Below are 144,179 nucleotides of genomic sequence, written 5' to 3' on the forward strand. Positions count from 1 at the left end.
GAATCCGGGCCGGAAATGTGAGTAATTCCCGAATTACTTCCTGGATTCTGTCAATGCAAGGCTTTCCTGTGGAGGTCCGATATGGTCAAAACAAGAAGAGTCCCCTCGCGCAAGGTCTGGCTGACTTGCATGATTGTGCCAGAGAAAACTGTCTCGAGGACGAAAGTCTAAAAATAAAGGACAACACGGAGGCATACCTTAATTCCCCACACAAAGTCTTTGAAGAGGACAAGTGTGAGGGAATGCCCACTGTCTATGTGGATGGATGCTCTTACCATGTTGACAACAACGGGGAGAAAGAACTGGTGGCTGGCGTAGGGAATGCATGGGTGAATGAGTCCCCAGAACCCTCCGCTGGATACAAAATTGGTCCCCGAAGTAGTCAGGTGGCAGAATTGATGGCTGTGCATCAGGCCATCCTCACTGCTGTCCAGCATCAACTCCACGAACTGGTCATAATCACAGATTCGGATTATGTACGGAACGGGTTCGTGGAGCACCTGGTTAATTGGAAAACCAGAGGCATGTTATGTGCTAACAACAAACCCTTGAAACATGGGAAGTTGATCCAAAACATTGATGATCTGGTCACCTCGAATGAGATGACCATCTATTGGAAGAAGATCAAGGGTCATTCCAAAGTAGAGGGACCAGACAAAACTGGAAATGACTTAGCTGATCAGCTGGCCAAAACCGGGGCCATCCAAGGGGATCTAATTGAGATTGAGTCCCTATTGGGGGAAATCCAGGTCACTGCTATCACTAGGTCCCAGACAAATGCTCACAACGACCTTTCCATTGCACAATGGAGTAAGGAGACCCCTGATGCTGATTTGATTACTGCTCAGAAGGGGGATCCAATTATTGGTAAATTTTACCAGCACCTTGAGGACCCTGAGAACTTTCCCCTGACGGATACCGATTACATTGGGAAAGAGGACCTAAGAGTGTTGATGAAATGTCCAAAAATGTTCCGAATCCAAGGCGGTTTGTTGGTAAGGAAATCCAAAGCTGGCCACGACCAGTGGGTGGTTCCTACCTCATTCCGAAGCCTGATGTTAAGTCACGCCCATGATGCGGCCACCGCCGGTCATAGGGGGTTTCACACAACATTGGAAATCTTAAGAGAGGTTGCATACTGGCCACACATGGGGCAGGACCTCGACCAATACTTGAAGGGGTGTCTTGTGTGTGCACAATTTCAGCCATCATCCCTTACGCACCGGGCGCCTTTACAAAAGAGGGGAATGACACTGCCATGGTCAGATTTACAAATCGACTTTGTAGGCCCTGTGATTCGCTCGGCTAGGGGGAATAAGTACATGTTGACTGTGACATGCTTGTTTACCAAGTGGGTGGAATGTCTCCCAGCCCCAAATTGCAAGGCAGAAACTGCAGCTGCCTTGATGATTAACCACATCTTTTCCCGTTTTGGTCTACCTCAAAGGATTGAGTCAGACAGAGGTAGCCACTTCACCAGTGAAGTAATGACAAAGATGTGGGAGATACTGGGGGTCAAGAGAAAGCTGCATATTGCTTATAGACCAGCTTCTTCTGGGGCAGTAGAGAGATATAACCGGACAATTGTGAGCATATTAAAGAAGTTTGTGGCAGATTCTGGGCCAAGTTGGGATATCCGATTACCTCTGGTCCTAATGGCTATCAGATCTACCCCTTCATCTGCAACCAAAATGTCACCATTTGAGTTGATGACTGGGCGCAAGATGGTGCTTCCTCAGCATTTGCTCTACAGGACCCAAGAGCAGACACTGATAAATGCCTCCACTACTCATGAGTATGTAGAGAATTTAAGGAAACACCTCCAACATGCTTTTGCTTATGCTCAGCGGAATCTAGAAAGATCAGCTGATAGCATGAAGACCCATTATGACCTGAAAACTTCCAGGAAGGAATATCAGGTGGGAGACCGGGTCTATCTATACAACTTCCAAAGGAACCAGGCCAAGCAGCGCAAATTTTTGCCTACATGGAAGGGACCCTTTGAGATCGTCGATAAGATCTCCCCTGTGGCCTACAAGATCCGCATCCCCAAAGGCGGTTCGGCAGAGGGGGAAGACAAGTGGGTCCACATAAACCAGTTGAAATGTTGCCATCCCAGGCACACTCTGCAACAACTGGAGGAATCCTCTGGAATCCTAGCGGGTACTGTCTCAGACTAATTCAGTTCCAATCATAAAACATACCACATCTAGTCTCTAAAATATTGTGATTTGCATGAAACTGTCTCTTAGTTATACTGTTTTTTTTTTATCAAAGTAAGAATGTAATGTTTCGTCATGATGAAATGCATATGCTGTCCCACCATCTCAACAGTGGTGGAAAAACGTCTATGAGTAGGTATTGCCGCTCTTCCTTTGTCGTCCTAGGAGAAAGAAAACCTGAAGACGGGCCAAGGAGGGCGATCCGGAGACCAGGAACGAAGATCCAATGGGCCCGGGGTACCGCCCAATCTTCCCATCAGGACCGGCGAGGAGAACCGATCGATCAGTACCGGATGGAGAAGAAGATGCTGAACTGTGCCATCTATTGGAAGAAGATGAGGAAACATCCCAGGTCTTGCGAGTCCCATTCGTGAAATAGAATGGCCATCGCAAGAGGGGGGCTTGTGGGATGTATTTACCCATGCCTCCGAGCCATACCTCAAAACTGTGCAGTACTGACATGAAAACATCATGATGGCCAGAGCTTCCCAGAAAATGCACAGGGAAATGCATGAAGAATAGGCTGCCATTCATTTTTGCCGATGTTATGGGCACAGAAGGAAACTGCCTAAAACCACCATTGGACTACCCACACAGTAGTCTGAAACCATTGGGAATGGCAATGCTGATTGCCAAATGCAACCTAGAATTGTGGGGAATTCATTTTCTTAAATCCCAAAAATGGGTGCAGTACCAGTGCTCACCACTATCCAAAAGCCGGCAGTTTAAAACCACCCTGTGTTTCTCTGAAGGCAAGCCAAAGTGCCTATTTCAAACATTGCAATATGTGCAAAATATTTACTGAACACCAGCAGACATTTGGCAGAATGGAGTGTTGTGTGCCTACAAAATCTGGGAAATGAAGAGCCCAAAACAATGCTTATAACAAAACTGCTATGGAGTCAGCAGTTTAAGTTGCACTGGATTTAAAGACACTAAAATCGAAAATGTTTAGATTAAATGAGTGACCTATGTTTGGTATCACATGCCTTTGTAACTGTTGAAATGTCATAGTTTTGCACTTAGACTCAGCATCCTAGCTGCATGTGTAAAATTGCAAGTTAAGTTAAAAAGCAACAAAAAACCTGCCAGTTAGCTGAAGGTCTGGCTTAAGGAACTTGATTTTGCTTGGCAGCTACCCCCATCAGGAGTGAAACTTGAGTCACCACTGTGTTCCCAGGCCAACCTTCCTTTTGCTGCCCACACTAAGGATATGCCATCTATCTGATAATTGAATTACCTGTGCTCTGCAGGAGAGTGAACAAAGCCCTCTTCACTCAGGCAAAGGTTTTTATTACCGCAGTCGTAAAATGTAGCTTCCTCTTGGCAAGAGCTGGGAGGGGCACTGCCTGTGAGAGCAAGCTGGCTTGGCAGAAACTGGAAAGACTGGTTTCTATACCATGTGACCTGGGAAACCACACCCCTTTGGAGCCAGAACATAACTTTAAAAAGATGAATAACTCATAGAGCGGACATGTGAAAATTTTATAAATGATACCATAATTCTTGTGATTTTTCTGCCCACATTTTAAGAGGTTTTTCGACCCGGTGGCATGTTCAGGGGGGTTTTAGCGGAAAAGTGGATATTACTCTAAATGTATGCATGTTAAAAATCTGAAACTTCATCAGTTAATGTCCCTACTCCCTGCACACATGTATGTAAAGTTGGGTCAATGTCAGAAATTGCAAAATCAGTTAAAAAGTGAAATATGTGCCATTTCTGAATGCAAGCTCCCAGGAAGAGCAGAGTTTGAACAGGGTATACATCCTGTAATGCATGATGGGTGCATATGATTTTAAAACAATATGTACCTCTGCAAATATGTATTTGTTTCAAATCTAGATTTGTGTGTAAGTTGACAGGAGGAGTGGACTTTCTGCAGGCTGTAAAATGACATCACTCTGACTCACAGTTCATTCCCCAATCAAATGATAAATGGAAGTTTGACCAATTAGAAGCTGAGAGAGAGGTAGGGTCAGTGATGCTAGAACACACCCACATTCTAAACACATAAAAGCAGACAGACAGGACAGATAGGGACCTTCCAAATCCATCTGCAGCGGGACGCTCTGCCGGAAAAATCCATACTTTACCTCCATCAAACCTCCAGAGAGCCAAACTAGAGACTTCAATCTATCCCGAACTAAGAGACCAGACCAGAGAGAAAGCAGTGCTGTACCCAGAGAAACCCAGACCAGCAGAGAGAGTGACCAGAGCCCAGTCTAAAACCCTGACCAGATCCGTGATGAGGCCCATTTAATTCAAGAATATAGTGTGAGTACCCAGCAGAACTGTGTAGAACCAATCTCTTAGTTTAAATTCATCTAATTCAATCTATTTAACCTAAGTAGAACTGCCTCCTAGCTGTCACCTGTCATTTCTAGTTGCAAGCTGCACTTGTCATTTTGAGCTTTTGAAATTTGCAAACCCAAAAACGACCTTTATTAAATCGCTCATATCTCCGCAACCGTTTGTGCTAGAGACTTGCAGTAACTTTCATTTGGAAGATGAGATCCTAGGCTTTCCTAGGACCCCAAAACGATAGAGATAGTCCTTGTGTTTCTCCTGTAATAGCGCTCGGCGCATCCGCGAATTTTACCGCGATTTGCAAATTTCTTCACATGTAAAAACTGCTGCTGCTTGCCTTCCATTTGCCAGAAATTTTTTTAACCTGCTAACTATCCCTGCATCATTGCTAGTGTGAGCTGAGCTAATATTAACTAGATACCACTCACCCTGAACCTCTGACAGGGAATTAAAAGCATTTTTAGCATATTTTTAATTCATTGCCAGCACATATCCAAGCAATTTGGGCCTGTGTTTTCAAACTTATGTAGTCTAAACTTGCTGGATTGAACTGAATTACCGTTGATTGCATTTCTGAGAACTGTGTGCTTCCTTCCATTTCCTTGCCTTGCATCAAGGGGGGGAGGGGATTGCCAGAGAAAAGTGATTACATTGTTTTGTTGAAATCATATTGAGTATTTCTATACTGCATTTCATTCATTCAACCTTGCATCCATTTGAACTCTATAAAGCAATTTGTACCACCTTCTTCTTTTGTTCCTATTCACCTGTGTGCTATCTTATCCATTTCATCTCAACTCCTTAGTAATTATAAAGAAGTGTGCTAGTGCCAGATTCTCTGTTGTTAATCTGTATCATATCAGATTAAGTGTGATATTCAATTATTAATTTATTATAAAGTGTCATATATATATCTGTTGTTTAAATTATCAAATAAACCTTTTAAACTTGCAAAACAGAACTACTTCTTGGCTCAGTGGGGTCAGGGGGATTCCAAGAGAGGGGTGTTATATAGGGGTAGTCATCCAGAACGCATGAACTGGACATAAAGATATATCCATAAGGGTTTTCATTCAGTATTCTAGACTAGGCGTTAACTTAGCTGTAGTGCTGAATTGAATCCTCTTACAGGGAGGACATCGGGGGACTCCTGCACTGCACGGGGACGGTCAAAACTGGCAATCGGCAAACTTCACTTTCAGGGCCGTTTTGCGTTTCAGCTCCTTGCGGTACAGCAAATAGCAACAAGCGTGGTTCCTGGCTGTCAGGGTGGACTTTCTTGGCTTCTGGGGTCCCGCACTCGGCTGAGGGGGGTCAGGCTCGGTCAGTCCTGCTTCTTGGGAGTCCGGAGGATCTTCCAAAAGCTTTAGGCAAGCTTAAAAGTAACGCACACAATCTGGTGTTCCTCTCCCTGGCAATTCGGTTTCCTGCAGCAACTCCGAGGAAAATCAACCAGCTCCGAGATGGATGACCAGGTGGCTTCGTTTGGAGTCGATTGGTCTCACAAACTCAAAAAGGAGAAATCGTCCTTGCAGGGGCTTCTCTGTCGATGCGAACTTGGTAATTCGTCACTGCAGCAGGCCTTCACCAGGCAAACCAACGTTGGGTCCAGTTGTTGCAGCAGGCGTCCTCTTCAAGCTCTTCGTACAGTGGTCGACTGCCTTCCAAGCCAAAAGACTGTCAGCCAGCCAGCCAATCACCAGAGAGTGCATGTGGGTCTCCTAGGAGACTAAGCACAGAGGGATGCGGGCACCTGCCTCACTTCTGCCTACCCCAGACACTCTGGACTTTCCACACATCTGGGGTCCAGCACTCGTGAGGTGGCTCAGGCTTGGTCAGTCCTGCTTCAGGAAGTCCAGAGGATCTTCCTGGCGCTTGGGTCCGACTTAAAAGCAACTCAAATCTGGTGTTCCTCTCCCTGGTACTTCGGTTACAGCAGCAGAAGTACAGCCAGCTCCGAGAGGATGTCCAGGCGGGCTTACTTTGGAGTGGATTGGTCCCACGAGCTCAAGGGGAGAAGTTGTCCTTGCAGGGCTTCCCTAGTCGAGGCAAATTTGGAGATTCAGTACAGCAGCAAGGCTTCACTGGGCAAACTGTTCAGGAGTTGCAGCAGGCGTCTGTTCCAAGTTCTTTTTCAGATTTTCGTCCAGTGGTCGACTGCCTTCCAAGCCAAAAAGCCTTTCCTTTTAAGCACATTTCTCCCATTCATTCCTGCCTAGCTGTCCATCACACAGCAGGGTGGCTGTCTTTGTCGGACTGCCAGCTGGCCAATCACCTTTGGGTTCATTCCTGTAACCAAGGGGATTAGGGCACAGGGAGTCGGGCAACTCCATCACTTCCTGCCACTGCCAGACATACTGGAGACAGAGGCAGACTTCACTTGTGAATCCCGCCAAAGACAAAAACAAACAAAAAGGACCAAACCTGGTTTGGCGCGCAGAGTAAATCTCAAGAAGGACCCGTCCAATAAGAAATGGTGAAAAAAGAAGACCAGGGCCATTTTGACAAAATGGGCACCCATGAGTGCCTTTCTGTGGCTTCAAACGCAGCCCGCGGTAAAAACACAAGGGTAATAAAAAATAAACTACTGCCGCCAGCATTTAATTGTAGAAAGGGTAAAATAAAAATGTTACAGGAGAAACTAGACAAAGGGGATGTTAAGTAACCCCTCCAGCATTATGGTAAGAGTGTGTGCTGGGTCTAGAAAGTTACATAATACAAGTAAAGTCAATTTCACTTCACTGCTCATGGAAACAGTAGTTTCACCAAGAGAATGTATTTAACCCTTTGGGAAATCTAAGACTTCCCTGTGCCACTGCACTGAAGGTGCTGTGTGTCAATGTAAAGATGATGCCTATGGAGTTTGTCAGACTCCAAAGTCAAAAGCAAGAGTATAAATCACACAAAAATACATAACATTTTTTAAAAAAGGGGTCACTCTCCAGGTTAGAAATTAAAAGTCCTGAAGTCCAGCAAAAGAGCTGGGAGGTCTTGAAGGTAGAATGGAATAGCACATTTCTGAGAATTCTCCCTAATGAGGTTCATCATGTGGCCGACGCTACAGCACTAGTGAAAGTCTACATAACTGATATGAACACTGCCATGCTGTTGCGTTGTGACACCGCCAAAGAACTAGACCTGGCCAAATTTGCATTTGCCATGCATGACATTGAAGATCAGGTGGATGAGTTGACATCTTTGAAGGGATCCAATGCTTTTGCTTGCATGAAATATGCCTCCACATCGATCCCACGGGTCAGCTGGTGGCGCTCAAATATCGCCAGGTCCCTTTTCACCCGAGACCAATGGTGGAAGAAGCACTGCACAACTTAATAGCAGCAGTTATCGAAAAGTCAGTCACACGCCATGGGTGTCTCACATTTTCGGGGCTTGTAAACCCAAGAGCCCACACAAAGTCTGCATTTGCATTGACCTGCGCCCCCCCAAAAAGGCTGTGTAGAGGCAAAGGCACCCCACCCATAACAATCTGCTGGCTGATATTCAAGGATCACAATACTTCTCCAAATTAGACCTACGAGTAGGCTACCATCCGCTCCTGCTCCATGAGGAGTTACATTAAATCATTGCATTTTCATCGTATGTGGGCCTGCACAGATACGAGTGGCTCAGTTTTGTAATTTCCTCGCTCTTCCAGATCACAATCAGAGGGGCTGTGGCCGGCATTCCGAGAGTCGTCAACATCTGCGAGGATATACTGATTTTCATGTCATAACTAACTGCAGACCTGCTGAAAATCTGTTGAAAGAAAGAAGTTGGAATTCCTGAAAGATCACCCATAATTCTTTAACTTCGTGTTACACAGAGACAGCATGTCGGTGGAACCACAGAAAGTTAAGGACATCAAAACAGTGGCTTCCGCAAAGACCAGTCGGCGATGCATAACTTCCTGGACCTAGTGAATTACTGCGGCCGGTTCACCCCTCACTTGGCCCTCCATCTCTGAACTGCTGAGGAGGTTGACAAAGGCTTCAGCGCCTTTGGCATGGAGTGGGGAACACCAGGCGGCACTCAAAGCGACGCAAGATGCTCTGGCAGACACTTTTTTCCTTCTTTTTATTGTTCATTTAGAACACGCTTAATACCAGCGAGGGGTTTCTAAGCGTGGGATTGGGGTTTGAACCTGTATTACGCTGCCTTGCTTCCAAGACAAACTTGTTGCCCCTGAGCTATCTTTCCTCCCCGAATGCCAACATGTACTACTTTGATCGCGCACTGCTAACCGAGCTGGTGGTTGACAAGCCCACACAGTCTAGGAGCCGTGCAGACTCAAAGGACACCAAAAGGGGAAATTCTGCTGATTGCATATGCCATCAGAGCTCAGACAACCTCAATCCAGGAACTCGAACTGAGAAAGGGGCAATTGTCGTTCTGTGGGGCTGTCATCACTGCCACCTTTACCTGTATGGATGTGCATTCAAGGTATTATCGGACCACAAGCCATTGATCCCATTTTTCTCAGGCACCTCTCCCATCCTCGGATTGAAAAATGGACTTTCGTCTCCAAGAATATGACTTTGTGATTTAACACCAGCCAGGGACAGGCAATCCGGATGATAATTTATTGCGTCACCTGAGGGCCACCAATAGAGAGTTCAAAACAGCAGATCGCCGGAGAAACAAGTGCTCCTGGTGGCATCAGATAACATGCCTATCGTCCCGACGCTTGTGGAAGTGCACAAGGCCTCCCGGCAGGATGAATGTTTTGGCATCAAAGAAGCACTCAAGTCGGGGCACTGGATTAAGTTCCTGCGTCAGCAGCATCATAGGACGGCGTCATCCTGTATTAGGCTGCAGAGCCTGTTCAGGAGGCAGGAAGATCTGTCACCTTTCCCGGATGGCTTGCTACTGCGAGATTCCAAATTGGTGATCCCTGCGGTATTGACAGACAAAATAGTGGGACTGGCACACGTTGGCCACCAAGGGGTATAGAAGACAAAGTCACGCCCAAGAGGGAAAAGTGTGGTTCCTGGGGTTAGCACCCGCTTTGTAGACATATATCCAGATGTATTCTATGCTAGTCAACAGGAGTTGCTCGGCCCGCATTCCATCAATGCCCAGAGGTGAACACCTATGGGAGCGGGTGAGTGCAGACTTTGGGTCTCTTCCGGCGGAAGGTACAGCCTGGTTTTCGTGCATGAATGCTTACACTACCGAGAGATGGAGGTTGTTGATTCAATGGCGGCATCAAAGATTTTCGCTATGCATGGCCTGCCAGCAGTCCTAAAGTCTGCCAATGGGCCCCGGTTCCAAGGCTCAAATTAAAGAATTCCTGGTGAGGCTTGGAATTTATCATAGGAGAATCACCCCCTGCTGGCCTCGGGGAACGCTATGAAGAACACAATCTCTAACTAGGGAAAGAAGTCCAGAGGAGATGCTACCATGTCAAACTAAAGGTCTGATGAACTGGCATGCTGCCTGGGGAAGAGTGGACCATAAAGAGAAGATGTGAGAGCATGTGTTCGCGCTCTAGTTCAACGTGGCTCTGAGAAAGCAACGAATGTCACGCACAGGCGTGCCCACCTGCAGACAGTCTGGTGGTGATGTGGGGGAAGCGTCACCACGCAAAAATAAAGACGGATCACTGCTCCTTTGCACCGGAGAGTCTCTGGTGCCTCTGAGCATGATCTGGTGGATCTGCCAAGGTCCTGATCAAGCAGCCGTGGGCACCATAGGTGGCACCCGAGGGGAGTGCTGCTCCCTGCTAGTATTGCTGGGTGCCAGGTCACCCAAGAACCACACAAGCAGCAGCACGGGCTATGTCGTGCACACTTATGCTCCGATTTAGCCAGACCAACAACAAACCCTACTTCCTCTAAAGGTTTCAGAAAACGAATCAGTCTTCATTCACCACATTCTGCTGAATTGGGGGAAAAGTGTTTTTTTTATTTTCTTCATAAAAAGAAAAACAGGAGTCAAGATCAGAATAAAAATATTTACTAATAATTTTAGACGCATAAGTTCACAAACTATACAAAAAGTATTAAAATGGCAGTTCAGATAGGCTGGATTATTCAGTGGTGAAATACTACATACCTGTCTGAAAGATACATATTTGCCCACAGAATATAAGGGTTCTAATCATCTGATCAATTTCTTTATTGTGTCAAAAAGAAAAAAGGAGAGTTCATAAATATTGCTGACCTGATAATGAGCCTTGTGGCCAAGAACGAAGCTAACTACAAGAAAGACTTCATGTATTTCAATCGCATTGGTTAAAGAGTCTATTGTGCAAAGTTTACAGGGTTGTTCTACGGGTCGAAGGAAATGTGGTTGAACTGCCAAAGGATGGGTAAACATGTACAAGTATACATTTGCTTTTCAATTACACTGGATCCCAAGTTAAAGGATTTCCCAGCGCAATATCATTAACCTGCTGAATTGCAGAGCAATTTCGGTTTAGACATGCACATTTGCTGCATCATTCCCTTGCGCTGCATCTTCCTTGTTATCATTTATGCTTCCTTGCAAATGTGCACATCCAACTGCCTGTTTCTAAGAACAGGCGTTTACCTAAAAGAAAAAATACAGAATGTTAATGTTACTACTGAATTGTCTTTACAGCTTCACAAAATGTTAAAATAAACCTAGGTTTTCTAGCACAAACTGTGTGGCCTTTAATAAAACTAAACAACTTAAGAAACGGACATATGTGAAAGTTACACAAATTAACATGTGTAATAGTTTTGCAGTCAATTGAGAACCCATATGCAAACCTACCGAGTGATTACAAAACTGTAGCCTTTGGCAGTCAAAGACCGTGCAAGTGTGATCTTGTTTGAAGCAATCCCTGGATCATGCAGTGCTCGAGAGTACCTTTCGAATGTAGGCTTTAACAGTTTGGTATGTTTCCTGTTCTTTAGTGACAGAAGGAGAATGAGGACTAATCTAAAACACCCAAGATATTGCAGAAGACTTCTATTCTCCCCAAACTGTACATCAATGAGGTGATGAGGCTCAGTATGTACTACGAAATGCTGGTGCGTGAGTGTTGGAACTCAAACAACACACACCATAATAAAACAGACGGTTTGCAACAGCATAAGACCTATGAACACTACGTAAATATTTGTGTTTGATTCAACAAAACAAAAAAAAGCAAAGCATTGACACACATACTCAAATGAATTTCATTAAATGCAATAATCACAATCTGGTCTATCAGCTATTGCTTGGGCTATATTACCACCAGCGGGGTTGGTCCATGTGCAAACTCCTTGTCTGTAAGACGTCCTCACCTTTCAGCCCGTTTAGAGCTGGAGACCCAGGACTAGGAACATTCGGTTTCACTTGTCACTACGTGATCAAAGGTCAATCACCATGGTGCACAACCAAAAGGTGTGGTTAACGTATTATTTGATGACCGTTTACATTTTGGGACAACTAAAGGAAGGGCTGCAGTTTACATTGAAAAATAGAATAAAAGAAATAAAGTATCAGAATGCTTCACCAAAAAGGGACGAGTAGCTCCCACCCACCTACCCCAACTTGGACTCCCTCATTCGAATGGCTGGCCAGCAAGTGTCTTTTGGAAAAGTGTCTCCATCCCTGGTGGCATGTCACAAGCACACAAGATTTAATCTGAAGTGTCCATTTAATTCCTTTCTGGATCTTCCTACGTTCATGACCTACTCCCTTTCTGGAACTTCCTTCTTTAAGGTTAACCAGATACAAGGTTGGAGGCTGTCCCGTTGTTAGGACAGTTTTTCTAAAGTACTAGGCAATACACAGCTCCAACTTCTAGTGCAAGTCTGTACCACTCAAGTTAATGGTGGTGTAGCAGAGCACCCAGGTTTATCATAGGAGGGAGAGAGGGCTGTAGGGAGGTACAAAGAACTTGTAGCATACATAGTCCCAAAGAAACACTTGCACTCATCAAGTTATGTAAAAATAATGGATTATCTATATACACACACAGGTAAAGAGAATTCTTTGCAAAGTTAAGTAATAGCATAATAAGCAAGCAATATAAAACCGATAAAATACTACTTGCAAGTCAACCACAATGTAAAAGACACATGGGATGGCAGTATGCAATTCTAGGTAAGTACAACCAGTTCTAGTAAACTTTGGGGGTTATACAGTTTCAGCAATAACATGCAGGTGGTTAGGGAGAATTCCCAAAAATGTGCCAATTCCCTCCACCTTAAAGACCCCCCCCCCCAATCAAATTTGCAGGATTTTGAAGACTTGATTTTTTTACCTGGAGAGAGCGAGGCCCTTTTTCCCCACTCATGTAATTATATGTGATTTTATACACGGTTTCTTTTTTGGTTATGGAGTATAACCAACTCCATAGGCATCATCTTTTACAATTGTGTCACAAAGCACCTTTAGTGCGGTGCCACAGGGAAGTCTTCCAGATTTCCCAAGGTTTAAATATCTTCTCTGGGATCAACTGTTTCCCAGAGCAGTAAAGTGAAATTGACTTTACTTAGCATTGTACTGCCTAGACCCAGAACACCCTATCTTACAATAGAGTGCTAGAATGGTTACTTAGTATCCCCTGTGTCTAAATGCTCATGTAACATTTTTTATGTTACCCTTTCCTCAATGGACTGGCTGGAGGCAGTGGTTTCGTTTTGAACTACCTTGGTTTGCATTTACCGCGACCGTTGACGACTCTGGTAAAGTAACCGCGGAAGCCATCTTTTTCAAAATGGCGTCCAGCCAACTTTGCTAAAATAGTGCCCGGTCTTTTTTCGCCAGGTCTTTGTAGGAAAGTGCTTCTAGAGAGTTTCTCTGCGCGCCAAACCAGGTTTGGTCTCTGTTAATTTTGCTTTTGGCAGGGTTTCTGAAGGAAACCCTCCTTTGGCGCCAGAGTGTCTGGAGTAGGCAGGAAGTGAGGGAGGTGCCCGAAACTCCCTGTGCTTAGTCTCCTAGGAGACCCAAATGCACTCTGTGGTGATTGGCTGGCTGACAGGCAAATGAGTGACAGCTAGGCTTGTTCTTCTCATAATTCACCTAATATCAACACCAGGTAAGTAACACGTTTACCTCAAACAGATAGAAACAACACAATCAATTATTGCTCTAAACACAGGACCTTGGATAGGTCTGACAAAAGCCAGGCTAGAGGGTGACCAAAGTGGATCCACCTGGTGTTGATATTAGGTGAATTATGAGAAGAACAAGAAATGTACTAAATACAAGAAAAATCTGCCTGTACATGGGTCTTCCTCAAAGAATGTCAGCATACGGCATATTCATGTATCCATTCATTCAGGTTCTGTTTAATGCATGCTGCATAAGTCTCCATGCATCATGTTTTTGAATATGCGGAACAATTGTACCAATGGATTAATGCAATTTCTGTTTTTCATATTGGACAATCCAATTTTTGTTTCCTTTTAAAAAAGTGATTTAATGACTGAGGAGAGAAAATAAAAACGACTCCCAGTTTTCATTTATACGAGCGCATGTGTATTATTACTCCTTTGTTTGTACACCTATCCTCTGGATATGCATAAATAAGGCTACAATAGAGGATCAGATACACCTCTAATTTCATTTGCATATAATCAAATTGCAATAAGCTTTGACTTTCATAGACAGGATACCCCCTCATGTTTTCCCATCCTTTACCCAGGACAGATGAGCTGGTGGACAAACTTGGTTTAGCCAAGTATCTCAGTACATTTGACCTAACCTTAGGCTATTGGTAAAAAGCCCCAACAGACCATGCCAAGGAGAAAACTGAATGTTCAACCCCTGGAGGCCTCTACCAGTTTAAAGTTATTCCTTTTGGATTAAAGAATGAACCTCCTACATTCCAGAGGATGGTGAATCATGTTCTGAATGGGATGAGGACTTCTGCATGGCATACTTGGATGGCATTGCAGTGTTCAGCCCTATTTGGAAAGAGCAGGTTGACCACCTAGGATATGTATTGCAGGCTCTTGAGCAGGCCAATCTGACCATAAAGGCAAGTAAATGTCTAGTTGGTCAGAGCAAAGTGGTCTACCTTGGACATGAGGTAGGAGGAGGTGAAATAAGGCCATTGCCTAGCAAAGTACAGGCTGTACAAGACTGGGCCACCCCTACTACTCAAACCCAAGTGAGAGCCTTTCTAGGTCTCACAGGTTACTATAGGAACTTCATTGAGAACCATGGGACCATAGCTTCTCCCTTAAATGTAATCTCACCCAAGAACGTCAGGTGAAATGAGGAGTGCACCAAGGCATTTGAAGGACTTAAGCAAGCCCTTTGTCAAGCTCCAGTCTTTAGAGCTCCGGACTACAGCCAATCCTTTATTGTACAGACAGATGCTTCCAATACAGGTATAGGTGCAGTTCTGAGTCAACTGGATGCGAAAGGCAGGGAACACCCCATCTGCTTCATCAGTAGGAAGCTGAAGGAACCTGCAACAAGGAGGGTAATCATAAAACGTGAATGTTTTGCCATTGCATGGTCTTTGAAAAAGTTTAGACCATACTTGTATGGATCTACTTTTGTGATTCAAACAGACCACCAAGAATCCTAAATTGTTAAAATGGTCAATCAGCCTACAGGGGTTTGATTTTACCATTGAACACAGGTCAGGGTGTAATCACCAAAATGATGTCTCTCCAGAAAGTATGACCAACTGGAGTAAGGAGATTCATCCAGGGGTGGATTAAATCCTCCTGGCCTTTATTCTGGGGGGTGGGGGGGGGGAGGAGACGAGTATTAGGGAATTCCCAAAATGTGCCAATTCCCTCCACCTTAGAAACCCCCAACAACTTGCTGGATTTTGAGGACTTGATTTTTTTTTACCTGGAGAGCGAGACCCCTTTTCCCCCCCACTCTCTTGTGTATTTTAATGTAATTTTATACACGGTCTCTTTTTTGGTTATGGAGTCTAACCAACTCCATAGGCATCATCTTTTACAATTGTGTCAAAAAGCACCTTTAGTGCAGTATCACAGCGAAGTCTTCCAGATTTTCCAAGGCTTAAGTACCTTCTCTGGGATCAACTACTGTTTCCCAGAGCAGTAAGTGAAAATGACTTTTCTTAGCATTGTACTTGGTAGACCCAGCACCCCCTATCTTACAATATAGTGCTGGAGGGGTTACTTGGTCTCCCCTGTGTCCAAATGCTCATGTAAAATGTTTGTTACCCTTTCCTCAATTTACTGGCTAGTGTCAGTGGTTTCGTTTTGTAGTAACCGTGGGAGCCATCTTTTTCAAAATGGCATCCAGCCATCTTTGCCAAAATGGTGCCCGGTTTTCTTTTTTCGGCCAGGTCTTTGTAGGAAGTTCCTTCTAGAGAGTTTCTCTGCATGCCAAACCAGGTTGGTCTCTTTGGTCATTTCACCTTTGGCGGGGTTTCTGAAAGAAACCCGCCTCTGGCGCCCAAGTGTCTTGGGTAGGCAGGAAGTGAGGGAGGTGCCTGAAACTCCCTGTGCTTAGTCTACTAGGAGTGCTCAGTCTCCTAGGAGACCCAAATGCGCTCTGTGGTGATTGGCTGACTGACTGGCAAGGTCAGCCACCCTGCTGGGTGAGTGACAGCTAGGCTGGAATGAATGGGAGAGAACTGAATAAAAGGCGAGTCTTTTGGCTTGGAAAGCAGTCGACCACTGGATGAAGGAACCGAAGAAGAGCTTGAGGAGGACGCCCGCTGCAACTCCTGGAGCGTTGGTTTGCCCGGTGAAGCCCCCCTGCTGTGCTGAAACTCTAAATTCGTATTGACAGAGAAGCCTCTGTAAGGACGACTTCTCCCCTTGAGTTGGTGCGACCAATCAACTCCAAAGTAAGCCACCTGGACATCCTCTCGGAGCTGGTTGAATTTCCAGAGTTGCTCCTGGAAAGCGAATAGCCAGGGAGAGGAACACCAGTTCGTGGGCATTGCTTTTAAGATGGCCAAGAGCTCCAGGACTCCCAGGAAGCAGGACTGACCGAGCCAGAGCCCCCTCAACAGAGTGCAGGACCCCAGATGCAAGGAAAGCCAGGAACCGCAGTGTTGCTATTTGCGGTAGACTGAAACACCGAACAGCCACTTGTTTGAAGTTTGCCGGTTGCGAGCAGTGACCGTCCCATTGCAGTGCAGGAGTCCCCAGAAGTCCTCCCTCTTGTCCCTACGACTGAGGCCCAGGAACAGCGAGATCTGCAGAGCTACACAGGAACAGAAGTCATCTGCTGCACTTTCTTTAAACTAAAAGGTACTGTAAAGTCTAAGAGAACTTACCTCTTGTTGTGTAATTACTGGTCCTCATTGGATACTTGCTTGGTTGCATGTGTAGAGTTGCTTGCTGCTTCTCTACTATCAGCTTGTGGCCCTACTTTGATTGCTTCTATTCTACCAAGACTTTTTAAACATTGGAAAACCTTTTCTACTTGCCTGCAAGACGAGCTTCAGTTCACCTTGACTTTTTTGCTAACTTAACATTGGCTGGCCTGGCTCCCTGAATGACTCTTCTGCTTATGTGTTTTGACTTCCTTACAGGATAGGGTTAACTACCTTTGCACTGGGGTTGTTTTGAAAGCACTTACCTACTCATTAACTGTATGAACTCTCTGTTCTTTGACATTACTCCCTAGAATATTCTAAATGCAACAGTGATATATTAATGCCAACAGCACCCTAGCTATTGAAGTCGCCCGAGGGTGTAGGTAGTGGCTGTGTGTCATCCCAAATGGGCATTTGCTGATTTAGATAACTAAGAGTGTGTATTTTTGAATTGTATTTGTGTGTGGTTTTATATTGCTCCCTTCTGAAGAAGGCTTTCTATAACTGACTGGTAAATAACTTAATAATCGTTTACTCAAGAAACCTTGTGAGTCAGAGTTTATTTGAATACTTGTCACTGAATCTATATGTAACTCCGCTACAGCTCACATTGACCCCTCTTGAGATAAGCATGGCTGCTCAACACGCTACCAACCTGCGTAGTACAAGCTTATACCAAAGGTTGGGTCCCTATTGCCAGAAGGTCAGGGTTGTTGTAGTGCACCCAAAGGGTACTGCATACAAATTCTGCCCAACAGTAATGAACAAGGGTTCCCATATACAGAGTAAAAGGAGTGAGTGGGTAAAAGGCTCCCCTCGCTCAGGAGACAGAATAAAAACAACAAAAAAAACAACAAAACACAGAAGTGCAGCAAAAAGTGCTGGGGGTCTCACAGGTGAGGAGATTTGCCATCTCCCCAACATCCTGCAGTAGTCGAGGTAGCCGCAATCTTGGTAAAACAGGGAAACTGGATCCTGGACGTGGCAATGCCAAGTCCCAAAGTTATCCCTGAGATTGGGGTGATGTTTGGGAAGACTGACATCCCGGGCTCTTTCCAACTCCCTCTTGCAGGTATCTGGGTCTTGCTTCCCCTGCTCCCCCCAGACCCCCCACTCAGTTTTACCATGTGCGTGTACTTTAGGGAACCTCTTCTCTGCCATCTTGCTTCTCACTGTTCTGGTGCTCCACTTCTCAAAAGCCCACACACGGACATGGGATCACTCTCCCCTTTTCTCTCTCAGATCTCTTCCTCCAACCTTATTCTAGTCTTTCTCCTCCTTTCAAACTCAGTTTTTTCTCTTCACTTTTCCTTCCCACTCTCCTTTTCACTGGTGGTCCCCCTTTTGACTTCACTCCTTACTAGGACAGCTTTCTGAAGTTCAACTAAGGGCTTTGTAAAACCATTCAACGGAGGCAGTACAAGACTCCACTCTTAGCATAAGGCTGTACCACGGAGTTCATGGTATCATAGACAGAGCAGCCAGGCTTATCTTAGGAGGGGAGAGCGGGCTGTAGAATCGGTACAAATGAATTTCTAATACAAATGGTCCAAAGAAACACTATGTATTGCAAAATAAATTGTTTATTTAAATACAAGTGGGCCCAGATAAATCTTGGGGGATATAAGTACCATCACATTATATACAAGCACAATTATAAAAGCACAACACTATGCATTAAAGTTCACAGACCAAAGCATAGACCTTATTTAGAAAACTAAGCGTAGTCTAGGAAAGTCAAACCATCTCATACACATTCAGCATAGGTCACACCCATCCTTGGCGAGTACCGTAAATTACTTTCAGATTACTTTACAGTAATTCAAGTGTAGTAGACCCTTTCAGTTGTACCGTGACACTCAGCAAGAAATCACATAGTAGGTCAACTGGCTAATATACTTCCCTGATCTAGTGAAACACAGATTCTAGAAACCTATAACTTTGATTCAGGATAAGACAGTTATTAGAGTTGGAGCTTGGGGTGTAATATTCAATTACAGTTGCTTTTCAGTTCACAGACTAATGGAAGCAATAACTGACTATTTTAGGCTAATACTGTTATACTCAAGGTAAGTAAAACCTAAACCCTAATGCAGACTTATTCTGAACAAACTAACAGTCAGGGGAAGCGAGACCCAGTTGGGGACACTCATACATTTATCTTAACAGGAATAGAAGTGAAACCAACAGGATTACTTTTGGAAGAAGCACAACCAAATCACAGGTGGGAAATAGAATCTTATATCTACTGTGTGTTAGAATGCCAAAACCATTTCTAAGGAAAGAAAGATGTTATATATACTTTTCAGAATGGCAGAACATGTCTAAGGTTAAGTAATAACTTTTGTAACTGTTCACTCTCAGAGTACAGTTACCAACGGTTAGGCAAGATTGTATGCAGTACCCTGTGGGAGACACCAGCCTTGTCCTCTTGGAAATAGTTAACCCAACCTTTGGTACAAGCATGTACTACACAAGTTGATGTACTTCACAAGTTGGTGGAGTGACTGAGCAGCCAGGCTTATCACAAGAGGGGTCAATGTGAGCTGTAAGGTTGCAACAGAGTTTCACAGTGACAGGTATCCAAACAAACACTTGCACTCAAGGTTTCTTGATTCAACAATTATTTATTATTTAACACTCAGTTGATCAGCCTTCCTTAGAAGGGAGCAAATAAAATTCTGAAATACACACTCAGTTTCAATAAATCAGTGGATACCCATTTGGGATGGCACACAGACTCTTTGTTAGAGAGCATTCTCAAAATGTGCCAATTCCCCTCTACCTTAGAGACCCCCAGCTCTTTTGATGTACTTTGGGACTTTGAACTTTTTAATTCTGTTTGTTTTCTGTGTTTATTTTCTTTGGTTATGGAGTTTTAAACAACTCCATAGGCATCATCTTTTGTATTTGTGTCACACAGCACCCTCAGTGCAGTGACACAGGGAAGCCTTTTAGACTGTCCCAAGGTTTAAATACCTTCTTTGGGATAAACTACTGCTTCCCAGAGAATGTAAGGTTAAATTGACTTTACTAGTCTTTTAAATTCCTAGACCCAGCACACACCATCTTCCTATAGAGTGCTGGAGGGGGTTACCTACAATCCCCGGTGTCTAGAAACTCATGTAGCAGCCAAATGGTACCCTTTCCTATTGAAATGATTTTTCCCGACCGCGAACACCGGTAGCTGAAAAATCGCTGGAGCCATGTTTTTCAAGATGGCACCTTAAGCCCCTTTGTTTAAACAGGTCCTGGTCTCCCCCACCCCCCAATTTCTTTTTGGAAAGGTCCTCCTAGAGTTAGTCTCTGCATGCCAAACCAGGTTTGGTCGCTTTGTTCTTATGCCTTTGGCGGGCTTCAGGACGGAAGACCTCCTCTGGCTCCTGAGTGTGTTGGGTGGGCAGGAAGTGAGGGAGGTGCCTGAAACTCCCTGTGCTTAGTCTCATAGGAGACCCAAATGCACTCTGGCGTGATTGGCTGGCTGACTGTCCGGCAAGGACAGCCTCCCTGCTGGGTGAGTGACAGCTAGGCTGGAATGAAAGGGAGAAAACTGTTTAAAAAAAGGTGATTCTTCTGGACTGAAAGGCAGAGTCGACCACTGGAACGAAAGAAATGAAGACGAGCTGGAAGAGGACGGCTGCTGCAACTCCCGGATCGTTGGTTTGCCCGGTGAAGCCCTGCTACAGGTCCGAATTGCCAAGTTCATCTCGACAGAGAAGCTCCTTCAAGGATGACTTCTTCCTTTGAGTTGGTGGGACCAATCAACTCGTAAGCCACCTGGATACCATTCTTGGAGCTGGTTAGGATTAACCAGTGGGAAGGACACCAGATTGTGTGCTTGACTACAGCTACTCAAACTGAAGATCTTCCATTTGCCAGCTTGTTTGACCTGTGCAGTGCAGGAGTCCCCCAACGTCCTCCCTCTTCTCCCCACGACTGAGGCTCACGAACAGTGAGATCTGCAGGAACTGCCAGGAACCAACGTGTTCAGCTGCATCTTTTCTTCATATTAAGGTTCTGTGCCAACCAGATTGAGCGAATTTACCTCTCGTGGTGAAAGTTTGTGGAACTTTCCCAACCTGCAGGCCCAATCAGATTCTGACCCAGCATATGATTCTTTTTCGTACAAACTACTTCTGAGAACTTTGGCAAAGACATTACTGTTTACTACAATAACTGCTCTTTCCTATCCAAGACACTAGTCCATTGACTTTGTCCTAGGCCTATTGAACTGAATCGAGTCCTCTATTGAACTAAAACTATTTGCACTGCCTAAGGAAGTATTTGTGATCTATTTTATTAACTTGTGCCTTTATACTACTATTTAAAGTGACTGAAATGCCATTTTGCTCCTATTTCAGGGGAGCCTAATTTACTCAAAAACTTATTGGTTTGGTATTGAAGTGTTTTTGTGTATGATATTAAGTTGCCACCTTCTAGTGAATGTTTTCTAAATGACTGTGTAATAAATTAATAAGTGTTTCACCAAGTAACCTTGAGTGTAAGTGTCTACTTGAACCACTGATTGTAAGACCTCTGTATAACATTTTACTGCTCACATTCCCCCTTGAGATAAGCCTGGCTGCTCAGCTCGCTACCAAAAACTGTGTAGTAAAGACTTATAACAAAGGTTGGTTTTGCTTACACCTGTAGTCCTAATTGTATGTGGTGGTCCCAGAGGGTACTGCATGCAATTCTGCCCAACACTCTTCCTACACCCTGAGTTGACTTAAATAACTAAGACACTGAACATTTATCTATCACTGGCACATTTAGATCAATACGGAGTTTGGTGTCGAAAGGAAAAAAGGTTAGGGAATAAAACAATGGTTAACAAATATTCTTAAGCAGGTAAGTACTTTTGAACCCCCCAATCAGTGTAGATTAACCCTTTCCCAGCTGCATAAGTTCTATAATGTGTGACATTTTGGAGGGCAGTTAAAGCACAAAATCAGAGGTTAGAAGAGTCTTTCAGGGAGCCAGGACAGACAGTCACTTGAGCAAAGTCTAGGGGAGCTGAAGCACTTCTTGAAGGTAAGAAAAACGTCTTGCACAATGTTTTCGAAATCTTTGTAGGAAATGAAATCACTGTTGGGCCACAAGGCTTGTTAAGGGCAGAGCTGCAAGCAACTCGGCAAAAGGTAACTAAGACAAGCCTCAACTGACAGCTAGCAATGCTACACCACAAGAGGCAAGTACCCCTTAGTTCACAGTATCTTAGGTCTAAAGAAATTGGTTCCAGCTGGCTTCTGTTCCTGTTCTAGGAACTGCAGATCCTGTTCTTGGGCCACAGTCGTGGGGACAAGAGGAAGGACGCCTGGGTACTCCTGCACTACGGTTTGAAAGTCGCTGCAGCAATGGGCAAACTTCAGATCAGCGGCACATCGAGGTTTCAGCTGCTCATCGATAGCACTGCCGCGGTTCTCGGATACCATATGGGCTTTCCTCGCATCTGGGGTCTAGCACTCTGTTGAGGTGGCTCAGGCTTGGTCAACGCTGCTTCATGGAAGTCCGGAGGATTTTCCTGGAGCTCCGGTCCGACTTAAAAACGACACACTCGATTCTGGTGTTCCCCTCCGTGGCAATCAGTTCCTGCAGCAGCAATGGTAGTACAGCCAGCTCCGAGAGTATTTCCAGAGGAGTACGCCTCTGGGTCAATTGGTTCCACCAACCCAAGGGTAGAAGTCGTCCTTTGCATGGCTTCTCTAGTCGAGGCAAATTCAGAGCTTCAGCACTGCAGCAGGGCTTTACCGGGCAAACCAGCGGTCCAGGAGTTGCAGCAAGCGTCTCTTCCAAGTTCTTCTTCTGATTCCTTCGTCCAGTGGTCGACTCTGCCTTCCAAGCAAACCACCTCTCCTTTTATACAGGATTGATTGATTCATTCATTCATTCGCAGCCTCACACAGCAGGCTGGCTGTCCTCCAATCACCTTTGGATGCATTCCTGTAACCAAGGATATTAAGCACAGGGAGTTTCGGGAACCTCCTTCACTTCCTGCCCTGCCAGACATGCTGGAGCCAGAGGCGGGCTTCACTGGTGAATCCAGCCAAAGACTGTTGGGCAAGATTGTACGTAGTACCCTTTGGGTGCACTACAATAACCCTGACCTCAGGGCAATAGGGACCCAACCTTTAAGTTGGAACTACACAGGTTGGTAGTGTGGCTGAGCAGCCAGGCTCATCTCAAGAGGGGTCAATGAGCAGTAAGGTTGCGATACAGAGTTTCACTGTAACAGTTATTTAAATAAAACCTTACACTCAAGGTTTCTTGATAAAATAATTTATTTCACAGCTAGTTGTATATGTAACACTTATAATACACCTGATAATACACTCCCGTTTCTCTAAATTAGATGACACCCACTGGGAATGGCACACAGACACTTCATGCACCCTCAGGTGACTTAAATAGCTAGGACACTGGACATTGCTTTATCACCAGTACATTTCACAGCATTTGTCAGAACTCCACATAAGACAGGGTTTGCTGGACCTACAAGTCAATTTCACTTTACTATTCTTGGTATTTAAACCTGAGAAATATAAACGATTTATCTGTGACACTACACTGAAGGTGCTGTTTGTCACCATACAAAAAGTAGATGCCTATGAAGTTTGTCAGACTGCAAAAACAAAGGAAATATAAAATCCAGATCAAAACACATCAGAGAAAAAAGGTTCACTCACTCCAGGGTTAAAATGAAAAAGTCCTTAAATCCAGCAAAAGACCTGGGGTCTCTAAGGCTGAAGGGAATTAGCACAGGAATGAAAATTCTCCCTAACAGTTACCCTCAGTACTTTAAATGGCTGGTGGCAGTGGTTTAATGTCCCTACCATTGTGCTTTTCTAGCATTGGCTGAATCCTCAGCTGCAGTATAGCATCCATGGGTGACCAAGAAGTTGCTGAATGATCCAACAAAAAAGTAACTAGCACACTAGGCCCGGCGGCAGCACTTACAAGAAGTGGCACGACTCCAATTTGACTGGCAGCTCAAACCCAATGAATGATCATTCCAATGCTGCTACAAGTGGCAGCTTATTGCTTTATTCTCATTTTGAAATAGGCATGTAATGGCTGCTGAGATCTGAAGAGGCGATCACAGTATTACAGTGAATAATGCAGCCTTTGCTATGCACTTATGATAAATAAAAGGGAGAAGACGCCATAACAGCTGGCAAAAGACGAATACAATTAATTCTGTCGGGAGACCCTTGAACTTAAACGCCATCAAATGAGCAATCTGTTTTGGGGATATGATGCCAGAAAGGTTACTGGAATTATAATTCTACCATTAGGACACCTAGAAAATATGGTCCAAAAAAAGCTAATTTGCTTGTCATTTAAGACACCAGAAGCAATTCCGAATATCACACACATTTTGCCTGGTTTTCTTCTCAAGCTTGTTCGAATTTCTAACTTTTGCCAAAACTGAACAAGAAATTGCAAAGAAGCAAAGAAAACACTTGTCATACAACTAAAGCTTGCGTCACTCGTTTCAGTCTTTGGAGTCTTCAAAAAGAATGTAGAGAAGCACTTCTGTTTAGGTATAAAATTAAACCAGTGAAATGAACAGCTCTAGTAAGGAACAAGTTATGTAACTGTTCTGCAGCATGGGTCTGGCATGGATTCACATGCTCCTGAATATTCCGCGTCGTCAGGCTGCCAAGCCACGACTGGATGGTTTGCACTGTGGCCTTCTTCATCGACAACAGCCACTGCACCTTCCCTTGAATGGCCGCTACCCTCACCTCAGAGGGTGACGCCAGGCAGGACCCCGTATTAAGTCTGCCTCCTAGGCACAGCACGTTCTGCGATGGTGTCAAGCAGGACTTCTGATAGACCATTTTTATTGATCCTTTACATAACGATCTACAAACTGCAATCAATGACATCTTACACATTAAATATATGACTACTACTCCCCCCCACCCATCCCTGGCCTTCATCGCACCCTTCCACCAAGCCTCAACTTTTACTCATCGTCTGCCCTCCTAGCTTCTATTTCGACCGGTCACAAGGTATCTTCCGAGTCCTGTGTACCCTGATCCGAGACTTCCAGATCAGCTATCAGTTGCCTCCATCCTTCCATCCCCTTGTTCCGTGTTTCTATCCATCACTTCCTGCCATACCACAGTGTTTGCGTTGGCCCATTTGACCAAATCTCTCCACCACACCTGCACCGCTGGCCTCATTCGTGCCTTCTATCCCATTGCAATTCTCCGTTTTGCCAGTATATACACCAAGTTCTTAAGTTTGCTCACGTTTAGAGCACGCTGTGGTCTTGGGAAGCCCTCCAACATACACACCTTGGTGCATCCCACCTCCAGGGTAATCTCTGTTTTTGCCAATGTTTGGGCCACCTCCCCCAAATCTGCCAATCTCTGCACACACCCAGAACATATGCACTAGGTCAGCATTTACCTACACGTATTTTGGGCAGGTCTGTGTATCCAATTGATAGAACTTGGGTAATTTACACGGGTCAGATACGCTCTGTGAGTCACATATAATTGAATCTGTTGTAGCCGCACATTCCTTAACACCTTTTTGTGATACCCCATAGCTCTGTTCCACATGTCATCTGATATTGGTTCCCCCAAGTCTTCTTCCCAATTCCGCCTGAACTGTTCTCCCTCACCACCTGCCGACATCAGTAGCTCATAAATAAGTGAGATCTCGTGTCCCCTTCCGATATATCATAAAATGTCTCTTATAGACTCATCTAGTTGTAAGGGTCTTTCTGTCTCTGGCCATCTCAGTCTTATGCTCCTCATGAGCCGGGAGAATGCAAGGTTTTGTTTATTTGTATGGCTCACCCAACCCGGGGGTATCTTGGCACCTTTTGCACAGTGATTTACAAGTATACTTTAGGCTTAGTTACAATAGATAAAATAGCTTCAATGAAACAGGAACACAGTAAATGATGCAAAGCAAACACATAAGGAGTGAATATACATATGTACAAGAGTAAGCGAGTTACTTAGTGGTCATTGAGAGATACTAGGTGGAGTCAGGGCAGTTGGAGTAGTCTATGTCATTGAATATGACAATGGATTACTTACCGTAAAAGCATTTCTGATGGTTGTATCTGTTTAGATTCACATGCTGTGCATAGGTCCGACATCCAGTGGTCACTACGGAGTATTGCATTTTGTTTTTCGTAGTCGAAAAAGGGGACGTCGACAAGGCGTGTCTGTAACACTATCCCTATAGTGACGTGCGGTGTACCCACAATCCCTCACGCATCGAGGTCCCTCTATTTTTTCTGCCCTGAGGGAGCCTTCTAGACGTGAGTGAGTACAGAAAAGAGAGAGATATAAAAGGATGTCTATGTTCCTTTCATCTGAGCGGGGAGGAAGGGTGGGCGCATGTGAATCTAAGCAGATACAACCATCAGAAATGCTTTTACGGTAAGCAATGCATTGTCTTCTGATGTTTGTTAATCTGCTTAGAATCACATGCTGTGCATAGACTAGCGAGCAGTACCCGGAGTTGGAGGTGGGTTGTAAGAAGGAACAGTAGAGAAAAGGTGTCTTAATACTGCTTGTCCCACCTTGGAATCAGCTCTAGAGTGGGTATGTAGACAGTAATGTTTTGTAAAGGTGTGTACAGAACTCCAGGTTGCCGCTTTGCAGATGGACTCAAGGGAACATTTGCAAAGAATGCTATGGATGCCCCAGTGCCACGAGTAGAGTGTGCTCTTGGCTTGAAAGGTAGTACTCTCTTAGCAAAAGTATAGCAGAGAGTGATGAATTGAACAATCCATCTAGATATAGTGGACTTTGATACTGCATCTCCTTCTCTTCCTGCTGCCACCGAGACAAAGAACTGATTAGTCTTTCTCAGTGGTCTAGTTCTTTCCATATAAAACATGACAGCTCTGCGCACATCAAGTGTATGCAGGCTCTTTTCTCCTAGATTTGAAGGATTTTGAAAGAACGTTGGTAGTTCTATTGACTGGTTGACATGGAATTTCGAGATGAATTTCAGTGCAAACCTTGGGTGTGTGCGTAGAACCACCTCATCTCTGTGAACCGTTACAAAGGGGTCTAGAACCGAAAGAGCCTGTACTTCACTTACTCTCCTAATGGAGGTGATAGCTATTAGAAAAGCAGTCTTAAGAGAGAGGTCTTTAAGAGTTGCCTTGTGCATGGGTTCAAAGGGTGAACCCATGAGCCTGGTGAGTACCACATTTAGGTCCCAGCCGGGAGCTGGTTTTTCTATTGGAGGGTGTATCCTTTTTACCCCTTCCATGAAGTCTTTGATAACTGGGACTTTCCACCATGACACTGAGTTGGGAAGTGGTGTATGTAGAAAGTGCCGCTAGGTGGACTTTAATAGAATTGAATACTAGACCCGAGTCCAGCAAATGGGTCAGGTACAGGAAAATTTGCGAAAACAGGGTTGATGCTTCTTCCACTACACCAGATGACAAATCTCTTCCATTTGCTAGAATAACAGTGACGAGTGTTAGGTTTTCTAGCTTCCCTGAGGATGTCCATGCACCTTTGTGGAAGTTGTAAATGTCCAAATTCTATGACCTCAGGAGCCAGGCTGCTAAGTTCAAGGTTTGAGGGCATGGATGCAGTGTCCTGCCCTTGTCCTGTGACAGCATGTTGTACGGGCATGGCAGTTTCACTGGTGGAGACAGTGACATCTCCATCAGATGAGCGAACCATGGTTGCCGGGCCCACATAGGGACCACTAGTATCATGGTGGCTTGTTCCCGGTGCATCTTGTGCACAATCTTGTTGAGAAGGGGAGTTGGGGGGAAAAGCGTAAACAAATTTCCCTGACCATGGAATCTCTAGACCGTTCCCCTTGGACTGGTTCTGAGGGTACCTGGAGGCGTAATCTTGGTATTGTGAGTTCTCCAGAGTTGCGAACAGGTCTATTTCTGGGAAACCCCAATGTGCGAAGACGATGTCTTCGTGTAACCGCCATTCGTACTCTGCGGGCAGGGAGAAATCTCTGCTGCGTTTGTCTGCTAGCACATTGAGTTCCCCTGGTACATGTTGTGACAGTAGGAACATGTGTCCGAGAGCCCACTTCCAGATGTTCTGGGACAGCTTGGACAGTCCTGGAGAGTGGGTTCCCCCTTGCTTGTTGAGGCAGTACATGGCTGTGGTGCTGTCTGTGAGGACCATCACTGTCTTTCCTTGTAGGTGTCTCTGGAAGGCTTTCTGTGCCTTGAACACCGCCAGTAACTCCAGTAGATTTATGTGCTTGGATGCTACGCTCGGAGTCCACACTCCGTGAGCAGTCTGATGGGATAGGTGAGCCCCCCCATCCTGTGAGGGATGCGTCTGTGGTTAGAGTGGCTTCCACTGCGGGTGTGGCAAAAGGTTTCCCTATTAGCAGGTTTTCCTTTGTCCACCACCGTAGCGAGAGAACCAAGGCCTGCGAGGCGACCACTAGATCGTCCCATTGTCCGCTGGCCTAACACCACTGGCTGTTGAGCCACTCTTGCATTGGGCGCGTGGGGTACCAAATAAATACATTACGCCATCATTCCTAGCAAGCGCATTGCTTTGCGTACCGTCACCTCTCGACCTGCCACATATTGGGGGATCTGAAACAGCATGTTTTGGACCCTCTCGTTGGAGGGGAAGACGAGGCCGTCCTTTGTTCGAAATAGAGCCCCTAGGAATTGTTTGATCTGGCTGGGGTCTAAGCTGGACTTCTTCTCGTTGATGGAGAAGCCCAGTTGGAACAAAAGGTCTACAGTCTTTTGGGTATTGGAGAAACATGTTTCTTAAGAATCCCCTGTTATGAGCCAATCGTTGAGGTAAGGGTATACTGGGATGGACAGCCTGCGCTGCCAGTACTTTCGTGAATACCCTTGGTGCTGATGCTATCCCGAAGGGTAGCACTCTGAACTGGTAGTGTTTGTTCTCTATCATGAACCTGAGGTATTTTCTGTGCGCTGGCAACATTAAAATATGAAAGTAGAGGCCACCAGGGGGCGCACAGGCAATGGCTGCCTGAGTGCATAGCTCCCGCCGAGGCCCGGGTATCCCACGGGATTGAGCCCCCCCCCCCCGATACCCCCCCGCGAGCACAACTGGGGTGACCGACTTGGCGCCCCCCCGGCCCCCCAACGAGAGAAAGAACGGAGCGCGAGCTCCCCGGGGAGCCGGAGCACGAAGCCTGTGGCGCCGGGAAGTGAGACGCAGCAGGAAAGGAGCAGCCTCGGGACCGCGAGCAAGGCGGTCTCACCCCGGGCGCACACGGCACCCCAGCCCGACGGACCTTCACTCCCCCCATCAGCACCCCCCCCCCAGGGTGCGGAGGACGACCCGGCCGTGGACCGAGCCCCCGGGACGTGGCAGTGGGGCGGCCCTCTCCGCCCCTCCCCCCGCGGCCCAGACCAGAGCGAAGAGCGCCGGGGCGGCCCGCGCGGCGAGGAGGCGGCATCAGGGGGATCGGAGCAGGGCTCCCGGGAATCGGCATCCACCCCCCCCCCGAAAGTGAAGAGAAGGAGCGGGGCGGCCCCCCCCCCCCCCGACAGCGTAGACCAGGTCGGCGGAGGAGGCGGCACCCGGGGGCCTGGAGCGGTGCCCCCGGGGACTCGGAGCCCTCCCCCATCCGGGAGTGAAAGATAGGAGAGGGGCAGCTCCCTCCCCCCCCCCCCCCTCGGGGGTCACCAGCGCCAGAGCCCAGCACAGCAGAGCAAGGGGAGCCCCGGCGGGCCGGGACTCGCCCCCCCCCCACAGGTGAGCGCCCCGAGCGGGGCGGAACCCCAAAAGCAAAAAGACCAAAGGCGGGGTCTGTGGACCAGGGCCCCCCCCCCGGAGACAAGGCCCGAAGCGGGGGCGACCAGGGTGAGAGGCCCCCGCCAGCAGTTGGTGGGGCGTGTGCCCGCCCAGGGGTGCCCCCCCCCCGGGACTCACGGAGCGAGCCACAACCTTCCCCCCCCCCTTTATTTGGATTGGAAGGTTGGGCCCCCTTGATCCACCCCACCCCAGGAGACCGGAGGAGGCCCCAGAAGACCACGAGGCACTTGAAAAGGGTGTGAGGCCCCTGCCTGAGAACAGGTGGGGCGTGTGCCCGCCCCCCGGACTTTGCCACCCCATTTGGGTCACCTGTGGAGCGCACAACCCAAGCAAGGAAGGACGGGCCAGTAGGGGACCCTCCCGCCCCCCGTCGGGGCCGCGGGGACCTAGACGACAAGACACAGGGAAGAACCACATGAGCTGGAGGGAAGCCTTGCAGAGATACCGCTTCCGGGGGGTTGAAAGAGGTGACAAAGGCTTAACCCGCGAAGGAACCATGGCCCAATCGGGGGAGGCTTCCCCCTCCTCGGCGGCAATGGAAAGGGGCTTTGCCTCGATCCTATAGGAAATAAGGGACATGCGCTCCGACATTGCCCAAAAATTTGAAAAAATGGACCAGAGGGTGGACAAAATTGAGGACAGGCTCCTACAGGTCGAGTCCAACCAATCCTCCATAGCAGTCCAAGACATACAATATAGCATGAGGTTGGAAACCCTGGAGAGGAGGGACGAGGAGAGGGCCCGGCAGATGGACGATTTCGAAAACAGGGAGAGGAGGGAGGAACAACCTCAGAATCTTTGGGGTGCCCGAAATAGAGGGGGAAACGGAGAGGGACGTCACCCGAGCAGTACGAGACATCATTACTCTCCTGTTCACGGAGGAAATGACAACCGAGCCAACTTTTGACAGGGTGCACAGGGCGGGGGGCAGGGCCGGGGCCCCCCGGTCGATTCTGGTCCGGTTTCACTACTACTCAGAGAAGACGAAGGTGTTGGAGGAGGCCAGAAAGGCTAGGGAAATCACTTATAACGCACAAGTCTCGATATACCAAGACCTCTCCGCCTACACGCTGGCCAGGCGTAGGATGTGCCGCCCTCTCACACAGGTGCTTAAGGAAATGGGAATGCGCTACAGATGGGGCTACCCCTTCTCCCTGACTTTCGAATACATGGGCCAAAGATCAACCCTGATCACGGAAGAGGACATAAGGGGAGCCATACAAGAATACGCAGTGGACACGAACCCCCGGAGGGGCCCATCGGGGCCAGAGCACGGGAGACCCGGAGGCCCTGGCCCGCCTGGCGAGAGGAGAAAGCGCACCGGCGCGAGGAAATTCAGGAAAATGAACACCCCCTCCCCTTCAAAGGACGGAGAACGTAACGACTCCGGGGACTGAGCACGGGGGCACCCCGGTGTGCCCTGGTCGGAGGGACGCAGACTCAGAGGATTCACTACTATCAACGTCCCTACGACCTGCAAGTAGGTGGGGTCCGCAGAGGGGTCATAGCCGCGGGAGATCTTAGGGGGCTCAAGGAGATGAGCTTCTAATGCAGATTGCCTGGCCGAGGTGGGCAGGCTGGTGGTTCGGCCAAAAGCCAGCGATGGCAGAACTATTTGGCTGGACGCCGGGGCGGGGGGGTGGGAGGGACCACGGGAGTTGGGGAAGTTCAGTTACGGTTTGGGGAAGGGGGGCAGTTGGGGTTTTGTTTTAAGCCCACCCGGGGGGAGGGCGCGGGAGGAAAAGGGGAACACAGAGTCGAAATAACGGAGCACACGGGGAAGAGCGTAGGGGAGGAGCTGACCGAGAGAGAGAAAAATAATGACTATGGCTGACGGGCTGCCCGCCCTGGGAGTGGGCTCACTTAATGTCCGTGGGTTAAACACCCCCACCAAGAGGTCCTTGCTCTGCAGGGAATTTAGAAGGGCACACCTGGATTTTCTCTTCGTTCAAGAGACTCACTGGCCACAGGGGAAGGAGCCCAAAATGCGGGGAGGGGGAATTGGCGAGGTCCACAGTGCATCCCACAAGTGCAAAAAAAGAGGGGTCGCCATCCTGGTAGCCAAACACGTGGGCTTCGAGAAAGAAGCCACGCTGAAAGACCCGGGGGGCCGTTACCTGTTGGTGCGGGGGTCCCTGCAGGGGGCCCCACTGACCCTAGCGGCCATCTATGCCCCAAACGAAGGCCAAGCCCAGTTCTGGGAGGAGGTGGGGGAAAAACTCAAATATTTCATCCACGGCACGGTGGTGGTGGGGGGGGGGACTTCAACATGGTTCTAGACCCCACCCTGGACAGGAAACGAGCAGGCCCGCATTCCTCTAGGGCTGCGGATGAGATCATGGCGCGCACCTTCCAAAAAGTCAAACTAGAATTGGGCCTGTTGGACACGATCCCCCTCCCTAGAACAGACTCCCCCTCCTTTACATATTACTCAGCCATCCACACGTCGTTCTCCAGGATAGACTACATCCTGGTAGACGAGACCCTACGTCCATTTGTCTCGGGCCACAGGGTAGACGCCGTCCCCTGGTCTGATCACGACTTGGTCCGAGCTACAATAGCAAGGGGAGGTCTACACGAACGCAGAGGGAGATGGAAGTGCAACGACTCCCTGTTAAGGGACGAAGTCCTATCCCAGGAGGTCCTCGAGGCCATCACGGAATTTTTTGAGCTTAATGACAACGGGGAGGTGGGTCCACATACCCTCTGGGACGCCTTTAAGGCAACCTTACGGGGAACCCCGATTAAAATAGGAGCCCAGAAAAAAAGGCAAAGGGAGGGCCAGGAAAGGTACCTCAGAGAGAAAATCGCCCTACTCCAACCTGGGGATCTCCCCACGGTTCCCTTAGACAGCGAGCAGGTGACCGCATTGGACGACTACAGACTCCAATTGAAGGATCTCCTCCTCCACAAGACGGAGAGGAGTCTCCAACTGGTCAAACAAAAGTACTATGAAAAAGGGGACAGGGCGGACAGGATTCTGGCTTGGAAACTGAGGGAGGTGCAGAAAAGCCGATTAGTGAAAGAGGTTAAGGACGAGGTGGGAAAGGTAGGCCACGACACACCCCACATTGGCGAAGCCTTCCGCCGATATTATGAGAAATTATATTCGTCCGAGTACAATGGGGAGGAGGCGGAGATGGTGGGGTTCCTGAATTCAATCCAGATCCCGGCCCTGACCAGGGAGATAGCGGAGGGGTTGGAGGGCCCGGTGACCGAGGACGAGGTAGAGCGTGCGATTGGAGGAATGAAGGTGGGCACTTCCCCGGGCGAGGACGGGTACTCTGTCTACTTTTACAAAAGGTTCCGCTCGGCCCTCTCCCCCCATTTGGTAAAAGTGTTCAACGCGGTGCTGGAGGGGGGGTCTCTTCCGGACTCCATGATGGAGGCAATTATTGTGGTGCTCCCCAAGGACGGCAGGGACCCTAGGGAACGCTCCTCCTACCGACCCATCTCCCTGTTGAATGTTGACGTGAAGATGATTCTGGCCAAGGTGCTTGGGGGACGGTTGGAGGGGGTCTTGCCGAAATTGGTCCATGGCGACCAGGTAGGATTTATTAGGGGGAGACAGGGCTCAGACAACATCCGGAAGACCATAGACCTGATGCACTATGCCCAGAGATCAGACCTGGACGCGAGCGTCCTGTCTCTAGACTCGGAAAAGGCGTTCGACAGGGTGGAGTGGAGATTCATGGAACTTACCCTCCAAAAAATGGGCTTTGGTCCACACATCAGGGAATGGGTGGCGGCTTTATATAGGGCCCCGAGGGCCAGGGTCCAAGTCAATGGTGGGTTGTCGGAGCCCTTCCCCCTGTCGCGGGGGACAAGACAGGGATGCCCGCTCTCCCCTCTAATCTATATCCTCTCCATGGAACCTCTAGCCATAGCAGTCAGAGCCCACACAGAGATTAAGGGGATTAAGAGGGGGGAGGTGGAATTTAAGCTCTCCCTGTTTGCGGATGATATCCTGGCTTACTTAGTAGACCCGAGATCCTCGCTCCCCCCGCTCCTCTCCTTGATGGCTACCTACGGGCGTTTCTCTGGTCTCAAGATCAACGCGTCCAAATCAGTCCTGCTCCCTATGAGAACCCGGGACCCGGGCTTGGACGCCCTCGCCAGCCTGGAGGGAATATCGGTGGGAAAGGCTTCCATTCGATACCTGGGAGTCCTCCTTACTCGGGACTTAACCAATCTAGCCCCTGCTAACTACGATCCCGTTGTGGCAGGAATCACTGCTGATTTGAGGAGGTGGAGGTCTATGATTCTGTCTTGGTACGGCCGCATGACGGCTGTGAAAATGAACATTCTCCCGAGACTTCTATATCTTTTCACCGCCCTCCCATCTGTAGTCCCTGACCGGTCCTTCAGAGCCCTTCAGAATGCGGTGCGGGAATTCATATGGCAGGTAAGACCCCGAGAACTGCCAATAGGGTCCTGACCTTACCGAGGGAGGAGGGAGGGTTTGGGTTACCAGACTTTCAACTCTATTTCCGGGCAGCCCAACTACGCGTCCTCCTAGAACATATGAAAGAGGGGATGGGCACTTACTGGTCATACCTGGAGGACATGGACGCCCACCCACTGAAGATTCGAGACCTCCTTTGGGCCCCTAGCAAGTTTATTCCGAACAGACTCAAATCCCACCCAACCCTGGGAGTCCTCTGGACGATCTGGAGGGAGGGTCCCCAGACGGCACACCTATCATCATGGCCATCACCGATGTCCTCTCTTTGGGGTCACCCCCTCAATCTGGGAAGCAGGGGGTTCCGCAACGCCCAGTCGTGGTCAGACATGGGAATGGAGTGGGCGGGGCAGATGTTCAGAGAAGGAGAATTCCGGCCATATGAGGAACTGAGGGACGCCCTCCGTCAGGGGTCCCTCTCCATATTTGAATACATTCGCCTGAAGGGAATTCTATGTGACCAGGCCTGGGGCCAGAACCTGAAAAGACAGCTGACCCCCTTCGAGAAGCTCCTGGACTCGGCAACCTCCAGGAAGGGTGCGGTATCAGGGATGTACAAGCTACTGAACACGGTTAACCTAGGGGAGAGGAGGGGGTTCCGCTCGTTCTGGAATGACTTAGCGGGGGATGAGATCTCGGAGGACGCCTGGGCGAGAATATTTAAAATAGCCTTCCATGGGAACTTATTCACGGCAGACATGGAACACAACTTCAAGATTTTACAGGGGTGGCACAGAGAACCAATGAAGTTGGCTAAAATGTACACGGGAGTGTCCCCCGCATGCCCAAGGGGATGTGGCCAGGTCGGTACGAGAGGGCACATGTGGTGGCACTGCCCGAAAGCCCGGGCATACTGGGAGAAGGTGAGGGGCTGGATCGCCGAAGTTTCTGATGAGCTTCTCCCCCAGAAACCCCTGACAATGCTGCTGGGCCTCCCCCCGGAGGACTCGGACATTCCCCGATACCCTAGGATGTGGGAGACAATGCTAAGGGCGGGAAGGGTAGCACTGGCCCAGAAATGGAAGAGCCCGGAGACCCCATCGAAGGAGAACTGGCTAAAAAAAAGGTAAAAAACATGTACCTGATGGATAAACTGACGGCAATGATGAACAATAATTTGGGCTCTTTCCACGCAAACTGGTACGAGGCACAGCAGACATGGGGTTGGGATGTGCACTGATCCTCAAGGGGGACAAGGAGCGGACAGGGCCCTCGGCCCGGGGGAGGATGGTAGTTCTTCAGCCATTTCTAATAGTTAATGCTCTCGCTCTTCCTGGAGCTCCAGACTCTCGGAGCTTACATAGTGGTTCCCCAGCAGAACGGCTCTATGAGGACTAAGTTTTTTGGTTTTTTCCTTTTTTGGGGGGGGTGGGGGTGTTTGGGGTGGGCGAGGGGGGGGGGGTTTGGGCCTGTTACTTGCACAATTTGTGAAAATGTTCTGCGCCCTTTTGTTATATTATGAAAATGCCAATAAAACAAAGTTGAAAAAAAAAAATATGAAAGTATGCATCTTTCACATCCAGTGTAGTCATGTAATCCCCTTGTGATAGCAAGGGGATTACTTCCTGTAAGGTTACCATGCAAAACTTTTGGGGTTTGACAAATTTGTTCGCTGGGCGCAGATCTAATACAGGGCGCATGGTTAGGTCCTTTTTGGGGTACAAGGAAGTACACTGAATAAATACCTTCCGTTACCTGAGATAGAGGCACGACCTCTATAGCTCCTTTTTCCAGTAGCTGTTTCCACTTCCTGTAGAAGGATGGCGAGGTGTTCTGGTGTCATGCGTCGTCCCCGTGGGGGTTTGTATGTTGGGGAACTGTTGAATTCTATACAGTAGCTGCGGGCTATGGTTGATAGTACCCAACGGTCTGATGTTATTCCCTCCCATGCTGAAAGAAACGATGTTAACCGGCCCCCGACCGGCGATGCATGGGAGGGGCCCGAATCTTCAGGTCATTTGCTGTTATTGGCCTGGGAGCCTCTAGGGGTAGAGGCCCGACCTCTCCCCTTGCCACAGCGTTAGCCTCTCCGATTGTACTGGCCACTATTACCCTGGTTAGAGGACCAGTTATTGGAAGGGTATTGTTGATTCTGCTACTGGCGTTGGCCACGGAAAAAGCGCTTATTGCCATAGCCGCGTATGTTAGGGGGCCTAGAAATCTGGTCAAGGGTCTTGATAGTGTCAAACTCCTTTTTAGCATTTTCTAGGGCCTCACCAACTGCCTTACCGAAGAGATAGGTATCCTCTATAGGTTTGCTGATCAGGGAAGCCTGTGTTTCAGGTTTAAACCCCGAATTGCGCAGCCAGATATGGCGTTTGAGGAGTATCCCTTGGACTAGGCAATGCCCAGCAGTCTCCGCAGCATCTTAAGTGTTTATAACGATGCTTTGGTTCACTAGTGTCCCTTCTGTGATTGTGGCCAGAAGGCGTGTACACAGGGGTCCTGGTGCCTCTTCAGCGTCGCTACGCAGCTTGCTCCACTGTGCGTCTGCGTAGCTTGCTAGTAAAGAGTTGTTAGTAGCGGGCGGAAGCTGCGATTCTTTTCCCCAGGGCATACAGCTTTTTCCCCCCCTTGTCTGGAGGTGCCTCGCTGGTGGACAGTGGCACCCCTGCCCTCTTCCTTGTATTAGTTACTACAAGGGAGTCTGGTACGGAGTGGCCCCTGATGTACAAAGGGTCAGAAGAAGATGGACTGAAGAGTTTTTCTATACGAGGGTTGACCCATCTGACCAACGCAGGAGTGGATAGAGAAGGGGGGATTCTAATTTTTACTGAAGCAAGGAGTGGAATGGTTTGACTGACAGGGGGTTTCTCCTTAATTACTTTTTCCACAAAGTCAATGTCAGGAGAGGTCTCCCCTGTGTCTAATTCGAAATGCGCTGCTGCTTTGCGCAACAGTGCATTAAACGTAGGCTGGTCATCTACAGAAGATGTGTTCCTAATAGGCGAGTCTTTGGGAGGAGATAGGGTTATGGCATCAGGGTCGGAGTACGCTGATGGGGACTGCCAGGGGTGTGAGGTAACTACCTCTAGTTCTTCTCCGAAGCCCCCTGCACCTGCATCTGGATCTTCTTGAAAATCCTCTAGGTTTTGTTCTTCCTCTACACCCAAAAATTCATCCTCTTCCTGAAAATGTTGTTCCTCTTCAGTGAGGTCATACACATCTAATTCCTCATGTGAAGGATTAAACAGCCAAGGAAATTTGACCCTGGGGTCCTTCTCTTGGTCTTTTGGGTGTTGGTAGGTTTTGATGTTCCATAAACCTTTCCATTTTCTCCATACAGAAATGGAGTCTCTCCAGCGTTTCATGGGGTACCCCTGAGTTGTCTAGGGGGGCGGGGCGGGGGGAGAATTAGTGTTTTCTGCCTGGAAACGCTTTGACCTCTCCCACAACGTCAAAGAAAGGCTTCCGTCGCTGACTGAAAAACCTTCCGGTAGGCCAGGAGTCCCTCTAGATGAAGGGGGCAGTTCCTGGCGCCCCTTCGGCTTTTTCGGCATGTCTTTAACACTTTGCGTGGTATTCGTCGTGTCTTTCGTCATCCGCTTATTGGTATCGGCGGAAACAATCCTCGCTAGGCTCTCGACAAGTAAATTGTCTGTGGAGGTTTCTGGTCTCGACGTTACTGGCGTTGCGTGTTGTACTGCGACGGGCGCTCTTACATGGAGCGTTACGTCGGATGGTTTTGGGGTAGCGCCTTTATCTCATCCCCCAAAAGCAGGGCGTGCGCCGAGCCCGTTGGGGCCGGGGGCGGACGTCGAGAAACGTGAGCGCTCCCTCGAGAGGTTCAAGACTTCCGCAACGGAGGCCGTGTTATCACCTTCCTCGTCACTTTCCGCGATGGCGGGTGAGGAATCGGACTTCGACATGGCATAGGCCGCCCACCTCTTGACTCTACGTTTTAGAGTTTTGGGTTTTAAAAGTTGACAAGCTGCGCAGCAGTCTTATGATCGAGGGGCAAGCAACGACTACAGCGTTTATGCTTGTCCTTCCAGGTGTACTTGCCCTTGCAGCGCGGGCAAAACCTAAAGGGTGTCCTCTCCATAGCTGAGGCAATAGTTTGTGGTGATAACAACCCCGAGAGAAAGGGAAGGGAAAAGGAAAGGCATTCTCGAAGAGAAACAAGATAGTTCCACCCCCACTCTCCCTACTGTATGTTGGCCGGCGAGGCCAGGCCACGTGTTCGGCAGCGCCGAAGGATCTCCTCCGTCTCGTCTCCTCCATCGAAGATCTTGTTCGGCGGAGAAACAGCTTCGCAGCTACGTCGAGGGGAGGGATCTATGTGTTGATGTAATAAGTCAGGACCAAGGTCCAGGAAATATGTTTTGCAATGTCTCTCGAAGAGCTCTGCATAAAGGCGACCAAAAGCTGGGCGGAAAAAAACAATCTGAGGGACCTCGACGCGTGAGGTATTGTGGGTACACCGCACGTCACTATAGGGATAGTGTTACAGACACGCCTTGTCGACGTCCCCTTTTTCGACTACGAAAAAAAAAAATGCAATACTCCGCAGTGACCACTGGATGTCGGACCTATGCACAGCATGTGATTTTAAGCAGATTAACAAACATCAGAAATAAGATTACGGCTGATCGTTCGTGTCATTGGTGACAAGCCATTTTATGATGTTGCGCCCGAACATGTAGAAGGGTTGGTCTGCTCTCAGTGAGGGGGGGTAGGGCATTCCATGCTTGAGCTGCCATTACAGGGAAAGCGGATCCCCCTGCCTTTTTTAGCTTAAATCTAGGTACAGCTAGATTTAATTCCAGGTGGAGCGTGTAGTGGATTTATTAGTGATTCTCTCGGAGAGGTAGATAGGGGCTGCGTGATTGAGGCATTTATGCGTTAGAGATAGGGTTTTAAGCATTATTTTGTCCTTGGTAGAGAGCCATTTGATCCATCTAAGATGTGAAATGTGTTCTCTCCTTGGTATGCCATGAGCTGCTCTAAAAGTGTTTTGCAAAATCTATTTTTTGGAAGATGTATTTCTTTGCCCCCAGGTACAGAGCAGTGCAATAATCCAGTTTGGATAGGATAAGTGCTCTTGCTAAGGTTCTTTCGACAGGAATGGTTTGCAGGCTCTTATCAGCTTGCATGTGTAGGCTGTGTAACAAAGGCGTCAATGCAACCACTTGAGAAAAAGAAAAAAAGGACAATGTGTACGTGTCCCCTGAATGTGGATCCTAGAACCATAGAGTACCTGCAGTGAAGGGCAAATTAAGCCATTTCGTTTTTGGTATGTCTACAATGAAAGTTTACAGAATCGTGTCTACAAGTGGATGTTTTGCTTAAATGGCCAACTGTTTCCTGTACCACAAACTGGTCTCAAAACAGTTCCAAACCTAGAGTAAAAACTAAGGATGGAAAATTTAAAAGAAAGTTGTATCAAACAGCTATAGTGCAACAGTACCGTAGGAGAACACATATCCCATCTATTGTTCTTGAGAAAATATTACCTTCCTCATCCACCGCCAGCCATTGGAGGTGCAGAGGGGCCTCCACCAGCATGATTGATTCGACCCATTCTACGTCGCGGAAATCCAGGAGGTCTACATTAATGGAATCAAACAAACAAATTTAAAAAAGCACCAAATTTTTTAAATAAAAACATTTAGAAAGAACAAGTTAATTATCATTAATCCCTGCCACCCACCCTCAATTAGTTTAACATTAAGCAAGCTTATTGCATACTGTTAAGACAGTTTTTCTGAGGTCCAACTAGGGGCTTAGCAAAACCATTCAACTGAGATAGTACAAGACTCCACTCTTAGTAGAAGTCTGTAACAGAGTAGGGCAGCCAGGCTTATCTTGCGCTGGAGAGAGGGTAGAAGGAAAGTACATAGAACCTGTAGAACACACATTCAATAGAAACACTGGCACCTGAAGTATTATACAAAAATCAAGGTTACAAGTAGGCCAAGTTACATCTTGGGGTAAGTACTGGTCAGAGTCATAAAAACATTTTTAACGCACCACTATGCTTGAAGGTATACAGACCAAAGCATAAGACCTTATTTAGAATACATAAGGTAGTTCAAGGACGTCAACCCAATAGTTCCTTTTAGATTACTTTCAGTAATACAAGGGTAGTAGACCCTAGCATTTGTACTGTGACGCTCAGCAGGAAATCACTTAGTAAACCAACTGGACAATATACTTATCTGAATAGTGGATAGAACACTTATTCTAGGACCAGTAAAAACCTTTACCTCCGATTGAGGATAACAGTTATTCTAGGGGAGTTGGGCCTTGGGCTGTAATATACCATTACACTTCATTTTCAGCTCAGTGTAACACAGTAAGAACGTTTTACACTAATTGAGGATTGCACCAAGCATACCAAGGTCAGTTAGACCTAAATAACACTTTTCAAGAATGGCACACAGCTATTTTAGGACGGTAAAATCTATATACTTAGCAACTTAAGGATCTGTATAACCCAAGGCAGACTTATTCCCGACAAACTAACAGCATGTTAGGGGAAGCAAAACCCAATTGGGGACACTCATACATTTATATCCTAACAAGAATAGTACAGTGGAACCAACAGCATTACTTTTGAGAAGAGGGGGACCCAATTCACAGGTGAGAAAATTAACCTACTACCTACTTTCTTTTAGAACAGCAAGACAGTTTGAGGAAAGTAAAAGCATATACTTTTCAGAATGGCAGAACATATGTACAGTGGCAGAACACTCAAGGTAAGTAAGAACTTTTCTTACTGTTCACTCTCAGAGGGTAGTTACCAACTAACCTTTTGACCTTGTTTTACTTTTTCAAGGCAGAGCCCTTAAACTATTCAGCCCTTCCCAATTCTTTTCCACAAGTTCTCCCAGAGGCAGCAGAGGGACCCTGGTGGTCTAGGAGTGTTACGCTCACCTCTCTGCAGAGGCGTTGGGGCACGGTTGCAACTCTCTCGGGGTGAGGTCGCTCGAGTCCGACTTCGCCCTCTGCGCTTATGTGGTGACTGGTGATAATAGGTGATGCTGCTCTGGACTGCTCCTGTGTGGGGATTAGGGGGGCGCGAGTATGCCAGCTTGTCCGCCTGATACCCTTCCAGACCCCTTCTCCCAAACCGTGGTACCCGAGGGATGCGCTGTCCCTGGAAAGCTCACCTGTTGATTCGTTTTGGCGAGCACTCTGTCCTGCTGCTTCTGGCAGGGGCGCTTGTATGATCTGGACCAAGTTCCTTCACTGGTCCCTTGCACGTGGTAATCCAGTCCTGCTGCGACTAAGCCACAATACTTCAGGTAAGTGTTCCTGTTTGCCTTGGTCTTTCCTCGCCTGTTTTAGTTGTATTGTAAAGTTTGTCGTCTTGTATTGCTGGCCGTTCCACTTTGTAGTTTTGCTCTTTTGCCTTCTTCCCTTGTAGGTGATGTTGCCGGCCCAGCAGAAGCTGCAGAGCTCGAGGTGTCAGCCGGAGGGAATGAGGAACGAAGCTGCACAGTACAGTAGCTGGTAAGTTAACTAGGGGGCGCGCTGGGTTCAAATGCAGCGCGGCCCTAGGACGGATGTTCCAACTTGGTCTTTCTTCTTCACAGGGTCAGAGTTCATGGATGCGGAGTGCAGTGCTGCGGCGTCGGGATCAAGATCGCTGGATGTCAGGAGATGAGTCTGCAGATGAAGGACCGGTTTCCTGGAGGTGAGTATGCAGGAGAACGCCTGGTTTCAAAGGTAAGTAAACTGGTCCAAGTGGCAGTGAGCGTCACGTTGCACACGAGTGCACAGTAATGCGAAGCACCGGCCTTCAGGATGGAGCAGATTATATAGCTGAGCTTCTGAAGCCACGCCCACCAGGTTCAGCCTGCCTGCCACACCCGATGAGTCAACACATGAGAATGTTCTCTGGAATAAAGGCTTTCAGCTCCTGGAAAGTTCTTTTAAAATAAAAGCACCTCTGCACAGAAATAAAGTGTTCCTGCTCACATCCCTACATGAGCCTGGCGCCAAAGGCGCCAGGACTGAGTCTAGGGCCCCTATGTTTATGGGTCCCAAAGGGACATAAGTGAGTCAAGTGACCCATTGCCCCCATCACTAGATGGTGTGGTCTTTGTGTTCTGGGGCCTGTGGTCATGACAAGGAGCCAGCTGTAGGCAGGGTGAGATAGGGCTCAGTTGCAGGCAAAGTACAGATTTCCAGAGGAAGCTGTTCAAACAAGTAAGTAGTCTACGTTGAGGGTCCAGGGACTTCACAGAAAAAAACCTAGGAGGATTCCAGCAGGGGACTGGGTGTACTGGAGGAGAAAACTTCCCCAATCACCGGAAACACCCCAATCCAGGAATCACAAGAGACTTAAGGTAAGTAATACCCAAGCCAACACAGTACCTCAGGACAGAAGAGACTGCAGCAGAACTTCAGGATCTGAAGCCAAAAACCCAGGCACTGAATACATTATCGACCCTGCATGGGATTTTTCAGCAGGGATCACTAGGAAAGGCTCCAGTGGCTTGATGCAGTGCTGTGGTTTTGGCGCCCTTTTCAGGAGCCAGAAGAAGACTGAATATGGATGGTCGGATTCTCGTCATTTGCATGGTCCAGCACTCTGGCGAGGGTAATTTTCAGACTCTTCACATCTCTGGAGGTCCAGCAGGATGCCTGCAAGGTTTCAGCAAGATCGGAATTCAGAAGGCAGTGGCGCATAATGTCTGGAGGTCCCCACGGTATTGGGGTATTGAAGCCCCGCAAGGTCGCAGCACGACGTGGGATGGCTCAAAATGCAGGTCTCACCAGGCTCTGGGTTGGAGACATCGTTTTCGTCCCCAGGTTAATTGGAAGGGAAACAGCAGGCTCTGGTTACACAGCAGGCTCTGGTAGCTGGAAATCGTCTCAGCTGCGTTTTCGCCATCATCCTCGGTTTTGGTTCCAGTGGTAGACCAACTCTTCAGCTTCCAGGATCGGATTTTATGCAGGAACCCACTGGAGACTTGCAGTAGCTGCTTTTTCTGCAGAGTTTCTTGCAGCTTTGCCTTCACAAGCCTTACAGTGTGTGGCCCAACAGGGATTCTTTTTCACCAAACTCTCTAAATAACATTGTGTATGACTTTTGTGCTATCTGAAGAAGTGCCTCAGTTGCCCAGACATTGTCCCAATTGACTTTGGCTGTCCTGGCTACCTGCAGACTCTGACCCATTGACATTGGATTTAACTGTCCCTCATTAGGTGGTGTAGAAGTTTAACATGTATTGCTGAGAAAGGTCGAACCTAAACATCATTGGAAGATTGCATATTCACATATTTTGAGAACCTGTTCAACTTCTTCCTTCCCTAACATGTGCGTGTGTGCGTTTTCCCAGAAGGGCATCTACTTGCTTATCTTAAAACTGAGGAAGTGTTGTGAAGTGTTGTTGCATATTGCCCTTTCTAAATGAGGCTTATTTAATACTGACTGTTAAATAATTATTTTAGTAGAAAACCCGGAGTAGAAGTGTTATTTGGATACTTGTAATTGTGAATCTCTATGTTACATCTCTACAGCTCACATATGTCTGGCTGATCAGTCATTCTACCAACTTCTGTAGTACAGACCTATACCTCTTACCAAAAGGACAAGGCTGGTGTAGTCTCCCACAGGGAGACTGCATCCAATCTTGCCTAACCAGGGCGGGTCCCCAAACTCCCCTGTCCTTTGTCTTTAGGTGTGCCTGAACGAAAGCAGATTGGCCAAGAAAAATCCAGAGAAGAAACTGAAGAGAAACCTGTTGCAACCTCCTGGACCTCGAAGTGCCTGGTGAAGCCCTGCTGCTGTGCTTACTTCCTTTTTCAAATCGGCAGAAGCTCCAGACCGAACGACTTCTCCCCTTGGGCTGGTGGAACCAACTAGCCCAGAGACGTACTCCACTTTGAGGCAATCTCCAGCTTGCTGTGCCTCTCCAGTCTTGCGGAAGCCCAATGCCAGGGGTCGAGTGTCCATAACCAAGTCTTCCGCAGAACAAATCCAGCCAAAAGCTCCACAAGCCTCCTAAGGACACCCCAGAAGCAGGAAATCCCAATCCAGAGTCCCCTCACCAGAGTGCAGGACTGAGGGCACAAGGAAAGTCCAACCAGAGATATTCCTTCTGCATCAGTGCTGTTTGCGAGGCGCTAAAACCGCAAAGAGCCATTGAATCGAAGAGAACCCGCAGCTGCCAAAATAATTTCTAGAGTACTGCCACAGGAGCCCGCTAGATGTCCTCCCCCTCTTGTCCCCACGACTGAGGCTCAGGAACAAGGGTCTGCTTGGCTGTAGCAACACAGAATACAGCAGGACCACCTTCTTCAAACCAGGAGGTACTTTGTGGGGCTTGGGGTACTTAGCTTATTGCCTCAAGTCAGGTTTTCTCACTTGAGAATTACATTGGCTTACCTTTTCTGAGTTGAGTTCTTTGCAAAGGCTTCACAGCTTGTGTTCATGCAGTGCATTTCTTGAATGTGAAAAAGTAGATCCAATAAGTGCATCAGAACCATAGACTTTGTCCAATTGACTTTGGCTGTCCTGACACCTCAAGTCACCCATCTAATCTGTTGACTTTGGCATTGCTTGTCCCTTCATAAATTGCAATTTGTTGAACACTTTTACTGCTGGAAAAGGCTTACCTAGATTTTATTAGATGATTCAAACTGTCGTCCTATCATAAGAAAGTATGTTCCAACCTCTCCATTTCCTTAACCCTTGCTTCCTGAAACAGTCTAAAAGGTATATTTGTGTTTAAGATAAATGCAATACTATCCTTTTCATTTAAGTCCCTTCAGGGTGTAGGAGAAATGTATAAGCATATCCAAAGAGTATTCACCTACATTATTGAATTTTTCAAAGTGATTCCAATGTTTGCTTGACGGTTACAAACAGTTGCCTTTTTAAAGAATTCTTAACTAAAACTGATTGTACATAAACAGATTTATAACTGAAACCTTGAGAGAGTGCAAGTGTTACTTGGTTACTTGTATTGACTTCATTTCATCTTTACAGCTCTACAGCTCACATTTACCCTGCTCGTCACGATACCAACCTGTGTAGTACAGACCTATCCCAAAAGGTGGGTTACTAACTACCAAGCAGATCAGACTTGTGTAGTCTCAGTGGGACCGCACCAATTATTAACTAACAGTTGGTAACGAACTCCGAGAGTGAATAGTTACACAAGTTATTACTTACCTTAGAAATATTCAGACATTCTGAAGTATATGAAAGGTTATTTTACTTACCTTTGTAATGTTTGTTAGGGAGAATTTTCATTTCTGTGCTAATTCCCTTTAACCTTAGAGACTGCCAGCTCTTCTGCTGGACTTGGAGCTTGTAATTTTCTCATCCCGAGTGAGTGGGACCTTTTTCTCACTCCCACATTTATTTTTCCCGACTAGGATTTTTCTGTTTTATGGAGTCTGACAAACTCCATAGGCACCTGCTTTTTGCATAGTGACACACAGCACCTTAGGCGTGGTGCCACTCAGAAGTCCCTAGGACTTCTGTTAATGTTTAGTTACATTTTCTTGGGTGAACTACAGTTCCCAAGAATAGTAAGCTGAACCTGGTCTTACTTACCTTTTACTTTGTGGGACCCACACACAACCCTATGTGGAGTGCTGGGGGTGGGGATCTGGGGGGATACTTAGTAATTCCCTATCCCACTTCTCATGTAAAAAATGTTACACCAACTTACTTTAAATGGCCGTAGGCAGTGTTTACTTTTACTACCAGTGTGCATTTCTACCGCAGGCTGAACCCTCAGCTGCAGTACAGCACCTATGGGTGACAATTATTTCCAAAATGACTGTCTTCTTTTTTCGCCATTTCTGTTTTGAGCCCTTTGTGTGTTTTGCCATTGGCGGGCTCCAGCGCTGAAGCCCGCCCAGGCTCCAGTGTCTCTTGAAAGGCAGTGAGGAAGGGTCGCAAAACGTCCTTAGGTGTGCCCGAGTGAAACCAGTCCTGATTGGCCGGCTGGCAGTCTTGCAGGACAGCCACCCTGCTGTGTAATTGACAGCCTAGATTGCGAAGGAATGAAAAGAAAAAAAAATAACTCGCCTAAAAAGCACGTTTTTGGAACTAAAGGCAGTCGACAACTGAGACGCCAGCAGCACCCGCCTGGACCACAAAGTGCCAAGTGTAGCCAAGTGTAACCCTGCAGCTGTGCTGACCCAGTTTTCATATCAACTGGGAAGACCCGTAGGGAATGACTTCCTCCCTTGGGCTGGTGGGACCAACTAGCCTGAAAACAAGTTTCCATTTGGAGCAACCCCCGACTTGCTGCCTCCCACCAGAGTTGCAGAAGCCCAATTCCCAGGGTCCTTTGACGAGTGCATGCAAAAGTTCGAACCCGGCCAAAATGTTCATGGGCATCCAGAGGACCCCGTAGAAGCAGGAAATCGTGATCCAGAGTCTCCTCACCAGAGTCCAGGACCGAGGGGGCATGCTTCTTTCCAACCAGGGTTCGATCTTCATTGACGCAGAGGAAAACTCCTAATCCCTCACTTGATGGCCATGTGGGACGAGGCCTGCGAAGTGGGCAGGCTCCCCGCTTGCCTTCGGGAAGCTATAATAATGGTCCTCCTTAAATCTGGAAATGCGGCTCATACCGTACCTTATCGCTAATCAATTGCAACGTATATTTTTTTGCCAAGTTGCTAGCCTCACGCTTAGCCCCCTTCATGCCACATATCATTCATTCTGATTAAGCAGGATTCATTCCAGGACTTCTACCTCCCTGAACCGGAGACGACTAATGTCAGCAGAATTAACTCCAACGTGCAAGCGGTGGCTGCTACACTAGACACGCAAAAAGCTTTCGACTCGTATCATGTAAGTACCTGTGGTGGGTCCTCTAAAAATGTAAATTCGGACCCAGGTTCCGATCTTGGATTCGACTACTCTACTCCAATCTGGGGGCCAGAGTCCGCACCGAGGATAGATGCTCACCCCCATTCCGAGTTTCCAGAGGCACAAGGCAGGGCTGCCCCTTCTCTCCTTTAATCTTTGCAATAGAACCGTTTGCAGATAGGATGCGCCACTGCAATGCACGCAGAGGGTTACGAACAGCAGGCCAAGCGGATATCATCTCCCTATATGCTGATGATGCCCTGCTCTACTTCCGGTCCCCCTCCATCAACCTAGCTCCGATACTGGAAGATGTTGTCCTCTTTGGGCGTATATCTGGGCTTCAGGTAAACTGCTGCAAATCTACCCTGTTGCCCCTTACTGAATGCACACGTCCCCCTCCTGATCTTATGGGGTTCACTTGGTCCCAGTTGAACTTTACTTACCTCGGTACAGAAGTGACTCGCCGTCCTGAGACATTGTTTGAGGAGAACTATCAGAAGTACCTTGCGAAACTCACTAAAAGGCCTCCAGCTGGGCGAGACTTCCAATTTCCCTGGCTGGCCGGATTGGGATTCTAAAGATGGCTGTACTCCCCCCAACTATTATACAAGTTCATTAACTTACCCCTATGGCCAGGAGACAGCTTCTTTCAAGTGTTAACCTGTACTGTTACTACCCTTCTATGGCATTCCGGGGCAGTTTGTCTAAAGCTTGCGGCATTGACCACCCCCATGGAGGATGGCGGATTCAACGCCCCCGACTTTCTCAAGTACTGGTTAGTAGCGCAGGCCCAATTTGCCTCGCACTGGTTCAACACACAGGATTCCCCACATCAGACTGGAGAAGATGGCAGTCAGTGACCGAGATGTTCCCTCCTTGATTCTCACTCCCCAGCCGACCATGTTAGAGTCGCTGGACCCTGTCGTTAGTTTCCAGATTTTAGAGGGCAAGAGATGTGCTATCAGATATCCCACATACAACTATGGAACTTCCTTCCAGGGGTCCCACACGTATCACCATCCATCATACACTGGTGGGCCGTAACAGACTACGAAACAATTCGAGACATCTTCGAGAATGCCAATTTCATTGAGTGGCCAGATTTTTCCTCCCACCCTCAGACATAAACCGTCTGCGTGGCTCCAATACTCGTACCTCCGAAAGTTCTGAAAATCAGATACCCCGATTTCCCCACAATACCTTCCGATGACCCAGTTATCGCAGAGTTATGCAGCTTCAACTCCTTTAAAGGAAAGGTATCCAGACTATATGCACTGTTGCACACTAAAACGACCCCCTCCTTTGATAAATTGAAGCACAAATGTCCTTTAACTCCTGGTTCAAATTGATCCTGTTCAAAGTCCTACACAGGTACCATCTCACTCCAATTCCGCTACATCACATGTCAAAGGACTACTCCCCCAGGTGCCCCAGGTGCGACATACACATGATCTTGTCTTGTCCTAAACTGGCGCAGTACTGGAAGGAAATATGTGCTACCGTGGCTGCTATCCTGGACTGTACAATCGCCCCGTCCCCATTATGGAGTCTCTTTCACGACTTCTCTGATCTGGGCTGCGATTCCAAAAAGCTGGCTAGCCTATGTATGCTACTTGTTGTCTGTTGCATCTTACAATGCTGGCTCCGCCCTGGTCCACCCTCACACATACAATGGCTTAGAGCGGTAACCTGGGCATCAGACACGGAAGAAGCCTGGTCTAACCAACAATTTCCACATTCCAGGCCCAGGAATATCTGTATGACGTTTCGCCCTGATATGGCACCCACAGATACAGACTGACGTTGCATCCCTGGCTTCCTCTTCTCCCATTCTCACCAGGCTTAAACTCTCGACTGCCCAGATTTCTTCTCTCTTACAGTACCCTATCATGCTTATAACTGTAGCGCTAAGTACAATGTTGTGACTTAACTCTATGATCTGCAATTGTCAATGCTTGCCCCGGTTGGGCCCCTGCCTGTACTCTTCTGTGTCATCAAGCTGAATAAAGAAAAGTAAAAAAATAAACAATACATTAAAAAAAACAAACCCATATTGTTGACACTATTATTGCTGGGATAAGCGTTTACCTGTCTCCCTTTAGGAGATTGTTATTGTTTTACAAACTGTTGAAAGTATGTTCCAAGTCTTATTCTAACCTTTCCTTCCTTTCACAACTCAATAAATGAATTAGTAACTGAAATAAGTGCAATACAGACCTTTACTGCAGTCTCTCTGTGTGCTGAACATGTGTTAGCATAAGAAGTCTTTACCAACTTTTATTGTCTTTTAAAAACTGAATCCTAACTGATTTAATGTTACTTGTATATAAAGCTTTCTTTACCAACTTTTATTGTCTTTTACAAACTGAATCCTAGCTTTGATTTTATGTTACTAGTAGATAAAGCTTTTTAAAGAATGCTTATTTAAACCTTGTGTATCTTATTACTACATTATAACTTTAAATGTGGCGGAGAGTGGCAGTCCTGCAGGAAATTCTGTTTGGTCTGTCTTCCCCGTCACCTTTATCAGAAGGCGCAGCTATCCCCATAAAGACTGTCAGACGCGGAGTGGCGACGAGTGGCAGTCCTGCAGTCATAGCTGTCTTGGCTGGAAAGACTGCCCTTCTGCAAACATAGCCTCAGGAAGATGACGGTCGTTGGCTATGCAGTACTCGCCTGTGTTCGAATCCTGCGACACCGCTGGCAGCAGAAGCACGGCTAACCCCTGTGAACCTCTCCACCCCTTTAAAGCATGGAAAAATCAACAATACAAATAAAACAGTGTTACTTGGCTACTTGTACTTACTGATTTCACTTGTACAGCTCTACAGCTCACATTACCCTTCTTGAGACAAGCCTGGCTTGCTCAGTCACACTACCAAATTGCAAAGTACAGGCCTATATTAAAAGCAGATATGTTGTGTGTAGTCCTGACCAGTTGGTCTACACTAATTCTTACCAAACACTGGTGGGATTGGTGTAGAGTGGTTACATTGACTATTGGTTCTACTTGTGCCCAAATAAACTAACCACAAGGCTAGCTCCACCAAAAAGAACAATGCCTAGCATGGATAACTTTAATGAAGCAGCCCTAACTACACTTACCATTCATCAATTGAAGATGTGTGTAGAAACAGGGGGCTGAGTTTAAAAAGGAAGAAAGAGTGAAATCGATTACTAAGTTGTAAATTCACCAAATATTGGGAAGTAGGCCTGAATGATCTGAAAGAAAATGATGAGGATGCTAGAGACCACTAGCTCTTTTGCTGGACTTTAGGACTTTTTATATTTTAACCCTCGAGTGAGTGAGCCCTTTTTCCCCTCACACTCATGCGTTTTGATCGGATTTTCATTTTAGATTTATTTCCTTTGTTTTTGGAGTCTGACAGACGCCATTGGCATCTACTTTTTGTACAGTGACACAGCACCTTCAGTGCGGTTATCACCGCAAAATCCTTTAGATTTCTCTTAAGGTTTAAATACCTTTTCTTTGGGGAAGTACAGTTCCCAAGAATGGCAAGGTGAAATTGACTTTACTTACCTTTTTCTCTTTGTAGGTCCAGCACACCCCATCTTATGTGGAGTGCTAGGGGGTTTACTTCGTAGCCCCTTTTCCTACTTACTATTTTTATGTTACCCTCACTACTTTAAATGGCTGGTGGCAGTGGTTTAATTTTCGTACCATTGTGCTTTTCTAAAGCAGGCTGAATCCTCAGCTGCAGTGCAGCACCCATGGGTGCCTATTTTGTCAAAATGGCCCCTGTAAGGTAATATTTTCATAGAGATGGTAAATCTTCCTGACATGGGTCAACCCCAGAACTTTTTGCTTTACTAGTGGGATATTTTTACTAAATCCCTCTGAGTGGAAACTTTCCACACCCACAGAATCTTTTACTCTTTATGGGTGTCATTTTTTACTCTGCATGGTCTTTTTAAAGTTAACCCTTAACAACTTTTTGGCAATAAGTGCCTGTTGCTGGGTTGCCCTAGGGTGCCCCTTTTTAACTTTTCTCCGGCTAACCCTGAGAGAACTACAGTTCCCAAGGGTAGAAAGGATCTTTTGATCCTTTTTATATTTGAAACCAGCATGCCTTACCTTATGTGGAGTGCTGGGGAGATAAAATATATGCCCATTCACACTAAAACTAACAATTCTGTTACAGGGACAAGCTTAACGTCAATGGCTGGTGGCAGTGATAACTTGTATTCATTTGGTGGAACTTTACCGCGGGCTGTGTTCACAGCTGCAGTAAAGGCACCTAAGGGTGCTCTTTTTACCAACATGGCCCCAGTCTTCTTTTTTCGCCATTTTAGTGTTTCTTCTCCTTTCTTGTTCCTCCCTCCCCCCCCCCCGTCCCCCTGACTTCCAGGCGGGAAATTCCTTTGTGTGGTTTTTAATCTTCACAGGAGTCTCCGGACCCCCTGAACAGGCTTTAGTCTGTCAGTGAGGGCAGGAAGCGAGGGAGGAGTCCAAATCTCCACAAACCTTTGTCTTCCCCTTTGCCTGAATGGGGACAAATCCCAGTGGGGTGCTGGTTGTCCCGATTGGACAACCAGACCACCCCTTCTTGTAAAATGCAGGGAGAGAATGCAGAAGTTGTGTTGCAATTCCTGTTAAATACTGTGAACCTGGGAGATGAAGACAAGTCAACCGCTGGAACCGAAACCGAAGAGGATGATTAAGGAAAAGCAGCTGAAACAATTTCCAGCGACCCTGTTGTGTGACCGGAGCCTGCTGTAGCCCTTCCTTCCAATTGACCTGGGGACAACAACCCTGACCCAGAGCCTAGTGAGCCCCACTAGACTCAAGACGACCTGCATTTTGAGCCATCCCCTGCATTTTGAGCCATCCCACGGCCTTGAGTTGCTGCAATGCCCCAATACCCTGGGACCGTATTCCGAATTCAGAATCTCGCTGAAACTTCATGGGCATCCTGGTGGATCTCCAGAGACACGAATCAAGTCTGAAAAGTCCCAGAGTGCTGGACCTTTGTAACAACGAGAATTCAACGATGATTTTCGGTCTTCAGTTTTCCTTATATAGGCACCAAATCGGCAGAACTGCATTCAGCCACGAAGAAAACCTTGCTAGAGCCTTCATTGATCCCTGCTGCAAAGTTTCTTCTAAGGTCTTGTTTTCAATCGCCATGACAAGGAATCCACTGACCGGGTATTTGGCAGCAGATCCTGAAGTCGTCCTGCTGCAAAATCTTCAATGCCGAGGTACTATGTTGGCTTGGGTATGTACTTACCTTAAGTCTCTTAGGATTTATGTGTAGCTGTGGGGTGTTTTCTGTGATGGGGAGTTCTCTCATCCTGTGAACCCAGTCCCACTGCTTGTATCCTGCCAGGGGGTCTCTGCGAAGCCCCTGGACCCTCTAACTCTAGAAGTAAAGTATTCACCTGTTTGCCCAGTCTTCCTAAGGAACTCTGACTTTTGCTACTTAAGAACCTATCCTGACACTGCCTGTTGGTCACTAGATCCTAGTGACCCCCCACCCCCTTCTGCCACTGAGAACACGCATGCTCCAAGAATAATGGAAAGACTAAGGGATTGGGCCTTTTGCCTAGAAAAGAAAATACGTAAAAAGTTGGTTGGTAACTAACTCCAAGAGTGAACAGTTACACAAGTTATTACTTACCTTGGAAGTGTGATGCACAATTCTTTAAAGTGTGGTTAACATCTTTTTTTCCTTAGAAACTGTTTTGCCATTCTAATAAAAAGTAGATGTGAAGGTATATTACTGTCCTGTGATTAGGTTGTGCCTCTTCCCAACAGTAATGTGTTGGTTTCACCAGATTATTCCTGTTAGGATAACTGTACGAGTGTCCCCAAACTGTTGGTACCACCAGATTAGTCCTTTTAGGATAATTTGTACGAGTGTCCTCCAACTGGGTCTTGCTTCCCCTGACTTGCTATTAACCTGTCCAGAATAAGTCTGTATTAGGTTATTACCTACCTAGAACTACTGAGTCGTTCAGTAAAGAACAACATTAGGGTTACCCTTCCCTGTGCTATCTAACCCAGAGTCTGTGGTGCTAACCGTCCCTTATAAGACATAAATGTGTTATTTGTATGTCTGGGAAAGATCCAACCTGGACTCCGTGCAAGAATAAAAAGTATATGGATTTTACTTGAGTTAGCAGTGTTCCATCCAAAAATAAGTTAGTTACTGATTATCTCAATCGGTTTTTCACCGATCTCAAAAGCATCTGTAATTGAATATTACATCCTTATGTTTTACTCACCTAGTATAACTTATCACAAAACTAGTTATAGGTTTTCAATGTACCTGGAATAAGTGTTCCACTATTCACAAAATGTATATTGTCCGGTTGACTGAATATGTGATTTTTACCGAGAGTCACTGTACAACTGGTAGGGGCTACTGCCCTTGCATTACTGAATGTAATTGTGAAAGTCACCATTGGTCTTCACTCCCCAAGAATAGGCGTGCCCTATACTAAATGAGTAGGAAAAGGTTTTGACTTCCCTAGAACTACTGTGAGTTGTTCCAAATAAGGTGTATGCTTTGTCTGTGCACCTGAACGCATAGTGCCGTTTTTTGAATTGTGATTACATATAATGTGTCATGGTACTTATTTACCCCTAGATTTATCTGGGCCTATTTTTAAGTAAATCATGTATTTTTACAATGCATAGTGTTTCTTTGGACCATTTGTATTGCAATTTCATTTGTATTGATTCTACAGCCCTCTCTCCCTCCTAAGATAAGCCTGGCTGCTCCGTCTACGCCAACATGAACTCAGGTGGTACATCCTTATGCTAAGAGTGGAGTCTTGTACTGCCACAGTTGAATGGTTTTACTAAGCCCTTAGTTGGACTTCAGAATAAAAACTGTCCTAACAGCCCTAGTCTTTTTTTGGCCATTTCTTTTGTGTGGTTTTTCTTGGGTTTTACTATGCGCTCTAAACCATGGTTACCTGAATGCACCCAGTCCCGAATTGGCTGGCTGTAATGTGCTTATGAATGTAATAAGTTGGGTCCCTCCTGGAACAGATAGGCTCCCTGGTCATTTGAAATACTTGCTGCAAAGGAGACAACTGAAGCGTGCAATGGACCCTTAACCCGCCAAAGAACTATGCATTTTTGTATAATTATTTTGAGGGAGTAGACAACATGAAACCTAAAGCATTGCAAGGGGTGATTTTATAGAAATTAAATATTGCACGACTGTTGCAAAACAGATTATACATTGGTAGAGTAATTTGAATGCGTAATGGTTGTCATTTATAATAAAAACATCTGTAACCAAAATCATACATTATTGTTTAAGTTGCAGAAGCTGCGATTAGAATCCATGTTTCCATCTCTAGGCAAACGCACTACAAGGAAATAAAGTTTTAAATACCCTCTTCCGTCATCCGGTCTTGAACTTGATGAAGACGAACTGCATCCCCTTCTACCCGACACATCTCGTTGAACTAGAGTCTGAAAACTAAACAAAAGGCATTCAATGAAAAAAAGATAAGATAACATTCATTTAAAACAAAAAACACAGCCCACATTGAACAGAAAAATGAATTAAAATGTGAAGGTCGTGAAAACATGTTAATAGGTATTGTGTAGTGGAATTTCTTATTTAGCAGTTTATCATCAATTAATTTAGCTATATTAGTACTAGTTTTCAAACTCACTGATTACAAACTAAGAAAGCTATGTGGTATTGTGTGTACTACCGAGTAGCTAATCATAGGAGCCACAAAATAGGTACATTTCTAGCCCCACAGAAAAGAACACAAAAACTTGAACAAACCCATTCCCCATTTTGGGCATTGTGGTTGGTTTTCCCCCCGAACTGAACTGGGGTTTCCAATATATATCCCACAGCTTTAATTTTACAGCCAGAGTATTGTACTTCAATTCTGTAAAAAATGTCTAGGCCAGGGGTCTACAAGCTTGGGCTCACCAAATGTTTTGGACTACATCTCCCATCAGCCCTACCAGGGTAGTCAATGCTGATGGATAATTGGAGCTGTAGTCAAAAACATTGGTCAGCCGCAGGTTACAGAGCCATGTTCCAGGTCAGGGTTCTGCAACATGTCTCTGCAAATGTTTTTGGACTACAACTCCCATGATCTCTCTTCATGGACTATGCTGGTGAAGGACATTGGAAGTTGCAGTCCAAAGCATATGGAGAAGTGTTAGGAAGATTTCTAATTGTTAGGCTTCATCCCCTCACCTAGCGAGGCACCCAGCACTTTTTGCTAGACTTATGGGCCTTTTTCTTTAAATCCTGAATGAGTTTCGCAGTTTTCTACTCATTCATTCTTAGTAGCTCTGGAACTCTGTTCTCTGTGTTTTACCTTTACTATGGAGTCTACTTTCCACCACATCTCTTAAGGCATCTGTATTTTACTATTGCAGCAAACCACTCCTTATGGGCAGTGTTGTTGGGAACCCTTTGGGTCCTCCTTGGAGATTCTTTCTTTATCCTTATGTACGACTGTTCTAAAAGGGAAAGTGCGCTCAAAAATGTTATTTTCTTAAAAGATGGGCAATAATCAAAAACATATTAAACATCTTTTTAAAGAAAGATCTTGTGGAAAATTGAATGTTTAAACCCCTTTAACTTCAAGCACTAGGAGGCATCCATTTAGTGAAATGGATGAGCCTCCTTTCCTTGTGTTAATCTTTGCCCTCGCGGCACTGAAGAAGCAAAAGCCACCTGCTGGTAGCTTTTATTACAGTGGCTTTTGCTTCATTATTGCCAGAGAGCAGAGAATGCAGACAGGAAAGCTGCTGACGGTAAGTGCTTTTATAAATACAACTTTGTTGTATTTATGATTGCAGTGGTTAGAAAACCACGGAAATCGTAAATACAACAATGTTGCATTTATAATTGCAGTGGCTTTCGCTTTGAGTCTCCCGGGCTCCGCCGTAACGGGGTTGCATTTATAATTGCTGTGGTTTTCTTTTTAAGTCTGTGAAACTTAAAAAGCCCGGGAGAGTTAAAGCGTAAACCACCGTAATGATTTATGATTGACGTGGATTTCTTTTAAAGTTTCCCGGGCTCCCCCGGGCCGGAGGAGCCCGGGAAACTACAATGCGGTTGTATTTGTAATTGCTGTGGTTTTCATAGAAAAAGAAAATAAGCACTTACCACAGCAGCCTTCTTGCCTGCCTGCCTGCATTATCTGCTCTCTGGCAATAGTGAAGCAAAAGCTGCTGTAATAAGAGCTACCAGCAGGTGGCCTTTGCTTCATTAGTGCCACGAGGACAGAGATAAGCACAGGAGGCTCATCCATTTCACAAGTGCTTGAAATGAAAGGGGTTTAAACATTTAATTTTACATAAGAACTTTCTTTAAAAAGATGTTTAATGTGTTTTTGATTATTGCCCATCTTTTAAGAAAATAACATTTTTGAGCACACTTTCCCTTTACGAACAGTCATATGTAAGGATAAAGAAAGAATCTCCAAGGAGGACCCAAAGGTAACAGCAGCCCTCTGCGCTTATGTGGTGACTAGTGGTAATAGGGGATGTTGCTCTGGAATGCTCCTGCATGGAGAATAGGGGGCGCGAGTATGCCAGCTTGTGCGCCTGATCCCCTTCCAGACCCCCTTCTCCCAAACCGTGGTACCCATGGGATGTGCGGTCCCTGGAAATCTTACCTGTTGAATAGGTTTGGCGAGCACTCCGTCCTGGTGCTTCTGGCAGGGGCGCTTGTATGATCTGGACAGAGTTCCTTCACTGGTCCCTTGCACGTGGTAATCCAGTCCTGCTGTGACTAAGCCACTATACTTCAGGTAAGTGTTCCCGTTTGCCTTCGTCTTTCCTCGCCTGTTTTTGTTGTATTGTAAAGTTTGTTGTCTTGTATTGCTGTCCGTTCCACTTTTGACGTTTGCTCTTTTGCTTTCTTCCCTTGCAGGTGATGTTGCCGGCCCGGCAGAAGCTGGGGAGCTCGAGGCGGCAGCCGGAGGGAACGAGGAACGAAGCTGCAGCGGTTCAGTAGCTAAGTTGTTAACTAGGAGGCGTGCAAGGTTCAAATGCGGCGCGGCCCTAGGATGGATGTTCCAACCTTGTCTTCTTCACGGGGTCAGAGATCTTGGATGCGGAGCATGCTGCTGCAGCATCGGATCAAGATCACTGGATGTCAGTAGATGAGTCTGCAGATGAAGCGATGAAGCACTGGTTTCCTGGAGGCGAGTATGCAGGAGAACGCCTGGTAAAGGTAAGTAAACAGGTCCAAGCGACGATGAACGTCACGTAGCACGCAAGTGCACAGTAACGTGAAGCACCAGCCTTAAGGATGGACCAGCTTATGTAGCTGAGCTTCTGAAGCCACGCCCACCAGGTTCAGCCTGCCTGCCACACCCGATGAGTCAACACATGAGGATGCATCAGTTTCTGGAAAGTTCTTCTAAAATAAAAGCACTCCTGCACTGAAATAAAGTGTTCCTGCTCACATCTCTATATGAGCCTGGCGCCGAAGGCGCCAGGCCTGAGTCCAGCCAGGGCCCCTGTGTTTATTGGTCCCAAAAGGGACACAAGTGAGTCAAGTGTCCCAGTGCCCCATCACTAGATGATGTGGTTTTTATGTTCTGGGGCCTGTGGCCATGACATATCCCTACTGTATGAAAACCTGGTAGCAAAGATATGAATAAATGGGCAAGGGACAGGTGTGATAACACTCGAATGGGGGAACACGCCAGGGCTGCCCGCTGTCCACCCTGCTGTTTGCCCTGGCGATAGAGCCTCTAGCCGAAAGGATCAGGGAACTGCACATACACAGGGGGTGGTTTGGCTGTACAACCATAGGGTGGTTATATCGTTATATGCAGACTATATGGTGCCTTTTGTACGGGATCCTGTCACCAACTTGGACCCTATCATGCAAGAAATCCGACAATATGGCGATCTAGCTGGCTTAAAGGTAAATGCCAGTAGGTCGACCATATTCTCCTTAACAGATGCGGTGGGACAATTTCAGGATGACTGGGGGTTTCAGTGGGACCTGCAACAAACTAAAAATCTGGGGATAGCCATGGACAGGTAGATGGTGTATCGCACCAACTATATAAAAACATTGGAAATTGCTAAATCAGCCATGCTTGGATGGAATGCTTTTCCACTCAACCTCTATGGCAGGGCATCAGTGGTTAAGACATACTCCCACGATTTCTCTATATATTCCTAAATGCACCCATAATGGTATCCAAGAGGTATTTCCGAGAGCTGCGATTGGCGGCGACACAATTCATCTAGGCAGGCAAGAATATCTGTGATAAACTTACGGCACCTGGGTGGGAGGGAGGTATAGCGTTGCTAGACATTCGAATTAAGTTACAATGTAGCGCAGGGCGGTTTTCTCCAATACTGGTATGGCGCAAATAGTACAGGAGACGTGTAGAGGTCGAAAGAGCACTGGAGGCACCGGCAATGCTGCCATCAATAAATCTTACCGCCCCAGGCCGCCCACATAGAACTGCACACATGGTAGACCTAACATGCAGAGCATGGACTCTCTAGAATGCAAACTCAAAGGAGGCATACTTTACTCACCTCAATTCCCTGTCACACACATCCCAGATGTCCCTCTGACTAGTGAAGCATGATTAATCTCTCTAATGAAGAGATAAGAAGTAACGAAATTCGGACAACTGTTGGACAACTTTTCTATATTACGGACTGAGAGTGACCCTTCAGCAACTATTCCCATCCTTTCCAAAACAGCCCCAGATCACGAGCACACTGGATGACATGGTAAAAGGGACCATGGGACGCTGGGTTACATCCGTACTGTATGCTAGAGCTCGGGCTAATAGGCCCACAACCACAGCCAATTCAAGGGTGGCCTGGGAACGGACACTAGGAAGGGAAATATCGGAAGCAGTATTGGGGTACTCTTGTGAGATGATCAAGAAGGGAGCAGTATGCACTCAGTTTAAGCAGATTCATTTTAAGTACTTGCATCAATACTACTACACCCCAGCCAGATTACAAGAAATCTGCCAACAAGCCACGGGGAGATGCGCCAGATGCGGGCATGACACAGCTGGCTTTCTTCATGCTGCTTGGGAAAGCGGAGCCATCAGACCGTTCTGGGACCACATCTTTGAGGGGATTAGTGGCACTGTAGGACGGGAGGTAGCACCCTACCCAGTACTGGAACTATTGGACTATACCAAATCAACTAGTAAACTAGTAGGCCGCCTCCTGATACTGGCTAATCGAAGGGTGGCAATGGTATGGGGCGGGAAGCAGAGTCCCACTGTCATGATCCGCAGAACACGCCCCTTTTGGACCTCATGGTCCTTGTCACAACGAGGCTTGCCCTCCTTGATACTCCCAACATGGCCGTCTAACGTGCAACATCTCCCTTGTCCTTACGTCAGACGTAGCGTGTTTACAAATAGGCCGGGCCCGCGCGTCTCAATGCTACTGCAAGCAGCGACTAGACGTGTGCTCCGTAGTTCGCTACTGTTGTCCTTGGTCCTGGACCTCTAATTCCATTCCCATTACCCTCTTCCTTCCTCCTTCTTTCCCGGACTCGTGTGCTGTGTGCTTACCCTCTTGGTTCCTGGATCCCGGAGTGTCTGAATCCTGGAGCTCTGAAAGCACGCTGGAGCCAGAAGAGGCTCGCGCGGGCTTATACATGACCAGGTCCGTGCGTAAGAAGACACCTACAAGGATTGCTTCCAGGTGAGAAAGGGGGAATTCCGTGACACCCACAGCAACCCAATGGTCCATAGACCTTTTGTATTGCAACGTCATGGAGACCAGATAGGGCAGCTTACAAAGCACTTAATGGGGAGATAGGAAAATGTGGAACACACCCACACACTATCTGATCACGCAGTCTGGTGTTGAAGATTCTCTGAAGCACGAGAAGCAACCCAATAAGTCCAGAATGATAGACGGTATGTACCGACGCACCAACACACTTACCACGGAAGGGACAGAACTCACTTGGTAAGCGTCCAACAGTGCTTAAGGACCGGAAACGTGCACAGGCACAACCCTACACTGTCGGGCACAAACCCTGGCATGGACGTGACTAAAGCCGAAATCCCGAGGCACAAAGACCTCTATCAGAACGCATCTGAAAGACCACCCCCAATGCCCAGATACGGGGGTATGTTTCGATTATCTGTACCGGGGAGGGTAAGGGGTAAAGAGTTTTTCTTTTATTATCGTTGATTTGTGTTATATTAAATGCCAATAAAAAAAGAGTTAAAACAAATTTAGTGAGGGTAACAAAAAAATGTTACGTTACACGAGTAAGTGTGATAAGGGGCTAATAGGTAACCCTCCCACCCCCCAGCACTCCACATAAGATGGTATGTGCCATACCTACACAGATGAAAGGTAAGTAAAGTCAAATTTCACTACTATTCTTGGGAACAGTAGTTCACACAAGAAAAGGCATTTAAGAGAAAGCTAAAGGATTTCTGTGCGACACTGCACTGAAGGTGCTGTGCGTCACCATGCAAAAAGTAGATGCCAATGGTGTTCAGACTCCAAAAATAAAGGAAACACAATCAAAATCAGGTCAAAACATATGAGAGAGTGAGAAAAAGGCCCCACCCACTCCTGGGTTAAAATTAAAAAGTCCTAAAGTCCAGCAAAAGAGCTGGAGGTTTCTAAGGTTAAAGGGAATTAGCACAGAAATATGAATTTTCCATAATACCCCTTACTGGTGCTAGGCTCTCACTAGAGGGAGGCTGAAATTCAGATGAGCAAGTATTCAGTCTAATTACGGCTGAACAAGATCTCTACTCTGTCTGAATAGTTTCTTTTAGTTGCAGACAAATCATTCAGGCAAGTACGGACGGAAGATTGGAATAGAATTAAGCATGTTCGTCATTTCACCAAAATGCTAGGGGTAGCGGAAGTGACATCACACGATCCTTGACCCCCCGATTACATCACAGGAAGTGATGTCATTAGACCTCAACCCGAAGTGATATCGTTGGAAGCGATGAACACTACCTTTTACCCGTTGACGAAACAGAAGTGGCATCACATAGCATTGTACACTACAAAAGAAATATGGTTACAATATCACTATAATGTGCTGTACATTTCATACAAGAATGGATCGCCATATATATTGTTAAGATCAGTGTGTATAGGCCCATATTACCAAATTACTGTGAATGCAAGCAGAGATCCATGACAAAAAGATAATGATGTGTTATAGCACTTACGCTTAAGCGCTTTATATAGAAAAAATATACACCCAATTTGTGTTGGTACTCATTTATCGACCTCAGAAGGATGAAAGGCTAAGGCTGAGTTGAGGCGTTTAAGAAAAGACTAAATCAGTGACTCACCCCCGGAAGTGGGACTGAAATAAACCTTTAATGAGTCTAGCAATTATTGTATAGAATTCCAGAAAGACACATTATTTGGTATTCCTACTCTTTCTTATTTAGGGTCAGTGCTGAAAGTGTTCGACTTGTGGCACTCCTGTTCTTATTTTTTTCTTTTAAAAAAAATAATAAAGGAGCCTAAACAAGAAAGCCAGCCACTCCAGAAGTAAAGAGCCTCACTACTGGCTACAGCCCAGGAGCTTGCATTAAAAAAAAAAAAAAAAAAAAAAAAAAAAAAAATCTTTTTAAGAGGCCGCAAAGGAGACCACAGAGGTCGCAATTGCGACCTCTGGAGACCCCTAAATGACATCCCTGGTTCTCTGCCATCCCTGGTTCTCTGCCAATTAAAAATAAGACTCAGGTAGGATGTTTTGCATTGGCAATAATGAGCAGGGAGAGATGAGCATGGTTGGTCTCTATGGGAAATGCCCATGGAGACCCTTGAAAAGTTCACAACAGGTACTGGAGACAAGTAAGGTAGTCATTTATATCCAAGTCTCAGTCACTTGCCCTCGCTTAAAAGGTCCCCGAGGGGGTCTTCATGTTGGCAAACCTCTCCAGTTCCCCCGAGGGCCAAGACTAACAGGGCGCAAGCACTCATTTTGTATGGGTACGGGGAGTGAATGCATGGAAATCGAAAACTTCCCAAGAGGGAGGGTAACCCTTCTAGGTCAATAAGGATGGGGACGAGTCAGTTACATATCGATTAAGCAGGTCATGTTGCAGCTGACATTTCCCAAACCACATTGACCCCTTGGAGGAGCTTTTAAGAAAATCTCTCAAACATAGTACACTCTGCCCTTACAGGAAAGATGTTAACATATTAGAGCACTTTTCAGTGCAGACAGACAGTGATGGAGTTCACTGTACCTGCTGGGGTTGGGGGAGGTGGGTGAAGGAATGAAGAGCTCGACATAGAAAAAGTTCCATCCCCTAATGTTGTGGGAAAGAGGTGGGATAAGAGACTGCCGAACTGTCAAGTGATTTCTTCGAGCTTGTAGGGTTCGGGCAGATTCAGTTGCATGTCAGGCTTTCCAACACTATCAGCCTCTCAGAGAGAACTCTCTGGGTTTTGGCCAGGGACTGGGAGAATAATAGTAAGGGGTGGGGTCCACACACCCTCAAACTTTGCATTTGTGAAGCCTGCCCCTGAATAGCACTGGGTTTGCATATGCAACATCCTTCTACACATTTGGTTACTAAAGCAAGGTAAACAGCACACGATTAAAACCCCATAATCATGCAGAAGGCTAATAAGGCTGTGATCTTTTTGTACGAGCGCCCAGTACAAGAATGGGTTCCATTTTTAAAACCCACCGTTAGAAGGCAGCAGCCAGAAAAAGGTTGCTTTCTTTAAGCCGATTGGAGCAGCCTTCAACAGGAGTGAAGTGGCGTTTTACCCCCTCCACCTCCGAGCATCCCTTGGAGCAGCTCTCCCATCTGCCCTCACTGTGTTCTACTCTGGCAGGTTATTAGTTCATCCCCAAGCCCTCCCTTTCGCTTCAACCACCCCCTCACCTTTTCCTACCACAAACTATGCCCACACTAATTCCCCCGCCCCACAACCTCACACACAGACACACACTTACCTGCTCTCCACGACTTCCCTCATCCGGGCCACTGAAAAAAGGGCCGGGCAGCTGCTGAGCGCACTCATGTAGAGTGTGGGGGAAGGACGCAGACTCAGCATTCTTGGGTATGCAGGCTTCAGTATGCAGTCACTTCTACCCACGACCAGTAGATTGCAGGCAAAATAATGTATACCGTAAAAAAAGTTCTATTTATAAAACCTGCACAATAAAGGCTGCATCCAAAACCGGCTACTTTCGTAAGGCCAATTTGGAGCAGCAACGGGTGGGAAATTTTAAAAAGGGCTGTGCCCACCTGGTCAGTGATGAATTGTACTGCGTTTTTGGGTAGGTCTATGTATCTAAAAAAGCAGAAAGAGGATTGTCCACAAAGTTGAAGATTTTTTTTATTTAAACATGAACAATATACTCACAACAGGGTCACAAAGTCTGCTATTCCCCAGAAAATATCTGTGATAAAAGACAGCCTCCATGGCGATCGGCTCTGGCCATCCAACACCTGCCCTGTAACAAAATAAAACAAGAAAAGTGTGTTAGGTAAGATTCTCATAGCAATGATACATCTTCCTGACCTGTGTCAACCGCAGAACATTTTGCTTTTACTGGTGGATTATTTTTTCCTTATACCTCTGTGTGGTAACCTTTTTCCACATGCACAGAATCTTTTACTCTTTTTAAGACTCTCGATATTGCCTTTTAAAAGTTATCCTCTTTTACAACTTTTTTGGCAATACGTGCCTATGGGTGCTGGGTTGCCCTAGGGGCTCCCCTTTTAACTTTCTCTGGTTAACCTTGTGAGAACTACAGTTCAAGGGTAGAAAGGATCTTTTTATTAGGCAAGACCAGCCCCACCCTATGTGGAATGCTAGGGAGATACCGAGTATCTGAAAGGAGGGATGGGTCGGCACCACCAATTAATTCAACAGTAGTGAGTAATTCCAAAATAATGGTTAACAAAAAAGCGTATCAATAAAGCTTTGGCACAAGGATGAAAAAAATCAAGTGAAAGGGCTAGGAAAGATTTCCTAGCTCATAATATGCTCACGCTCTGCCCTTAAAAAAGATGCAGTCATTTACTGAGTGCTTATGTTATGTTCCAAAGATTTTCAAAATTATGGTCCTTAAATCTTAGTATAGGAATGTCCCAATCGCTTTATTTTCATGAAAGGCAGTATACATCCACTAAGTCCGTGATCAGAGATGGACACTGTAGATATCACGCTCTGCCCTTAAAAAAGATGCAGTCATTTACTGAGTGCTTATGTTATGTTCCAAAGATTTTCAAAATTATGGTCCTTAAATCTTAGTATAGGAATGTCCCAATCGCTTTATTTTCATGAAAGGCAGTATACATCCACTAAGTCCGTGATCAGAGATGGACACTGTAGATATGACATTTTGCAAAAAGGTAATGCATGAAGTAAGTATAAATCAGAAACAAATACATACCCCACATGTGTTATCATTCAGTTGATACAGACAATAAGAAAAAAAAAGTGAACTATGAAACTCGTCTATTTGAAATCTGAAGTCAGTGAGGTTGAAAAATAAATCATTTACCTGGCTGTGTAAAAGTGTATAAGTCTCAAAGCATCTATAAAAAAAAGCAACAATAGTGGCATCAGGTCTGTGTTCAGTGATAAAAATAAATAGTAGACTGTATCTAAATCACGTGTAAAGATTTTTACCTGGGAGCACGTAGCCATCCAATAGACTATCTGGGGCAGCCAATCGCTACCCATTTCTAAGAAAGAATATACTAGTTCTATAACCTACTGTTGTAAGAGAGTCCATTAAATATATGATAAGTAAGGCAATTGGTCCTACGCGCCACGGTTCGAGTCTGGGTTGCGCGGCAACAGGTTAGAGAAGCTTGAGCCTCAGGCATTTATCGAATGTTTATAGTTGACTAGCCGCCGCGATATGACGCATACGCCATGATGTCACGTGCGTGTCCTTAGAATAGAGCGCAGGGGAGGGCAAACATAGGCGACTAATGGGCTATTCTCGAAGAATAACCATGGTATGAATGGATCCCCCTGGGGATCACAGCATGCTTGTGAATACATCACATGGGTAATGTCCCTGATCCCTTTTTTAACTCTTACATGTTCTATGTTGTGTTAATTCTGGAGTGACTTTAGGAAATATGGCTTTAACATAATAGATCACCAGCTGGTCTTGGGTAATGACTGGCAAGAACATATTGCAAGTAGGGAGGTAATGACAAACAAGTGAAAGAACAGTTACAAAAAAAAAAAATGAAAAAAAGGAAAACCATGAAAGTTACAATTGATCTCTTCATCAATTTCAAAGCTCAAGGTAGCTCATACTCATAAACACACCGATATTGTTTTGTTGTTGTAGCAAAAACACACTATAAAAAAAAGGTATGGTGAACCGATTATAGAGATGCATTTGTGTGAACAAAACTCAATCAGTTGCAACAGTACAAGAAAGTAAATAAAAGGAATATCCATACGACCATGTAGAGGGATAAATTGCTAGGCTAGAGATTCACATAAAGTTGGGCGCCTCATTAATGCCAGCAGGGGCCATGGCGTCAAGTCGTTCAATCCAGTAGGCCTCTCTCTGATCTAGCCTTACAGCTAGATTCTCATCTGCATCCCGCTTTGTGACCACCTCTACTATCTGGAAGCAAATCTGTGAGAGGTTATGTTTATTTTCCACCCAATGTAGGGCAGCCGCCGAGTTCATATTGCTGTTCCTAATGCAAGATCTATGTTAGTTCCATCTCAGTTTTCCTTGTCATTTCGACTGTCCAACATAATGGATCCTTCATGGGCACTTATTCGCAGTATCACATGCTGCGAAGCTATTGATCTTAATCTTTCTCTCCTGATCTGGGATGACAGATGGTAATTTGCCTTGGTTATAAAGCCACAATTGCTGCATTGTAGGTCCCTTTTCTGGTTGTCAGTCGTGGTTTTCTCTGTGGTCTCGTTTTCACAAGTGGGCCTCCGAGACTGGTACTTCTTTGACCTCGAATCACAGGTGAGAGTTCTCCAGTTCTTTTTTATCACGGAATTAATTTGAATGCTTTGAATGGAGCATTTAGACACACATACAAGTGCAGGGGCAACTTTAACTTTCCGGCTCTCTTGAAAACGGGGTATGCTGCAATGTAGGCAAGCGTACGCTTGAAGTCATGTCGCCTAGGAACAGCGGCTAGTCAACTATAAACATTAGAGAAACGCTAGAAGCTCAAGTTTTCTCTAACCTGTTGCCGCGCAACCCAGACTCACACTGTAGCATGTAGGACCACTTGCCTTACTTATATATTTAATGCACGCTGCCCCAGATATGTAGTCATCCAATAGACTACCAGGTAAAATCTTTACATCCGATTTAGACACATTCACTATTTATTTTACCGCTAAAAACAGACCTCATGCCACTATTGTTGATCTAGTTTGCTTTTTTTTTTTCTTTTTTTTTTTTTAAAGTTAACATATGCTTTAAGGCTTTTCCACAGCCAGGTAAATGCTTTATTTTTCAACCTTGGAGCCGACTAGATGAGTTTCTTATGAAGCTACAGAGGTTTTGACTCTTCCAAACTTTTTTTCTTATGGTCTGTATATCAAGTTATCAACAAATGTGGGGTATGTATTGGTTTCTGATTTATACTTTTCTTCATGTATAACATTTTTGTGAAATGCCATATCTACAGTGTCCAGCCCCGATGACGGAATTCGTTCTGAAATGCATTGGCTATCCTTATTTTTTGGACATACTTCCTTTCATGAAAATAAAGCAGTCCTTTATCTTCCAGCCTGCGTGTGAGAATCCAGTTCAAACCGTGAGGCTGGCAGTCCTGAAAAGATTGCCAACCACGGCCACCCCCTGCCCCCAGCCAAGTTTGAATGTTGCAAGGCTGTTTGATTGGCTGGATCCCTGCATAAAAGTCTGATCCTGCAAGCTGAAGAGGTAATCGACCGCTGGAATTCGCGGCTGAAACGATTTCCAGCGACCGGAGAGTCTGCTGTGTAACCAGAGTCTGCAGTTACCCTTCCTTCCCATCAACCTTGGGACTCCAAAAACGACGTCCCGACCCAGAGCCATCAATAAGTCCTTCATTTTGACCCATCCCAGGCCAGTCTGCAACCTTGCGGGCTGCAATACCCCAATACCCAGGGGCCTAGAACCAATGTGCATTGCACTGTTTTACGAATTCCGAATCTCGCTTCCCTTACCATGAATGTGGCGCAGAATAAAAACGCTTCTGTTTATGTCATTCAGGTCCTTTTTGAGAAGGCCTCCAACACGCCTCACACACAACCTCAAATATCCCGTACCACAATGGACTAGGAACCAGGCCGGTGTGTATTAATAAGATATTTATTAATGAATTTAGGCAAATTAGGACAGATCACCAGACGATGTAGTTACAATAGGTACCTTTTACATCACCCCCCCATGCAAGCAAAGAACAGTTCAAAGTACACAAGAATAAATGAACAGTTATTTTCTCCCAGCACCCGTCATCCCCCAGACATCCACTAGGCTTGATTCTTAAATGGAAGGCAGTGGCAGGGAGCATGAATGCAAGGACATTTTTTTTAAAAAACAATATTTAAAAGAAATAATAATTAAAAAAAAAGTTAGTTGGTTCTAACAGAAACAATATGGGAGACCGAAAGGAAAGGGGAACATTCGTTTGGCGAAGCACAATGGTAAAATGTGTTTTTAAATTATGTATCACAACTGCTATGGGAAAGATTAGAAAGGAAGGGAATTCGTTTTTCTTACACTTAAAAAAAACAGGCAGGGCTTTGGGGAATATTAGTCAGCACACAATGGGAGAAATTGGATTTTGGAAGACTTGGATCCCAAACATCAATAAAGAGGAGAGAGAGAGAGATGCAATGGGAAAAATGTGTTTTGCCACATCTGACAACACCACACAGGGCTTTAGGCTTATCAGAACAGAATGAGAAAATCGATTTTGGGATGTTTGGGCAATGTGCGAAAGAAAATGCAAATGGAAATTCGTTTTTACCTTTCAATGGGAAAATAGAGACCATTTCATTTTGCACCTTACAATGGGAACATAGGTGGAAACAGGGCTTGGGGTTTAATTCTTTACGACTATAAACGGCTCACAATAAATTGGGAAAAGATTGTTGGTTTCAAATGCCACCAATGCAGATTCTGTGAATTCAAGTGGGGAATTAATTGATTTAGTTTGAGAAATGTGCCAAGGATCTACACAGGCGAATGGGGTATTTTTCAAGGTGACCTTAACTAAAATACACAGGCAAACAGGGGATGTCTCAATGGGGGAATATCTAAGACAATGCTGAACGAATACAGGGTTTATGCAATCTATGGATTGTTGTATTTCACCTTACAGGAGAGGTCTGTACTGGATATCGGGACAGCCAAAAGGGGTCAGTCAAGGGTCTCCAATCTTTCCGTCCAAGGGCCCCAAGCAGTTTCTATGTCATTCCTGTCTCCACTCCAAGATTAGGCCTCCCTCTGCTGTGATGTTTCTCCAGATTTTAACAGATCACCTCGTGGAATTAGTGGGGAAAAGGTCCTGCTCTGAGGCAAGTTGGCTTAGTTATAGGGCAGATGACATGACTAATGTGTCATGATTCTCGCGAAAGGGATTGGCTAATACTCACTACCCCACACCCCCATGTGTGCCGATCGGACAAGGGAATGTGGGAGTGCTTTAGGACACTAGGGGAGGAGAGCGCTTCATCTTACTTTGACAGGGGGGCTCGGTCTGGTTCGGGGACAGAAATTTCACCACATAGGTTATTGATTGGACTGGCTTACTACGGATATATACAAAAGTGGAATTACATTGTTCAACTGGTTTCAAGTAGCGAATTAGAGTGTCACGACTATCTCCCTTCCTGATGTAGGTCAACTAAGATTCTATGCGTACTGTGCCTTGGCAAACTTTTGTACGGCCCTCATGTTTCTAATGCTTTTAGTTGCCTGTGCGATGGTCCTTCTATGATACCTTTTCACTAATATTTAAAATTCGTCAGTTTAGGGGTCTATCTTCATTGACGTTTGGTGGTTCTGCCACCTTACTATAAACTGTACACTGATTTGGTCATTTTGAGGGTGACCAATGGTGTTCATCTGCCAATTATGGCTGTGGAGAGTTCTCTACTTGTCATATACTCAGTCATTTTGAAAAACTAGTGGGTTGTAGTTAGGATACTATAACATGAAAATGTAATGTAGTTTTGCTGATGCAATCTAAAGTCTTGCTTTCATTACATGTGTCCTGTTCTGCTTTGCTCATCTTTTCTTTGTTTACTGTTTGGATTCTAGCTTTCTTTTCCTCTTCTCTATTATGTTTTAAGATGCAGTTGTTTGTGATCCTTTTTATTTTAAATGTATTTATATATTTATTGATTTCTCTCTAATTTTTATGATTTATACTTAGTGGAAACATTGTCCTGATGTTCTTCGGAGTGCTTTGGAATTTGTTTCACTTTTGCTCATTCAATTTGGAAATATGGGGAGAGTTTCAATAATACTACTACAATGTGGATGCGGGTTTCTGGGTGGTATAGTTAGGATTTGGCCTACTTAATTAAATGCTATTTCTTTTAAGGGGTTTGGCTTTAGTCAGACCCAGTTCAATTGGTATATTGAATTGTTTTCATGTGATGTCCTGTTTGTTTGGTTTGTCTGGGTTGGGGATACTATTACATTGTTTATTCTGGCTCTAAATGTCTGTTCTCTAATTTCATCCTATACTTTTTAGGGTTGTGTGGTCCTTTTTGGAGGTTTCCGATACTCGAATAATTTCTTTGCAATGGGATGGATCAGTGGCAACATGGAATGTGAAAGGGTTGAATTGCCCAATTAAGAGGAAAAAAGTGTTGTCTAGACTTTGAGGGAGAGGATTGATGTGATTTTTCTTCATGAAACTCATCTTGTGGAGGGTGCGGAGAAGCTTCTTACTAATTCAGGATACACAAAAGTGTGGCTGAACTGCTTCTCTTCTAAGTCGAGGGGTGTGGGTTTTTGATTCGGAGGGGATTGGGCACAAGTGTGGAAGGGGTGGCGATGGATGATGAGGGTCGTGTGATTCTGGTCGATTTGAAATATGAAGATAGGGTTATTACTATTGGTTTCGTTTATGGCCCATGTGTCTGTGGTAATTTTTTTGATTCTCTGACTAAGCTGTTGAGTGGTATGAAAGGGTAACTTATTGTCTTAGGAGGGGATTTTAATTGTGTTCTAGATTATAAAATTTGATAGGTCTTCAAAATGTAATTTTACTGGCCAGAGGTCTAGTAAGGAATTTCAAGAACTTATTGAAAAGTTTGACCCAATTGATTCTTGGAGGACTTTGCATCAAGGGAAAAGGTGTTTCTTTTTATTCTCCTGCTCACGACTCGTTTTCCAGGCTTGATCATGTGTTAATCTCCGACACTTTAGTTGAAACTGTGGTGAGGCTAAAATCTGAACGATTCCTCTCTGCCCATTTATTAGTTAAAGTCAAACTACATTTTGAGACGAGATTCTGGTAGATGGAGATTAAAACCTTTCATTTTCACTAAGATCCTGACTTATAGACTTGATAAACATATAGGTGCTCTGATAGATAGTACCCAGTTTTATGAAACAGCGCTTTGGGTACGATAACATTAGAACCAGCCCTCTAGATAAGCCGCATATCTATCCTTTTTACGCATGCAATTATGGCCAATATGGATGGTTAAATTTCCTACTGCGTACCGTGTACGCTTTATGTATTCATAAAAAAAAAAAAACACTTTCCACCACTAGATGGCAGTGTAGTGTTTATGTCATCAGCGGCATGGCAAGCATGGAGCAGGGACAATTCTTTTTTTTTTTTAAATACAGCATGGTTGAAGGAGCGAGTGGAACCATTTATACAGTGCACATTATAGTGTAAATTGTCCCTTTGTTCTTTAGAAGCATCTAATGGCGCTTTCCTTCAGGCTCTGCGTTATTTACTTTCAATGCAGCAAAGTATATTTTATAAAAAATTTAGTTTAATTGGCTTGAATCATCTAAACTATCCCACATGTGAACCAGTAAACTGTATTGGCAATGTCCACTGTCGGAAACCTGCCCAAAGTGCCAAGATGCGATTCAGTTGACTGCTGGGCTATAGAAGTCTTTTAATACTAGTGCTTGCGTTCAGTGTTTTCTTTGCTCTTGTGAATATGTGTGGACCCTTCCGAGACACTCACGCCGTCAGAACATAAATGGGATTTACCCTCCCATGCAATCACACCCTGCACATACTAAGGCACAGCGGATTAAACACACAGTACATGCAGCTTGTGGTTGCGGCTGAATCCTAAAACTACGGAATAAAATCAATGCCAGCTCTTCGAAGAGGAGGGACAATTCTTGGGGAGTGTGGCATGTGACACACCCTCCTGTCCTCTCCAGTTCTAGAAAATGAGCAGATGGGCGTGTGCCAATTTTGTGTAATTCCGAATGTAAAGGGTGAATGTTTTGTTTGACCACTGATGTGATGCAGTAGTTCTATTGTTTGCTGACGACAAATAATTCAAGGTACCCACGGATTCTCGTTGGCTGTACCTCCCACAACTAAATCTCACCTCACCTGCCCACGTCAGTGGTTCATTCCACAGCGTCCAAGCCATGCTTCAGTTCTGATCAAGCAGCAGCAAAACTGTCCTTAAATGGATTTTTAAATAAAACTGAGTTGTTGAATTAACCATAACCACTGGCATTTCAGTGTGCAACTTGGAAGGCCAGTATTTGTATCCTGTCTGACATTATAAAAGGGATGAGCATATGCATTATGGGGGCTGGGAGGTGCAAGTTGAACTAGTCTGAGAAGTACAGGGGACCCCTACATATTTCGACCTTAGTGGGCCACTTCGGTTGGTGGGTTTTACTGTGTTTGTTCCAGACGCAAAATGCTCCATGATTTACTTAAGTGTCCCTGACCTGTCATCAGCCCCAGGTTTCATTTTAGATATTGGCCTTGCTGGTCCAGGCAGGGTTGAGGGTATAAGACCGTCATTTACAGATATTTCTTTAAAAAAAATCTGCAACTTTTTTTCATTAAACCCAAGAAAATCATGAATTCCAAGCAGGCAACGGCCCCAGCGCGAGGCCGGGACTGGGCACCTTGCCAGGAGGCCCATGGACTGGGGAACTGCAGTCATGGTGGCTGGTCATTATTCGGCATTGCAAGGGAGATAGCTCAGTGGGTTCAGCGGAAGACTGAAGCCGCTGAACAGATTTGGACCCATCCTGCAAGCCATAGATTTGAATTTGCAAGACTTGTTTAGCATTTCATCCTGCCCAAGTTTGTAAAAGGAGTACCATTGCGATGGATAACAGTCGTACCTATTTCGTAGGATCTAGTGACTGTTTGTCACCCACTGGTGGGTCACAAAGCGGTCCACACTCAACTCTGGCAATGCACCCCGCTGCCGATTGGCAGCACGTCCTGCATCCATGGGTTACTGAAACCCACACAAAGCTCTGAAAGTGCACCCCATCCTGTGCTTCTCCATCTCCAGGAGGCACCCTGTATAACACTTTCCTGTTCTTCTCTTCCAGTGCCCGCGCCACACACAGTTTTGCTTGCAAAAGTAATGAGAATAGTCATTACCAATATTTGTGTTCTGATATAGCTCCCCGTGGCTCGTTCCGCTGCTCCTAAGCGCTGCAATAATAGAGGTTACTACCCAATCGAATGGTACCCAATTCACTTGGTTTCTGCCCATCACAGAAGGTAGAACTACATATGGATGGGTGAAGGCAACGATCCGAGAGTGCAGACGACTTGCGCACTAACTGCACTGGGGGTTTCTCTGCACTGGGGCATCTTTGCAGCAAGGGTTAGGCTTGAGGGCCAGTGGCACAGCTGTTGCTTAGTCTCGGTAAGCGATGGACAGCTTGCTAGAGGCTAGAACTGGGGTGCATGACCCGTGCATCGGTGGAGTGATGGATGCACTGGCAGAGCTGGGCTGTGTGTGATCCGAGCTCTTGCGTGCCCGTCTCGGAGTAAGGTTCCTTCATGATTTGGTAAATGATACAGTTCTTTGTCAAATTCCTCAAGCTCCTAAGCACATACTAATCAATACCACTATGTTAACCCACTTCCCACTCTTGGTACTACATTTATCGAACTGGGAGGGGGGTGAGGGGAGGGGTCAGGGATAGTAGAACCTTGTTGGTGCACAGCAAGAGTACTGGAGTAGCAGATGAGGTTTCTAAATCAGCACTGAAAAGGCGCCAAGAAGCAGTTACTGGGCATCAGTGCGCCTTGTTAACACAAGCAACCTCAACCCATGCCAGGGGCGCTTTGAGACTTGAGTGATAGTCCATGCTAGGAAAGCGGGTGTGTAGTGGGTAACCTTCTGGTACATCGGTGAGACAACCAGGTACTTGAGGGGCGGGTGGGCACTGGCAGAGTGTGGCTTCCTTTGGCATGACTCAGTTTTTCTGTACCCTGGCATGACAGGCGGGGAGTTCGGCTCCTAATCCTGCTGCCATGCCCCCTTGTCATCAAATCTTAAATAGTCTGCTTTCAAGGCACAGTATGTTGCGACGTGCAATAAGCAGCGCAAAATGTGCAGGCATCATTCTTTGCAACACGCTAACAGGGACAGTACCTGTCAAAGTGCTGCTTTTGCAAAGAATTATGCTTTTTAATTTGGCATGAGGGAGTTTAGACGTAGCTGCAATGTCAGCTGCGTCCAAACGTCCCTCGCGCCAGAAAGGCACCTGCGCCGAAATGGGTGTGCCAAATCGGCCGCGAACCGGCCTGTGTTGAAACGGTGGCACCAAAAGAGGGCGTACCGTAGCAAGTGAGCAACACAATAAAGCATGCACCCTTACCTACCCTAAGCAATGTCTATCGCGTTGTTTGTAATACCATTGAAGTTATTAGCGCCTCCGAAATGTTGTTGCTCTATTTCAGTTTCATTCAAAAGACTTCACTCTGGGCAACGTCCACATGCTGGCACTGCCCATCCGTTCCCACCCAGAGTTTATCACAGAGACAAACTGGAAATGTACTTGAAAGCAATAGTTGACATTTCCTAAATTTGCGGCTTGACTTGAAAATCAAACTTTGTAGACTTCTTAGAATACGTTTACTATCCTTTATGTTTGTGTTAGATGGCTACGGTTCCTCAAATGGATTTTATGATTTGGTGGTAGGGTGACAACATTGTCAAGATATGAAACCCAGGGCAGGCCACCAACATAAAAGTAGCACTGCAATTTGACAGTGGCTGTCATGACAGAACTTTAGCAGTTGGGCGAGGAATACAACACATTCCCCTGGATGTAAACTGCGCCGATTTGTAGTTACTGTAAGCATGTTAAAAACTTTTGCTTTGATTGCTATGAAACCAATTCTCAAGCAGCCTCTGTGGCACAATCAGTCAATTCATGTGACAGGTGTTCAACCTCACCATGGGACGTAAGAGACCTAGTTTAAGTGTTCATTTTAATGTAAAACTACCAAGCTATTCTAATGTTTATTTAATTTTGACTGTTATGTGGACTTGTTGGTAAATGAGCATTGTGCATCGAGATGAGAAGATTTACTCTTCCAGCAGTGACAGCTGGGATGCTGGCAGTGGTCACCAGCACCAAAACCAGTATAGGGCTTTTAAACAATAATGAAAACAAGCTTGTGGGGCAGATGGCCCAATTCCGGGACGTCTGGTCACCCTACTTGGGGGTGGGCACACCACAGCTGTGTATGTGTTGGATACGTTTTACTCTCTTGCAGAGGAGAAAACTCATTTTTACTCTCTTGAAATTGCATTTACTCTCCAATTTGAAAAAGCATGCGTAAAATGCTCCCACCTCAAAATCTTATCTGGAGCACTGATTAGAACGCTATTAGAAGTTTTGAATCTTTCTGGTGCAGAAGCTGCAAATGTACTTTTTATTTTTTTTTATGCGAAAAGGCTTTCGACGGTGTAAACTGGACCTTCTTGAATTTTACGCTGATGAAGATGGGTTTTGGTCCATTGTTCATTAACGCTGTTGGGGCATTACAATTAGATATTAGTGCTAGGGTTTGGGTGAATGGGTTATTGTCAGCTTCCTTCAAATTATTCAAAAAAGGTACTCATCAAGGATGTCCTTTATCGCCCTACCTTTTTACTTGGCTTTGGAACCGTTTTTGCTTTATATTCGACAGTCTCAGAACCTTTCAGGATTTAGGATGGGAGAAAATGAGATTAAGGTGTTGGCTTATGCTGATGATGTTACAATCATCCTTGGTAATTCTGAAATGGGTGGTGATATACTTCAAGATATGGTTGAGGAGGTGGGTAAACTCTCAGGGTATAGGATTAATTGGGGGGGGGGGGGGAAAAACTATAGTTTTCCCGGTCTGTGACACTCCTGTACGTGATCAATTGTTAAATTGGAATTGTAAATGGGAAAATAGTTCTGTGAAATATCTGGTGGGTATATCTCACTAGAGATATGAAGAGGATGGTCGAGTTCAATGTTGATAAAGTCATTGAAACCCTTCGGAAGTACATTCGTAAATGGGAAAGGCTACCATTGATAGTTTGGGCTAAAGCTAATGCCATCAAGATGGTACGCTTGCCTAAGGTGTTATACATTATTCAGTCTCTTCCATTAAGATTTTCTAAAAAAAACTCTTGGTTGGATAGATAAAGTATTTCAGGAATTTTTATGGGGTGCTAAGAAAAGGCCCAATATATCTAATGATCCGGGGGACTTCTGAAGGTGGTTTTTGATATCCCATCCTTGAGAATTATTTCAATGGCTTTCTTTTAAAGAAATCGTCTGTTTATTTCTCTATGAATAGTCCTGCGGTTCCGCTTTGGGCTCGAATTGAAGAAAAGAGACCTTTCCATATTGGAAGTTTATACTCTATATCGTAGGTTGCCTAGGCAAGTGGCTAAATTGCAATCTGTAATGGTCACTAAAGATGCCATTATCTCTCTGATTACCGGTGGTGGACAAGGATTATATTTATATGAGGAAGGTGCCATCTGGCAGAATCCGGGTTTGCAGATTAATAATCGGATGTGATGGAGAAGCTGGATTAATAAGGGCATTTTACTGTTACAAGATATCTGGTATGATGGGGGTATGAAGTCTTTTGAGGATTTGAAGGTTATGTTCGATTTGCATCAAAAGGAACTACAGAGCTATAATTTGTTGGCTGTTTTAATGATGGAGAGGAGTCAGATGATTGATCTGCCTCTATTGCAGAGACCTGAGAGGTGTGATTTTATCTCCATTGTTCCTCATGGGGTGTCTAGTTTTTTAAAAACTCGTTCCGACTGAAAATCATTTCCTAGTATTATGGGATAAATTGAGATGTACATGGTCTGAGGAACTTGGAGAGGTTATACCTTTGAATGATGGGAAAGTATGTGGCAGATTCCTTTTAAGGCGAAGGCTGATTTGAATTTGCGCTTTATTCACCAGAAGACTTTAGGGCGTCTTTTTGGACTCCTGATAGGATGTTTAAATTGGGACTTGGTGATACTGACAGGCGCTGGGGTTGTTTGAGAGAGAAGGGTACTATGTTACACATGTTATCTGATTGTGAAAAGGTAGTGGGGTTTTGGAAAGAAGTTTTGGATAGGGTTGATTTGGTGTGTGAGATTGCTTTTCCTAGAAACCCATTAGCGGTGATATTGAAATGTTTGTGTGAGACATCTTGAATACCTGATGTGTTGGATTATTAAAGTCTTTCTAGTTGCTGTCAGACTGATATTACGAGTCTGGAAAACTAGAAAAAATCCATGTGTAGATGATTGGTTAGTTAATTGCAAAGTCTTTCTCGTTTCGAGAAACTGAAATTGAGTAGATTACACAAAGAGGAAATTTACAATGAACAATGGAGTAAATTCAATGAGTTTTATTGCTGATGCTCTGTCAGAATGTGTTATTTTTTTTGGGGCAGTGGGTGGTGGATGTTTGTGGTGTCTGATGTTTTATTTTTGTTAGTTAAGTGTAAAAGTGCTGTTTAGGATAATTGATTAGTGGTGAATTGGCAATTAAGGTTTGTAGAGTTTTTTTTCCTCTCACTGTATTTGCCTTGATTTAGTTATCACATTTGATATGCTCTATTTGTTCAATTTTTGATCGTCTGTTCTGAATTGTACTTATTTTTGAATAACCTAAATAAAGAGTTTAAAATAAAAAATAAAAAAATCTCACAACATGGCAAGTGCCCTTAATCTCCACAATTTAATATGTATGAATACATATTTGAGCACTCAATTGTAACGCAAATCAGATGAGACTAATCAGAAGTCTGCAATTCCTGTGCAGAGGTAGTTTCTTCATTTACTCGGAACATTTCAGCTAAAAATATTCCATGTTACGGGCGTCATAGGAATTATGATTGGCATGCTTTATCTGATTTTCACATCTCTGGAATTCACAAGGAGAGCCACATCACATTCTCATGAATACCTCTCGTTGTGTTTATCTCACAAAAATCGTTTTGGTATAATCAGAAGAGGTTAACTGTTACCTTTCCTAAAAGCCTGGAATGACTATTGTCCAATTTACAAGATAAAATGCATTTCTCTTATTGAAAAGCTATTGCAGCTCCACCACTCATTTGCTGAGACCCCACTTTTTTAAATTTAAAGTTTCACTTCTGCTCTGTTCAGGCATGGCGTCAGTAGAGGGATCTGCGTTTACATTAGCTCAGCCCTTCAAGAGCTAATGGCCCAGAGGTCACCAGTGCGGCCAGAACAGATCCAATCTTCTCTGATTTGCCCTGCCTTACCCATCCAAGAGTACCTTATTTCTTGTATTTTTAAGACAGTGTTGATTGATGAAGACAGTCCTTAGTGTCATCAGGACAGTAAAGGGGGTGCGGGGGGGGGGGGGGGAATGAATGCTGGGGTCAGTTTCACTTCTGACGGCTGAACTTCATGCACCCAGCCGCAAATTGCCTTTAAACTCACATTTTACTTTTAAATAAAAAGTGCTTTTTCAGCCAAAGTTATGATATATGCCTAGTATCTGTACCAGAGGCTTTTCTGGGCTGTTTGAGCTCCTCTGTACCCGAAGCGCACTGCTCTGACGCGGCAACCAACCCAAAATGGCCACCCTACGATCTGGTTTACCACGTTGCTAAGCAACGTGCTCCAATTCTGTAGAGCGTATCCGCCGGAAGGTGGAAGCCGGCCCTCTTGTGGGCAGGCCCGCGAGAGGCAAGGCTGTTTGCCCCTGCTGCCACCATAACATCAGCACCTCTGGAGAGGGCAGGAGCCCATCTCCCACCTTGCCTGCAGCCACAATCCAGTGTAGGATTATCCCCCCGTGCCAGACCGCATCAACACTGCAGAAGACCATCGTGCACTGGGTGAGCACGATCCTCTGTGTGCTTTTTCTGCCAAAGGTATTATATATGCCTGGTATCTGTACAATAGGCATTTCTGGGCTGTTTGAGCTCCTCTGTGCCCGAGGTGCACTGCTCCGACGCGGCGACCATCCCAAAATGGCCGCCCTACAATCTTGTTTATCACGTTGCTAAGCAACGTGCTCTACTTCTGTAGAGCGTATCCGCCGGTAGGCGGAAGACGGCCCTCTCGTGGGAAAGCCCGCGAGAGGCAAGGCCCCGTTTGCCCCTGTTTGCGCATAGGCAACACTCCTCAACCCCTGAAGTCTGGTGGAACTGAACTCCTTCCTCACTCCTGCCCTGCATGAGCTGCGCTCAACAGCACTCACACTGCAACAGATACACTAAGCCGATTCCTGCCAAAAGGTAACCATGCCACTCGAAAGGTTCAATCCAAATGCATATTATAACACTGCAGAAACCCTGATCTAACTTTGTCTATGCCCACAAGGGCTTCTACCACCCATTACCGCCTACAAATGAGTGCTGCTGCTCAGGAATTACCCGATTGTTGTTGCTACCTAGCATTGTTTTTCTTGGTGCCCATTATTGCGATCACCCCTAGTATTGCCCACAACTGAGCACCGCTTCTCCTCAGCTGCTCATTACTGCGACTGTTGTCTAACATTGTTATTGCTGCCTATTATTGTGATCACCCCTAGTATTGCCTACAACTGATCACCGTCATGCTCTACTAGCATTAACTTGTCCCTTTACTACTGCAGTATTACCTATGCTCATGTTGTCACGCGCGACTAGCCTGACCCTGTGCTTTCGCCGTTACTTGGTACTGGTCTACCCCCACGCCACTGATGTCTCACTGTATTGATGCGACCATATGATAACTGTTGCCATATTGCTTACCTCTGCATTGTGCCTTTGCCTCACTGCCACCACTATGCAACTCTGGCTCACCTTTATCATGTTCCCATTCTGTATCATACAAAACAACGTACCCTGCAGCGGCAACAGCTACATAGCCTATAAAAATGGCTTAGCTAGATCTGCCTGTCCAAGGCATCACCCCATCGCCTGCCCTACACCCTTCTTGCCCACCACACCAGCCTTCCCTTTAAGCTACCAACATGCCCGTCCCACCTACAGTAGCGCCCATTCAGCTGACTCCCTAGCGTAAAGTAACATTGATAGTCCTAGCACATGCCCATCACGCCCAACTCCTGGTCGCAGCCCCATTAGATCTACTGTCCAAACAGACATGCACACCACCATTCCCAACTTGACCAAGCGTAACAGACTTGGCGCCAGAATTGTTCACAAAAATAGGAACCTTCCAGCCAACTCGCCCACCAAAACCAACAACCTGTATGCAATCCCTAACAACCCGAACCCACTCCCTATAAAAGCACTTCTAAATGTTAGATCCCTAGTCGCCCACTCCATAGAGACTGACGACATCATCCTGACTAATAACCTGGACTTCCTAGCAGTGACTGAAACCTGGCTGCACGACTCTGCGGGCCCATCTCTAACGTTAGCTATTCCTGACAACTATGCCATCCTCAGAGCAGACAGACCCAAAGCTCGTGGAGGTGGTGTAGCTATCATCTTCAAATCCTCTCTTGACATTAGACAAGCCATCTCCTCTTTGCGAAAATCATGTGAACACCTCACAGTCAAATTGCAAACCTCCCCCAACAGTACTATTACCTTGTATCTAATATACAGACCCCCAGGTCCACCTGGATCATTTGAAGATGATATCACATCCCTAGTAGCCGAAAGTTCTAAACCCTCAGCTCAAATCATCATCCTCGGGTTTAAGGATCCTCTTGACACCCCAGCTACTTCCCTGGCCACTGCACTATCGGAGCATGGCATCCTACAACTCTGCTCTCAACCCACCCATACGAAAGGTAGGACTCTCGATTGGATAGCTGCCCTCAACTGCAATATTACCCTCAAGGACCCTCTACCTCTTGTCTGGACGGATCACCATCTCCTTTTGCTAGATATCAATAACCTAGTGCCCAAAAAGACATTTATTGCACCGGCCTGCCCAACTAGGAATAAGAATAACATTACAGCTGAAGCCCTTATACCTTTGGTAGTCCCCATTCTGAACGCTCTACCAGCCACAGATGACTTAAACCTGCTAGTCAACACCTACAACAAATCCATGTCTAAAGCTATCGACATCATTGCCCCACTGAAAATGCGCAAAGGTAAACCAAAAGCTCACCTGAACTCTTGGTACACTCCTGAACTCAAACTTCTTAGACAACAAAAAAGTAAACTAGAAACACTGTGGAAAACAACTCCATCACCAGAAAATAGAACTAAGCTCACTAACATTACCGCTCTCTACAAAAATTAGATTATATGTGCTAAAAAAGAATCCTACAACTTTAGGATAACCCAGGCAGGCTCTAGCATGAGAGAATTATTGAATATGTAAAGGAACTTGAAAACCCTAATCCCCCCACAGATACCTGCACCAAGGATAAACCCTGGTGCACAGGCATCCAGAATGCCCTTGCCACCAAAATCATGGGGCTCCAAACCAAGATTGAAAACAAACAACAACTTACTTCTGTCTCAACATCCAGTCCAGCCTTACCATTGTCATCAACGCAGGCTTTACATTCAAAAAGGTAACTTGAAACCCTCGAACTGTAAAGGGGACAGCTGCCCCGCTCAGATCATAAAAGATGCAGCCAGGGATCTATCCCCCTTCATCATCAAACGAATAAACGTATCATTCACCAGCAATTCAATCCCAAGCAACTTGAAACAATCATGGGTTCTACCATTGTAAAAAAAAAAATTAAAAAAAAAAAAAAAAAACACTCGACCCGTGTACACCCACCAATTGTAGATCTATGACCACCGTCCCTTTCTCACTAAAAATCCTAGATAGAAATCCGAGATAGAGTGGCCTAAATACAAATTCAAGATTACCTAGAAACCAATGAACTATTAGGAATCCGTCAATCAGGCTTTCGTCTTCAACATGGAACAGAAACGGCCCTTGTTGATGTCAAAAGTCAGATCGACGAACTCAAAGATAAAGGTAGGGCTGCCATCCTTCTTCTCTTATACCTCTCTGCTGCTTTTGACCTGGTTGGCCACAAAATCCTTTGCAACCACCCGGCAGCACATTTCTCCCACTTTGCGGTCACATGGATCCAATCTTTCCTCGATAACAGGACAATACGTGTCTTCTCTCCACTAGCAGCGGCCCGCCCGATTCCCATCACCTGTGGTGTCCCACAAGGCTCCTGTGTTTCACCTACTTTGTATAACATTTTTACAAAGCCTCAATTCGACAAGCTGGACCATCTGGGGGTCACCTACACCAACTATGCAGATACTCCTAACTCTATCCGGTAACTACAACTCGGACGTCAGCCGGATTAACAAAGTCTTCACCATCATTCAGGCATGGATGGCCACACATGGCCTCTGCCTGAATGATGAGACTGGATTGCTCATTGTTGGATCCCCTAACACCATCCTGAAACTCAGCCCTAGCTATACCAACTTCACCATTGATGGTAATACTATTCCTATCACGCAAAGTGTAAAAACCCTTGGTTTCTATCTAGACACCAACACTAACCTCTCCAAACAAATCAACATTACCTCAGCCACTGCCTACACAGTAGGGATGTAACAGTATTACGGTATACCGTTAAAGATACCGTGAACCACTTAATTGAACAATAATAACCGTCACATTGTTTATACCGGTATACCGTTCATACCGTTAAGTGTGTTTTTCAATCTGATTTGGAAAGGCTGCAGTAAGCAAGTGCTGCGCAGTCTTGGTCTTGCACTGTTGGATGTGCCGTCTGCCAAGTAGTTTCAGTTGGAGCAGTTTTTAATGCCATTCCATAAACCACACGTGCCTGACACAAAGTCAATATGTTAGCAATAGGAAGAATAAATACAGTGTCAAGAAGGAAAAGTGTTTACTTTGGGTTGGCGGTTTGGGGTTTATATATTTATAATAGATAATGTTTTCTAAACATATGACAATGCGGGGTTTCCCTGGTTCCATCATTGAATTTACATATAATAAGTCACAGTGCGAAATGTACTCATCTCTGTGGGTATTCTCTGCTGCCATGCCAAAGTGCAACATGTCCGTGATTACTGAACACCTTTTGGCCTGCAAGTAAACTGAAGGCTGTAATGTAAAGAGAGAGTGCGTGTGTGTGTGTATGTGTGTATGCGCACAAGCGTATACTACCATCAGACTCCATTGATCTGTGGCATGCAGGTTATCAAGATAGCAACATGTTCATCTTCACCAGTAGCCAGTGGAGGGGCTAAAAGCCAAAATGAAGAATTAAGAAAAGCTATTCAGTTTGCTTTGCCAGTCGCAGCAGGGCTCCCCTCCGCCTCTCCTCTCCACACGTGTGTTTGGTGGAAGCAAGGGGTGGCATTTCAGTGGAAAGTATGTTGAAAAGCCCAATTCTGGCCCTGGGTGCCTGGTTTTGTTTGATGATAAATCTGACAATTTATGACCTTTTAGAAAATATTTGTTAAGATTAGTTAACTCCACCTGCTATACCGCGATAACCATGATATACCGTCATTTGGCAAGAAGGTTATTGTACCGTCATAAAACTAATACCGTGACACCCCTACTACACAGGTAAGCCGATTAGGGCCTGTAGACCTCTGCTATCCACTAACAGTTGCCTCCCTCTAGCCAGAGCACTTATACAATCCAAACTGGACTACTGCATTGTCTTATATGCAGGTGCAAACAAATCCGTAATCAACAAATTGCAGGTCCTCCAAAATAACGCACTGCGAGCTGCTCTTCCTAGGAGAGAACACATCTCTGCTATTAGAAAATCATGTAAATGGATCTAAAAACTATCTGCCTCACTTACAAAGCCCTAAATCACCTCGCCCCGCCTCATCTAACCAATAAATTTACCTTAAAACCTACCACCAGAATCACCAGATCCACCAACACACTAAGCCTGGTGGTGCCCAAATATGCCTGAAAAAGAGGCGGCAGTATCAGTTTCCCGGTTTTAGCCGCCCAACTTTGGAACACACTTCCACTGGACATCAAATCCATCTCTACCTTTCAACCATTTAGAACCCAGGTCATCACCTGGCTACTGAATAAAACACCACCACCTCAGGTCCTTCGAGACACTTCACATACACACCAGCACGAACCCACTACCACCTTACGTCCATTGACACAGGTTCGCTTCTTTGTGTACTTATTATAAATGTATTGCGACATATTACATTTCTGATTGCTATCTGTAACAATTGTATTTTTGTTGACTGTATAAATGTGTCACTTTTGCTCCAATGTATATACACCTTGTCCTGTAACCATATTCTTGAGCGCCCATATACACCTGGGTCTGGAGCGCTTTATAAATAAAATAAACAAACAAGCTCTTAGAAGGCACACAGTTTCAGCATATTTGTCCCTGGCATACAGCTGTTAAGTAAGAACATCATATTCACACAGTGGTTTTGGTGAACATTTTGGTTTGTAGATTGTCACTTGGAGGAAAAACCCCTAAAATGAATTCCGTTTCACTAGTCTGCTTGAAACACAATCTTGGCATGTTCCTTTCAGATTCTGTGCAACCCGTTTCATGGAAATATCGGTGCAGCTCTCCATAGATTTATTTACATGTTATGTCAATGTGTATTTTGCTTTCTTCATGAAAGGCAGTTCGCATCTTTATGTTCTTAGGCCCACTCTGATTCCTTTTTACATGGGTTCCATAGGCCTTGTGTCCCACATTATTTCAGTGCAGGCCTTTTATTTAGGGACATGCCCACCAATGACTCTGGCCTTTTGATTCATGGCATCTAGGGGCTATTTCACCCCACAAAGGAACTAAAGGCACGGTGTAGCGCCCTATTCTTTAACGGCCAGCAAGCCAGTGCTGTTTTGTCCTACTGAAAGCCTAAAAACAAATAATAAACACACCCTCGGAACTGCTTGCATATTACATGCAGATGGTTGACTTCTTTTATTGCTATCAAATATATTGAGAAACACTTTGTGTTGCCAAGAACCATAAGTGTATTTATACTGAACCCAATTTGAAGTGACTTGCTCAAATCAGTAAAACGGCTGTCAGCCAGGAAGTAACAAATATAGTAAAACGTGTTAAAAGATTTAGATACTATGTTTCGAGTTCAGGTAATAAACTGCGTTCTAACGGTACTGTAATGGCTTGGTGGGACCAAAGCTTTTAGAAAGACATAGACCACCACTTTCAACACTTCACGTTCATAAACATGGGGAAAAAAACGTGTGTCAAACATTAACGCACTATAGAAAGCAAAAGAGAACCAATAATTTACAAACGGTGGGTGGGGCATTACTAGAAAGCAATGCGTAGTTTACGTTTTTTTAAAATGCAATTTTCTTTTGTATGATGGAAAACTGCAATAAGCACACCAATCAACAAAACTAATTACAAACACAAACTGCCTTTCCAATAAAATGAAGCAGTTTTCCCATAAAGCAGTTTGATATGGTATTCAGACAGTTCTGATATCACTGCGTGCAAGGAATATAATCATACAATAATGTCACCAATACTAAATAGCTCTATTGCGGGGACCTAAGCACCATCTCCATCACATCCTTGCAATTATATATCCATAGCCAATGCCTTTGATAAGCTACACAAAATCTGGGTACTTTGGAGATGATAAAAGGTGTAATGCATTATGAATGAAATATTAGGACTAAAAGCATTATTTTCAACAAAGCCCGCTTAAGGGGTCTTCCTTGTATTCAATTACATGTTTGTAAAGCACATTAAATGCAGGAGAATCTTGACACAGAGGGACCAACTCAAAGTGTGCTTTTGGGAACAGCTACATTTGCATTGTCTTTCGGAACATTCAGCAACTGTCTACGTCTTGGATGTTCCCTGTGTGGGAGTAGCCAAGAAGCACATGCCCTTTAAGGTCCATCACCTCACATGTGCAGCAGGGGAACTGCTGGATGGGTGCTGGCATCAAATGCTTATTTAAAGCGCCCACAGGGCAACAGGGAGGGAGAATGTGGGAAAGAAAAGCAAATAGAACAATGAAAGATAGAGGCATACCTACTAGGCCTTGTTATGTTAAAGTTTTTCGTACCGAGGTACAGCGTAACCAACACCAAAAAGGCAACCCGGCGCTATGACTGAAAACACAAGTATCGCAGGAACAAGGAGACTAGAAGAGTAGAGTTTTCAAAGCTTTCCTAAAATGTAAATGAATCGGACAAGCACGAAGGGCATTCCACAACATGGCAGCTCTGACCAAAAAGGTACGGCCTCCAAGTCTTGCACGACGAACTCCAGGGACAGCCAAATTAGAGCGGTCAGCAGAGCGCAGTGTGCGGGCAGGAAAATAGGGTCGACATTTTTACTACAGATATCCAGACCAGCAGTATAGAAAACCCAATGCACCAAACAAAGATGTGAAAAGCACACACCTTGTGATCATTCAGAACGTGAAAGAGAGAACAAATGTGCTAGGTGTACCGAAGAGGGAAGTGCTAAAGAGTAACCAGCTGTTAAGTGACTTGGTGAGAATGGCCAGCTGACAAATATGTGAAGGCCTGTGGTGGCATAGGCCAGTGGGTGCCAAGGCAAATGCTGGGAGTGGGCGGAGGCCAAAGGCGATTGGGTGTAGGAGGCCAGGACACAACGGCCCTGGTCACCAATCTCAGCAACTGTGGAGTTTAGCAGAGATGGGAGGAGGGGGAAGGAAGAGGTGAAGGTTTTGAGGAGCTTCTGGAATTTGAGGAGATGCGGCTCAAGAAGAAAAGGAAAGGGGAGGCTGTACCAAAGGAGGGAGTCCACCGAAGAAAGATCAGACAACAGCTTGTTGTTTAGCGAAGTGTTTGACACACAGAGTTGGTGCCATAGGCACCTAAAGATCTGGAGGGAGAGTATTTAGTGAGAGCCAGTTGTAGATTAAAGAAAAGGATATTGCAATAGTCTAGACAATAAAACCAGAGCTCCAGAGAAATTGAGCTTCTGGGGGAAAGTGAGGAAAGGGAAGAGGAGTTGAAGATGACTCCAAGGTTCCTGGCTTCAGATAAAGAAGGGGGAAAAGCCTATAGAAGATGGCCAGAGTGAGGGAGAAGAAAGAGGGAGCAGGAGTCCCAATAGGAAGGATCTCAGTCTTACTGGCATTGAGGCAAAGATTGCTGGAAGTACACCAGGACTGGATGGCAGATAGGCAGTCAGGAATGATGAAGTAAGGAGAGGATCAGAGGGAAGTTTGAAGAAGAGTTGTGTGTCATCTGCATAACACTGGAAGTTGGGGGAGAAGGTGGAAAATGAGGTGTGCAAGCGGAGCAAGATAGGCGTTGAAGAGCCTGGGAGAAAAGTTGGGGAGCTGGGGGACAGCACAGGTGGAGATAGATGTGGGGGAGGAGAAAGAGCCCAGAATAACCTGGGAGGGACGGTCATTGAGGAAGGAGATCAGACAGTCCAGTGCCAGCTCCAAGATACATAGGGTATCGTGGAGCCATTTTAGGAGGATGGAGTGGTTGACTGTCTCAAATGCAGAGGAGAGATTGAATTGGAGTCAAGAGATGTGAGCAGTTCCCAACGGTTGTTCAGAAGAGCAGTTTCCGTGCCTCTGAATGCTCAGATTCCAGCGTGATGGTCGTGTAGGTAACCAACAAGTTCAGCGTGCAAGACCAGTTGGTGAAGACCAGCTTCTCCAAGAGGAATCGGGCGATTCATATGGGGTGGTAGTTGGCTGGACAAGACGGGTCTGCAGAAGGTTTTTACAGGAGGGGTTGCACAAGGGAGTGCTTGAGGGAGGAGGGGGAAAGATCCAGTAGCAAAAGAGTGGTTGCAGAAATCAGCAAGTGCAGGGGCAAGAGAGCCAATATTGTCCTTAAAAAGTTTCAGAGAAACTGGCAAGACCTGTTTGGAGGAGACCTTAATGGCACAGGCAACTCTGCTGACCTCATCAGGAGTGATAGGAGAGAAAGGCAGAAAGCGGATGGGAGACCATAGGAGGCAGGGGGAAAGGGACACGAGGGTGCTCATAATGTCCTGAGTTTTTGCAGTTAAGTGCATGGCCAGTGCATTGCAGAGGGTTTGGGAAGAGGTGAGGAGGAGACTGCAGAGGGGTTGTAGGGATCCCCCCCGGATGCCGTGATCACACGTGCCGACGGAGGGTCCTTTTATTGACACGCAGTCACAACACATTCTTAAAGGGGCGACACTAAACTAGGCACATCACGTGCATTTGGTCCAGCTGCCCGTGTCATGTCTTTCTATCCTACTTCAACCTCTCCCTTATTTCCACCTGCCTCAAGGCCTCCACTGTTCTGACTACTTATTTTAAGCACCCTAGAATAAACTCTTGCCGATCAAATATGCTTCATAGTTAATAAATGTGACCATTTACATGAAGAATGTCTTCTCAAAGTGTATAAAAGCCCCCTTTTCGCGACATACCATTTTAGTTGCCAAGTACGGGAGCACAGAGTTTTATCTGTGGTGAACGTTAGAATACCAAAACTCCGCATAATAGGGGCCGCGGTGTAAAAATATATGGCAGTAGCTGGCTGGGGGGGGGGGCGCGAAGAAGGGGGTGGTGCAGCAGAAGCATAGAGTGCTCAAAAATCTCTATTGTCTAGGGCCGTGACACTAGGTGCCACGCCTCACTGCTCTATTTTACGAGGCTCATAATAAATTGTCACCATGGTCTTCTAGTTATCTCATTTCCGCTGGGATGGTAGGGCTGTGAGGTACAGAAACGTACATTTGAGTTCTCTGGGATGTTGCTCGGTTGCTAGTCCCGGTAAGTCTGCAAATGGCATGTGGCTATCACCGGGATCGTGCTTGCGTCGCTTGACGCCAGAGCGGAGTAGTGTTGAACAGTCCAAGTACTCACCGTTAGCAATATACACCATCTTCCCAGCAGTGATGCCCTTCCACGCTGCACTTCCGCCTTTAACACCGCCCCTCTTACCTTTTCGGGGGCACTACTGTGACGTTAACGGGCGAAGACGGAGGTGGGCGCAGGCCATTGGTTAGCAGGTGGCGTTTTCGTCGTCACGATGGGCGGTGTTAAAACGTCACTTCCGTAAACAGAAAGCACTTCGAGGGTTGATGTTTGGCTGCAGAAGAAAGATACGTATGGTGTGTGTACTATGAGCGAGGAGTGGTTTGTTTAATTTGACTTTGAAAAGATTGGTGAGCAATGGAGTTATTACAATGTAAAGAAAGCGGGATATTTTATAGTCGAGTATAGTGTATAGGTTGATACTAGTTCCCATCCGAGAAACGGACCATCGGTTGTTAGGGCCATTTCTTAGATGGGAAATAGCTGCTTCAGTGTGAGTGGGCTAGTTCCCATTGGAGAAATGGCCCTTTTTTGCCCCCTAGTGGACACGTCCTGCATAATAATGGGAACTAGCCCACTCACATTGAGAAGGCTAGTTCCCATTAGAGAAATGTCCCTATTTGCCCCCAGTGGCCAAGTCCTGCATAATAATGGGAACTAGCCTACTCAAACTGAGATGGCTAGTTTCCATTAGAGAAATGGCCTTTTTTGCTCCCCTAGTGGCCAAGTCCTGGGCAAAAAGGTACATTTCTCTAATGGGAACTAGCCCACTCACACAGAGAAGACTAGTTCCCAATAGAGAAATGGCCCTTTTACACCTAGTGGCCAAGTCCTGCATAATAATGGGAACTAGCCCACTCACATTGAGAAGGCTAATTCCCATTAGAGAAATGGCCCTTTTTGCTCCCCTAGTGGCCAAGTCCTGCATAATAATGGGAACTAGCCCGCTCACACTGAGAAGGCTAGTTCCCATTAGAGAAATGTCCCTTTTTCCCCCAGTGGCCAAGTCCTGCATAATAACGGGAACTAGCCTACTCAAACTGAGATGGCTAGTTTCCATTAGAGAAATGGCCCTTTTTGCCCCTAGTGGCCAAGTCATGCTATTTCCCATTAGATAAACGGCCCTTTTTGACCCTAGTGGCCAGGTCCTGTATAATAATGGGAATTAGCCCACTCACACAGAGAAGGCTAGTTCCCATTAAAGAAATGGCCCTTATTGCTCCCCTAATGGCCTGCATAATCATGGGAACTAGCCCACTCACACTGAGAAGGCTAATTCCCATTAGAGAAATGACCCTTTTTGCCCCTTGTGGCGTATTACTGCATAATAATGGGAACTAACCCATTCACACTGAAGCAGCTATTTCACAAAACGGCCCTCAGACCTGCAGAGGCACAAAGGTCCTCTCATCTAATGGGAACTAGCCCATTCACGCTGAGCAGCTATTTCCCATTAGAGAAACGGCCCTCCGAACTGCAGAGGCAGAAAGGTCCTCTGGTCTAATGGGAACTAGCCCATTCACGCTGAGCAGCTATTTCCCATTAGAGAAACGGCCCTCCGAACTGCAGAGGCACAAAGGTCCTCTCGTCTAATGGGAACTAGCCCATTCACGCTGAAGCAGCTATTTCCCATTAGAGAAACGGCCCTTCCACCTGCAGAGGCACAAAGGTCCTCTCGTCTAATGGGAACTAGCCCATTCACACTGAAGCAGCTATTTCCCATTAGAGAAACGGCCCTCCGGCCTGCAGAGGCACAAAGGTCCTCTCGTCTAATAGGAACTAGCCCATTCACACTGAAGCAGCTATTTCCCATTAGAGAAACGGCCACCCGACCTGCAGAGGCACAAAGGTCCTCTCGTCTAATGGGAACTAGCCCATTCACACTGAAGCAGCTATTTCCCATTAGAGAAACGGCCCTCTGACCTGCAGAGGCAGAAAGGTCCTCTCGTCTAAAGGCAACTAGCCCATTCACACTGAAGCAGCTATTTCCCATTAGAGAAACGGCCCTCCGACCTGCAGAGGCAGAAAGGTCCTCTCGTCTAATGGGAACTAGCCCATTCACACTGAAGCAGGTATTTCCCATTAGAGAAACGCCCCTCGGACCATTAGAGAAACGGCCCTCCGACCTGGAGAGGCAGAAAGGTCCTCTCGGACCTGGAGAGGCAGAAAGGTCCTCTTGTCTAATGGGAACTAGCCCATTCACACTGAAGCAGCTATTTCCCATTAGAGAAACGGTCCTCTGAACTGCAGAGGCAGAAATGTTCTCTCGTCTAATGGGAACTAGCCCATTCACACTGAAGCAGCTATTTCTCATTAGAGAAACGGCCGTCTGACCTGCAGAGGCAGAAAGGTCCTCTCATCTAATGGGAACTAGCCCATTCACACTGAAGCAGCTATTTCCCATTAGAGAAATGGCCCTCTGACCTGCAGAGGCAGAAAGGTCCTCTCGTCTAATGGGAACTAGCCCATTCACACTGAAGCAGCTATTTCCCATTAGAGAAATGGCCTTCCGAACTGCAGAGGCACAAAGGTCCTCTCGTCTAATGGGAACTAGCCCATTCACACTGAAGCAGCTTTTTCCCATTAGAGAAACGGCCCTCAGACCGCCAGAGGCACAAAGGTCCTCTCGTCTAATGGGAACTAGCCCATTCACACTGAAGCAGCTATTTCCCATTAGAGAAACGGCCCTCCGACCTGGAGAGGCAGAAAGGTCCTCTCCGACCTGGAGAGGCAGAAAGGTCCTCTTGTCTAATGGGAACTAGCCCACTCACACTGAAGCAACTATTTCCCATTAGAGAAATGGCCCTCCAACGTTTCTGCCTCTCCAGGTCAGAGGGCCATTTCTCTAATGGGAAATAGCTGCTTAAGTGTGAGTGGGCTAGTTCCCATTAGACGAGGGGACCTCTTGATCTCCTGTTGATCATCAACTTGTGCAGAATGTACTCTTTCTGATAATGTTCAAAACAACACTCTATAGCCAACCCTCACAGTGCTGTAACAAACTCCTCAGTGGTCTCACAATATTTCTGTTGTCTGATGGCAAATTGATAACAAGCAAAAATGTTATTCCCCTTCACCTAATAATGCTTGTCCATCTTGGCTATGCATATATAAAACTGGTTGCCCATCTTGATGCATTCAGCTAGTTTTGAGAAATTGTTGTCCAGCCCGACCTCCAAAATGAAACAGTGCCTCTTTCTTTTTACTGAAATAATTAGGACCATATACTGCCAACATATACTTCTCAAATCTTTCTTTCCATTTAATAACCTAGGAATAACCCAATGACTGGTATATTTGCCATAATCTTTAAATTAGTTTCTGTTGCTTCCCTATTTTCGTGCTCTTGGTATTTCTCACCTTGTTCACAGGGACAAATGTCTGGAATCTCCCTTTTAAGGTGCAATGAAAAAAACCCTTTCAGAGTAACAGCCAATTGTGCTACTGCATTCTCCCTTCTTTATGTGTGCAAGTAATTCTTTCAGTCACTACACTGCATGTGAGACGGGCACAGCGTGAAGCACAGGGCCCACAGTGAAGGCCTTCAGCTTGTTACATAGCTAAGCAACAGGCATGTCAACTCCTTATCATGTCTAAAATTACCAGGTAACAACTTGCAACACTGGACAATGCGTCCTTGGATCACGTGTTCTGTCGTGTGCATGCACGGCTATGCTGCTAGGGTGCTTCATGTGTCTTCATAGGCTCCCGCACAGTCCAGATACTCCCCAATACATGCCTGAAGAGTGAGCCACTATTCGACTGTGCAACTAACCCTGTACCTGCTCAGCCAGGGCAACCACAATCTATGGCATGTGCAGGCACCTTGTCATTGCTGCAACTCATCACCAGTTAAGGAAGTGAACCAGAACACAGCCAGTATGTGTGACTTAATTTCTTTTAAATTCATCTTTATGCTGTAACAAATCTCTCTGTCCTCACCCTTACACCACCCACCGTGCAACTTGCCTTGCATTCTCTTCTCTAGTGTTCTCTGTTCGCATTCCACACCCATAACATTCCTAACACCGTAAGCAGCCCCCCTTTCTTCAAGAGGACTTTATTCCCATGGCCACTTTCCGTATTCTAATATTACTCAACTAGTGTTGTATTGCCAAGTGTGAATAGTTCAGTTAGTCCCCCTCTAGTGCTCTATATGAGCATGGGTTGACCCTCCTAGGATTGATGACGCATTGGCCCTATTAGGCATGAAGACTTGTTTGCTCTCCTTGCCAGAAAGACCATTTGTCTGTCCTGGACTTGAAGATGCGCTGGCACTCCTGGGCTTGAAGACAAAGATAGGCCCTTCCAGGGGCCAGAAACTGATAATGTGATGCATCGGCAGGACCAGAAACCGAAGAGAGGCCCACTCAGCTTGGTGTTGAGAGTTAAACCATGGTCAAGTTGGTTTACCCAGGGTACTACACTCGTCCTAGTCTTTCCACTACCCCTCTCTACTTTTGATGAGCTAGTTATTAGGTTAAGATGTACAACCGGGCGCCAGCCAGCATACTTATTAATGGACACAGGCCTTCTTCCACAGTATTTACCTTATTTTCAGGGTCCACCTTCTGCACTTCTTCCTTCCTCCACCTTCCTTTTCTTCCTCAGTACCTCTCCCAAAATGTTCCTCCATCAGTGGCCCTCATCTTCCTACACCGATTTTGTCTGTACCTTTTAAACTGTTCTCCAAGTAATTTCCTCCTTTCTCTTGTGTCTCACCTTCCATCTCTCCTTTACCCCTTGCCAGTTTTCCCCTCTCCACACTGCTCTCCCCTTTCCCTTCTTTTGACGCATCTTCACCATCCTCTCCCATCCACCTCAAGTCTTACTCTCCTTCCACCCCCTTCGCCTTCCTTCTTCCTATTTTACTCGGCTCTTTACTGCAACACTTGTTTGCAAACTCCCATACTAGGCCTTCTACCAAGTTCTCCCTGTATAGTCCTGCCCCTTTTGATACTGGAAAAGGAAGGGTGTTAATGAATGTGCCCAAGTCCTTGTGTGTACGTGACAAAGTGATTGGCTCTTCTGAGTAACTTAGCATCTTCGGATCTAGCGATTTGTATCAGTTATAAATTGTCAGCTGCCAACTTGAAATCAAGCAGCGCTGTCATGGTAGCCGCCTGACCTCCACCATGCTGCCTCCTGCAGGCAGCTGCACAATAACTCTGCCAACCTTGAACCTCATCGGCCAACTTCATTGCATACCCAAGCTCAAGTAGGTATTTTCCACAGTCCATCCTGCAGACTGTGTATTCAGATGTACTTTTAGTGGGATCAAAGACAATACCCTCAGATCTTTTGGCCTTCTAATGCAGAGTTGTTCATTCTTCAAAACTCTACCAGGTCTGGAATTACAGACTGGTACCTGGCAAAGGATAAAGTGGATTGGGTAGACGCCTTGGGAATACCTTATATGATGTTTATTATCTTTCCGAAGGTTCAGCACCCCCACCCCCACGGTCTCGTAGCTCCATTCCTATGTGTCCACCTAGAGACATGGTCAAAGTTCTCTCCTTTTTTTTATGCCGTCACTCAGCTCATTGTTGTACTCAATGTGTAATTCTTTTCATTGACAGTTTCATATTTTCAGTCATGTATTTTCCATGAAGGTATTTATATTGTTAAAGTAGGCTTTATTTTCATTTATTATATTACTAGAGTTATCAGTTCATGGTTTAAGATTTATTATAGCCATTTAATTGGATCAAAGTGATCATAGCCGTTGGCATAATTATGGATCTATGTGTTCAAATTGAACCTGAACTAGTTGATTTTTTTCCAAATGTTTTGTACCAAAGTTTTCTTAATGTCAGATTTTGGGGTAGGTCGCCCGCCACCATTTTACACAATCCAATATGGCATGACCCCAACCAACCATCTACCTTCGGTGGTTTAAAAAATGTAAAGAAAATGAGGGGAAGGGGCAGGGGATTTTCAACCAGTTGGGAGGCGGCGTGGGGGACAGTCAAGCAAAATCCATAAACCTATAATTATATGGTTAAATTGTGTTATGGTCACTGATAGTCTTAATAAAAATCGGCCCCTAGGAGCGAATGTGTTTTTACTGGGGTGTGAGGGTTACTAGACCACCAGGGATGGCTTGAAAGGGGGTGGTGATCAGAGCGTGATAGTTATGATTTGTTTTTGCTGGGCTGAACATAGGTAATTAATGTTTTTTGTTTTCTTTGCAGGTTTCTTTATGCAAGGAGCTCCAACGTTATTCGAGTAGGTTTTTATTCTTCGGGTTTGGGCAGCCTGGGAGGTATTTTGGTGGGCTGGGACACAAATGCAGGGTCAGGCCACACATTCCCCACATGCCAGCAGAACATTGGTGTTTCCCTGAGAGCGGCTTTCTCCCATGTGGGTTGACTGTCTGCAAGGCCAGGCTGCACCTCTGGCTGTGCTGCGTTACAGATATTGCCTCCGGGGAGGAATGGAGACCCTGCCAGGGCTCCCCAAAACTACAGCTGGACTTGGGGACAGTCAACCCACATGGGAGACAGCCACCCAAGGCCAGGGGCATCAACCCCACCTTCCTGGAGCTCTGGCTGCCCTGCATTACAGCTTCTCCCTCCGGGAAAGGAAAGGGACCCTGCCAGGGCTCCCTGGGACAGCCGCTGTGCTCGAGGACGGTAGACCCAAATGGGAAACGAATGCCCAAGGCCAGGGACAGCACCCCCAACCGTGCTGGAGCTCTGGCTGGGTTTCGTTACAGCTTCACCCTCTGGGAAGGACATGGACCCAGCCGAGGCTCCCTGGAACCCCTGCTGGGTTTGTGGACAGTCAAACCACACGAGGGACAGCCACCCAAAGCCAGGGACAGCACCCCTGACCATCCTGGAGCTATGGGTTAACTGCATTATACAATTTCTCTCCGTGAAGGGGACCCTGCCGGGCCCCCTTCGGCTGCCACTGCACTTGGGAATGGTAGACTCACATGGGAGACAGATGCCGAAGGCCGGGGACATCACCTCCAGCCGCCCTGGAGTTTTGGCTGGGCTGCATTACAGCTTTTCCCTTCATGGAGGTATTGGCACACTGCCAGGGCTCCCTGGTGGGGTAAAGCTGTAACAGAGGCCAGCCAGAGTTCCAAGATGGTTGGAGGTGATGTCCCCGGCCTTGGGCGGCTGTCTCCCATGTGGGTTGAACGTCCTGCAGTTCAGCAGCGGTTCCAGGAAGAGTCCCACTCCATTAGGAAAGGGGACCCTGTCAGGGCTCCCTGGGACAGCCGCTGCACTTTGGAGATGGTCACTCCATATAGGAGACAGCTGCCCAAGGCCAGGAACATTACCCCCAACTATCCTGGAGCTCTGGCTGGCCTGTTACAGCTTCTCCCTCCGGGAAAGGTTGGAGACCCTGCCGAGGCTCCCTGGGAGTGCAGCTGCGCTTCGGGATGGTGGACCTACATGGTAGAGTCGTCCAAGGCCAATCACCCCCGACCATCCTGGAACTCTGGCTAGGCAGAATTACATAATTCCCGCTCAGGGAACAGATGGAGACCCTGCTGGTGCTCCTTGAGACTGCCGTTGGACTTGGGGACGGTCAACACTTTCTTTTTCACCCATGTAAGTACACCCACACATGAGGTACTGTTTTCATCCAGACACCTGTGGGAAGGAAGGACATGTTTTGTTGGCGGTATGTTTCAGTAGTTTACAGGTTGGAAATGTCTGAAAATTGTGTTTTTTCCCCCCTAAATTTCAGACTTAGCCAGGCATTTGGGTAATAAACTCTAGGGCAATGTGCGCAAGTCAGACCTCTGTGGGTTCCTAAGGGAGTCTGCTCTCCTGAAACACTTGGGTTACCAGTGGTTTAGCCTTTTCTATTTGCACCCAGGTAGGTGCACCCACACATTAGGTACAGTTTTCATCGGGACACATGTGAGAATGTAGGACATTTGTTGTTTTCTCTTGGTTTTCATAACATTTTCATACATTTGCTACTGCACTTTGTTACACAACCCTTTAATTTCCCAAATGTTAACTACATGTATTTGCTGATTTAGGCACTGTATGCTTTTGTAACCTGCTCAAGTCACCTACCCTTCATAAGGTCTGCCTGTGCTCTATCAAAAAGTGTATGCTTGCCTTTCCTCACTTTTCCGTATTACTAAGTATGTCTGTTTAGGCCGTCAGCATAAAATTCTTGTGTACTATGGCTCAGTTTGTGGCTTGTAGTATTGCTTGTTTTGTGAAACAATACACAAAATATTTGATTTCCTAACTGAAAAAGTCAGGGGAATGTAGCAGGGCATTGCTTTCCCCAATATTCACAGAAACCATTACCTTACAGGTCCAACCATGTCCAGCACATACCTTTTTTTTTAACTGTTAGTTTTTAAATCTTTCCCCAAACTATGGGTATTTTCCCTACATAGATGTAGCCTGACCTGCACAAATCACCCTTTCCTAAACCTGGAATTTGGTCTACTTTTCAGAAATGTATGCCTGGGTCTTCCCTTTCAGCTTTCCTACCATCCTCTTCCATTCCGTCCACGCATGGACTATTGGAGAGGAAAAAGGGGTAAACTCGCATAGCTCTCAGATGGTAACTTTATTAAAAAAATTTTGGGGGGTTTCACCTCAACCTGTTCTTGAGAGCCTGTAAAATGGCAAATTCGGCACAGCAGACCATTTCTTCCTAGCTCTTACAAGGAAACAACCACAGGCTTCTTTGTACATCATTTTATTGGAAATCTCTGAAAAAACACAAAATTTGCAACTACATGTGGGAAGAAAAGGGGCCAAATGTGGGTGAGATATCACATGTAAAATAAAAAGTTACAAGGAATTGAATGGCAACATACTGAAACCACCAAAAGAAGGCTTGGCATGGGGGGCATTGGCAGTTAAGGGGTTAAAAACAAAACACATTAGCTTAAAGAAATAAATAGACAATTGGATAATTGATGTGTTTTTATTATGCCAAGTGCTTACACTGTAAAGCAACAAATAATACATATACATGTGTAAACCAAAGATCAAATTGGTGGAGCCATATGGAGTGAACCTGCTTTACCTCGGGGAATTGGAAGAAAAAGAAGCCGAACAGTGAAACATTTATGGAAAAACAGTTCTCATAACTGCACATGCAAGAATTGGATAATAGAAAAAGTAAACTTCATTATTGCAAATGTTCACAATCTTTTGTCACAATATTTCCTGTAAGGGCTCAACAGATATCACGACTTCACACCTTCAGCAGGGGCACGCTGATACACAGAGCCAGAGGTTTGTGACGCAATTATCGATCTATACATTATTTGCTTTTCATAATGGTGCTGTAGTGTGAACAAGTACAGGTAAACTATAGATAACTAAAGATCTTGGAAAGAACATTTCCAAGCTAACAATGTCACTAAAAATATGGATTTATAGGACAGTGAGTTAAAATAACATGAAAAGCAACTTGCACTGCCTAAAATTAAAAATGCGATTAGACTGGAATGAACTCAGAAACAGTGTCAAGCACACCTGGCACTTTTTGTTCCGTTATACTCTTTGCACTTTAGTCTGGCATTTCTAATAGTTACGATTTGCCTTGAAGTAATATGGTTCTGCGTTGACTTTATGATGCATTTTGCACACAACACGTTTATATGGATGTATAATGGGTTTATACGTACAAGGCAGTTTTGTCAGTATTTAACATCAGGCATTTACCAAGCGGAGTGGCGGAGCAGGAATGAACAAACAGAATTTGGCCTGTAGATATTCTGCCCTCGTTCCATAAAAGGCATGATGAACTAGACATTAGGCCTTGACCGAAATGGGCTTGGCCATGGGTAGCTGTAACGCTCACCTGATTCCCGCAGAGGCGCCGGTCTTGACTGGGTGAATGCCGTATCTTCAAAGGTGATGTGTAACACACGCTTGGCTCTTTGGGCTGGACCTCTGTGCACTGTATGTCTGACTCGAAGAGTAAGATGTCTGCAGATAGAAAATATGGGATTAATGAACTGGGGTTATTGGGTGCCTCTCTCCTCTTCCCTTTCTCTTCTCCTGTAGAACCTCAAAGGTTAACACCCTCACCTTAGGTAAGTGAACGCCGAGCTCTCCATCTGCCTCGGGGCAGGGTGCCGTAACCAGTTTCTTCACTGGATAAGGGTGCAGGCCTCTTGACCTCAGAGGACTGCTGTCCGTCGTTAACTGCACGAACGGTAAGTTCTGGGCACTTCAAATGTCTTAAAAGTCTTTTGTAATGATATCTCTTGTTTTGCAGGGTTCCGGCGATGGCGGATGGCGGGCTGATGAGAGTTGAGGATCGAACCCGCGTGAGGAATAGAAGCGCCTGGAAGCACGTAAGTAAGCGCTTGTAGCCAGCTTCACGATGCGCACTAACTGTCCCTTTTATCTTGCAGGTACAAGTTCAGAGCTTTAGAGAAGCTGAAGGGTGCTGGAATACCCACTGGATTCGGCGTGGGAAGGAGTAATGGCACGTGAGTAATAAAGTTGCCCAATGTCTTTAAACGCACCTTCTTTTGTCTTTCAGATGCGGGATGCAGCGCCGAAGGCCTCCGGAGCGTGCGAAGAGCTGGTAAGCTTTTGTCTTTCAGATGCCGGAATGCAGTGCGAAGACCTCCGGAGCATGCAAAGAGTAGGTAACCCTTTGTCTTTCAGATGCCGGAATGCAGCGCGAGGCGTTGGTGACAGCCGATGGACCAGGTAAGAGATGCGCTGCCACTGAAGACCGTAGTGCTAACCTGTTCTTTCTTTGTCTTTACAGGTGCTGCTGAAGACTGTCTTTACAGGTGCTGCTGAAGACTGGATTCCAGGATGGTAAGCCTTTGTTCTCTTAGGCCCAGGATCAGAAGCAGAAGACACGATGAGCGTTCTGCTGCAGAGAATGCAGAATAATGCAAAGCAAGATTCATCCATCGGGTGTGGTTTAAATAGCCTCCTCTAGTGCTTAGGTGTCTCCTTCCACAGCCACGCCTAGGTAAGAAAAGAGTTCCTGCTTTCCAGAAGAGTTCCAGTGTTCTGAACCTAGGGAGTGGCTCTTGCCCCACCCAACAGGAAAAGTAGTCCCAAACAGAAGAGGATCAGGGGTTCAACTGGCAGGTAAGTAAGCAGCATGGTCTGCTGCAGGTAAGTCCACCCAAGCATTATGAGCCCGGCGCTTCCAGCGCTGGGACTGGGCATCTTTATGAGCCTGGTGCCACTGGCGCCAGGACCGGGTCCAAAAGGTCCCAATTGGGACTGGCTGGCACTCGGAACCGGGGTTATGGGTCTGCTTCCACGGGAGTCGGGCAAGTCCTGATCTTTTGGAAGCAGAGATCATGACAGCAGCCAATGAAGATGGTGCACAAATGGAGTAATGTGAGCACAACTAGGTGTGTAAGTGGCTACTCTCGCTGCAGAGTTCTGCAGGACCTGAAGGTGCCATAAAAAGTAGACTGTGCCAGAAATAGGGTGTTGCATTGGTCCATGGAGGACATAACAAGTAAGGACACTACAGGGGGCACATAACTGAGAAAGGAGTAAATAAAGAATCTTACTATGGGGTTTTCAGTTCAAGATAGCCCCTTTGACATACTGGATTTATCAGAGATTCCGCAGACAGAAAAGACAATGGGGGTCATTCCGAGGTTGGAGGTAAGGGATTACCGGCGCCTGTAAGGGCACCGATGGTGGTAATCCCTTACCTCCATATTCCGAGTTCCCTTTGCGGGTCCCTCTTTACCTCCTGCTTTTAGCAGGAGTAAATTATGGGACCTGCAGAGTGACCTTGGAGTAAATTACGGCACCGTAATTTACGGTGCCGTAATTACCTCCTTCCCCATTCCCATTGAGCCCTATGGGGGCAGAAATGGGGATGGTGAAGGGCTATGGTGAATGGGGAATTACCGGTCCATCCAACCTTGGAATGGACCGGTAATTACTCCATTCACCATGCTGGTATTCCATGGAGTAAATAGCTCAACTGGCCTATACCCCGGGGTCAAGAGGAACCCCAGAGGCCTGGGAAGAAGCCCCCTACAGTAAGGTGCAAGCAGGCACTCGCCATCACCAGGCAATGTTGCACAACAAGCCCAAGGAGGCCAAAAAGGATCTCAAGAAAACAGGAAGGAACCCTCCAAAAGCTATGGAGAAAAGCCCCAGAGGAAGAGGACCCAGCAGTGACAGGGAGGCAGCAGACAGAGGAACCCCTGACGCTGCCACAGGGGCAAGAGCTCACGAGCAAGGTGCTGCAACAGTGCTTTAAGGCATTCAGTGACCAAATGATGGCTACCCTTCAGACACAATTAAGCCTAATACGTACAGAACTTGCACAATCCCTGCAGGAAATCGAAGGCAACAGTTGAATTGATACAAATGAAAACGCCATTCAAGAACTCAAACGCCCGGAAGATAGATGTGTTAGCGAAGCAGCAGGCGATAGCGACAGACAACCTGGAGCTCCAAGCCAAGGACTTGGAGAACCACTCGTGAAGGTCCAATATCAGGGTGAAGGGGCTGCCAGAAAGTGTGAGCTATATCGACCTCAGGGAAACATTGCAGCACATGTTCAAAGATTTGCTGGACATGGCTGGGGGGAGAAATTCTCATAGATAGAATTCACTGCGTGGGTCTGCAGCGAGAAGAACCCGGGGCCAGGCCAAGAGAAGTGGTGATGGCTTTACAGCAATACGACCAAAACAAATTGATCCTCCAAGCGACGAGGAAAGCAACCATGATAAAGGTGAACAGCGCCGTCATAGAACCTTTCCAGGACCTAGTCAAATCCATACTAACAATGAGGGGGCAAATGGGCCCAGTGACCAAAGCCCTTACCAAAGCCCAGATAAGATCCAGGTGGACCTTTGGAATGGTCTTGAAGTGAGAAGGGTGCCAACACCACATCACCACGTTGGATGAGGGACCCAAGTTCCCGAATAATGAAGAAGAAGGGGATGCAGGGGGAGGACATAATAGGAGGCCAGAACATGAAGGCCACCAAGAGAAGCCATGGGAATGGAGGAGAGTAGAGAGGTCAAAGACAAGATGCAAATAGTTGCGGGGCCCAGGTGGGCAGCAACCGAAGCACCAGGCTGAATAGACTGTCCACTTAACAGCAGCGGTGGGTTAAGACCCAATGGGGTTACAAGGGGAATGTCACCCTAAGGGTCATCTCCGGGAGAGGGGGGGCGACGGATCTTGAAAACAGGGGAGAGCAGAGGAATGGCTCTCCCCGCACAGTTATTCTTTGGGATAGGAACGAGATCCGGCAACCTAGGACGACGTTACGGCCTGGGGAAGTTGAGCCGAGTCCAGCCAGAGAGGGCGAGAGGGAAGGTAGGGTGGGGTGGGGGGCTTAAATCGAGGGGGATTGCTTCGACATGGTTACTCTCAGGGCGTAACAGGGTATGGGTAGCAGGAAAAGGGATCCAAATACTAAAGCTCAATGTTAGAGGACTAAACACACAGACTAAAGAGACGGAAACTGGAGAACCTCCTCCAGGATACCAAGCCCGACATTGTGACGCTCCAGGAGACCCATATCAGTAAGCAAGTCAGACACAGAATGAAGTTGAGAGGGTACACCCAGATTCTGCAGGCCAACGACAAGAGCAAAGCTTGAGGTGTCCTCATAGCATTTAGACACCTACCTGACATCGAAAAAATAGGCACAAAAGCCGACAAGGAAGGTAGATTCCTCTTCGTCCAGCTACAATGGGTGGGGGGGCTCTCACAATCACCACAGTGTACTCCCCCAACTCAGGGCAGGACAGATACTTGCAGAGGGTTTTGGAGATGCTAGACCAGTTAACAACTGGCCAGGAAATACTGACAGGGGATTTTAACTTGAGGTGGCGCCCATCCACGGACAGAAGCATGGACAGGACACCCACATCTAAAGGTCCATCTAGTAAACTACAGGCTAGCATAACAGAATGGCATTAGCGGATACATGGCATGAACTAAAAGGGGACTCTAAGGGGTATACCTACTACTCACATGTGCACCGATCATTCTCAAGAATTGATTACATATGGGTTTCGGTGACACTGCTTGGCCAAGTACGGATCATAGAAAGGGAACCCTTAGTCATGCTCGACCACACTCCCCTGCAGGAATCCAATGGGAGAAGGTGAGGGGGTCTCTGGAAGTGGCAGTTCCCCTGCTATCAGTTTAGAGATGAAGTCATTTGCGATGAGATGCACAAGTCCATCCGCAACTTCTTTGGGGGAAAATAAGACACTGGACGTGCAGGAACATGTAGTATGGGACGCCTTTAAGGCAACCATGCGGGGGATGCTCATAGCAAAGCAGGCATCTCGCGCCAAACAGGAGAAGGCCCTCCTGGTGGACCTAGAACAGTGCTTCAAAGGGGTGATGGAGAGAATGGAGACCGATACAGGGGTAATGATCAGGAGGGAGTATAGGCATATCAAAGGGCAAATAAATATCCTTCTAGCTAAATAAGCAATAACAATCGTTCCTATTCTTGAGGCAGAAGTATTACCTCCAGGCAAACAAGACAGGCCGCCTCTTAGCCAGGTAGGTTAAGCAGAAGGAGGTGGCAGGTACAATACGCCACATTCAGATGGTGGAGGGACAGGAAACCACACGTACAGAAGAGATCCTGCAGGCGTTCACAGAGTTCTATATGAGCCTCTACGGAGGCACCGGAGAGTGACCTCCAAAAGGCCTTCTTAAAATCTTGCTGGCTAAAAAGATTAGAACAGAGCCAGCGTGACGCTTTAGAAGGGACGATTACCTAAGACGAGGTGCAAGCAGCGATCCAATCGCTACAACCAAATAAAGCCCGAGGCCCGGACGGGTACCCCGCCACATTCTATAAAGCATTCCATGCCACATTAGTCTCGTTAATGACATCCCTCCAATACAGGCCGCATCTCCTAGTCCATGGAGGGGGCCAAGGCAATCATCGTCCCTAAGCCAAACATGAAACAAACCCTCTGTAGCTCCTACCGCCCTAATAAACCTCGATGCCAAAATCTTTACAAAAATTCTAAGATCTAGAATGGATAAAGTAATCCCCGACCTGATCCACCCAGATCAGGCAGGCTTTGTCAAGGGGAGACAAACGTTTGAAATCGTTGGGCGAATCTATCCCACCTGATAGAGTATTCAAACAAGGCAGTCCTGAGGGCGGGGGTGTTAGCGCTAGAAGGCATTCGACCAAGTCAAATGGTCATTCTTGTTTGCTACCATGGAGGTTATGGGGTTTGGCCCGGGCCTTCTCCACCTGGTCAAAGCCAACTATGGAGCACCACTTATCAGGCTAGCTATCAATGGGCATGTCTCCCAGGCGATAAGGGTCACTAGGGGTACTAAGCAGGGCTGCCCATGTCACCATTCCTGTACGCAAATGTTCTCAAACCCTTCCTAGCTAAAATTAGACAGGAGAGGAAATAAAAGGGATTACGTTTGGTGGGGAAGAACATAAGGCAATGGCCTTTGCCGACAACCTCGTGGTCGTGCTAATAGACATGGACACTTCCCTCCGGAGGTTAATGGCACTCCTAGGGGAATTTGGCAGAGTGGCAGACCTGAAGACCAACAACCAAAAAATCTGAACTAATGGTGCTACAAGAAGGTACGCCATCAGAAACATCAGATACAAGGCAATTTGCACGAGCAGAGGGATCCCTTCGATACCTGGGGGTGACAATAACCAGTACACTAGAGGATATGTACCAAGCAAACTATCCGCACCTGTTGGAAACTATCAAGACCTGGCTGGGAGAGAGGAGGCTCCTTAGCAAATCATGTATGGCCCGCATGTCATTAAAAATTTTCCCTAGAGCGCTATATTACTTTCAGGCTCTCCCCCCCTGGCGGTCCCCCAAAAAAATCTTCAAAACCGTGAATAAACGAGTATGCAACTACATCTGGCAAGAGAAAAGACAGAGGGTGGCCTTGAGGGTCATGGCCACTCCCACGGGGGCATGGGAAATGGGAGTTCCGAACTTTCAAATGGACTACCAACGAGCAGCTCAATTGAGGGTTATCCGAAACTGGTTCAATGGGAATCCCGACAGCATCTGCTTAAGGATGGATAGGGCAGTGGTGGAAAAGGCCCCTAGACGAGGTCCTGTGGTGCCCAAGAGCGGACAGGCCCCCCCAACCTGTACAGAAGCCAAATAACAGCCCAAGCCAACAGGATACATAGGATGCAATGGTTAAAAAAGCAAAGATCATGTCCTACCCATCTCCGTTCACTCTCCTATTCCGCAAACCACAGTTTACCCCAGGGCTAGAGAAAGGAGCATATGCCAGGTGGGAAAAAGCAGGCAGCATTCGCGCAAGGGACATGGAGGGACAGGAGGTTAAGTCATTCCAGCTATTCAAACAAACCATGTGTTTGCGGGAGAACTTCCTGCACAAAGACTACCGTGAACAATGGTGTCCTCAGAGAGTAAGACTATTAGATATACTATAGACTACGGCCCGTTATACCCTGTACATTCGCCTCAGAAGATATGCAGCGCAGTGATCTAGAGGGAGAGGGGGGATGGGCACAGGGGAGGTCGTCGGGAAGGGGTTTGTTAATGTTAAAAACTTTAAAATGGCAATACAAATAATGTAAAAAAAAAACTTCATACGAAATTGAAGAAGCAAAATGGGATGAAAATTTGCTAGGACAAGAGGCCAAGGAGGAGGCAGTGCCGCCTGTCTTCCCGCGGCGAGACAGCTCAGCGCCCCATCTAGCTTTCCCACTTGGGAGTTGGCCGAGACTGTCAGGGTTTTGAAAACAAAACAAAAAAAAATCCAAGATCTCAGCACGGGAAACCTGTCCGCTGCCTGCAGCAGCACGGCTTCCCATGTGGACAGAGGCAGGCCGCACCGCTGCCAGCCCACCCGGCCCAATCCCGCCCATCCTTCCCCAACCCCCTCCGCTGCTCCCCTTTCAGGGGCTGGACGGAGAGGCGGGCTAGAGAGGAGTGGGGGGGGAAATCGCTATAGTCTTCAAACCCCAGCCCGGCCGCATGGGGCTGATCTCCAGGTACCTCGGCAACAGGGAAGGTTGCCCGCTGTGCCGGCATGGCCTGGCCATTGCTCGCCCACGGACATGGGGGAAGGAACCTCAATGCCCACATGCACCATGGCTCAGGGCTCGCGCGGCGTGCCGGGCCCCTGTCCACCTGGGGTCGCGTCCTTTGAGGACGGCTTGGCTTCCCTCTGCTCCCGCTTGTGACTTTGCTGTTGACCGGGATGCGCTCACCAACGCCCGCCTGCTGGCGTTTCAGGATGGAGGAACGTGCCCCTGTCTGGCACTGCGGCTCAGGGGCCAGCTCGGTGAGGAGCCGCTAAGGACTGCCTCTCCCCGGCAGGGGGGGACGTCCCCGGCAGGCTAACCCAACCCATACGACTTTTACTTCCTCTAGATAGTCAAATTTGATAGCCTTCTCGCCGCAGCGCCAGGGCCGTTGCCGACCCCGGCAGGCCGATCCAAGGACCTCACTAAACCATCCAATCGGTAGTAGCGACGGGCAGTGTGTACAAAGGGCAGGGACTTAATCAACGCAAGTTTATGACCCGCACTTACTGGAAATTCCTTGTTCATGGGAAATCATTTCAATCCCCAATCCCTATCACAAATGGGGTTCAGCGGGTTAGCTGCACCTGTCTGCGAAGGGTAGACAAACAATGATCGGTTCAGTGTAGCGAGCGTCCAGCCCCGGACATTTAAGGTCATCACAGACCTGTTATTCATCAATCTAGTGTGAAACGTCACTAGTCCCTCTAAGAAGTTGAACGCTGACCGCTGGGGGGGCAGAGGGTTGCATAACTAGTTAGCATGGAGGAGTCTCGTACATTATCGGAATTAACCAGACAAATTGCTCCACCAGCTAAGAACGGCCATGCACCACCTCCCACAGAATCGAGAAAGAACTATCAATCTGTCAATCCTTTCCGTGTCCGGGTGAGGTTTCCTAGTGGTGCCCTTTCATCAATTCATTTAAGTTTCAGCTTTGCAACCATACTCTCCCAGAACCCAAAGAAGCTGCTCAGCGGGTCATGGGAAAAATGCAGCCAGATCGCTAGTCTGCATAGTTTATGGTCGGAGCTACAATGGACCTCAGACTTTCGTTCTTGATTCATGAAAACATTCTTGGCTAATGCTTTTGCTGTGGTTCGTCTTGCGCCGGTCCAAGAATTTCACCTGTAGTGGCACAATACGAGTGCCCCCGGCCGTCTCACGGCCCCAGTTCTGAAAACCAACAAAATAGAACCAGAGTCCTATTCCATTATTCCTAGCTGAAGCATTCAGGCGACCAGCCTGCTTTGAACACTCACATTATTTCAAAGTAAACGCTTCGGAATCCCCAGGACACTCAGGCAAGAGCTTCATGGGGGCGCCAAGGGGCAGGGGCTGGGACAGGAGGTAGCTCACCTCGCGGCAAACCGCCAGCTGGATCCCAAGATCCAACTATGACTTTTTTAACTGCAGCAACTTTAATATACGCTATTGGAGCTGGAATTACTGTGGCTGCTGGCATCAGACTTGCCCTCCAATGGGTACTCGTTAAAGGATTTAAAGTGTACTCATTCCAATTACAGTGCCTTGAAAGAGTCCTGTATTGTTATTTTTCGTCACTACCTCCCGGAGTCGAGAGTGGGTAATTTGCACGCCTGCTGCCTTCCGTTTCTCAGGCTCTCTCTCCAGAATCGAACACTAATTCCCCATTACCTGTGGTCACCATGGTAGGCACAGAATTACCATTGAAAGTTCACAGGGCACACATCCGAATGCATCGTCGTCATCATGGGGACGTGCGATCAGCCCAAGGTTATCTAGCTTCACCAAAGGGGCTGGCGAGCCGGTCTCATAAATGCAAGCATCCTGGAAGGTCTGCGCTCGTCGGCATGTATTAGCTTTAGAATTACCACAGTTATCCAAGTAACAGATGGGGCGATCAAAGGAACCATAACAGATTTAATGAGCCATTCACAGTTTCACTGTACAGCCGTGTGTACTTACACGTGCATGACTTAATCTTTGAGACGAGCATATGCTACTGGCAGGATCAACCAGGTAGCCGCACCTGCTGGAGAGTGGCAATGGGGGGGGGTGCACGCCCGCCTCAGAGCCGACCTTCGCACCCTCTGGGTCTATATGCAGGACCAGAGCGTCAAAGAGCATCCCCCAACGTGTGCGGGTCGGGTGGACAGGTCAGTCACACGGGCGCCGGCGGCACAGCCTGCTCTGCCACATGGTGAGTGGGAGGGACGAGGCCAGGCTCAGGCACAACTTGAAGCGGTAGGGGGTTTGGTGACAGAGGGGGTCAGCACCCCACGGAAGGTGCGTTCCGAACTGCTGGAGAAACATGCTTGGTGGAGGAGGGGCCGTGTCGTGGCTTGCAGGGGGACCCCATCCACTCTGATCTGACCACTTGGGAGATGCCAGGCTGCTCTGACCACTGGGGGGCTGCCAGGCTGCTTGGCCTTTGCTCTGCTCAGTGGGGAGAGCCGCCCACACGAGGAGGCCCTCCCCGAGGGGGGCATACCATTGCTACAGTCCCAAGGCAGGTGGAAGTTAATTGCTTGAAACAGCTGAGGCTGGCCAAGCAGTCCAACCCTAGATGGACCAAGTGCGCAAAATCGATCCCATGTAGTGCTCAGAAGAGTGCCCCCAGCAGGACAGTTTCTGCTGGAGGTGCGGTAGTTTCGCCACAGACCCCGGGTCGGGCAGCGAGAACGAAAAGGAGCACAGACAGGTCCCCCTCACCCAGTCTATTAGTAATCCGGAGGAAGGCGACTATGCTTTCTTGTAATCTGTGTACCCAGAGTCACAGAGTCGGACCTCTCGGCAAAAGCGCCCCGGCTCCTTATAGACCCAACTGGAGAACATTTTTAAATTGACCTCCATCACGACTTCCAGAGCAGATGGGCCATCTTGTCCTTGCAGTCATTTCTATTCCCAACGACTAGATGGCCAGGCTAGGAGAGGTAGGGCAATGCATTCCAATGGGCCTGGATGGGAAGGGCCTTTGGCCAACCCCGCCTGACAAAGGATCGGCAGGTCCCCAAGGGCATGGGCCAGCACCAGTGGTTATCCTCGTGGTCTGGCCAGGACACCTTAGAGCTCCCCCCTCACATAAGAGGTTTCTCGCACGCCTTGGAGCTTATCCCTCCAGTGAGGGACAGTCGACCCACACGTGAGACAGGCGCCCAAGGCCAGGGGGGCAGCACTCTCCTGGAGCTCTGGCCAGGCCCCCCCTTTGAGATTCTACCACCACATTAGAGCCCTTCCCTCCGGGACTAACCCAAAAACACTCTGGAACTCAAGACCAGCAATTGTGAGTGCATTCACCCCAACATGGAGGAAAGGGACTTGCTAAAGGCACCCCGTCTTGGACTTGACCCTTGGCTGTGGTTTCTAGGTAGGGACAGTGTGAATCTAGTTCATCCATTCATGCGCGTCACTTATTAGATGACAAGGCATTTGGCTACCTTAAGAGAGTCATAGTTACTCTCGCCTTTACCTGCGCTTCATTGAATTTCTTCACTTTGACATTCAGAGCATTGGGTAGACATCACATTGCATCAACACCCACCTCAGTCCTTCACAATGCTTCATTTTAAATAAACAGTCAGATTCTCCTGGTCCACACCAGTTCTAAGTCAGCTGCTAGGCATCAGCCTAGGCAGAACGTCAGGCCTGAACCCTGGGAGGGGAACGGAGAGAGGCGACCACTGCAGCTGTGGCGATCCACAGGCAGGGCCTGGTTAGCAACCAGAGTTTGTGCCGCCCCCAAGGGGAGGGGAATGAGACGCCTACTCCAGCCACAGTGCACGGCCTGCCCCACTACCCAGCCCGACCGACCCAGCCTTCAGAGCCAATCCTTATCCCGAAGTTACAGATCTGACTTGCCGAATTCCCTTACCTACATTGTTCCAACATGCCAGAGGCTGTTCACCATGGAGACCTGCTGCGGATATGGGTACGGCCCAGCACGAGATTTACACCATCTCCCCTGGATTTTCAAGGACCAGCAAGAGCCCACCGCACGCCGCCGGATCCGCAATGCTTTCCAAGACTCGGGCCCCCCTCTCAGGGCAAACCCATTCCAGGGTGCCCTGCCCTTCACACAGAAAAGAGAACCTTCCTTAGCGGATTCTGACTTCCATATATCAAACAACACCTTTACTGGGGTCTGATGAGCATCGGCATCGGGCGCCTTAGCTCGGCATTCAGTTCATCCTGCAGCGCCAGTTCTGCTTGACAAAGTTGTCCACTGGGCACTTGCATTTAATGCCTGACTCATCGCCAGTGAGACGGGCTTCGTACACATTAGGTTGCAATCATTTTTGCCCCAAGAGCTCTAATCATTCCCTTTACCAGATAAAACTGTGGTTTCAGTGTGCCAGCTATCCTGAGGGGAAACTCCAGAGGGAACCAGCTACTAGACGGTTCGATTAGTCTTTTGCCCCTATACCCAGGTCAGACGACCGATTTACACATCAGGACCGCTACGGACCTCCACCAGGCCTAGATCACCATCTTTCGGGTTCTATTACAGACGCTCATGCTCCATCTCCCTGAGAGTGGGCAAGACGGGTCAGTGGTGCACCCACCGCGACAGGATCCCACTGCAAATGGCACGCGCTGGCCATCACCTTCTTTGCACTACAGGGTTTCATTCGGCCCTCCAACTTGTGCACATTTTAAGACTCCTCAGACCACTGTCACCCTTTGTGGGGCTCCCCACCCAGTGGCACAACGTGGTCGGGGCACACTGAGGACAGTCCACCACAGTCGCATCGGGAGCCCTCTCTCCCGTCGCCACACCAGAGACCCCCAAGAGGGGCCAGGACGGTTGTCGGAGAAGGGCACGGGAGCGGTCAATCTCCCTCGACCCATCAGACACAGCAAAACTGCTGTCAGGGGGCTGTAACACTCTCTGCCGGAGCAGAGAGTCACTGCCCCCTGGGGCCTTCCCAGCCCATCGCGGTGCACCACCACAGAGGAAATGCGCTCTGCAGGGGCCGGGTCTGCCCGGGCCACAGTCCCGCAATGGCATCCACCGTTCCAGGCGACCGACCTGCCTGCCATGTTGAATCCTGTGGGTGGACTGCACAGACCCCACCAGTTTACCCCTCTACGGTTTCACGCCCTCTTGAACTCTCTCTTCAAATGTCTTATCAACTTTCCCTTACGGTACTTGTTAACCATCTGTCTCGCGCAGATGGAGTTTACCACAGGCTTTAGGATGCATTCCCAAGCAACCTGACTGCAAAAAGACCTGATCCCGGTGTGCCAAAGTCAGCTACTGACGTAACACCGTCCGCGGGGTGAGACTCGATCAGAAGGATAGAAGGGGAGTCGATCTTCTGTACGCCACATTTCCCACACCTGCCGTTGTAACAGGGATTCGGCGCTGGGCTCTTCCCTTTTCACTGGCCGTTACTGAGGGAATCCTGGTTAGTTTCTTTTCCTCTGCTTAGTAATAAATTCAGCGGGTCACCACATCTGATCTGAGGCCATAGTCGGGGGGAGCACAAAGCTCAGGGCAGCTGGCCTCAGGCCTGTACGGGGCGGGTATTCCCCAGCCCTGTGCCTCTGGTGCAGCAGAGTGTGCGCTGTCCCGACCTGTGGCCAATGCCCACATGGTCGCAAGGCCCGTGCTCCATGGCCATCCTGTGCCGGTAGTCGCTGGACACCAAAGACAGCCACACACAGCATGGCCAGGTGCAGGAGAGGCAGTCTGTGGCGAGACAGCCCAGCGCCCTGTCCAGCTCAGCCGAGACCATTGTGGTTTAACCTCGATGCCCGTTGTGTAAGCCTGCTGCGCATTGGCTCACGGCTCGCACCTGGCGTGCAGGGCCCGTCTGCCTGGGGAAGCGCCCTTCGAAAGAAGTCAGGTTTCCCTCGGCTCCCGGATGCCCCCATTCAGAGCTTCCCTGCTGACCGGGGTGCGCCCACCAATGCCCACCCACTGGCGGGTCAGAAAGTGGAGTGCATGGCCCTGGCCAGCGCATCGGCCTGCTTGGTGATGAGAGGGGGCCGCACAGGGCTTCCTTTCCGGTGCATGGTTGGGATATCCCCAGCAGGTTAACCCAACCCTGCCAGGTGTCCCCATCCATCTGCTGGGTTGCGGTCCCCCAAATGGTGGAAGGGAATCCCCGCTCGCCGGCGCCTGGTTGCCCACGCACCCCGGACCTCTCTGCGAGAGGTGCCCCGGGCTGTGTGAGTGCGCATCTGGGATGCAACTGAGGTCGGGCCACGGCTCTCCCTCCGGCTGCTCTGCTGTTTATGTTCCTTCATGCCCCCACTCACAAGCAGATACCCCAGCCCTACATGTCCCAGCCCTACATGTCCCAATTCACACTCAAATACCCCATTTCTCCTTCCAAACACATTTTCAAGATTCAAATTCCACCTCCCTCCTTACCCACATGCCACCATCCCTCCCTACAAACCCACACAAAGATTCCAACATCCATCCCTCCATACCTACACCAAGAAGCTCCACCTCTCAGAGCCACACCCATATGCTTCACCCTCTACCTCCAGACTCACACTCAGATGGCACCATCCACCCTCTCTCTATATCCACACCCGATTACCCCATCCCTTCAATATACACATGCTTCCATCCCTCCCATAAACCAACATCCTTCAATCTAGACATACATACCCCTTCCCTCCATTCAAACCCAGATGCCCCCCTTCCTTCCCAACAGAGTGCTCCAGCTCTCACTGTCCCGACATTCCAGATCAACAATGCCCCCTTTCGATCCAGACTCCACCAAGATACCCAATCCCTTCAAGACCCATACAATGATGCCTCAACCCCCCTCCTCACAGCAAGATGCCCCATCCCTCCCCTGACCAATGAGCACCCATCCCTCCCTCTAGACCCATACCAATGTGTCCTATGCCGCCCGTCACACCCACAACAATGTCCTCATCCCTGATGACCCACACCCATGTGCCCCATCCCTCCCTCCAGATACACACCATGTCCCTATCCCTCCCTCCAGACCCGCACTACTACGCCCCTTCCCTCCCTCCAGACTCCCACCACTGTGTCCCTATCCCTCCCTCCAGACCCACACCACTGTGTCCCTACCCCTCCCTCCAGACCCACACCACTGTGTCCCTAACCCTCCCTCCAGACCCGCATCACTGTGTCCCTAACCCTCCCTCCAGACCCGCATCACTGTGTACCTATCCCTCCCTCCAGACACAAACCACTGTGTCCCTATACCTCGCTCCAGACCCACACCACTGTGTCCCTATGCCTCCCTCCAGACACGCACCACTGTGTCCCTATCCCTCGCTCCAGACCTGCACCACAGTGTCCCTATCTCTATCTCTCCCTCCAGACCAACCGTGCCCCATCCCTCCCATCAAGCCCAAACCAATGTGCCCCCACCATCTCCCTCTAGAGCCACACCAATATGCCAGCCCAACACACACCTAGATGACCCATGCCACCGTCCAGTCCCAATGTTCCCCATTCCTCCCATCAAACCCACACAAATGTGCCTCCACCCCCTCCCTCCAGAGCCACACCAATATGCCATCCTACCCTCCCAACCCACACCTAAATGACCCATGCCACCCTCCAGACCCACTGTGCCCATCTGTCATGATGCCCGCTCCCGGGGAGCCGGTTCAAGCCATGCGTCCCCGAAAGCGGACATCCAGTCCCCAAGGAAGGACCCAGCAACCCCATATAGGGGCCCTTTGGACAGTGTCCTGACGCCTATGGCACCAGGCTCATAAAAGACATCAGTCCTGGCGCCATAAGCGCCAGGCTCATTATGGAAGTGCTTGGGGCACTTACCTGATGCAGACCATGCTGCAGGATCCCGGCCTCCTTGAGGCCTGAAAGGAACTACTTTACCTGTGGGACTAATTTACCATCCGGGCGTGGCCGGGGAAGGATACATACCTGATTGGAGGAAGGATACATACCTGGAAATTCTTCCAAGGCTATTTAAACCCCACCCGAACAGCCACACGTGCTTCGCGTTCTGCATCTAGCAGCTGGACGCTCACCGTGTCTGCTCCTGCATCCTGACTTCTGCCACGCCTGCCAGTATCCTGGATCACCAGCAAAGGAAGAGAAGAAGAGAACAGAAGAAGGAAAAGTCCTTACCTGCTAAATCTGCATCCCGGAGACATCTCGCCGACAATCCGGAAAAGGAAGACTTTTATTTAAAAGCTCATCGCGTCGATCGCTGCAGCGCCGCATTCCACTCACCTTTACAGGGCGCCTCCATGTTCAGCAGCGATCATCCGGATTCGCAGTCATGCCCCAGTGCCTAGGGAGAAAAAGACCAGAACAAAAGGTGAGAGAGAGAAGGGAATAAGGAAAGCTAAATCTCCATGTTAAGACTTACCTGTTGATTCATTCCCTCTTCATTTCGGGTGTGCGCCGCATCCTGGCATTTCCGGACCCCGGCCCCTAAGGGGAAAAGAGACATCAGCGTTAATGAGCGAATTAAAAGATATTACCAAAAAACGCTCATTAAAGACTTACCTGATTTCTACAAGGATTTCACCTCTCATCTCGGGTCGGTGCCTGTTCCCCGGCATTCCGTACCCCGGCCCCTATGGGGAAAAAGTCACTAGCATTAGTACATTAATGCATGGACACAAGGGGAACCTCTTATCAAAAAACTTACCTGGAAGCCAAGCAAGTTTGGTTCTCACCAATCTGAAAATCCAGTGAAGTAACTGGATACCAACGCGCCCCTGCATCAGAAGCAGGATGGAGAGCTCGTCCTTCCAGACCCTAAGGTGAGACGCTACGAGGAATCACAGAAGGGTTTCGAGGAGGATGAGAGGGGAAAGTGGGAGGCTGATTGCATTACCCCGCAGACAGTTAATCCCCTATTTTCGCCTACAGAAGGATACTTCTGCGAGCCAGACAAGCCAGATTTGGGGGCCCGGTCCAGTCCGTCTTCCGAACCCTGCGCATCACCTTAGAAGAGGTCACAGCAGCGCGAACCAGGCCAGCGCCTCCGTGGGAGTCAGGTGAGCGTTACAGAACGCGAAGCCTTCCTACAAATTCCCACCCAGGCGCTATGGAAAGTTCTGAGACTGATCAGTTGGCCCAATTACTGGGGGAATTACGGGCTGAAGTACATGCTGCTCGTCAAGAGACTAATGCCCTCAGGAGGGAATTAATAATATCAAAGGAAAGAACTGATGACCTGGCCAGACAGCTTTTGCAAGGTCAAGCTGGGCAAACTCATCTACCCGGTTCCGGAGGGAACCACGCTCCTGTGGTTTCCAGTAACCCTGTGCAGATTAATCTACCTGGAAACATGCCGCTGGCCCCACCCGAACGCTTAGCTGGGGACCCCAAACGATTCGCCGTATTCATGAATCAGTGTCGTTTGCACTTCCTATGCAGAACTGGGGCCTTCCCTAATGATCAAACCAAGGTAGCCTTTGTATTGTCATATCTCAGCGGCTGCGCTGCCGATTGGTCAGTTCCACTGGTTACTCAAGATGACCCGATTCTCCGTGATTTTCAAAGGTTTCAAGCAAGCATGGAAAGGTTATTTGCTCGACACTCTCAGGGGCAGGCTCTGGATGACGAACTTCTATCCCTGCGACAGGGCAATCAGGACCTCCTATCCTATATTGCAACCTTTAATAGACTAATTGTGGAAACGGGATGGCCAGAGGATAAAAGAGTCACGTTGTTTTATCGAGGCCTATGCGGAGAACTTAAAGATGTCTTGGCCCAAGTTGTAAATCCGCCCCAAGAATGCACAGAGTATATAGACTTAGTGGTCCAATTGGATCACAGACTTCAAAACAGAAAAGCAGATCGGTCCAGGTTTGAGACCCGGGTGTTGGTCAAGACCCATGCTAATCCCAAGGGAGTTGATGTCTCTGAGCCTATGCAAATTGGAGGGGTTAAAGGACCCTTAACTCAAAAGGAACGTGAAAGGAGGCGGCAGTTAAAATTATGTCTTTATTGTGGGAATTCTGGACACTTTCTACGAGATTGCCCGGCAAAACCGCCCCGAAAGGCGGTAGGAACCGCTGATAAAAACCATGAAGACTCTGTTTCGGGAAACGACTCCGCCCGACAAGTGTAGGGGTCCGCTTGCCGAGCTTGAAAACTAACTCTCAGACCTCGCATTTCATTGTGCCAATGGTTCTCGTAGATCCAGAACAGCCTAAGCGGTTGCATGCAATAAAGGCATACATCGATAGTGGGGCTATTGGAAACTATGTGGATCGTGAATTGGTCTCTAGGATTAACCTCCCTCTCAGTCCTAAAACCAGCAAAGATGTCATCACCACTGTCGATGGAACTGAAATTGCCTCTGGACCGGTAACACATTCCACTATGAGGTGACTCTTATTGGTCCCGACGGCCATCGGGAGGGTGTTGTGTTTGATGTAAACAAGGCTCCACAGTTTCAGGTTATTCTTGGAATCCCTTGGTTAGAGACACATAATCCTCGAATTGATTGGCGAGCTAAGAGAATAACCTTCCCGGATTGTACACAAACCTGCTACCCAGAAAACCTGAAGATTAATCTAGCATCTGTAACCTCTGCCTCCATGCAACTACCTCCGGAATACCAAGACTTTCAGGACATCTTCCAAAAGGAACAGGCCAACACGTTACCTCCTCACAGATCGTACGATTGCCAAATCGATCTGGTGCCCGGTGCACAACCCCCTTGTAGCAGGATTTATGCCCTTACCAAACCTGAGAATCTGCATTTGAGACAATATTTGGATCAATACCTAGCTAATGGTTTTATTCGCCCGTCAAAGTCCCCGGCATCCTCAGCTTTGTTCTTCGTGCCCAAAAAAGAAGGCGACCTTAGAACTTGTATCGATTACCGCGCATTGAACCAGATAACGGTTAAAAACCGTTATCCTCTGCCTCTGATTCCTGAACTCCTTGACCAGGTGAAGGACACTTGCATATACACCAAGTTAGATCTCCGGGGGGCTTATCATCTGGTACGAGTTAAAGAAGGCGACGAATGGAAAACTGCCTTCCGTACTAAATACGGATTATTCGAGTACCAGGTGATGCCTTTCGGATTGTGTAACGCGCCGGCTGCCTTCCAATACTTCATGAATGATGTCCTTCGGGAACTCATCGATGTTTGTGTTGTCGTATATATCGATGACATTCTGGTGTACTCCTCTTCGGAATCTGATCACAGAAAACACGTCAGGGCAGTAATTGAAAAACTGCGCCAACACAAACTATTTACTAAATTGGAGAAATGTGTTTTCCATACCACAGAAGTCGAGTTTCTAGGTTTCATCCTGACACCCAAAGGAGTCCGAATGGACTCACGAAAAGTGGATGCCATCCTCAAATGGCCATCACCTAGCTCTGTAAAAGGGGTTCAAAGCATGCTCGGCTTTGCCAATTTCTATCGCAGGTTTATCCCGGAATTTTCACGTGTGGTACAACCCATTACTGCACTCTTGAGGAAAAATAAACGTTTTGAAAGGTCTGAAGAAGCCGAGCAGGCCTTTCAGGATTTAAAAGCTAAGTTTACCTCCGCACCTATATTGAAACACCCGCGTCCAGATCTCCCTTATGTCGTCGAGACTGACGCATCCAGCCTAGCCATGGGAGCTGTCCTGTCCCAACGAGATCCCAAAACCAACCAACTGCATCCCGTAGCATTTTGGTCCAGAAAATTCTCGGCACCCGAGGTTAATTATGCAATCACGGACAAAGAACTGTAAGCCATTAAGTCCGCTTTTAAAGCCTGGCGGCATTATCTGCTTGCCGCTCGACATACCATCACAGTGATCACTGATCACCGGAATTTACAGTATTTGAAAACCGCCAAGGCTCAGTCATCACAGCAGCTCCGATGGGCTTTGTTTTTCGCTGAATTTGATTTTGTGATTACCTATCGACCTGGCTGCAAGAATGGCAAAGCAGACGCCTTATCCCGAATTGGAATGGGAGAATCTGATACAAACTCAGAACCAGTACCAATAATTCCCGAACAGAGGATTCTAGGCATGACTTCGTTACAGACGCTTGAAGACATTCAAGCCAGAGTGAAACAACTCCTGGACCCTACAACCTTACAGGATTGGATACAAAAGGGATCAGACTTTACTATAGATAATGGTTTACCTTATTTCCAAGGACGCTTATTCCTGCCACATAAGGAATTACACGAACTAGTTATTTCCGGTTATCATGCATTAATAGAGGGACACCCCGGTATTGCCAAGACCGAGGAAAAGGTGAAACGACAATTTTGGTGGCCCTCTTGGCGAAAAGATGTTAAATCTTTTGTGATGTCCTGTAGTGTTTGCGCCCAAAATAAAAGTCAAAAGAAAAGACCAGCCGGTCTGTTTCAACCTCTAGACATACCGCCAGCACCCTGGCACACCCTATCAATGGATTTTATTATGGACCTGCCTCCTTGTTCGGGGTACAATACTATTCTGGTAATTGTGGATTTGTTTTCCAAAATGGCCCACTTTATTCCTTTGAAAGGTTTACCTTCAGCTTCTGTCCTAGCCAAAGAATTCCTCGAAATTGTTGTTCGGCTACATGGATTCCCATCTATACTAATCTCTGACCGGGGAAGCCAATTCATTTCCCACTTCTGGCGCAAATGTTGTCAAATGGCGCAGATCGACGTAAGATTATCGACCAGTCACCACCCTCAGACCGATGGTCAGACCGAGAGGACAAATCAGACCCTTGAGCAATACTTATGGTGTATGTTACAGCAATCTGAAAGCAACTGGAAAGACATTCTTTGGATAGCCGAATACGCATATAATAATTCGGTACACTCTGGAACTGGCCACAGTCCTTTTTATACTTTGTTTGGGCATCACCCTCGAACCTCAAACCTTGACTCACCTCAGAACCTCGGAATGCCTGCAGTAGAACATCTGCATTCTACAATTACCCAAGCCTTCAAAGAGGCAACTACGCATTTACAACAAGCCAAGAGAAAATACAAGGAGAATGCTGATCTACATCGGAGTGAAGCACCTCTGTATCAGATTGGGGATCAAGTGTGGTTAGCTACCAGACATTTACCACTCAAAGGGCCTCGAACTTTTAACCCAAAATATCTAGGACCTTATTCTATTACGGCAATAATTAACCCAGTGGCTGTTAAACTTGATTTACCAGCTAGTATGCGAATTCACCCTGTTTTTCATGTGTCACTTCTGAAACCAGTGGTACCCGGAACCCGACTACTCAAACCTCCAGAACCTATTCTAATAGATGGGGAGCCCGAATTCGAAGTGAAGAACATTTTAGACTCAAAAATGTTTAGGTCAAAACTGTTCTACCTAATTGATTGGAAGGGGTACGGACCTCAGGAGAGGTCGTGGGAACCCAGCGACCATGTGCATGCTCCTCGATTAGTCAGGAAATTCCACCGACTCTTCCCAGACAAACCAAAACCCCCGGAGGGAACAACCTTGGGAGGGGCCTTGGGGGGGAGTGCTGTCATGAAGCCCGCTCCCGGGGAGCCGGTTCAAGCCCTGCGTCCCCGAAAGCGGACATCCAGTCCCCAAGGAAGGACCCAGCAACCCCATATAGGGCCCTTTGGACAGTGTCCTGGCACCTATGGCGCCAGGCTCATAAAAGACATCAGTCCTGGCGCCATAGGCGCCAGGCTCATTATGGAAGTGCTTGGGTGCACTTACCTGATGCAGACCATGCTGCAGGATCCCGGCCTCCTTGAGGCCTGAAAGGAACTACTTTACCTGTGGGACTAATTTACCATCCGGGCGTGGCCAGGGAAGGATACATACCTGATTGGAGGAAGGATACATACCTGGAACTTCTTCCAAGGCTATTTAAACCCCACCCGAACAGCCACACGTGCTTCGCGTTGTTCTGCATCTAGCAGCTGGACGCTCACCGTGTCTGCTCCTACATCCTGACTTCTGCCACGCCTGCCAGCATCCTGGATCACCTGCAAAGGAAGAGAAGAAGAGAACAGAAGAAGGAAAAGTCCTTACCTGCTAAATCCGCATCCCAGAGACATCTCGCCGACAATCCTGAAAAGGAAGACTTTTATTTAAAAGCTCATTGCGTTGATCGCTGCAGCGCCGCATTCCACTCACCTTTACAGGGCGCCTCCATGTTCAGCAGCGATCATCCGGATTCGCAGTCACGCCCCAGCGCCTAGGGAGAAAAAGACCAGAACAAAAGGTGAGAGAGAGAAGGGAATAAGGAAAGCTAAATCTCCATGTTAAGACTTACCTGTTGATTCATTCCCTCTTCATTTCGGGTCCGCGCCGCATCCTGGCATTTCCGGACCCCGGCCCCAAAGGGGAAAGGAGACATCAGCGTTAATGAGCGAATGAAAAGACATTACCAAAAAACGCTCATTAAAGACTTACCTGATTTCTACAAGGATTTCACCTCTCATCTCGGGTCGGTGCCTGTTCCCCGGCATTCCGTACCCCGGCCCCTATGGGGAAAAAGTCACTAGCATTAGTACATTAATGCATGGACACAAGGGGAACCTCTTATCAAAAAACTTACCTGGAAGCCAAGCAAGTTTGGTTCTCACCAATCCGAAAATCCAGTGAAGTAACTGGATACCAACGCGCCCCTGCATCAGAAGCAGGATGGAGAGCTCGTCCTTCCAGACCCTAAGGTGAGACTCTACGAGGAATCACAGAAGGGTTTCGAGGAGGGTGAGAGGGGAAAGTGGGAGGCTGATTGCATTACCCGGCAGACAGTTAATCCCCTATTTTCGCCTACAGAAGGATACTTCTGCGAGCCAGACAAGCCAGATTTGGGGGCCCGGTCCAGTCCGTCTTCCGAACCCTGCGCATCACCTTAGAAGAGGTCACAGCAGCGCGAACCAGGCCAGTGCCTCCGTGGGAGTCAGGTGAGCGTTACACCATCCCTCTCCCAGACCCACACCAATGTACCCCAAACCCACACCAATGTCCCTATCCCTCCACCCAGACCCACACCATGTTCCTATCCCTCCCTCCAGACCCACACCAATGTGTCCCTTCCTCCAGACCCACACCAATGTGCCCCTTCCCGCCAGACCCACACCAGTGTCCCCTTCTCCATCCATTCAGACCCCAACAAGATGCCCTATCCTTCCCTCTCGACCAATACCACAATGCTCCATCCTCCCTCCACATAGCAAGATGCCCCATCCCCTTGCAACAGATGCCCATGTGCCGATCCTGAATCACACGCAGATAGCCCCAGCCAACCCCCTCTAAAACCAGCCATCCTAGTATGCCCCATCCCCCAGACCCACACCAATGTGCCACATCCTCTCCTTCCAGACCCACACCATTAAGACCAATGTCCCCGTCCCTCCCATCAAACCCACACCAATGTGGTCCTGTCCCCTCCCTCCAGAGCCACACCAAGATGGCCCAACCCACCCTCCCAACCCACACCTAGATGACCCATGCCACCCTCCAGACCCACTGTGCCCCATCTCTCCCTCAGAAAACACACCCATGTGCCACATCCCTTCCCTAAACCCACACCAATGTGCCTCCACCCCCTCCCTCCAGAGCCACACCAAGATGCCCCAATACACCCTCCCAACCCACACCTAGATGACCCATGCCACCCTCCAGACCCACTGTGTCCCATCTCTCCCTCCGGAAACAGACCCATGTGCCACATCCCTCACCAATGTGCCCCCACCCCCTCCCTCCAGAGCCACGCCAAGATGTCCCATCCCACCCTCCCATCCCTCACCAAGATGACCCAGGCCACCATCCAGACCCACTGTGCCCCATCTCCCCCTCCGGAAACATACCCATCTGCCCCATCCCTCCCCCCAGACCCACACCAATGTGCCCCATCCCTCCCATCAAACCCATACGAGTGTGACCCCACCCCCTCCCTCCAGAGCCACACCAAGATGTCCCATCCTACCCTCCCAACCAACACCTAGATGAGCCATGCCACCCTCCAGACTGACTGTGCCCCATCTCTCCCCCCAGGCCCACACCCATGTCCCCATCCCTCCCACACCCACATCAATGTGCTCCAACCCCAGACCCACACCAGCGTGCCCCTATCCATCCATTCAACCCCACCAAGATGCCCCAGCCCTCCCTCTAGACCAATACCACAATGCCCCATCCTCCCTTCACATAGCAAGATGCCCCTTCCCCTTGCAACAGATACCCATGTGCCAATTCTGAATCACACGCGGATAGCCAGCCCCCTCTAAAACCACACATCCTAGTATGCCCCATCCCCCCAGACACACATCAATGTGCCACATCCCCTCCTTCCAGACCCACGCCCATATGCAGCCATCCCTCCCAAGACCAATGTCCCTGTCCCTCCCAAACCCACATCAATGTGCCCCGCCCCCACATCAAACTCACACCAATGTGTCCCCAGACCGACACCAATGTGCCCCTATCCATTGCAGACCCCAAGATGCCACCATCCCTTCATCCACACAGCACGATGCCTCCACCCCACCCTCCAGACCCACACCTAGATGAACCACCCCTCCCCAGTCCCACAATGTGCCCCTATCCCTCCACAGACACATCAATGTGCCCCATCCCCTCCCTCCAGAGCCACATCAAGATGCCCCATCCCACCCTCCCATCCCACACCTAGATGACCCATGCCACCCCCCAGACCCATTGTGCCCCATCTCTACCTCCAGAAATACACCCATGTGCACCATTCCACTCAAACACACACTGATGTGCCCCCATCACTTCCCTCCAGAGCCACACCAAGATGCCCTATCCCACAATCCCAACCCACACCTAGGTGACCCATGGCCACCTTGCAGACCCACTGTGCCCCATATCTCCCTCTGGAAACACACCCATGTGCCACATCCTTCCCCCCAGACCCACACCAATGTGCCTCATCCCTCCCATCAAACCTACACCAATGTGCCCCGCCCCCATATCAAACCACACCAATGTGCCCCTATGCATTGCAGACCCACCAAGATGCCAATCATCCCTCCATCCATACAGCAAGATGCCCCCATCCCTCCCTCCAGACCCACACCTAGATATGATGATATGATATGATATGATATGGCATTTGTAACGCGCCTATACACAAGTGTTTCAAGGCGCGACATAAGTGTTTCAAGGCGCGACCATCCCTACCCCAGTCCCACAATGTGCCCCCATCACCTCCCTCCAAAGCCACACCAAGATGCCCCGTCCCACCCCACACCTAGGTGACCCATGCCAAACCTCCAGACCCACTGTGCCCCATCTCTCCCTCCGTAAACACACCCATGGGCCCCATCCCTCCCCTAGACCACCAATGTGGCCCACCCCCTCCCTCCAGAGCCACACCAAGATGCCCCATGCCACACTCCCAACCCACACCTAGATGACCCATGCCACCCTCCAGACCCACTGATCGCTATCTCTCCCTCTGGAAACACACCTATGTACCCAATCCCTACCCCAGACCCACACCAATATGCTCCATCCCTCCCATCAGACCCATACCAATGTGCCCCCACCCCCTGCCTCCAGAGCCACACCAAGATGCCCCATGCCACCTTCCCAACCCACACCTAGATGACCCATGCCACCCTCCAGACCCACTGAGCCCCATCTCTCCCTCCGGAAACACACCTATGTGCCACATCCCTCCCCCTAAAACGACACCAATGTGCCACATCCCTCCCATCTAACCCACACGAATGTGCCCCCACCACCTCCCTCCAGAACCACACCAAGATGCCCTATCCTACCCTCCCAACGCTCACCTATATGGCCCATGCCATCCTCCAGACCCACACCCATGTCCCCCATCTCTCCCAAGACCCACACCAATGTACCCCAACCCTTCCTGCCAACCCATACCACTGTCCCTATCCCTCCCCCAGATCCACACCACTATGATCTAAAACCACCCATCCTAAACACACCCTCATGAAAGATTAAATGACTCTATTAGCCCCCTTTGATCAGTTAAACACCACCATCCACTGTCTCCCTGTTCCTTTTCTTAGCCCTCCATACCTTTCATGATGAATAGCTGAACGTGATTTTTAAAATAAATGTAATTTCCTGCTTCCCTATGGAAATCTGGTGGTTTACAGGAACGTTCACGGTATCTCGGAAGAAAATGCTAATTGTATTTGCATCCAGTCAAGAGCACACGGATTGCAGCTGCTCCTGCAGCCTGGCAGCCAGAGCCTTGCCCAGACAAGATGAAGTCCGACGCTCCAGGATTTCGTAGAAACGTTCCCGGCATTCAAAATAAAATGCCCATTCCAACCACTACAAGCCAAAGGCATTCAGTGCACTTGCACCGGCAGCCCGCAGCCTTCCCGTTTCCCGCTTCCCAAATCCCGCTACCTCCCGAGCACTGAACCGGAACCGCTTCATTGCTCCGGCGGAAATCACACGGATGACATCAGAGGTCACGTGAGGAAGAGTGGGCGGCCCGTTGCTATGGTCCTTTTCTCAGATGAGAACTAGTCGCTACCATAGTGTATATGGCTGTAACAACCGGTTTTATTATTTCGTCCATTCAGGACACAAGTCGAGGCACCACGCATTTGGAAGGTGTTCTCCCACTTTTTTTCACTGGCCTCCTGTATTTTGTTTTTTTTTGTAATTACAAAACAATAAGAGTTTGTTGCACACACTTGAAATGTTTTAGTGCCGCCACAATGATTCGGGTTACGGCTGTAAGGCAAGGCGCGTGACTCCACGACCTTAGCAATTGTATATGTTAATATTAAAGGTATTTATACCACGCACCTCAGGATTGTGCGAATTCCCATGTGCTGTTGTTGCCATGTCGTGAAGTGCATGCAGATTGTTTTGCTGAGAGCATACATGCCAACATTCAGATGCACCTGGGAGGGAGATTTCCACAGGGAAATCGGGAGATGCATATTTCCCCATAGGAATGCATTGGGGCTGAAGTTATTTTAGACGGGAGACTGTGAAAAATGGCAACATTTTTCACCTAAAAATCGGGAGTCTCCTGCCTAAATCGGGAGGGTTGACATGTATGCGAGAGTTGGTTGGCAGGCCTGTTGAGGAGTGGCAGTTTTCCTCTGTTACTCTGGTGCTATGCGTACCTAGATTATGCCAGCGTATTCCCCCAACCTGTGGTTGGGGATGTTTAGGTTAGAGGATTCTGGTCCCTCCCTGCCCATCCCGTGTGCGGATCTTACTTATTTACGTTTTTCTCTGTGGACTAGTGGTTTGTGGACATGTGTGGTCGGGGCGTGTCTACCCGCCTACCGGTTAGGGAAGATTAACTTGGGGGTCATGGGTTCTTTCCTCCCTGGGATTCTTGTTTCCCGTTGGGTTTATGCTTCCTAGTCGTTTCCTCCTGTTTCCGGGGCAAAGAACCAAGTTTTGAGTCGTCTTCTGAATTTCAGATGATCCTTTATTTTGCAGATGTTCTTTTGGTAGGTGATTCTAGGTTATCAAATAATTAAATAATTGCCATCTGTCCCCGTTGATGTTTACAGCGAGTCTCTGAGTGGGAGGGGGCATTCACACAACCTGCCTATTGTAGGCACATGCCTTGAGAATCAAGCTAAACCTTACGAGTGAGGCCAAACAATACTGAAATGTGTCTGGGTTTACCTGTGTTCCCATGCAATGAGATGTGTCCTAGCTGTCTGGTCTGCATTGCTCCATTTGGGGCCAGACCAGGACTCATTTCCATGTGGTTTACCCAATTTGTAATGCTGCAGAGATTAAACAACAATGGAATAGTGGCTGCTCAGGGAATTTTTCGTTTTCTGATACATGAAGTCTATGCAGATGACTTTGTTTCCCGGTCCCCAGAAGACCAATGCATGCAACAGCCTTACACATTACAAGGTGCCGGAAAATAAACAAAATAATATATCCTGAAACAGTAAAATTACTCATATTAACAATGTGGTATACAGGTTGTGTTTTGTTATACTTCTTAGGTCTGAAAGGTGCATTTCTAAAATTAGCCATTCATCCAGTATGAAAATATGTTCTATTGCCAAATGTTTATTTGTCCTGTGCACTTTATTCAACTGTGAAAGACAAGATGAAAGACATTTGCATATTTAACTTCAGGAAATGTTAATTTCCTATGACGGCACTTCCCATTAGGTGTGTCAGAGTCTGCCTACTTTTTTTTAGGGTTCGAGCCCTGCCATGATCAGTGAATGATTAGTGACGAAAGGCGAGATGCCGTGAATAGGACCGCAGGCTCCAGTTAAGTTTAAATGTAAATCTTTAGTGTAGCTGACCAGGTAATAGGTAAGTGGTCATCTTCACGTAAGTAGGGACCTACTGGGAAACCCATATTCTATAAGCCCATCCCTCAGCTGTCAATGCTAGAACATTCACTCAGGCATGCAAACATCATTCACTCAATATTTCAAGAGACATATAGGATATCACAGCTCCAGTCATACAAGCCCAGGGGTAGCTCGTCCATGAGGGTCAATGGGCCGCCGACCCACCACAGTCACCCTATGTACATGCGTCCACAGCTAGTACAGTTGAAAGATTAAGTACTCAGCACCGCTCCACGGTTGGCTTTAACTGTCAAAAGGAAAACATAGTTTCTTTTTGACAGTTTAAGTAATTTAAGTTCCCCAGTGTGCAAACCCCAGGCAGGGATTGGGCAGGGGAACCAGTTGAGGCGGAGGGCCAATGGAAGGGTAAGGGGGGAGTATAAAGGATGACAGGAAGGCCAAGGCAGTGTTGGTTGTTCGGGTGATGTCAAGGGAGTAGGCAGCCGTTCAAGAGACCAGGCGGATGAACGATGGTGTAGCAGAACATGGAGGAGAATCGAAAAGAGCTTGCTTAATGTAAGGTATTGGTTGGTGAGAGAAAGTGGTATTTGGGCGTGAGAGTGACTGTACAGTGAGTGTGCAGAGTGACTGAGGTTAAGTGTAAGAGTAGGAGAGGGGATTGGAGAGTAGGAGAGAGTAGTGGAGGGTAGAAGAGAGAACATCGGAGGGACAGAGTAAGAGGAGAGGGGGAGCGAGAGAAGGGATAGGAGTAGAAGGAAGGAAAGTACATCAGGTGTATGGCGTGAGAGGTAGAGACGGCTGAGACATAGGTGACTGGAAGGCACCCCATAAAATAATGTTTCTTGTGGGACCCCAGTTTAGGATCCACCTAGAAGAGGGATTTGTAGCCTGTGGCTCTCCAGATGTTTCAGACTACAACTCCCATGATTGTGCACCATTCACAATGATGGATAGTGTGGATGGGTGGTGTAGTCCAAAACATCTGGAGAGCCAATGGTTTCAGACCTACGACCTGGAAGATACTGCAGGAAGTAAGAGAACGATAAGGTGGTTACCTTTAGGCCCTGACCCCCCGCCAGATCATTGACAGTGGGTGTTACCGATCTGTAATAACCACCATGTGATTTAGTGAGGTCTGGGCTACAGTGGAGGGAGACCAGGGGAATACGGCAGAGAGAAAGGGATGGCCCTTAGTGAGACCCTACTCACACATTTAAAAAGACAACCTTGAACTGTCTTCGAGAGTTGGTGTGTTCTTGAGGCTTTCTGTGACTTTATGGCAGTACCTCCATGTCTTTCTTGCTCGTTCCAGTACTTACTGTTTTGGCAACTGCCCCCAGAGCATCATCCAAGATCAACTTTCTCCCTGGCTTTGCCCCTCCCTCCCTAAAGTTGGTGCATATATATGCGCTGGAGGCATCCAGGGAGTAGTAGACCCTTCCCCCAGCCACATTTGGTAGGTGGAGCATGGGAGCAGCTGGCGCATCAAGAAAAGAGCAGAGCAAATAAACTCAGGGAAAACCCGGCTGCACGATGGTTACCCACACACAGAGTTGCTATATTCGCCTGTTTTTATATTAAAGATTGTAGGGCTCGATGCCAACTTGCAGTGGGTGGACCTTTTAGATGGGGATAGGATGGAATCATTTTGTGCAGCTGCAGTCCAGGCTCCAAAAGCAACGCTCGGAATTGTTTCATACAAAGATCTAAGTGGTTGCCCTGGCAGGACGGTTGAAAACTAGCAAGTGCAAGCCCATTGTTGTAAAGGCAGTATCCACTCTAAGTTGCCAGTTCAAACCAGGAAAAAAAGGTAACTGGGGAAGAAGCGAGACAGATCTGAGCGGTCAGCAGCTTGGGTGAAAAGACTGTTTAAGCAGTCTTTGAGGGAGGAAAAGGGAAAGAAAAAAATGTCCAATGATTCTCCTCATGTACCTCCTCTTCAGTATTTGAAGATTTTTTTTGGGACTGAATATGTGAGCTACTTAATTGTTTCTGGATTGGGGAATGAGTCTGGGGTGAGAAACTGTTCCATGTAGTGTCCAGTTCCTGTTTACACACAAAAGGTCACTCCAGATTTTTTGTTATATCAGGGCGCCTCCTTTAAAGACAGGGGAGTACTATGCATCAACAGCTTCACTTGGCTACTCTCAATTCTCGCTCTATCAAACACTCCTCTGACATCTGTCACTTCCTTAAAGACCTTGATCTTGACGTCCTTGTCCTCACTGACACATGGTTCAAGGCCAGCACTGTCACTGCTTGACGCTCTTCTTCCTGAGGGCTACAAGATCCTGTCCTACCTCAGACCCTCCCTGTCTGGTAGTGGAGTGTCTCTGATCTTCCCTGAGTGGGTTCCTGCCTCCATCATCCCCACTCACACCGACTCATCCTTTGAAAGCCTAGTCTGCAGGTTGTCTGTCTCTCCTATTTTCTCTGTTACTTGCTACCATCTACAGACCCCGCAGACCTACCTCCGTCTTCCTCTCTGAATGGGCCGACCTCTCCTCCTCTCTTCTTGCCTCCTCTCTCCCCCAAACCTATCTTCCTTTTGGACTTCAACATCCATTACGACTCCCCTGATGTGGCCACTGTTCTCTTCCGTGACCTCTGCGACACTCTCTCCCTCACTATCCTACCCTCTAGCCCAACCCACTCCGCTGGGCACACCTTGGATGCCCTCATCTCAACAGACATCCCTCTCTCCTGGTCTGATCACTCTCTCCTCTCTTCCCTCCTTGACCTGCCATGTCCCTATGTCACCTCCCCCTGCACTGCCAGTAGCATTCTCTGTCATTCAACTGATGAAGCGTATGTCAGTCACTGCTTTTGCTTCCACTTTCATCCCTCCACCGCCTCCTTTACTGGACTTTCCTTCTGACTCTGTTCTAACTAACCTCCATCTCTAACACCCTGGACATCCTTACTCCTGTCATGAGGATCTGCATGAAGCCTGCCTCCAAATGCAACTCTTGTTATGACTCCGATTTAGCTGCTTTGAAACAAAAGTGCAAAGCGGCAGAGCAGAAGTGACAGACATCTAGCTCATCCCCAGACAAACTGGCCTGCCGTTTACTCCAAAGACAATACTTTCTCTCCAACTGCTCCAAGAAGAGGGATCATGTCCAAGCCTGCATCTCTCGAGCCACCAATAACTATGCTGAACTCTTTAAAATCTGCAAGGAACTTGCCAATCCCACAGTAGTCTCCTCTTCTCCTCAATTCCAGGCCCTATGCTCTGCACTGGCCGCCCACCTTTCCTCAAACTCTTGACATCCTGTTCTCTCAGTCATCTGCTTCACCATCCCATACCTTCTCTCTCCTCTTTTGTCCCCTTCTCCCTCCATACTCTCCTCCATCTCTCCCATTGCACCAGATGAGATCTCAAGAGTTGTCCGCTCTATGAAAGTCTCTTCTAAACAGTTGCTCCCCAACTCCTCCAGAACCATCAAGGACAACATTGCCATCCTCACCCATGCCTTGGCTGACCTCTGCAACCACTCTTTTGTCACAGGCTCTTTCCCTCAACCCCTTAAGCATGCTCTTGTGCACCCTCTCCTAAAAAAAAGGCATCCGCTGACCCCTCTTGCCCGGGTAACTATAGCCCTATCTCTATCACCCATTTCTTGGGCAAACTCATGGAGAAGCTGGTCATCCCCCAACTGACCCCCCATGCCAAAATGAACGGAAACAGCTCTCCTGAACACCTGTGAAGACCTACTCTCTAATATGGACTCTAACACTCCCTCTGTCCTGAACCTCCTCAATTGTCTGCTTTTGACACAGTCAACCACTCAATCCTCATAAACCATCTCCATGATACCATAGGCATCAGGGTCAGGGCACTGGCATGGCTGACCTCCTTCCTCTCTAACAGACCCTACCAGGGGCACATGGGTACTTTTCTCTCTTCCACCTCACTCTCTACCTGTGGCATCCCTCAGGGCTGTTACTCACCAGTTGCTGAACTGGCCGGGGCGTTGCTCAACCTTGGGATAAAATCGAAGAGGGAGCAGCTCCGGAAAGTATTCAGTATAAGCTGGGGTGTACAACAGTACTACCCAGAACCAGACCTCCTCAACTCGAGGACCTCTTTAAGGCAATATGCCCCTTTGCTGTAGAACAACACAGAGGAATCGATTACCCAAAAGAGCGGGGAAATCCACACCGCCAAACCCAGGCTGTAAGGAACAAAAAAAAACAATTACATGTCACTGACTTTGGATATAACTGTACAAATTCAATATCAGAGTGGCAAACAATACCTTAAGAGAATGTTTGCTAGGACTCTAAGGCAACTACGGGTGGTTTGTCTGGAACCAGAATAACTGGGAACAGAGAAAAGATATTAAAAATGGGAACCTATTGATTAATAAGGAAACAAACACCAAGGTCAGGGCTTACCCAATAAACGTTATTAGGAAGGAAAAAGTACTAACCAACGATGGGAAAAAGTAACAAATGGGAAGGTTAGTAGAGGGAAACTACCCCGAACGGCACAAGGGTCGCTACTAGATCCGGGATGGTGCACTACAGGAGAGCATTCAAAAAGTGCACATCTGATGGTTGAATTCGTTCCAAATCCTGTAAATAACACAATAGTTCCGGAAAAGATGGCGCTGGTCAAAGAAGACTGTTCAGTGGTTCATGACATTCCTCATAACCGGTGCTACCATAACTTAGAGAAAGCAACATGCTGTGTGAAGTGTAGCAGTGAAGAAATAATTACAAGGTTGCTCAGAGATGTTTGATTATGAGGAGAGGCGGATTGGTAGAAAGGCTTACCTTACTAACGAAGGCAGCGATGGCCTCAGCAGGTAAGTGGAACAGCTGGTGTTGAGCCTGGAGGATTGCTTGGGAAGGACGAATGCAGAGGGTGGGCTCGGCACACAGGAAGAATGGCTGCCGAGGAACTGCTGCGGGAGGCGGCCAGCCGAGAACAGATGCAGCGTGTGGATTCGGCACACAGGAAGAACGGCTGCCGAGGAACTGCTGCAAGAGGCAGCCAGTCGAGAACAGATGCAGCGTGTGGATTCGGCACACAGGAAGAACCACTGCCGATAAAAGCGCTGCGAGATGCGGCCAGCCGGAGGAACGGCAAGCCAAGTCCAAAGGGTAATCCAAATAGAATGGTCAAATACGGTCCGAGTTCAAAAGTGGAAAAAAGGCAACTGGAATCAACGGGCTAGTAGGAAGTAACGCTAATTAGAAGCAGCGTTTCCTGCTTCGGCACTCGTACTTATGGAGGAGGCGTTACCGTGCGCGTGCATAGACGTCGTGTCACATGACTACCCGATAAACGGGCAGCGGAAACACCATGTCCCCAAGGTAATTTCCAGCGTTGCCAGACTGGGGATGCTTGGAGACGTGGAAAACACCGGCGGTTCATAACAAGGGCTCTATCCTAACGCCATGGCTCTTCAACATCTACCTGGCCCCTCTGGCCCACCTGATCTCCACTTTCTCCCTTCATTTCCCGTTTTATGCAGACAACACACAGCTCTCTTTCCGGCTGGCTTACCCTACATCCACCTCCTCCTCACCCTCCCTCATGCCTGACTGCTAATCAGGCATGGCGCTTTGCCATTGATCTCTGCCTGAATGCCAGTAAGACGGAGATCTTTCTCATTGCGATGCCTGTTCCTCCCCCCAGCCCCTCGACTCCATGGGTTCCCTCACCCACTTGTGAGGCAAAAACCCTTGTGATCATCATTGACTCTTTCTTTCTCTCCATACTTCACAGCCCTTGCCAAGAAGTCACATTTTCAGCTTCATATGCTCGGAGGTATTCTACCTTTCCTCACCTTCCCCCAGAATCTCAGTGTCTCTAGAGCCCTGGTTCTCTCTAGGCTTGACTACTGCAATAGTGTCCAAAATGGGTGATCTCTCCTTACCTGAAACTTCACTTGAGAGTTCCTCCGAAAGGTCGTCTGGCAGAGGTGAAGCACCCTTCTTTCGGGATGACTTGCAGTCCTTTAAGAGGTAGGGTCTACCTCGAGATGAAGCCACTATGCCAACTGGTAAAACAATCAAGGCAAGACTCCTTCCCGAGATAAACCAAAAACAAAGGGAGAAAGCCTTGAAACCTTCAGTCGTTGTCCATAGAAAACGACGTGTCCGATGGGATTGTCAGCAGAGAGAAATGATGAAGAATGTGCAGAGAAGGACCCTTGATGGAAGATATGTACTGTAGAAACAGCGGTGAAGTCTTGAGAGTAGAGAGAGACGGTATCGGCTGATATGCAGTAAAGGGTAAGCAGGAAAACAAGCCACTGCGAGGAGAGAGGGGCTGAGCACAGTGAGGCAGGGCAGAAAGCGGAAATGTTGACAAATAGCCTCTTCCGCAACCTTCCTCTTTCCTCCCTTCACCTCCTGCAACTAATCCAGAATAGGACTGTGAGATGTATCTTTGGCCTCAAGCCCAGGGACTGCATTTCTCCAGCCCTAAAATCTCTCCACTGGCTCCCGTTGACTGCAAGGATCAAATTCAAGACCCTTTGCATCATCTACAAGGCTGCCTGGGGCCTGGGACCTCTATACATCCAGCTTTCCTTCCCAAAATACCTCCCAGCCAGAGTCCTTCAGACTTCTGGCTCCAACTCTCTGCAGGCCAAACGTTTCTCCAAGCAGAGAGTGGCAGGTATATCCCTTTCCTTGGCTGGTGCCTCCCTCTGGAACAGCCTCCCTCCCCCTCAGACTTGAGCTGGATCTTCTTAAGTTCTGGAAACATCTCAAGACCTTCCTTTTCTCCTCTTCCTTCCCTCTCCATCTGCCGCTGCGACTGGAGCCTGCTCCCTTCAGATACATACAGGGGCTAGACCATCGCCCTCCAATCCCCCAGCACCCTTTGCCAGCACTTGCCCCCAGGCTCCCTTTCCCGGACTATCCCAACTTAGTCCTCTCTGTCCACTGCACCCTTACCCCCCCTCCTTCCCCTGACACTGCAGCTTTGGCCCAACCAACACTTGCCCGCCCCCAACCCGTGGGGGTACCCCTCTCCTGCACTTCTCCCTCTGCCCCCGCCCCTCGAGCTGTAAGTGACTTCAATCCGGCACACACCCAAGTCACGCCCAGCATACAGTGCGCAATTGAAACCCTTATTTATTTTTATCTATAAGTTCAATATTCTGAACGATATACCACTCATATCACACCCTTCTCCCGAGACCCCCCCCCCGGTCACACTGAACCAGGAATCAGGCTAGTTTGCAAAGGTAAATATTTATTTATGTATTTAACCTTTTATCACAATATATTTTAATAGGTAACAACAATCACCAGTGGGGTGACAGAACACTGAATAGTATCTTTAATGCACTAGGAATCAAGGAATGAGCACAAAAACAAATGCAGCACTGAACAGAATACTTTTGTGTTGGTTTGGACAGAAGGCACTATGTTTAGAGGTTCCCTCTGCAACACCCCTCAACCCCCAATAGGCAATTAAAGAGATGGGAGGAGAGAGCAGGTATTCAGGAATAGCACAAATCAAATAGAATATCAGTCCCACCTTCCCCCTTCAAACACAAGAGAAAAACAGAATTGACATTTCAGCTGTCAGCATGGTTTTGAAATTGTCTTTGGAATTTACTGAGCAAAAACACCAAATGTGGTCAAAAATACTTAAATGGTTATAAATCCCTATGGGAGCCACTTTGAACAGTTGCACACAAGCACAAGAAATGATTTAGTCAGAAGAAAACTTTTGAAATCTCAAAGTCCAAGTTGGAAACAAATTAAAGCTATTTCACACGTGTAAAATGTCTCCGAATGTAAAATCGTGGCAAACTTTTCCTTGCACGATATTTTTCTATCATAAAAACTGAGGGAGTTATAGAGGTTTTATAGAGGTCATTTTTATAAAATAGGCGCCAGAATGGGAAACAGAAATTCGGGTTTAGAAATGACAGGTAGGTTTTCTTATGCTATATTAAGGACTACAAAAAGGAGAATGCCACACAGGAAGGTCATTCACGGCCGATTGTAACAATTCATGTGTGATACTCTAGTTTCTGTTTGGTCTGGGAATTACTTTTCTTAGTCAATCAATAAGAAGTTAGGGTTTAGGAACACAGATGAGAGAAGAGTCAGCGCAAAGATAGTTCTAGCAATACGATGGATCTGATTTAAAGATGGGATGGGATGAGATTGGGATAAGACAATGCAAAATATTCTATGGGCCACAGTTCTTCCTATTAATACTCACAGGATAAGTTTTTAAATTGGACCGTCAGCTCTGATCATGGATTGGATCTGGTCTAGGAAGAACAGCACATCAGGCACGGGATCGGATTCTAGGCCGGTTACCGGATTTGCACAGGATCAGCCCTCCTAGTCTGTGGATATTTCAATCAGCTGGATAGCGAGTTCCTCAGGCAACCCTAGTGGTAGCAATCCAGAGAATTTCAGGATACTGGTTCAAAAGGCCTTCTCACACCGCAGCGCTCTGCTGGGTTGAAAAAATAAGTTTGAAGATCTAGGCCTTGCAGAAAGTCAATAGTTCTCTACTGCTTGCAAGAGTCTTGGCATTTGGATCTGGTAGGCTGCTAAAGCTGGATGTAGAATGCTGAATCAGAGTGCTTCGCTGGAATCAGCAAAGTGAGTGGATCTGTGAGTCCCTATGTGTTGTCAGCTGTCTCTATTTATGCTTTAAAATGACATCACAAAGTGGGTGTATGGGCAGGCTTAGCTACGCCTGCACCTGTGAGCTAGGATTGGATCAAAAATTTATCTCCGCCTTGTCTTTGAGTGATTGGATCATGGCTGGATGATGTCACATTTTATGGTTTGCTTTACAGTTCTCAGAGACCTCCCTTTAGCTACTGGTTTCAAAATCGGATTTTCTACTAAATACAGATTTCTACATTGGTCACTTTTACACAAATCACACACAAAGATGCCATATTCTATGTAGTAGCTGTTCATCAAAATCTCGCAGCTGTAGGATCTTGTTTCAACTTTCTACAGAATTCTGTCCTTTTTGCTATGAACACGATTTCCAAACTTTATGCAAATTTCCACAAATGTGTTTGTTTAACATAGGTGTGTGTGTAAATTTTCACAATTCTAGGATTCATACCTTTCACATAAAACCACATATATTACCATTCCTATCAGAACATGTTACACGATTCTGCCGTCTCTTAAAACATGCAGCCAAAAAAGTAGACTAACAAATATGTCCTTGGTATATTTATCACCATTTTGAATCATAAGTTATGAGTCTTTTTAAAAAATGTTCTTTGTTCATGTTTAACAGCAAATGGCATGCCCCATTTTCTCTCCCTTTAGTCCAGGAGCATCCGCCTCCTGGTTTGTTCCGTCCTGGAGCCATTTACGACCCTCTCACACCTCTGTTTCCTGGGCTGAAAGGCCTGCTATTGTTCATTCTCTTTCTGTAGACAAAAGTCTGAGTTAACCCATAATAGCACCTCCCAGTGAGTTTCTGCTGAGAGGAAGGCCCTCCTCTTGGGAGAAACCTGTTTGTCCACTTCCAAAGGGTTGCAGCTCAGTCAAGCTAATTTATTCTTAATTAAAAATCCAGGAAAAAACAAACTTGTTGCATTAAACATAAATACATTACTTTCTTCGCTTTAACTCTGTGGGATCAAAAGCAACTGAGATCTGTATTCTTTTTAGCCACAATCCTTTTTTATGTTTGCTGATCCGGCAGACTTTTTAGTTTAGATCACTTTAAAGTTTCATCAGTAACTCATCTGACAGCTGTCATTCAGGTAGCTCTGGGTACTGCACCCTGATTCTGACAGGGGCTGTCAGTTTACAGACAATCCAGTTTGTCTGATGAAATGTTTTGCTCTTCCCCTTAGGACTTTCTATGTTTGCAATGCTTCATTAGATTACATACATTTTAGCGCCAAGCAAGGTTTTGGATGTTGGGAAGTGTTGTGTTATAGGCATTTTGGAGGTTTTAGCACCAAAGCAAATGTCATTTGTAGGCACATTTTGGAGTTTATTTACAAAGTGCTGCTTCTCTCTGTGCACTCTCTTTGCTGGTCATGGAGCCCACTGGCACATTTTCTGCAGGGTGTGCACTATACCACCACACATGCACCCTGGGTGGTTGGTTGTGCATCCCTCTCTTTGTGTGCTGAAGCACACGTTTTTTTTGTAGGTTTTTGTCGCTTTTTGGCACGCACAAGAGTTTTGCCGCCGTTGTTGCAGTTTCTTGCGCCATAAGTATTAGAGTGATAACGCATAGCACAGCAAAGTAGGTCAATACATCCCAAAGCACTTATCACCTTGTCATTCACTTGCACGGTAGGATTGTCACAAGGCCAATATAACTGTTCTTTGTTGTATTCTTATGATTTACCATGTCTCCCCCCACCCCCAACCTCCCATCTTGTCTTGTGGTGCCTGGAAACACTGGTGTATAGGCGCCATACAAAAACACAATGGAAGTAGGCACACCACTCCCTCATACCTTTTTTTTTTCTGGCGCTGGGTTGGGTACTGTGTCGACCCTCCAGATGTCTTCACTACTCCCCAGAGGAGAGCCCCTTTCCATGGGGCTTGGGAGGTGAGACCACTAAACAATACCCCCCTAGGGTTGGTAAATTGCGGCAGGTGCATCCGGAAGTGTGCTGAAGTGTCTCAGCTGTTGGGCTAATACGCTGTTACTTTGGGCGTCTAGCTACTGTTAGGCAGAATCCTGTGCAGTTCCCTTAGGGAGCACTACAGAAGATTAAGACCACAGGTATATGCAAGAAAATCCCCTTTGGTATCAGTCTGTACCACAAAGATTTAGTTGGTAGCTGTGGCTAAGCAGTCAGACTTATCTCAAGAGGGAGATGAGCAGTATTCATGGTTTACACATTAGGACTACCATACTATGGAACAAGGAAACACTGACCAAAGCTTTGTATCAAAAAGGATATATATATATTTATTTTACACACTCTGATGTTCACACACAAATCACTATTATTAAAGCAAGTTAAATCAGTGAAGAAAAGTATGCACAACTCCCTATTTAAATTGTAGACAAGTTTGAGCAAGAGTGAAAACTGAGCAAAACGCCACAGTGAAAACCAAGCAGAAATGGCACTCTATCACTTTCTCAAAAATGGAGGGAAAGGACAAGTTATACAGGTTTAGACTCTTTAACACACCAGCAACACATCCCAAGTAGATTGTGAACAAGTTAGGCAAGGCACTGCTTTAGCATATGCAATACTGAGGTGAAAACCGAGCAAAATGGCACTTCACAAGTTTAAAAAGAGGGAAGGAAAAGGTGGTTATAAGAGTTAGGTGCACCAACACATTTCTAGGTGAGAAGCAATCTAGAGAAGGCAGTTGTAACAGATTTAGCCAGAGTCAATAGGCCTGTGCAGTGTCAATGGTACAAGGCAATGTGCCCAGATCAAAATGTTCTACTAGCTGCAGTCAAGTCTTTGTTTAACGATTCGAAAACGGCGGTTCTAGATTGGTGAAAGACAATGGGCCTCATTTCGAGGTGGGCGGTAAGGGTTTACCGGCACCGGTAAGGGATTACCGTCACCGGTAAGGGCACCAGTGCCGGTAATCCCTTACCGCCCTACTACGAGTTGCCTTTGCGGGTCCTTCCTTAATGCCTGTTTTTTTCAGGCGTTAAGGACGGGACCCGCAAAGGGACACTAGAGCTAATAACGGTACCGCAATTTGCGGTACCGTTATTAGCACATTCCCCATTCCCATTGAGCCCTATGGGGGCTCAAATGGAAATGGGGATTGGCCCTGGTGAATGGGGAATTACCGGTGCCGCCAATCTTGGAATGGACCGGTAATTGCTCCATTCATCAGGGCGGAGTCGGAACGAGTTTGCAGGCAGCCATGCTGCTAATAGCGCCATGGCTACCTCCAACCTCGTAATGAGGCCCAATGTTAGATGATAGGGGCAGCCAACCCAGTAGGTAAGTAAAGGATTTAAAACACCTTTAGCAATACCCAACGAAACGGGAGGCCTGGCGGAACAAAGTACCTTTAAAGTAGAAGAGGCTCCTGCAGTGGTGGTAGTTCCTGCAGTTCGGGAGATCCAGCAGAGGAAGAGAGGCTCTCGTCGTGGAGGAAGGTTCGAGTTACTGCACTGCCCAGGGATGAAACCAGCTGTGGTGCTGCCAAACAAATAAAGGGTACGCGCCTTTAAATCGCGGTCCGGGTGGACGGGTACCTGGCTTTCCGGTCTCCTAGTGCTTGGCACTGGCGATTCGACCACGGCAGGTCCAGGAAGGCGATTGGCGAACTGGTTGACCCCACCAGCTCAAGGGAAGAAGACTCTTTCAGAGGAAGATCTTCTCAAGTCGTTGGAGAAAAGTGTTGAGGATCTGCAGCAGGGCTTCACCGGTGGTTCGGTCATTGCAGATGTCTTCAGCTTCTCTCCTCTTCGGTTTCTTAGTTCCAGTGGCAACGTCTTGTCCTCTAGTCCTCAGGACCCTGCTTTTATGCAGCAAGACCCCCATTCATACAGCCTAGCTGTCACTCACACAATGGGGTAGCTCTCCTGGTGGGAGAACCCCCCAGCCTTTCAGGGCAGAGTCCGACTTGGGTTGCGTAGGCAACCCTGTTCAGGGTGCCTATTCCCCCTCCCACACATCCTGTCTACCCCAGAAAGAAATATTATTAAAGTTCTGGCAATAACAACCTACCGGAGTAAAGTTAGTATTAAAATAAACCGGCGGTATGTTAGAGGCTGTCAGTAAAAGTGGTAGCCTCGAACAATGGGAAAATCCCATAGGGAAATATTTGCGGTCGAATATTTACGGTAGTAACCACTGCCACCAGCCAGAAACCTTTGAGAGAGGGACTGTACGGTACCCCCTCGAAAATCTGAACGTTAGGGAAAAACTATTAACCCTTTCCAGTACTTCCATACTAAGATGGGTTGTACTGGTTTAGTGCATAAGAATTGACTAGTAAAGTCAATGGGGACTTTACATGCCCTGGGAGACAGTAGTCAGTCCCAGGGTATGGAGTCTATGTTCGGGGGTTGCTACGACACCCCTGTGGTACGGCACAGAGGGTGCTGTGTACTACATATGTTAAAAAGATGATTCCTATGAGGGTGAGAAAAACCCCATAGACCAGAAGCACACAAGATAACCTAAAACATACATTAACAATCTGTCTAAGAGTGGGCAAAAAAGGGTCTCACTCTTAGCAGGAGAAAAAAATAAACCCTTCAAATCCAGCAAAGCTGCTGGGGGACTCTATAGATAAGAGAAATTAGCCTTAGAAGAGAATTTTCTCCCTAACACTACTCATTGCCAGCGACGACCAGTCAGCAAGAAGAAGATGCATAAAAGTGGAAACATTGGTGCTGCATCACGTAATTTCCAACTCATCCTCTTAAGCCGCCCATTTCCTTCAGACAATCCATAAAACTCTGGTGCACGGGCACCTCGCGCGCTCTTCCGCAAGTATGCTGAAGTGTCTCGGCTGTTGCCCTGAAAGGCTGTTACTTTGGGCTTCTATCTAATCTACTCATTGGCAGCGACGACCCGTCGGTAAGAAGAAGACGCATAGAAGTGGAAACATTGGTGCTGCATCACGTCATTTCCAACTCCTCCTCTTGAGCTGCCCATTTCCTTCACACAATCCATAAAACTCTGGTGCACGTGCATCTCGTGCGCACAACCGGAAGTGTGCTGAAGTGTCTCGGCTGTTGGGCTGATACGCTGTTACTTTGGGCTTCTATCTACTCATTGCCAACGACGACCAGTCAGCAAGAAGAAGACACATAGAAGTGGAAACATTGGTACTGCATCACGTCATTTCCAACTCCCCCTCTTGAGCCGCCCATTTCCTTCAGACTATCCATAAAACTCTGGTGCACGCGCATCTTGCGCGTGTAACCGGAAGTGTGCTGAAGTGTCTCGGCAGTTCGGCGTGGCGGCCACAGTGAAGTGGGATATTTACTTTTTGTCTTCTAGCTGTAAATGTCTGTAAGTTGTAATTAGTTTGATTGGATGTGGGAAATTACAAACTAGGTTGATGCTGAGTGTGACCAGTGACTCTTGGTTGTGTCTGAGGTACCAAAATGCTACACCAAGAGTCGCCCTATAGAACTCAATTTAATAATAAGTTTGTTAGTCAACACAGCAACTGTCTTGCTGCTACACTTAAATTACAGCTTGTACATATTGAAGCTACTTATTACACTAAGAGTATAGTGTGAAGATGGTGGGTAGCTTACGGAAAGAGTCTGAGGCAAAAGTACTTACAGGGTTACACTTTACTGTTCCCATCCAGCTTCATGATTCTAGTATGGAGATTGTGGCACCTATTTCTCAAAACATCTTGTATGGAGAACGAGAAATGGATACTGATACAGTACCCTATAGCCAGCAATCGCTTGCCTTAGATCCAAAGGATAGTTTCAATGCTTGCTTGCTCACTACTCCAGCACAGAATTATCTGCCACAGGGGGGTCCGGACTCTAGCGCCAAACGGCAGGTTGAACAAGTGAATGGGAAACATTTGTCTGGGGAATTTGCTGCATAGACTGATTTGAGTGCTACTGAGACATTTAAAAATTGCATCTCTGATGTATCGATGTTGGCTGTCCAGGGTGCCTATTCCCCCTCCCACACATCCTGTCTACCCCAGACTCAGTGGCGCAGTGAGGAGGGCTTCTGTGCAGAAGCCCGCCAAAAGGACGAACAAAGGATCTCTGACCTGGTTTAGGATTATAGAGAAAGACATGAGAAAGAAATATTATTAAAGTTCTGGCAATAAAAACCTACCGGAGTAAAGTTAGTATTAAAATAAACCGGCGGTATGTTAGAGGCTGTCAGTAAACGTGTTAGCCTCGAACAATGGGAAAATCCCGTAGGGAAATATTTGCGGTCGAATATTTACGGTAGTAACCACTGCCACCAGCCAGAAACTTTTGAGAGAGGGACTGTACGGTACCCCCCTCGAAAATCCGAACGTTAGGGAAAAACTATTAACCCTTTCCAGTACTTCCATACTAAGATGGGTTGTACTGGTTTAGTGCATAAGAATTGACTAGTAAAGTCAATGGGGACTTTACATGCCCTGGGAGACAGTAGTCAATCCCAGGGTATGGAGTCTATGTTTGGGGGTCGCTACGACACCCCTGTGGTATGGCACGGAGGGTGCTGTGTACTACATATGTTAAAAAGATGATTCCTATGAGGGTGAGAAAAACCCCATAGACCAGAAGCACACAAGATAGCCTAAAACATACACTAGCAATCTGTCTAAGAGTGGGCAAAAAAGGGCCTCACTCTTAGCAGGAGAAAAAAATAAACCCTTCAGATTCAGCAAAGCTGCTGGGGGACTCTATAGGTAAGGGAAATTAGCCTTAGGAGAGAATTCTCCCTAACACTACTCATTGCCAGCGACGACCAGTCGGCAAGAAGAAGACGCATAGAAGTGGAAACATTGGTGCTGCATCACGTAATTTCCAACTCGTCCTCTTGAGCCGCCCATTTCCTTCAGACAATCCATAAAACTCTGGTGCACACGCACCTCGCCCGCTCTTCCGGAAGTGTGCTGAAGTGTCTCGGCTGTTGCCCTGATACGCTGTTACTTTGGGCTTCTATCTACTCATTGGCAGCGACGACCAGTCGGTAAGAAGAAGATGCATAGAAGTGGAAACATTGGTGCTGCATCACATCATTTCCAACTCTTCCTCTTGAGCCACCCATTTCCTTCACACAATCCATAAAACTCTGCTGCACGTGCATCTCGTGCGCGCAACCGGAAGTGTGCTGAAGTGTCTTGGCTGTTGGGCTGATACACTGTTACTTTGGGCTTCTATCTACTCATTGCCAACGACGACCAGTCAGCAAGAAGAAGATGCATAGAAGTGGAAACATTGGTGCTGCATCATGTCATTTCCAACTTCCCCTCTTGAGCCGCCCATTTCCTTCAGACAATCCATAAAACTCTGGTGCACGCGCATCTTGCGCGCGCAACCCTAAGTGTGCTGAAGTGTCTCGGCTGTTGGGCTGATACGCTGTTACTTTGGGCTTCTATCTACTCATTGCCAACGACGACCAGTCAGCAAGAAGAAGACACATAGAAGTGGAAACATTGGTACTGCATCACGTCATTTCCAACTCCCCCTCTTGAGCCGCCCATTTCCTTCAGACTATCCATAAAACTCTGGTGCACGCGCATCTTGCGCGTGTAACCGGAAGTGTGCTGAAGTGTCTCGGCAGTTCGGCGTGGCGGCCACAGTGAAGTGGGATATTTACTTTTTGTCTTCTAGCTGTAAATGTCTGTAAGTTGTAATTAGTTTGATTGGGTGTGGGAAATTACAAACTAGGTTGATGCTGAGTGTGACCAGTGACTCTTGGTTGTGTCTGAGGTACCAAAATGCTACACCAAGAGTCGCTCTATAGGACTCAATTTAATAATAAGTTTGTTAGTCACCACAGCAACTGTCTTGCTGCTACACTTAAATTACAGCTGGTACAGATTGAAGCTACTTATTACACTAAGAGTATAGTGTGAAGATGGTGAGTAGCTTACGGAAAGAGTCTTTCTGAGGCAAAAGTACTTACAGGGTTACACTTTACTGTTCCCATCCAGCTTCATGATTCTAGTATGGAGATTGTAGCACCTATTTCTCAAAACATCTTGTATGGAGAATGAGAAATGGATACTGATACAGTACCCTATAGACAGCAATCTCTTGCAATAGATCCAAAGGATAGTTTAAATGCTTGCTTGCTCACTACTCCAGCACAAAATTATCTGCCACAGGGGGGTCCGAACTCTAGCTCCAAACAGTAGGTTGAAAAAGTGAATGGGAAACATTTGTCTGGGGAATTTGCTGCTTAGATTCCGTTGAGTGCTACTGAGACATTTAAAAATTGCATCTCTGATGTATCGATGTTGGCCCCCTACTCTTTCAAATGAATGGGGTAAACATTGTAGGATCTCCTTAGACCCTACTTCTCCTGCAGTGTCTCTACCTTCAGAGGTTGAGAGAATCTGTCTCCATAATATCTAAGGTGAAAACTTGCGGGGTTCGCTGTTGGAACAATCTGGACAATATGCTATAAGGCCTATACGGCCATCGAGAAGCTCATCTACCCATCTTCCAAATGGAAGTCCAAGCAGGATTGGTCGTATGGATCACACTCAGACAGATGAGTCCTCTGATTCCGATGACATAGTTCCTTATGCGAAGTCACATAGAATTATTTCATCAGCTGCGCAAACTGATAATATCATGTTGCCCAGCATGGTATGCCCTGAAGCTGCGCCATTCCCAGTCATGTCAAGTATCCTAAATCTACTAGATAAAGGGCAGAGGTTGATACATATAAATATTGACAATATAAAATCAATGATTGACAATCTTTCTGTTAAAATCTGCAAATTGGAGGGTTTTACAATGGCCCATGTGAATTGTCAATCTGAGAAAGTTGGCCTATTAGAATCGTATATATTCAATTTGAAGACTCCGGCTATTCCAATTCTACAAAATAGACACACTCAAACCACGGAGCAGGGGGTAGCTGAGGACACAAATTGGCGTGCATACACCACTGTTGTGTCCACCGGTGTGGCACCCTCTACCTCAGCCCCTGATGACAGACCCAATCCAATGTTGGAAGCCATTCAATTAAACTCATTGAAACTGGATGATATTTTTCGGTATTTAATATCTCATCCTAAAAAAAATATATGAGAATGGCAAAGTTGATCTTGCTTCGGATGTTATTGGGGGTGTCTGATACTGGAAATCATGAGAAATCGCCAAATAGCCCCTCACCCTTAATCGAGATAAGCAGATGGCTGCCTTGCAAATAGAAACTCCTGGTAGGCGGATGGCCCAACACTTGGTCACAGAGGAAAGCACAGGTGACAGGAGTGACTCTTGGCCAGAGCATGCATCTAATGACGCAAACACCATATTTTTTTCACGCAAGATGAGACGGACCCAGGCAAGAGCGCTCAAACGTAACAATTCCATGAAAAAAAAATTATACAAAAAAAATAAATAAAAGCAATTCGCCCACATCCATGCAACGTGGATGCCCACATACCAACCCAGTAGACCAACCAAATACATCTTCCAATGACGCACACATTGACTTGGCCCAACTTAATGATGAATCAAAAATAGTTTTAAATTTATAGACGACTGGCAACCATAGCCTAGTGGCTAATGTAAACGCTCTACAGAAGTCCATTCAAATATCCATGATTGGTGAAATGGCCCCTCCTTCTGTGAAACGATCTAGCCGGACTCAAGGTCAGCTATCAAACTTTTTTCCATTGGTGGCCAATAAAAAAAGCTGACGACTAGTGGTAGTGCAAAGACGGGGTCACTTGTGGGAGATCCCTCTCACGAAAATACGGCGCCGAATGATTTGCCTCAAATTTCGCGCCCTATGGTATAAATGTGCAGCATGCCCACTTCAGCAGTGAATGCTGAATTAAATCCTTGCCACATCGCATTGCCATATGATATACAAGTTCCAGCGATTGCAGTGGCAATTGCCAACACTGGCAGTGGCATAGATGACATTGCACCTACAGAAGCGATTCACGTGAATAATATCCCTGGAAGCGGAGACGCTATACCAAAGAGATTAACTGGTCACGTACCAAATCAGTCTAAAATGGAGAGAGAGGAAAGCTTTTTTGCTAGATATTCAGCGTATATTTTGGGGTGGCCAAGTGATCCCAAAATAAATGGTTTACAGAGATTAAACCGCTCGTTCTTATTTAACATCTCGATCAGGTTGACAAACCACAACAAATATCGTATGGAGGGGGCGTGGCTAACTGCCATGTGAAGAGGACGCGTCTTGGGTGAGCTCCGCGCGATGAGGCCATGATAAGCTGCTTTTCATGCACTACAAAAGCCCTAGATACCTATAAGCCACCACACCCGTCGCAGAAGACATCAGGAATCTCCAGACGGAGTTTTGTAACTGAGAGTGCCCGGGAGGAACCGAGACACCTCGCGGAGCGCCACCGCAAAGCCGCACCCAAGATGGCGGCTCCCAGGCATTAGCCCGCGTATCATTGCACATGTCAAAACTAAGCTGCGGCCCCAGACCGCGACCTGCCGAGCGGACCGGAGGCCCACGAGTCCGGA

The 144,179-nt window shown here is 47.1% G+C and overlaps 1 protein-coding gene across 1 annotated transcript; it reads right to left on the reverse strand.

Moving 5' to 3' along the window:
• Window positions 1–10,469: 10,469 nt before the first annotated feature.
• On the reverse strand, window positions 10,470–88,094 carry SELENOK (selenoprotein K). Its single transcript, XM_069643637.1, has 5 exons — window positions 87,975–88,094; window positions 63,127–63,217; window positions 54,158–54,244; window positions 39,451–39,543; window positions 10,470–11,061 (listed from the first exon to the last, which is right to left on the reverse strand). The coding sequence occupies exons 1-5, from the start codon at window positions 87,991–87,993 to the stop codon at window positions 11,058–11,060; spliced, it is 294 nt and encodes a 97-aa protein (XP_069499738.1). The 5' UTR covers window positions 87,994–88,094; the 3' UTR covers window positions 10,470–11,057.
• Window positions 88,095–144,179: the final 56,085 nt, after the last annotated feature.

This window comes from Ambystoma mexicanum, chromosome 2p (genome assembly GCF_040938575.1).
Source record: "Ambystoma mexicanum isolate Mex_15411 chromosome 2p, UKY_AmexF1_1, whole genome shotgun sequence".
Lineage (NCBI taxonomy): Eukaryota > Metazoa > Chordata > Amphibia > Caudata > Ambystomatidae > Ambystoma > Ambystoma mexicanum.